We start from the raw sequence: 136238 nt of genomic DNA, 5'->3' as shown, positions 1-136238 counted from the left end.
TTATTAAATATTGTTAGTTCCAATTATGGTTTGTATGCAGGTATAAAGTATGTGATATTTTATAGTTACAATGACTGGGGCCAAAACTGTCCACATTTTAGTTTGACTTTGTCTATCTATGATTGTGGGTGCACATGTTATTTGGCTTCTGCCCCCTTCACATTGAAAGGGTTATTACAGTAATGTCTTCAGAGGCCTGTCTGATGCCCTCTGTGTGTCTCATCTAAAATGGGTCCCTATTGCTCCCTTTGGTCTAATAGCTTCAGTACTCTATATATATATATATATATATATATATATATATATATATATATATATATATAATCAACACTGCTGGCGTTCTTGGTGAAGCTGAATTTTGTGCTGACAGACTCATTACAGTTGGCACAATCAGTGCTCAGTGATTATCTGTGTAATTTGATAACCAGTGTAATAACTTCTGATAATAATGGCTGCTAATTTTTTTTCGGGGGGGGGGTTCCAAATGTGTTTTGTCTACACTGACATGCAGGCATTGTTGAAGATTACAAGCCCCCATTCCATGACGTAGTGCCGAGCGACCCAAGCTTTGAGGACATGAAGAAAGTGATTTGCATAGACCAACAGAGACCAAATATCCCAAACAGATGGTTCTCAGACCCGGTCAGTACCAGCTCATATGCCTTTACAAATCAAGTTAATCAGTCATGAACTTTGAAGAGCATTATACTGTGTCCTAACCAGATCAAGTGGCAAGCAATTGCAAGTAAAAATGTAATCAGTCAGAACACATTGAATAGAAATGTCATATTTATAGTCAGTTAGGGGAAAAAAAAAACTTTTAACAAGGACAAAATTGTTTTATCGCTTTTTGTATTATTGTATAACTTCTGGACAGAGTGTTAAAGGGTGGGTATTAAAGGTATGAATCTTCACTAAAAAAATTAAATCCCAAAACAAATCTCAATGGATCTTGTCCTCCCAACTAGGAATTAGTATTGTCACAATATTAGGATTTTAGTAACCATTACCAATTCCAATGAAATGCCAGTTGTATGTAGTCAAGTAACATGATTACTAAATATAGCTTCAAAATAAACTAAACTAAAGTCAGTGATAAAAAAAGAACACATTACAATCAACAGACAGAGTGTTTTTAAGTATATATGAGTGCTTCAAAACAGAGGTCCTCAACTTTGGACCCCGGGATCCACTTTCCTGCAGAGTTTTAGCTCCAACTCTAATCAAACACACCTGAACAAGCTAAAGAAGTTATTCAGAATTACTACAAAGTTGCAGGTAGGTGTGTTTAATCCAGGTTGGAGCTAATCTCTGCAGGAAAGTGGGCCTCGAGGTCCAGAGTAGTGGACCCCTGATCTAAAAGTTTCCAGGCAACAGCCGTTTTCTTTTTCTCACCATTATTGCCATTTATGTATTATTTTAAATGCATAATAAACAGTGGTAGGTCTAATGGCTGTGCCCAAAAAAATAGTTCACTCAAAAATGAAAATTTGCTGAAAATTTACTCACCCTCAGGGCAATCCAAGTTGTAGATGAGTTTGTTTCTTCATCAGAACAGATTTGGAGAAATTTAGCATTACAAGACTTGCTCACCAGAAAGCCTTCTGCAGTGAATGGGTGCCTTCAGAATTAACTCAGACTGCTGGTTTAAAACATCACAATACTCCAGTCCACTGATTAATGGCTTGTGAGGTGTATATATATATATATATATATATATATATATATATATATATATATATATATATATATATATATATATATATATATATATATATATATATATATAATAAATCAATACTGTATGTGTTATGCATCGATATAGAATCACTGGAGAAAGATTCATGATGCTTCAGATAATTGAATAAATATGCAATTTTATTGTTGGATCATTAAATACATTTTGCACATGAGAGGTATTTCATTTCATTTAAGTCTTTTCTCTTTTTATTTAAGGCCTGATGGACACAAGCCAAAAGAGAAGATTATTCATTGCAACAAATTTACACGCGTCATAATTTAAATAACAAATACATTTATAAAGTAAAACTAATTTAAAAACCATTTCTGTTATTCCTATACTGTTACTGTTAAGTTTCTACTCTAAATTCTGATTTAGATTCTGAAATGCTAAAGCTCACATCACAATTGAATATTATACGAACATGTGTGACCTTGTATAAAGAATAAGAGGATTGCTCTCTTATAGCCATTGCAATATAAATATTATTTAGCAAAACTCCATTGTTTTGTGTTTTTAACCCTCCCTTCGCCTGATTCAGTCTCTTGTTTTGTTTTCATTTTTCAGACTTTAACATCAATCATTAAACTCATGAAGGAATGCTGGTACCAGAACCCATCAGCCAGACTTACAGCATTACGCATCAAAAAGACTCTGGCAAAAATGGATAATTCTTTGGACAAAATCAAAGCGGACATATGAACTACTTCCTTATGGAAGACCTTAAAAGCCTTTTTATCGTGCCCAGTGGATGTCTCAAACCGGAAAAAGAGATCATCTGGGCTTAGTGCTCTTATAGAGGCACATCATATTTATTTAGAATTTAAAGTGGGGAATATTTTGGCATCCAAAGATGTAGCGGGCATTTGAAAGACTGCAGGCTGCTTTTCGTATTGGGAGTTATTTCTTTTAGCACATAGGATTTTTTAAACATCTCGTTCTGTCACATTACAACAGCTGGGCATTTGAAGAAACTGCTTTAATGTTAGTGTACTTAAAAAAAAAAAGTAACCTTACAAACTTACAAATCAGACAGTTCTAGTTCATAATACAGCAACACTACTACAACCCTAAAAATGATTCAATTGCAACCCAAAGAAAATATATATTCTTTGTTTTTTTTTCTCCATTCTGGCTCTTTATCATTGTCATTTATAGTCTAAGTAGACAAACACAATACTCAATCAATCTGTCATGAACAAATAATGAGTTTTAAGGTTGCACCTCAGTCTCGGTCTTGATGCACCTTCTGTTGACTAATGTGTTAAATCTGAAAAGTTTTGTATCACTGCACATTTAGCATTATGTATTTGTTTTTTGTTTGTTTCATATTGTTTGTAAATACAGATGCTGAAAGAGTAAAACAACTTCAATAAACTTACAAGATCCTGAATTCAAGAAACTGATATCTGCAAAGTGTTTTTGTTTATCAAATAATTCAAACAGTTATTCAACAGACATATACTTGGACCACCCTAGGATCTTCATTTATAGATCATTTAATAGAATTTTAGGAAAATATTTATTTAAAACAATGAATAAATAAAAAGAGGCAGAATAGTTTAAGAGAGTTACAGATTTAGCCTAAATTAAGTTGTTACTACTAGTTTGGTGCCAATTGTGTGTGTTTGTTTGTAGTTATTGATCATGTATATAAATATACTTCATGTGTAGAAGGGCTCCAAATGTTACTTGTTGGGTATCACCTTTTTAAATAGGTGGAAAATGTGTAACAGGGTTGCACTCAGTTAAAAATTGTTAGCCCAGTTAAACATTACATTTTGGGTAAATAAATGTAGATATTGTTTACCTCGTTTACATAATTGCTGGACATATGGAGGGAATAGCTTGTCTTGCATGTCTTGGCAGTTAAGTATTAATGAGAATAAAGAAGTCTTTAAGCCAGTTTTAAAAGTGTCAATACATGAAGTAGTTTTTACAACATTTTCTGGTCTTTATTTAAACTTATTAAATGATCAAAACAAGAAAACAAGTACTAAACGTGGAGTTTTTTAACTTGCTCAAAAACTCAAATTTTTGCTAAACCGGCTAGGCCTGGGCATGCTGTATCTTCAAAGAATAGGGCAGGGGCACCAAGAGTGATTACAAACAAAAGGTGATAGCCTGAGTTATCATGATGCAGAAAAATAATCTTCACCATATGCAGTGTCCATTACTTTTTAATGTGATGTTATGGCAAGACAGGTTCAGCAGATCTTAAGGATATTTTTAAATTGACATCTCCACATCTGAAATTACATATAGAAGCATGAAACATACAGACTTTTCTTAAACAGATCTTTATACAGTGTGTTAATGTGTGTTTTTAAATCTCTGTGATGTTTTGACCTGGTTTTCTCCCCATTTTTGATTAAATAATAGTGTGACATGAATTCAGTCTGGACTCAGGTAGACCTGTTCCTGGTAGTTCTTCAGACATGAATGTCTGGGACATAACTGCAGGTTCCCTTTTGTACCAATGTCTGTTGAATTGAAGTAGGTGCGGGTTCATTGTCATTGACTTTGGGCATTAAATGTTACTGATTTCTTCTGAGTACTCCAGTCTCAAATTTGAATAAGGTATGGCCGTAGTGTTAGATCATTCTCTTCCATTTCCAATCCTTGACCTTCACGATCGCCATGGAAAGCCATTTTGCAGTGTGCACATTATAGTGCTGCATCCTCTTTCAAGTTTTCACTTTACTAATCCTAGTTCACAAAAGCAAATAGGTTTGAGCCCTTTAGCATCTTAATCACACCCATTGCACTTGATTTATCACATCGAAGAAGATTTTTACATAGAAATCAGTCACCACAAATGCTTTAGAACTATAGTGCCTTTCTTTAAAAGTAGCCATAACTATGACTTGTCCAGTACAAAGTACCCCTTTGCTCTCAAGTCTCACATTGACATTTCTGAGTTGTGGCTTGTACTTCAAAACAGAGTTCTCAGAAATTAGACTGTTGTCAGCGTCTGAATCCATTTCAAAGTCTCTGTGTTCCTTGAATCTAGATTGTGACTACTCATCCTCCACTTTTGGCATCAATGTGAGTTAGCAAACTAAGGAAGTGTGCTATGTTGCTGCATTCCTGTGGTTTGCGGGCATCATGGACGTGGGTTCTAACTGCAGCAAAGTGACCCTTTTCCTGCATTTTCAGCACTCCACACTATTTTGGCTGTACACATGTGACATATCCCCTTTTCCATGATTTTTTCTACATATTTTACATCCCCTCTTAGTTACATGCTCAGTGTGGTTTTGTTTTGAGCCACAGTGCTGTCTCCTTCTCTGTGTAGCGTCTGGACCTATCAGATACACAACTATTTGTTATATTTAACAAATAATATCTAACACACCCTCACCCAAACAACAAGCCAACTATAGCCCCATTTACACTGCAGGAACTTTCCCCAAAAACTAGGGACTTTGGGTTCAGACTCGGTGTGTTTCCACTGCAGGAACCAGGATCTAAATAAAGTTCGGGGTAAAAACGTGCCCCTCAGAAAGTCCCTGCTCGCGAGGCGTTCACCCAGCATAGTATTTCAACCACCATTTATTTGCATTTTTTTATATATATATTACTGTTGTTTCATGAAATGTAGTTTTCAAAGTATTTCAGGCGAGAATGTAATTGTTTAAAACTCAAATCTGTGGTTTATTTATACCTACTTGAAAATGTGCGTCGCTGATTTTGGAGATGTGAGATCCACGCGATTAGCGGGTGTTCAGTGCTCATGTTTCCCGATGAGAGCAGCTTCAACTCGGCTAGTCCTTCTGACATTTGCCGCTGGCTCTGATGTCTCTGTAGTGGGTAAGTATAAGGTATAATTAATTTTGGGTAAATCTAACAGGTAATCGTTGGTCTTTATTCTATTAATATATTAAAATTAAAATTAAAAGTGGCAATACTGTTTGATATAATATTTAATTTAATTGTAATATATGTAGGCTACATATCGATCATGATTCTTGATGATCTGCTGATCGATTGCTGTCCCTGTCTGTCGTGCTGCTGAGAGGTTTGCGATTGTAGCTTCGTGTAGCTTTGCTTTTTTGTTGAATTTCTATCTTTCGCTAACTGTTGTTTAAAGTGATAATATATAACTTAATTCCCACCATATTTCTGGTATTATCTATCTGTCACTCGTTCCATTCGCATTTCTATTCGCGTTTTATATTGTTTTCTATTTTCTCGCTCCGTTTCTCACGAGTTCATCAAACAACAGCGGTAAGCGAATCATTCTTCAATCACGGTGAGTAATGGCTTCTTCTCCTGCTAATGTTGTTTGCACTGTTTGCCACATGTACAGTTTCTCTCTCTCTCTGTGGGCGACGAGGGATTCACATGTGATAAATGCAGGGAAATAGTTAGGCTGACAGAGAAGATTTCAGAATTAGAGACACTCTTCCAAACTTTAGTTGAGGACAGTAAGAATGTGAGGTCTGTAGATACTGCTTTGGATGCGACTAGCTCAGGGAGTGCTGTACATTGTTCGGTTCCGGTAGAGCCCGTGCAGCAGGGCAACTGGGTGACTGTGAGGCGGCCTAGTCGCGGGTCAAAACACCACTCTTCCGTTCCGATCAAAACATCAAACAGGTTCTCCCCACTCAGTGACGCACCCACTGAGAAACCTGATGAAAGTGCTCTAGTTATTGGCGATTCTATTGTACGGAATGTGAAAATAGAGACACCAGACACCATAATCCAATGTTTACCGGGAGCCAGAGCGCCTGACATCTTGGCAAATTTAAAAGTGCTGGCTAATGCTAAATGTAAATTCAGTAAGATTGTTATTCACGTCGGCGCTAATAATGTTTGACTTCGCCAGTCGGAGATCACTAAATATAATGTTAAAGAGGTGTGTGAACTTGCAAGTAAGATGTCAGAGAAGTCTCAGCACATAGAGACTCTTTCACCTAGATATCACACTATAGTAGACGGTCTGTTCTGAGAAAATACAGAAAACATCCAAACCAAAGTAAGAGTAACAATTTAATTGATGTTCAACAAATAAAAAACAGATATAATACAGATAAACAAATGATAAAACTTGGCTTATTGAATATTAGATCCCTTTCTACAAAAGCACTTTTTGTAAATGATATGATCACTTGTTTGACAGAAACCTGGCTAAAACTAGATGACTACATTACTTTAAATGAGTCTACCCCCAAGATTACAGTTGCAACCATGAACCACGTCCAAAAGGTAAAGGGGGAGGTGTTGCCACAATTTATAGCAATATTTTCAGTTCAGTTTTTCTCAGAGGTCGCCTTTCAAGTATAATTCATTCGAAATAATGGTGCTTCATATAACATTATCCAAAAAAACAAGTGTTAATGATAAATTCCCTGCAACGTTTGTACTGGCTACTGTATACAGGCCACCAGGGCACCATACAGACTTTATTAAAGAATTTGCTGATTTTCTATCTGAGGTAGTGCTGGCTGCAGATAAAGTCCTAATTGCTGGTGATTTTCATATCCATGTTGATAATGAAAGAGATTCGTTGGGATCAGCATTTACACAACCCCAAGTATTTATTTAATACAGTGGCTAAATTAACAAAAAATATAACATCAGCAGGTGCAGACATTACCCAGCAGCACAGTAGTAATGACTTTATGAACTACTTTACTTCCAAGATCGAAAGTACTAGAGATAAAATTGTAACAATGCAGCTGTCAGCCACAGTATCACTATAGATCCCCTGAGGAACAATTCCACTCATTATCTTCTATTGGAAATGAAGAATTGTATAAACTTGTTAAATCATCTAAACCAACAACCTGCATTTTAGACCCTGTTCCATCTAAGCTCCTAAAAGAGGTGCTTCCAGAAGTAATAGATCCTCTTCTGAATATTATTAACTCATCATTGTCATTAGGATATGTCCCCAAAACCTTCAAACTGGCTGTTATTAAGCCTCTCATTAAAAAACCACAACTTGACCCCAAAGAATTGATTACAGACCGATCTCGAATCTCCTTTTTCTGTCAAAGATATTAGAAAAGGTAGTCTCATCACAACTATGTTCCTTCTTAGAGAAAAATTATATATGTGAGGATTTCCAGTCAGGTTTTAGACCATATCATAGTACTGAGACAGCTCTCATTAGAGTTACAAACGACCTGCTTTTATCATCTGATCGTGATTGTATCTCTCTATTAGTGCTACTGGATCTTAGCACTTCGTTTGACACTATCAACCACAACATTCTTTTAAATAGACTAGAAATTTATGTTGGCATTAGAGGAAGTGCACTGGCATAGTTCAAATCATACTTATATGACCGCCATCATTTTGTGGCAGTAAATGAAGAGGTATCATACCAATCACAGGTGCAGTATGGAGTACCTCAAGGCTCAGTACTTGGCCCCTTACTTTTCACGCTTTACATGTTACCCTTGGGAGATATCATTAGGAAACATGGTGTTAGCTTTCATTGTTATGCTGATGATACCCAGCTCTATATTTCTTCGCAACCTGATGAAACTTACCAATTTGCAAAACTTAGGGAATGTATAGATGATATAAAAAACTGGATGACTAGCAATTTCTTACTGCTAAATTCTGAAAAAAACAGAGGTGTTAATTATTGGACCAAAATTTTTTGCATGTAATAACCTTGATCACTGTCTAATACTTGATGGCTGCTCTGTAAATTCTTTGTCATCAGTTAGGAACCTAGGCGTACTTTTTGATAGCAATCTTTCCTTCGAAAAACATGTTTCTAGCATTTGTAAAACTGCATTTTTCCATCTTAAAAATATATCTAAATTACGACCTATGCTCTCAATGTCAAATGCAGAAACATGCATAATTCATAATTCATACATTCATGACCTCGAAGCTAGATTATTGTAATGCTTTATTGGGTGGTTGCTCTACACGTTTAATAAACAAACTCCAGCTGGTTCAAAATGCAGCAGCTAGAGTTCTTACTAGAACCAGGAAGTATGACCACATTAGGCCGGTTCTGTCAACACTGCACTGGCTCCCTATTAAACATCGTATACATTTTAAGATCTTGCTAATTACCTATAAAGCCCTGAATGGTTTGGCACCTTAGTATTTGAGTGAGCTCTTATAGCATATCGCATCTTATCGCCCCAGCCATATCACTGTTGGAAACTTTTTCCTTCGTCAAAGCAGAGACCAGGAGACTTTGGGATAAGTTACTCTTTATTGAGAACTTGCTGTAGTCGCTGTAGTCATCCAAGTCTGACTCAAACAGTATACATTGTAGTTTATATACATTTCAAGGGGGAGGGATTTACATAGAGGTGGATACACTCGGAACAAAGCATGTAAATGAAGTATACAGGTTTAGGAACCCGCCCCAGACTCTAGAGTGTTACCAGTCCTAATTCAATCAGCATAACTATTCAACTGTATAAATGCTAATCCAATCAGCCTGACAGTATCACCCAAATGGTCAGGAAGTGCCTAAAGACAAAAGGTTAATGTCTCAGACACCTGGGCTGCCTGACTTCATCTAAGAATGTCATCATCTTTACCTCAAAATGTAAAACACACTGTTTCAGTTTATATATAGTTATATAAATAGTTATACTATTACATTGGAACCTAGATTTATAATTTTAATAAATTTGTAATCCCACATCACCCTGCAGCCAAAGACCGGTTGCCCACTGAAGCTAAGCAGGGTTGAGCCTGGTCAGTACCTGGATGGGAGACCTCCGGTGAAAACTAGGTTGCTGCTGGAAGAGGTGTTAGTGAGGCCAGCAGGGGGTGCTCACCCTGTGGTCTGTGTGGGTCCTAACGCCCCGGTATAGTGACGGGGACACTATACTGCCAAAAAGCACCGTGTTTAGTCAAAATAGAGATTTTGTTACAATATAAACTATTCAAAAGTTTGGGGTCAGAATTTTTTTCTTTCTTTTTTAAAGATACTTTAAAAAAGTTTAAAGAAAGTTCAATAAACTTTATTCAGCAAGGATGTGTTATTGTAGTTTGAAGCAAAAGATGAGACGGAATCTTTCTGATTTGCTGGAACTTTACTGAACAAAGTTTATGAGAAACAAAAATGGCGACAAAAAGGCATTAACAAAACATAGACGGCTCGCAGCAGGCCAACGATCCCAGCATACTCCGCTTCCTCGTCTCCTACGCTGCTGCTCCTGGGAAATGTAGTTCGATTTAATATATTGTGAAGGTTAACAACATTCAAATCATTAAAGCTATCAAATTCTTATATTTATTGTTCAATGTTAATGAATTGCAACTAATAAATTGCAACGTGTTAAAATTATAAAATTGATAGTAAAGACTTCTGTTGTTAGAAATTATTTATATTTTGAATAAATGCTGTTCTTTTAAACTTTTTATTAATCAAAGAATCAAAGAAAAAAGTAACACAGGTTCCAAAAAAATATTAAGCAGCACAACAGTTTCAACACTGATAATAAATCAGCATATTAGAATGATTTCTGAAGGATCATGGGACACTGAAGACTGGAGTAATGATGCTGAAAATTCAGCTTTGATTACAGGAATAAATGCTATTTTAAAGTATAGGTATTAAAATAGGAAACCCGTATTAGAAATTGCAATAATATTTCACCATATCAATGTTTTTTCTATATTTTTTAAATGAATATAGCCTTGATGAGACTCAAAGTCAAAGACTCATAAACAAGGTCAATTATTTATCAGGTTTATAATATAGGCCTAACATAATATATTATCAAAACAAACTATTTAAACTGATAGAATAGAATACAAACTGAAGCAAAACTTAAGCTGAGACCTGTAAGTTAAATATATAAAAAAAAGTGAACATATGAATTCTTCTATAGCTGTCTAAACATCGTTATGAAGTACAGTTTGTACAATACTGTACTTGTACCCCCATCATGTGCACCTTCTACAGAGGCACCATCGAGAGCATCCTGACTAGCTGCATCACTGTGTGGTATGGTGCTTGCAACGCATCCTGCTGCAAGTCACTTCAACGCATAGTGAGAGCAGCTGAGAAGATCGTTGGTGTCTCTCTCCCCTCCCTCCAGGACATCTACAGCACCCGTCTCACCCGCAAAGCCCTCCGCATTGCAGGTGATCCCACCCATCCGACACACAGCTTCTTCAGTCTGCTGCTGTCAGGGAGGAGACTGCGGAGTCTCCAGGCGAGGACCAGCAGACTGAAGGACAGCTTCATACATCAGGCTGTCAGGAAGCTGAACTCCCTCCCGTCCTTGCCCCCCCTCCCCTCTTTTACCCCATGCAACACTGAACTCTGATACTACGACCCCCCCCCCCAGCTCCCCACATCCCCAGGACCCCCCCCCCCCCCCCCCCCCCACTTAAAAACTGTGACCAGCACCTGTCACTTGTGCAGCATTGGACTGATCACTTCTCATCCAGCATTGACTGCAAACTACCTCTTCGGATAGTCTGATAAAAAAACTGTTCTCTTGTCACTTTAACAGACTGATAAGCTCTTCTTGCACTACACATATATCTGCACAGTTTTGTTTTATTTAACTGGTTTGCACTCTACCTGCCATGTGCCTTATGCCACTTTATCTATTTCTTTTTTTTATTTTTCTACAATGTCCTCATTGTATATCTGTATAGTTGCATGTACATATGTTTAAACTTTATTTATCTGTATTTGAACGTCTACTGTCAGTGTCTTAAATGTTAACTGTATGCACCAAGGGTCTGAGAGTAACGCAATTTCAATTCTCTTTATGCATGTGCCGTACATGTGGAAGAATTGACAATAAAGCAGACTTGACTTGACTTGACTTGAATACTCTTGTGTGTGAATGTACATGTTTCAGAGTTTTGTTACCATTCTTTGCCCATCCTCTGCTATTTCCAGCACTTAATCAAGCCACTCTTCTTTGAGGACGTTTTATTTCACGTCATTGCATTTGCGTTGGCTCTCCTGTTGAGTGCACTTCAACCATTGAAGTATTCAGTTTCTACAGCGACTCTTTTGGTGCATATCGTTCTCTTTCTATGAAACCTGTAAACCGCATTCACCGGCTCTAACTCTGTCGTGACATAAGCTCTATAGCGGTTTGCCCGAGCATTGCTGTTCTTTCCCTTTTACTGCGGCATTCAATCAAATGGCTTCCCAACTCATTTTTGTGTGCGCGAGGCACATTATTTCTTCTGCGCGTCCGCGGTGGACGAAGAGCACGGTCGCGCGCGCGCGCTCAGCTTAGAGGGAACACTGCGTGGGAGCCCTGTATTTAAGATAGCCCGTCGGGCAGGGCAGTGGTACATTTTGGTAGCCCGACTGGAAAACACAATAGCCCCGGGACGTCGGGCTAGCGATTTTGCGAGCCCTGCTTCATTAATTAGGTCAGCCGGAACCGGGAACACTTCCCAAAACACCTGATGTACTTGTTACATTGTTAGAAGAATGGCATCTACGCTAATATTTCTTTCTTATTCCGAGGTCACCGTAGCCACCCAGATCCAGACTGTATCCAGATCAGATGGTCACTGCAGCCACCCGGATCCAGTCCGTATCCAGATCAGATGGTGGATCAGCACCTAGTTTCATGGACTATGCTCCATTCAGTTTAAACACTCCCAAGAAACTCCAGGACACAGGTGATTAATTTCCATAAAGTTTACTGAGAATATTGTGAAACTGTAATACAATACAGATTAAATATATATTAATATTAAATCCAAATACACGTGACAGAGAAAACAGCACGGATTATCTAAACGGCTGTGATCTGTAGGATAAACGCAATCGAGCTATTAAACAATAGGCAGTAATAAACGTAAAGCTAACTTAGCCGTCTCAATAGTCTTACAAAAAATGAAAATAGACACTATCCTAATATCACATGATAAGAAATACTCACAGACGTTGCTTTAGCAAAAGGGGAAGAGAAAAAGGCGATCACTCGAGAAACGGAATGGCTGAGCGAACTCGCAGACTGCTGTGACTGACTACTGCACAGCGATCTGCTTCCTGATTTGTGACGTGCGCAGAAGCGCGCTACTACCGTTACAAAGATAAACAGATAACGCTGTACTGATGAAACAAACAAAAATACTTTTTTTTTTTTTTTTCCATATGCGGCATGACACCTAGAGATGACCTCTACAGCCAGGACACCTAGATGAGCCCCAGAGACTGATCCCCAGTGAAGACCCTGTCTCCAAGACGGCCATCGGGACAAGACCACAGGAACCAGATGAGTCCTTTGCACAATCTGATTCTGCTTTGGCCTAGATTTAAACTGCTGATTTTGTCTGGCCAGAGGAGAATGACACTATTTCGACAAACTATTTCCCCGTCTAAATACTGTAAAGTTGATATGAAGCCACCCAGCTTTATATCAAGCCGATGTAAAGCTGCTTTGACACAATTTGCATTGTTAAAAGCGCTATACAAATAATATTGACTTGACTATTGACATTCCCTGAACTACATTTCTGCGGCTATTAATACGTTTAAATGAAAATTAAAAGATGCAGTGGTGTTTGAAATCATATTTCGAGCACCTGCCCTTTTTCAAAATTATAGAAAAGTGCCCCTCTCAGACAAATATCAATGATATTGTGGTCAATAAAACAAAATGCATTTGAATTCTAATTAACATGACAATTTGTACATGTATTTTATAATTTGTACAAGTAACTAATCACTCAAAAGTTGTAAAATTCCTGTTTCGTTTTTACATATGTCAATCTGAGGCATAGCTATGGGTTGCGTGCGTTTTGCTCGACTGAATGATATTCCACAGTCTGTTCGGAAACCATAGCCTCTCAAGCCATATATGGTTCTTTCAGTGAGTGCCTTTGGGTCGACGGAAGGAAAAAATAAACCAAACAATATTTTAAACATTTTTCATCAATAATCAATGCTAGTGTGTCGATTTATTTAAAACTCCATATTACATATTTTAGAATATTACATAATTCATCAATGCCCATTAGTCATGTAGTTATATTACACCAACCAATCATGATCTGGCACAAGAAGTTCAAATTTCATTGGACAATATGTGAAGTGGAGCGGTAATTTCCGTTCTTATTCATAAATCGGTTGAAAATTACATGGGACCGACAAGCTTATTTGTGGAGCGATCTGGATCTGCGATTTGTCTCATTTTATAAATCCAATTACATCGCTGGGAAAATGTATGCTAAATGACTACAAAAGCACTGCACAATAATGGTAATCAGTAGGCTATTCAATTCACTTATATTTATGTGTGATATACACTGTTTACTATTTGATGGAACTATCATAGTTATTTAAACCCAAGTGCCACCTACAGGCTTATTATGTGAAGTGTAGCCTGGCGAAATGGTGACATGAAAGGATTTTATTATATTACCATTAAGTGTCTTATGCTCATCAAGCCTGCATTTATTTGATCAAAAATACAGAAAAAACTTTAGCCTAATATTGAGAAATATTATTACAATTTAAAAGAGTTTTTCTATTTTAATATACACTTATACAATTTTAATAAAATATAATTTATTTCTGTGATTCAGAGCTAAATTTTCAGCATCATTACTCCATTCTTCAATGCATGGTCCTTCAGAAATCATTCTAATATGCTGATTTATTATCAATGTTGGAAACAGTTTTGCTGCTTAATTTATTTTTATTTTATTTTATTAATTTTATTAAAATAGAGATGTTTTCTAACAATATCAGTCTTTACTATCACTGTTTCTATCAATTTAACAAATCCTTGCTGAATAAAAACTAATTTCTTTAAAAAATAAATAAATAAATAAAAATACTGACTATAGAGAATAATAGCTTTTGAACGGTAGTGTAAATAAATGCTGTTCTTATTTAACTTTTCATTCATTGAAGAATCCTGATAAAAGTATCACAGGTTTTCAACATTGCTAACAAATCAACATTGCATAAAATGCATTAAGAGGTGTGACTCTTTCCAGACTTTAAAGAGCTCACGCACAGTTCCGCCCTCTCTCTTCTGCTAAATCTCCTGATTGCTGCCTGAGCCAGTGTGGGCATGCCCAGTGGGCTCCAACATATGGTCCAGTCTAAAGTTCTTTTAGATTCAGAGGAGATGAGGATGTGAGCTAGAACTATTCTGGAACCCTTAAGTGTGCCAGGCTTCGGCCTTGACTTTCCATTCAACAAAGATCCTAGGATCTCAGCTGATGTCTCTCTCTTAGCTCTTCTTCACTTTCTACCTGGAAGAAACTCCCAACCACCATCGAGTCAGGATCTTTCGAATTCATCTCTCTTCAAACCCGGAAGAACGTGATCGCTAGTCCAAAACCTTGAAACCATCAAGACTTTCATCCGAGACTGCATCCGGACACTCGTCAACGAGTTTTAGTATAAGTTAGAGACCCCATTGGAAACAGCGCTGATGATTTTACTCAGGTGGTTAACTGACTCTCTTCATAGCTTCATTCTCTGGTTTTCCTGATGGTTTCATCCGTCAAGTCTCCCTTGCCCTTTCCCCATGTATGAGTGATTTTATGTTTGTTTAGATTCGTTATGTGTATTAGCATTTAGTTAATAAAACTTTTGTGCACAAAATTAAATTACAAATTACATGAGTTTCTGGTCCTGCTTGTGAATAATGTCCCTTTATGATTCTGATCCAGCTACATGCTCTAATGCATTAATACTGTAGGAGAGATATTTTCAATGGCCACGAAAATATCCTTTCTTAGAGTTGATATAAACTTACACAAAATGTTCGCTGGACGAGCAGATTAGTTGATGGCAATTTAATTCTGCTGCAGTTACTACTCAAATCAAATCAAATCAAATCACTTTTATTGTCACATCACCACAGCACGTGTGCCTTCATGAGTGAAATGGCAGCTGATATAAATAATTGTAATTAATCATAATTAATTGTAACTAATTATATACATTTCTTTTTTGAGCTGATTGGCTACATCTGTGATGGGATTTTTTTCCTGACGTGTGATGTCCACGAGCTTGTTCAGAGTGCCTCACGAGCTCTACGTGTTTCTGAGTGTCAGGTTGGGCATTAATTAAGGCTTTTCTGACTAAATCACAATCGCAAGGCTATCGCAGGTTTTTCATCTTTGGTGGCACCGAAGTTCTTTAAGTAGCTTCTTTATTAGAGTATTAGTTAGTTATTATGATCACTGCTGCACAGATTCGGGCTCCAAATAACATCATCAGTGCACGATTACAGCGGCCATACCTGGGATGTTTTGGCTTCAATTTACTACAGTGGAAGGAAGTGGATATGTTTCATCCATTTTTTTAAAAACAGTTTACGGGTGCATACAGTGAACTTTTAAATACTCCTGCTAGGGGATTCATATGATCATCTCCAGACTTGGTTTAGACACTGAAGATGCTAAATTGTGATAATTTACAGTTTCACAGGGAAACTATTAGAGTCTCATGTCTTGGAAATTTAGATCCAATTGGTGTTATAGGTTTGGTCATATTATATGGATGTGGCAATTTTGGTTCAAAGTCAAAGCAGCTCCAGATGGCAGCAGGAAGTGTGGCAATAAAAGTGACTTCGACATAGTCCTCTTAAATTGACCTATTCAAATGCAGTTTTTTTTGGGTGGAAGTGGCTTTACTGCTTGGGCCCATTATTGCTGCTTACAACTATGTTTATTTTTTATTATTGAAGCTGCACGGATTTATGCTTTCTATAGTATCCCAAAAATTCATAGGGTAAAAGCTATTCCATATATTACATCCCAGTTTAGACTATAAAATAGGTTATGTTTGCTTAGTGCTCCTGTTTTTATTTTGCCATGCTTTTCATGACCATGAATCAGAGAGAGGACTTGGAAACGTTGCTTTAGTGTTTACCTATCCTTTGTTTTTGTGAGTGCGTCAGGCTAAGTGTGGAGGGCAAAATCAGCAACAACAGTTGACAGTGTGACACCCCATGCAGTTGTTCTGAGTCTGCTTGTGTGATGGTTTACACATCGAAAAGTTCTCCTATAAAAAAAAGAAAAAAAGGCATTTGTTCCCCTCATGCTTTAAAAGCAAAAACCCCAAAGTGTACCCAATTTGTGTTAAAAAGTTGATTTTTAACAACATACATGAAACAGTTACAAATCACACAAAAGAAAAAAAAAAATCAAATTTATTTTATCTGCTGTCAGTTTGTCAGTTTACTCTTTTTTTTTTAAATTTTTTTTTTTATACTGAATATTGATTTATCATAGTTGGTTAAATAAAGTCCAGGTGCCACCTGCAGTCTGTTAGGTCAAGAACACGCTATGAGTTTAGAAAATCATACAACAAATAGGAATTACTCCATAGTGATGTTTTTAATTTTATTTATATATATATATATATATATATATAATTTAATTAATTAATTAATTAATTATAGATGTAACTACATAAATAATTACAAATGTGATTACAGGAAGGAGTTTTCAAATATAAGTACATTGTATTAAATGATTAATTTTTAATTAAGTACATAGTTAAGGACACTTAATATAAAGTGGGTCCATGTGTTATCGTTTAAAAGCCATAAACTCTCTAGACCAATCACAGCAGCCAGGTCCTAAAACTTGAAATGATTCAAGGAATTCTTCTTATCAGGAAATTAATAAATATTATATTCTATAATTCCTTTACCAAGGTTATTGGGGTTTCCCAATCATGGCGTCTGAGTTTCTGGTGCACCCCTGCTTCTCTCTCTCTCTCTCTCTCTCTCTCTCTCTCTCTCTGTAATCCTCTTACATTAAGCCACAAGAGGCGGAGCAAGTCTCTCTCTACGTGTTTAGTTGCTCTGGGGTTTATTTTGAGTGGTGCAATGCAAGCAGTCACTGTGGAAATGCAGCAGAACAGAGTCATGATGATTTTGTCTATAAAGGTGGATGTATTGATGCGCAGAGAGTGACATATGTCATGTCTTATCTCAGGTGCTCAGAAGCGGCTCTTTTACTCTTCACATTTGTGCAACTCACTGCAGGTACAGTTTCTGCTTTTCCAGTTCACTCTGTACTCTATTAAACATGTTTTTAAACCAAAAAGTGGAAGAATATTTGTGACTACAACAGTAAATAAAGCTGCAACTGTAAATAAAGCTGAGTTCATAGTCATAATAATATGTTGTGTAATCTTCTTACTGTATTTAGATGATGTTACACTGCTGTGAATCTAATGACCGCCTCATTCTGCTATGATTATGCTTAACTTACTTTTTTTTTAGACGGACTCTGAGCATTATGTAATGAACTGGTTAAAGTCAAAAGATCAGAACTGTGCCTGGTGAAACAGATGTTCACAGGTGCGTCCAGATCACTTAAAAGCAGAGACTTGGGTGTTTACTTAGGAAAACACATCTCTAAAGGCTAATTTACACTGCTCCGACTGACACTTACCAAGGGGACTTGTTTTTACTGACTGAACATGTTTTATCTGCGTGTATAATGAAGTGATGTTCTGTAATCTGGTGATTGTCTGTATTGATTAGCATCTGTCGATGCCGTGTGAATTAGCTCTAAGAAAGTATTTACTTTTCCCAGACATGAGTAAATGGCCAAATACTGTATGCTATTTTTACTTCAGTGCAGCTGCAATGAGAAGCAGCAGAAATACATGAAAGGAGTTGTTTGACCTTTGTGAGGCAAAGTGTTAGTGAATGTTCTATCTAAGATTAAGATAGCAGTAATAATAATTACAATAATGTAGTGTAAATTACCATCATATTTCTTTTTTTTTTGCCTTCTGCAGTTTGTCAAGCCCAAAACAGGCAGAATGAGGAGCTAAACAAAAAAGCATGGCATGGTGCACCAGACTGCATTCATGATTTGGCAGGATTTAAGTTTCATTGCAGTAAGCAGTAGTGCTGTCAAGATATTCCATAAAACACTGTGCGGCTCCTTGATTTCAAATTTGGTAATTAGTTAAATGAAAGCTCTTTGAGATCAACATGCTTTTAGCATTTTACCAGCCTGGTGTGGTGATGATCTGTGTAAAATTTGGTGAAGGTTGCACAAAATGTCTAGGAGTTTCAAATAGAGCCCTAACATGCCTGGATGATCTTGCGGAGAGAAATACCTGTAACAGTCTTAGCACGGTTACTGCCACATAAAAATTTGATTTATTTCAATTAGCAAAATACAATCAACAGCATATCTCACAAATGAGCATATGCAAATTACCACGGGGACCGTAAGTCTTGGTAACCCTAAGTAAAAGATAGCAGTATTTAAGAACAGTATTGTGAAAAGTATTGTAATCCGCATAATTTATTCATGTTGCATAGCTTTGCTATGATAATATTGATACTATTATCCACAGATTCTAAATCTTCCTCAAAAGTGCTCAGTTTATCGGGAAATCCACAAAATAGACCAAAGAAAGGATTGCTTTGCAGCTATTTAAGATTCTTTTTGTTTAAATCATGTTTGGATGGCAGAAACAGTGCTTCTGTTGCCAAAGGTTTGTCATGTATTCCCAATAATAATCTTGACAACAAATTCTGTCAAGATAAAGATGCAAAAAAACCAACAAAAAAAAAACGTTTTGCTTACATGTGAGAGCTGAAAATCCTTTGACTTGATATGCCATACCGAATGTAAAGAGTCTGTTTCATGATTTTGGTTAAACTATTAATAAGTTATCAGTCGTGCATTATTCTGTGCTCTGCTGAAACTATAACGGGTGATCAGTCTGTGAAGTATACCAAGTTTCATCTCAATATGCCAAAGCATTGTGGAGATACAGCCTCATATCCACTTTGGCATGCTTGCCAAATTTGTTAAAGCAATAAATGAGAATGGTTTGGTCTATGAAAATCCTCTTGATACATTTTTGGCAGCATTGTCTGAAGATGATCTTAGTTAATTTTCATGAAAATGCAAGAAACTGTCTAGGACTAGTTTGAAGAAGATACAGAAATGTCATATGAAAAATGACGTCATAGGGTCCATTTGATTTGGTGTGAGCCAGCGAATCAGAGGAAAAAATATTTTGTTTTTATAAGCATTTACATTTAATAATTTAGCAGTCACTTATCTTTTATCTAAAGTGAGTTATAAATGAGGACCATCAAAAGAGAAATAAGTGCAACTCTGAGCTGTTGGTGGCATTAGAGGGTTTGATATAGAGACTCCAAACTTGCTATAGTTAGGTTATGGTTAAAGACCAGACTGTCCACTGTGTGCTTCTAACTTTCCAATAAACAGTTCTATAGGCTGCCGTAGACTGAAGAGCAGGAAAAAGAAGAACAATAACAATAGGTGCCTATGGAACTTCTGTGCTTGGACGCTAATAATTTGCTACAATTCTATAGTGCTTTTCTTAGATACTCAAAGCATTTTACATTGTCAAAGCACTTTTAAATTGTCACAGCATTAACCTTGTGTTTATACTCACATTCTTAGAGGCTGCACTGTTTCTCTTGATTTGTCCTGCCTTAATTGCCCAAACCCAGACTTGCATAACAGAATAATTGTTAATGGTGATCAAGACCAAAACTCCCATGACCACCACCTTTTAGTCATGGTTAGTGATCCAAACTCCTAAATCTGAAGATAAGAATGTGGTTCTTGGGGCTGTCGCATTGCATTGTAACTTACATTGTAAAGCTTTACTTAACCCCTCCTTTGGGATTTATAAAGCACATTTGTTCATCCCAGATAATACCTTCACATAAAATGCAATAGAAGATATATGAATGCTTGATTTTGCACATTTCAACTAACTACAGTGAGCTTCTAGATTCAGAGTGCTTATAATTTGTTCCCTGTTTAATGTTTCAGTTGAGGTATTTGTTATAGTGTATTATAAATGGAGACATGTGCTTCATATTTATAATTCTGTAGTTGATTTAACTCCTTTTTTTTTTTAGATATTAGAGCTATAGAGAAATACAAATCTATGAAAGGTAACTTCAGAATGCAGTTATATGCTGCTGTTGTCACATACTGAACAGTACCTAGAGTTATGTACTAATGTTTGAAATATCCTCCCCTTTTAGTTTTAGGGAGCATATTTCTGATAAGTATCATTATATTTATGAGCTTGTTTTCAAGAGTAGGCTACATCTGAGTTTTTTTGGAGAAAGAGCAGCTTCAGTTAAATGTGGTGGTTGTGTTAGTGTTGTATTTGGCATCTCTATGATGAATGAATTGGTTAACTGGCATATTAGAGCAACAATTTTGTAACAAGTTCGGTCTAAAATGAAGTTTACATTCTGAAAGACTATATGGTAGTGATAATTTTGTCACAATGCAGCTTAAATGGGAAGTCACTTTTATGGGAAGTCGTGGCCTAATGGTTAGAGAGTCGGACTCGTAATCCAAAGGTTGCGGGTTCGAGTCTGGGGGGGGGGTGAATGTACAGCGCTCTCTCCACCCTCAATACCACAACTGAGGTGCCCTTGAGCAAGGCACCGAACCCCCAACTGCTCCCCCAACTGCTCCCCGGGCGCCGCAGCATTGGCATTGCCCACTGCTCCGGGGGTGTGTTCACGGTGTGTGTTCACTGCTGTGTGTGTGCACTTTGGATGGGTTAAATGCACCATACTTGGGTCACCATACTTGGCCGTATGTCACGTCACTTGTTCCTTAAAGTTCCTCTACACCTCACCAATTATATTAGAAATAAATACATCTATATTAGGGGAAAAAACGTTTTTTTCTTTATTTTATAGTTATTAAGAATTGTATTATGTCAGTCCTCCTAGATTACATTTTTAAACCTTCGGTTGAAAACCTTCGGCTGCTCTTAGAGGCAGCGCACACACATTGAGCCATGCAGGTGGGTTACAGACAGCCTTAGATTATACTAAGCTGCATTATAGAGCTTTTCACAGCAGTCTGAGAGTGAGAACCTGCTTACATAACCTAAAAACCTCCTGTCACGCAGCACAAATAGCAACTGGCCATGGGTTCTAAAAATATATAGGTTAACAAGATTACTTATGTATTCCACTGGTTTAAGGTTGTTTGTTGTTAGGCAATATCAAGACAAATGACAACAATGATAGAAAGAGCCACTTTGTACTCACTGAGCATGGTGTTTGGGTGTTGGACACAATATCAGAAGGCTCAATTTTATCACCTCTCATTTATAAATTGAACTGTGGAGTATTTGCTTTTATGTAAAATTAAAAACTAATAATTCAGATATACTGTATTACAAACACAGGCCCCAAAGTCATTCAATGCAACAAAAATGTTGCACACATTTTTGAGAATGTTTTTTTTCTCTTTGCTGCAGGGGTTGTGTCGGTATACCTTTTCTTATTATGATAAGCCCAACGTGTTCTATTGGATTAAAGTCAGGTGACAACTTGGCCAAGTCATACTTGTCACTTTATTTCTTTAGAAACTATTGTGTGATTTTGGAAGTGTAGTTTGCATTGTTATCATGCTGGAATAAATTTCTCTGCCAAGCTTCTGCAGACTGGGAGTCATCTTGTCAGCCAATATTTTGATATATCCAATGGCCATCTATAAAATCTTAATCTGAATCAGTTATTCATAAAATGTGGGTTGATCTTCATCTAAGACACAATTACAGACAAACAAACACTATCTGACTAACTAATGACATAAAAAATGTAATGAAGCGATCATTGACAGGGCAGGCTGGAACAAGTAAACCCAAAGCACAGTAAAAAGATGAATAAATCAACGAAAGAATGGTATAAAAAGAAAATAATACATGTTTTACTGGGTTCTGACCTTAAGTCTATTGAGATGCTGTTGTATCAAGACAACCCATAAATATGTATGAGCTAAAATAGACTTGTGGGGAAGGATGGTCCAGTATTGTTCAGAAGTCTTATAAATAGCCATATTATGGTGGAAGTTAAGTTTTACTATTCTGGACTGTGAATGATTAATGCATGCACTAAATAAAATGTCAAAAATACAACTGTTAGTGTGTTATTAGTTTGGTCAGATTGTGTTTGTCTATAATTTGTCGATAATTTTAATATCAGACCACATGAGTAATGAATGCAGAAATTTTCAAATTATTGGGAAGACTAAAGGGAGTGCTGATGGATATTGAGTAGACAAAAGTCAGAGACAAAGAATACTTAATAGCTGCATTTTGATTGTCGGGCCAAAAGCAGGAATGCTAGTGTGTGCCAGGGCCAGTTGCGTGTCCACTGTCACTTCCCGGGGCTTGATCGTGCCTCGTCGGGGTCAACGGCCAGGGTTTTTTGGCCTGCTGAAAACTTTGGGCCAAAGCAGGCCAGCTAGGACTAGAGGAGTGGCTGTGAATAAAGGCGGAGTTTGTCCGAGTCTGGAGAGCATCAGTGCTGTGAATTATTTCATATAGTTAACAGCTATAACACCAGCATTAAACTAATTTTAGAGTCAAAACTCCCTTTCTGACAGCAGAGAGAGTTTGGAATAACTTTGTGAGATCTAAGATCTGAGATCTGATGTGGAATACGATCACCATACAAGGCAGAAATATTTATAAGGGATGCAAAAGACTATGCACACTTGCCATTACCATAGTAAACATGGTTGAAGGGAAGGTGTGCTGGTTCTTATGTATACTTGGTCATCGCCATGGAATGTCGGTAAGGACACGGAGACAGGAACTCCAGCTAATTTACTTTAATGTCCAACAAGTTTACTGGTTACATTGGTACGGATTACCATTGGTCTATACGAACTTGTGCATGGTCGTGTGGCTATGTGTGTGTGGTCTAAACAAAAGAAAGGAGAAATAAAATTACATAAATTGAGTGATTTAGAACAAACAGGATAACATTATCACATGTAAATTATCAGGTATAAAACTGTATGCAGTATTGTAAAGCAATAGACATATATAATGCACATCCTTAAGCATATAAACTTTAGAAATTAAACAGCATATGTAAACGTGAGTAGACATTAAGTGTAAATTTGACAGATTAAGCACACTTCTGAACTAACTAGCATTTTAATTAGGCAGAAATATCATGCAATCGCATTGAGTTAAATATGACGATTCTACATATACATATTTGGTATACAGCCCTACTGTTTACATAAACAATCGCTCGTGCAGGGTCGCGGGTCTTCCGCGCATCTGTCTAATCTTATATATAAACAACTCAACAAATAATCTTAATCAGCATTAACAACACTATACAAGATAAAGAAACACTTACTTTTGGTCATTAACGCACACAACAAGGAATCAGGAGAAAACACACAAACCATATCTTTCTGACAGAGCAAAATACCTAAAAGGATATATATTCCGGGAAGTCGTGGCCTAATGGTTAGAGAGTCGGACTTGTAATCCAAAGGTTGCTAGTTCGAGTCTCAGGCCGGCAGGGATTGTAGGTGGGGGGAGTGAATGTCCAGCGCTCTCTCCACCCTCAATACCACGACTGAGGAACCCCCAACTGCTCCCCAGGCGCCGCAGCATAAATGGCTGCCCACTGCTCCGGGTGTGTGTTCACGGTGTGTGTGTGTTCACTGCTGTTTGTGTGCACGTTGGATGGGTTAAATGCAGAGCACGAATTCCGAGTATGGGTCACCATACTTGGCAGTATGTCACTTCACTTCACTTCACTATATTTTAACAGTCATCAGAGCAATGCGGTTAATTGATTGGCTGTCCCTTCACGTGATCGGTGCATGATAACTACTGTGGCCTGGATGCTTGTTAACCTGGATTCCTGAGAGTGTCCAGCAGACGGCGCAGTTGAATTTCCTCTTCTACAATGGTAAATACGACCGCTTGAAGAAATCAGACAAATCATATGTTAGGCTATCACGTGTTTATTTATTTAGTAACACATTTTATCTATCAGTAAGTTTTGTCTCTTTATTCCTGACTGTCTAATGTTCATTAGCTCCATGTATAGGCTTTTTGGGCTCAGTGCTACAGGTCTGGGGCTATTACCCCACCTGGACCATTAAAAGCACTGGATCGCACTGGCCTGGGAGTGGAAAAGCGGCTAATGAATGCTAGTACTTGAGGGACATTACTAGCCTGTTGATTTAAATAAAATTCTCCTGTGGCTAGGAGATTTTGTAACTTAAATGATTGTGCCCTGGCTTCTTTGTGGCAAACGAAACTCTAAAGTAAGTTGTCCACATCGAATGACTTATCTATGCTTTCTCAGACACATTCAACAGGGTGATTAGAAAACTTGCCATTCGTATATTTGTGTGGGGACTGATCTCAGTCAAGGTCTCTCCAGAGGAATTGTAAGAGGCAGTCCTATGGTAGTTGTCGCACCGTATGAAACATGCCTCTACTCAACATGAAACATGGAACCATAGGAGGACAGACATCAGAGAAGGTCCTATTGTGGGACCAGGGAGGAGCAACTGGATGAGATTCTTTTCTCCATGTTCGAATAGACAGTTGACAATGACTCTGTTCTTGCCGTATTTTGTCATATTTCCACCTGGTAGGCTGCTGCTTGTGGATCTCTGACTAACCACCGCTCTATTCTTGTAAGACAGGGCAGAGAGGTATTTGAGAAGGCTGGTTAGGGAGTTATGTTTCACTCATAACAAGGGTGTGGCATATCTGGCTTCTCCATCTACCATAACTCTAGTAGTCTTGGACTCGAGCAGTGAAATGCCCTCTTGGGGCCCTATTTTAATGATCTAAGCGCATGGTCTAAAGTGCATGGCGCAGGTGCACTTAGGGTGTTTCCGAATCCACTTTTGCTAGTATAACGACGGGAAAAACGGTCTACGCTCCCGGTGCATGGTCTGAAAGGGTTGTCCCTATTCTCTTAATGAGTAATGGGTTCCCTCTGTTTTTGTTTCTCGTTTTTGCACAGATTTTGTTTCCGTAGTGTTTCCATGTATCGATGCAAATATCTTCATCCCGAATACCTGCAGCAGGGGGACAACTCTCTCGAGGACCATACAAGACTGTTCCTGACGCTAGCTAACACCACCAGCTACCTGGACGACTTGCTCTGTGTGTTATACGATGCAAAACACCACGTGCAGAGCGCCGTCGTCCGAAAGATGGTCCTCGAGAGGATTTCACCGCCTTCGTGGAGTGGACACTGGCAAGACACGGATCCCCGTTCACCATCAGCTCTGAGGAGGATCTCGTCAGTTCCACTCCGGACCCAGTGCCCAACCCACCATCTCCCAGCCGCAACCGACAAGCCATCGCCGCAGAGAGCGACAGAGCCACGGAGCCGGAGCTGCTAGTGACGTCAGTCTAGGTGTGTAAGCCAGCAACAACACCCGCCTTGAGGGAGAATGTTGTGGCCAGTGAGATCGCGGAGGGGACTCCGCCCACTGCAACATGGCTGAGGGTGAGCTGGTTGAGGATCTGGGACTGTTTGAGGCCGAGAGCGTAACAAAATTTATGCTGAACTACCCCATCTCCTCCTACCTTCATCGGAACTTACTGAAACTGCCATGCCCGAGCTCAGCCCTGAGGGGGCTCCCTTGCCTGAGCTCACCCGCTCTTGCCTCCTCCTTCGCTGTCATCTGGCAGTCCCTCTGCTCACGCTCAGCCCTCCATCTGTGCGTTGTGCTCACCGCGGGTCTGCCAGTCTCCATCGACATCGGGGCTGGAGGATCCCCTGTCTCCGCCTCCAGCCTCAGAGTCCAGGACTCCGCCTTGGCCCGTCAACCCAGCGCCTCCACCATGGCTCCTAGCTCCCTCTTCTCCGCCGTGACCTGGCAGTCCACTGGCTCCGCCGGGCTTCCTCGTCCCTCCGGCTCCGTCTTGGTCTGGCGTCGACCATCTTTTGCCTCGGGACTCCACTCCTCCGGCTGCACCTCGTCCCTCCGGCTCTGTCAGGCTCCTCCATCCCATCAGCTCCACCTTTGTCCTCTGTCGCTCCGGCTCCACCGCAGCCTCCCAGATCCTCGCCTCCGCATCGGTTGCCAGTGCCATCGGCTCCACCTCGGTCCTCTGAATCCTCCTCATCACCCTGGCCCATCGGCTCTCCGTCTCCACCTCGGGCTCCTCCACCAGCTGGTCTGCCGCCGTCGATTGGCCCCCTGGAGCTGTCAGCCCTGCCTCCTCCATGGCTTCTCCCTCCGTCAACTCCACCATGGGCCGTCATTATGGCTGTGGCCTTGGTCCCGCCTGGTCCCTCCTGTTCCAAGCCCCTCCTATTTTCTCCCTGGCTCCTTCCTCCGTCTGGTCCGCCCTGGTTCCCCCTGTTGTCTTCCTGGCCCCCTGAACTGCTTGCTTCACCATGACCCCCTGAACTGCCTGATCCGCCTGGGAGGCCTTCCTTGGCCCTGTCCTGCACCAAGCCCAGTGTTTTTTTTTTAATCTGCTAAAATCTTTAGCCCTTTCTCAAATCTAGCCGTCTGTCCGTGTGATGTCACACGGACGGAGGCCCCTCCCACGATAGTTTGATTGACAGTAGCGTTTTAGCACAGACTGCACTGGTGACTTACCTCAGACCTGCCCTGAGTGAGCTGTCATCAGTTGTTTCACCGCCGGAGCAGATGTAGACAAGAATGACTCCAAAGCGCTTGAGGTGGTGTTGGATGTAATAATGAACATAGCAGTCGTCATTTACTCCCGACATCTGAGCCGCTGAAGAGCTTTATGTTTGGTTCTGAAGGGAATATGCCCTCGGTCAACCTAAATGCCTCTATGTTCGCGCGAATCATTCGTGATCCAGCTTCACCTCCAGAAGAAGTTAGTACAAGGTTTTTAAAAAGAATCTTTGCAAATCGCCTTTCCTAATAATGTGCTAATTAGCAAGTTTCACGATGAATGCGGCTAAAGTAAACAATCCCTCAGAGAGCGGCTCGGAAGAGAGGGGTGGAGTCAGCAGAGCTCATTAACATTTAAAGGAGAATGACACAATACCGTTTGCTCTGACGAGCTGTTTTTGACAGGGTAAAAAAGGTGTTTTTTACACTACCAATGAAAAATTTTAACCAAACTATGTTACAGACTTTTCATTAAGACCCTAAAGAATAATATCAACTTGTGGAAAATGGGCATTATATAACCCCTTTTAAAACAGTTAAAAAATGTAATGCATAAGTGTAATTAGCTGAATGTAGCACAGAGTTCATTCAGAAAATTCTCAGCTAAACAGATGTGTTTTGAGTCTGGATTTAAATGTGGCCACTTTTTTAGCACATCTGACTTCTTCTGGAAGCTAGTTCCAACGGCAGGTGACATTATAGCTAAAAGCAGACTTACCTGGCTGAGTGAACTGTACATTTTACAGTTTAAAATGGTAAAAATGAATGAATGAGTGAAAATAAATAAATAAATAAATACATACATACATTCTGTACATACACAAACCACTCCTTTTCTGATGTTCTCACAACATCAACCATGGCCATATTGAAGTGTCTGGTCCAAACAAGACTTCAACTGAGGAGGACCATTTATCTGGTCAAAAATGTTGTGTGGAAAAAAAGTCCCTAACATGTGGAATGCATTTTATAATCTGACAGGCATAGATTTATTTCTTTAAGTTCTATACTGTCAAAACAATCAACACAACTATCAGAACAGGATTTTATTTCACCATACAACACCACAAAATGGCTTAAAGAGAGACAATTTTATATAAAAAATATATGAATGATTTAATAATAATAATAATAATTGACATTTATATTGAATAAATTAGAATATTCTGGGAAATTAATTGTTCTCACACCATGTTCCGACTCCGTAATTTAATAATTACAAATAAATAAAAACAATTATTCGTTTTTTTTTTAAATAATAAAAATAGCTGTTTTTTTAGCAAGTAATATGTATGTATGTTTTTATCCATCCAAATATCAATCTCTTCATCTTCTTTCTCAGCCTTAAAGTGTGTGTGTCACTTGTGTGTAAACCACACCTGTGAGACAGAGGCAGAAGGAGCATGTTGGAACTCAGTAATGCTCATAAATGGGAAGGAGGAGGCCGTGAAGTCTTGCCTGTCCCCATCAGAGCTCAAGGGTCAGGTGTTCTGCTACAGCTCCCGAAACGTCTCCAAACGCAATTGCTGCTTTACAGACTTCTGCAACAATGAGACGCTACACCTCAATCCAGGTATGACAGACCATTTGCATCTCATTCTTAAAGGGGTCATCGGATGCAAAATTCACTTTACAAGTTGTTTGAACATTAATGTGTGTTGGAAATGTGTGTACACATTCATCCTTTAATGATAAAAATCCACCCAGTGTTTTTTTTTTAAATCCCTATTTTGAATTTTCCTTTCTCAAATCAGGCTATTCTGAGACTCCTGTCAGAATGATGAAGTTCTGAACAGGCCACTCCTACGATAATTGATTGACAAGGCCGTCTTACCTTAGACCCGCCCTGAGTGAGCTCTGAGCCATGAGCCATTGTGTCGACTTCGGTGCAGGGGAAGACGAGATGTCTCCGATTAAGGCGTGATTGAGGAGTTTTGTTGTTGGATGTAATAATGAATATAGCAATCGTCATCTACTCCCGACATCTGAGCCGCTGAAGACGCAGAGGATTAATGTTACTTTCGGTTTGAAGGGAATGCGCCGATCCTCGATCTGCCTAAATGCGTGTATGTTTGCTTGAATCATTCGTGATCCAGCTTCATCTACAGAAGAAGTGAGTATAAGGGTTTTAATGAATCTTTCCAAATTGCCTTTCCTAATAATGTGCTGGTTAGCCAGTTTCGTGGCTGAAGTTTACAGTCTGCTCGTCACCCCACGGAAGAGAGGGGCGGGCTGAGCAGAGCTCATTAGCATTTAAAGCAACATGGACTAGAATGGCTCGCTGAAAACAGAGCTGATTTTGACAGGGTAAAAAAGGTGTTTTTTACACTAGCATTGAGAAATTTTAACCAAAGTATGTTATAGACTTTTCATTAAGACCCTAAAGAATCATATGAACTTGTGGAAAATGGGCATCCGATGACCCCTTTAAACTGTCTGGTTCTAATGAGTGCTATATAGCATCAAGTATTTTGTTAACACTTTACATTAAGGTTCCCTTTATAAAAGGTTTATACAGGTGTTAATAAATGACTAATAACTCACTTACAAATGCATTATAAATAATTGATAAGCAGTTATAAATGCATGAGTAAAAAAGGTGATTTTAATGCAATACCTGCCAAATAGTGAGCCATTTTTAACTCAAATTTGATACATTTTTAACAAATATATTCATTAATGCTTATTTCACTCAAAAAATGAATATTGAAAATTAATTCCAATATTACCTGTGAACCTTAATGTAAACCACCATTTATTAATGATTTATAAACGTGCACCTTAATGTAAAGTGAACATCTGTGAACCATTTATTAATGAATTATAAACGTTAATAACGTCTAAAAATGAACATTAATGTAAAGTGATCACCTGTGAACCATTTATTAATGAATTAAAAATGTTAGTAACCTGTTAAAAGTAACCTTAACGGAGAGTGAACGCCTGTGAACCATTTATTAATGAATTCTAAATGTTAGTAACCTGTGAATGTGAACAGTAATGTAAAGTGAACACCTGTGAACCATTTATTAATGAGCTATAAACGTTAGTAGTCTGTGAAAGCGAACCTTAAAGTGAACACCTGTGAACCATTTATGGCTGGGCAGTCGTGCCTAATGGATAGAGAGTTGGACTTGTAACCCGAAGGTCGTGGGATCGAAGCTCATGGTCCAGCAGGGATTTTAGGTGGGGGAGTGAATAACCACCACTCTCTCCATCCTCAATACCACGACTGAGGTGAGACCCTTGAGCAAGGCACCAAACCCCCAACTGCTCCCCGGGCGCCGCAGAATTGGCTGCCCACTGCTCCGGGTGTATGTTCACTACTGTGTGTACACTTGGATGGGTTAAATGCAGAGCACAAATTACGAGTATGGGTCACCATACTTGGCCACACACCACTTCCCTTTCCCTCTCCCTTTATTAAAGGGGTCATCGGATGCCCATTTTACACAAGTTGATATGATTCTTTAGGGTCTTAATGAAAGGTCTGTAACATTTTGGTTAAAAATTCTCAATGGTAGTGTCTTCTATACCCTGTGAAAATCAGCTCTGTTTTCAGCACGCTGATCTTGTCCATGTTTCTTTTAATGCTAGTGAGCTCTGCTGACTCCGCCCCTCTCTTCTGTGGAGTGACGAGCAGACCATAGATATTTGTAGATCCCTATTCGACCGCTCCAGATATGTTGACGTGTCAGCCATCTCGCATTCACCATAATAATCACTGAATATTCAAAGATATTCAAGCGTATAACTTATTGTTGTAGACGCACACAGTCAATGCGCTCAAAGATTCGCAGACCGCTCCAAAAATTGCGGATGGCTTATGTATCGCGGCCCATAGAAACAGTCGATAATCTAGGTATATATATCTATGGAGCATACTAAACTTCAGCCGCGGAACTGGCTAACTAGCACATTATTAAGAAAGGTGATTTGCAAAGATTCATAAAAACCCTTGTACTCACTTATTCTGTAGATAAAGCTGGATCACGAATGATTTGTGCGAACATAGATGCATATGTAGATCAGGGATCAGCGCATTCACTTCAAAATGAAAGTAACGTTAATCCTCTGCCTTCAGCGGCGCAGATGTCAGGAGTAACTGACGACTGCTATATTTATTATTACATCCAACAACTAAACACTTCAATCGCTTAATCTGAGACATCTTGTCTTCCCCTGCACCGGAGCTGACACAATGGCGGACAGCTCTCAGGAAGGGTCTAAGGTAAGACGGCCTTGTCAATCAACGAATCAATCAATCGTGGGAGCGGTCTGTACAGAACATCATTCTGACAGGGCTCTTAGAACAGCCTGATTTGAGAAAAGGGATTTTAAAATAGATTTAAAATGGATTTGTATCACTATAGGATGGATGTGTGTACACACTTCCAACACACATTTGTTCAAACAACTTGAAAAGTGAATTTTGCATCCGATGACCCCTTTAATGAATTATAAATGTTAATAACCTGTGAAATAGAACCTTAAAAGTGAACACATGTGAGCCATTTATGAATGAGTTATGAACATCATTAACCTGTGAAAGTGAACTTTAAAGTAAAGTGGACACACTAACCATTTATAAATTATTAATGCACACACAGAAGGAATTGTAATTTGTTTTTTTTTTTCTCTTCTCTGTTAAATGCAGGCGCGGCTTGTATATATGGGCAGATAAATATATATCCACAACATAGACCTCTATATAAAATGAAACAATAATAAATTGTAAATGTGTTCAGCATTCTCCAACAAATATTTTTCAGATTTTCGACACTATTTTAAGTCATAAAGTAAGCAGTATATATAAAAATCCCGCACATGGCTTTAGCAGGCATGTATACATGATACTAAGCGGGGCAGAGGGTGCCTGAGACCTTCCGAGCTCAACAGCGCCCCACAATTTTGCAACGTAAATCTGTGGTGAAAAGGGGAACTGCAGCATGCTCTAATTGAGAGCCATTGGGGCAGATTTGAGACTGCCACGCTTATTTTCATGTGACATTACGTGAACCTTGCTCCACCAAGACTATATCAGTCTGCTTCAGCTATGTCTGCATCGGGTCAGTTACTAGTTGGCATGTCTGTTTTTTTTTTGTTTTTTTCCCTATGTGGAGTAGTGGATCAAATTAACAAAGTATAAATCCTTTAGTTTAAATGTGCTCACATGAATAGCCTTTATATGGTTCTATTGTGTTTGTGTTATTATTATTCTGAGAATAGATATGATCGTCTTTCCTCACCCAAATTGCTTCACAACTTGTAACATTCTAAATCAACATTTGGAGGTGATAAATGCTATATTAAGGCAATTATAATACAGCATTTTATGCATGTTCTCCGAGCCTGTCAATCAAAATTAGCGCGCCACCCACAAGATAAAGCAAGGACATCTCTGCCAAAAGTTTTGTCCGCATTTGTTCAGAGATTAGAATATAAAGCTTACTAAATATTTTTCATATATTAGTGCTACGACCCAGAATCTGCCCCACCTAAATTTACAGTTAGGAGCCGCTACTGATTAAATGTATTTTATTATTGATGCACTATCAGTAAAGAAAACTACTTAAAGCTGCAAGAGAGACCCTCGCAAAATCGCTAGCCCGACATATTTTGTTTTCCAGTCGGGCTACCAAAATGTATCACTGCCCTGCCCGACGGGCTACCTTAAATACAGGGCTACCACGCAGTGTTCCCTCTAAGCTGAGCGCGCGCGCGCGACCGCGCTCTTCTTCCACCGCGGCCGCGCAGAAGAAATAATGTGCCTCGCGCACACAAAAATGAGTTGGGAAGCCATTTGATTGAATGCCGCCAGTAAAAGGGAAAGAATAGCAATTCTCGGGCAAACCGCTATAGAGCTTATGTCATGACAGAGTTAGAGCCGGTGAATGCAGTTTACAGGTTTCATAGAAAGAGAACAATGTGCACCAAATGAGTTGCTGTAGAAACTGAATACTTCGATGGTTGAAGTGCGCTCAACACGAGAGCCAACGCAAACGCAATGACATGTGAAATAAAACGTTCTCATGTATTAAAGAAGAGTGGCTTGATTAAGTGCTGGAAATAGCAGAGGATGGGCAAAGAACGGTAACAAAACTCTGAAACATGAGTATTGTTACCGTTCTTTGCCCATCCTCCGCTATTCTAACTGATAGAATAGAATAGAATACAAACTAAAGCAAAACTTAAGCTGAGACCTGTAAGTTAAATATAAAAAAACGTGAACATGAATTCTTCTATAGCGGTCTCAGCTTAAGTTTTGCTTTAGTTTCTATTCTATTCTATTCTATTCTATTCTATTCTATTCTATTCTATCAGTTTCAATAGTTTGTTTTGATAATATATTATGTTAGGGCTATATTATAAACCTGATAAATAATTGACCTTGTTTTTGAGTCTTTGACGTTGAGTCTCTTGCTCATCAAGGCTGTATTCATTTAAAAAATACAGGAAAAAACATTGATAGTGAAATATTATTGCAATTTCTAATATTGGTTTCCTATTTTAATACCTATACTATAAAATAGCATTTATTCCTGTGATCAAAGCTGAATTTTCAGCATCATTACGCCAGCAGTGTCCCATGATCCTTCAGAAATCATTCTAATATGCTGATTTATTATCAGTGTTGAAACTGATGTGCTGCTTAATATTTTTTTGGCACCTGTGTTACTTTTTTCTTTGATTCTTTGATTAATAAAAAGTTTAAAAGAACAGCATTTATTCAAAATAGAAATATTTTCTAACAATAGAAGTTTTTACTGTCAATTTTATCCATTTAACACATCCTTGCTGAATAAAGTTTATTGAACTTTTTTAAAACTTTTTTAAAGTATCTTTAAAAAAGAAAGAAAAGAATTTCTGACCCCAAACTTTTGAATAGTTTATATTGTAACACAAAATCTCTATTTTGACTAAACACTGTTCTTTTTAACTTTTTATTTGTTTTAAATATCACAGGTCCCCAAAAAATACAGTATAAAGAATAAAATAAAATAATAAAGCAGTACAACTGTTTCCAACATTGATTAAAAATCAGCATATTAAAATGACTTCTAAAGAATCATGTGACTCTGAAAATACTGCTTTGCTTCACAAGATTTAATAAAATTTTAAAGTATATTAAAATAGAAAACATTTATTTTAAATTGCAATAATATTTCACAATATTATTTTGTGAAATAATATTCAGTATTTTTTATCAAATAGATACAGCCTTGGTGGGCATAAGAAACTTCTTTAAAAAAATGTATTGATCCAAACTTTTGAACTGCAGTGTATTGTACAGTAAAAATGTTTTCTCAGCTAACCTAAAATGTACATCATTTAGTTACATCAAGGGTGAAATCAAATATAAATAGCATATTAAAATTAAAAGTTACACAATTTTTGTGTGCATGCTGTACAGGTCTGGTATAAAGAATGCTTTTGCTCAGGTGCCCGAAATATCCGCCCAATAGAGAAAAGTTTTGCTCAGCAAGAAAAAAAATTAGAGGGAACATTGCTCCCACTAAATTGAAGAGTTTTTAAGGCCTTATACCATTTAACGTATGTAAAACTGTCTAAGAAATAATTTTTCAAATTGCCTTAAATAGATTTTTAAGTATTCTGCAGGTACCTTGTAAATAGTCAAATAAAACTCTTTCCTTGATATTCGTTGATATTTGTGTATTGAAAATGTTTTTGATTGACATTTATGGTCTTTATTTTATTTGGGCTAGTTAAATTAATTTTCGGGCTACCAAAATCTGAAGAGTACCTGCCCGAAGGGCTACCAGGGATTTACAAATTTTGGGAGCCCTGCTATGTGAGCCCTGCTATGAAAACATTTTTACTGTACAATACCAAAATCTGAAGAGTACCTGCCCGAAGGGCTACCAGGGATTTACAAATTTTGGGAGCCCTGCTATGTGTCAAAAATTTGATTTATTACCCCCTCATAAAAATTCCATCCCCCACACCCCCTCCCACCCATAACTGGACACCTGTTTGTACACCCCCACCCGTCTAAGTGACCATCTGGTTCATCCACCCCAGCGATCTTAAGGAATTTATGACTGAATCTGTTTTTGTGTGTGGGGGGTGCCATTATGTGCTTTTAAACTTTAAATGGTGAAATTGTGTTAAATGGGATAAAGGGTAGTTTTTATTAAAGTGAGGTTAGTTAAAACAATAAGATACATGTCAAAATCTACGTTGTAGTCTAACATTACGAGTTAAAGAAAATAGAGCTGACTTGTCTTACCGTGGTGTGAAATAAAAAATATCAGACTGTTAAGTAAGAGTATAAGGTACTTGTCAAAATCTTGTAACATTACAATTTAAAAGCTAGCTTTTGTCACAAGTTATAAAATTAAAAGAGCAGCCTATCTTACAGCGTTCGTCAGATAACCTAACGCGGCCGTGTCAAACTCAGAATGAGGTTACGAGCGCTGCGATCAGACCACGCCTACCTAACACGGGTGGAGAGACCAACGCGAACATTTTAATGTTAAAAGAATCAAATGTTGAAATTAAGAATCATAATTAACGAAACCGTACAGCATTCATCCTAAAGCTTTTCGCTTTAAAAAATTAGACAAAAAATTAGTTTTTCCTTTTAAACAAACAACCGCAGGAAAAAAAGTGCTGTTTGTTTTGTCTTATTTTATTTAAGTGCCATAATTCCTTTATTTACCTTTTGATTTTTGTCAAGCTTAAGACTTCTGCCGTGCTATATTACCCAGATTTTTTTCACTTTAAAAATTAGGTTACACAAGTTTTCTTCTAAACATTCACCTCTAACCCGCAGGAAAATGTTGTTTTATTTTATTTTAGTTTAGTTATTCACACTTAATACCTTTATTTACTCTTTGATTTTTTTGTCAATCTTAAAACTAGTGTGGTATAATAGTTAAAACGTACGTATGTGTGTACAAACTGGAATGAAAGCAAATGTTTTGGCGGGGTCTTTGGATTTTCAGCCATAATTAGATGCCTAAACTTTTTACAACATCTTACGAAATGTAAATATTTAGTTTCAGGCAGCGGTGTGAAACGAGAACGGCTGCTGTGCGTCTGGCCGTATGATCATTGAACCGTCCGTATCAGATCAAGAGGTCCGTTGTAAAACATCTAAAGATGTTTCTGGGGCTCGACTCATTTGCAATCTAATGAGTTTTTGAGGGGATCTGACATCGTAAACTTTGTTAGAATGTTAGGTAAAAAAGTTAATTGATCAAAACAGATCATCTTCCTAAGATGCTCACTGATCAAAGGATCTCATTGCATCTATTTTATGGCATACACCTGCAAGTGTGAACTGTCAAAGGTTTAGGCAGGAGTTCACTGACTGGTCAAAGGATGCCTACCCTATTGAACCTTTTTTATGACACATCTGGTGAAGTTAGGTAAAGTTGAGAATTGAGTATTTATAATGAATTTATAATCTATTCGAATGTGTCTTCAAACTGATATTCAGGATGAGATGAGATAGATAGTAGAATCTATTCTCTAGTAGAAGTGTTAGAATATATTTTTCAATATGTGTTATCGCTTTGCTAGTTCAATTAATTTGTTACTATACAAATAAATAACTGCGCCTGCGCTTCTGCAGACAGTTCGCTTGCGTGCAGGTAACGGTACTGCGAGGCTGAACAAATACTGAAGTTACAGTGGGCTTTATCATATGCTTTCAGTCATTTATTTAATTATTTTCTCAAAACTGTTAACTTATAAAATCAAAATATTTAGGTGCCTTTATTGAGCTAGCATTTATCAAATAGTTTTGTCGTATAGATTTGATGCTTAATTATAATGTGAGTTTACTTGTATAAGCCACTTTTTTGTGTGAAGTTATGTTCAGTAATGTTCCAGTGTGCTGTAAAAGAAAAGATTAACCTTTTTGTTTCAAGTTGAAAGTTGTTTGCTGATGTAGTGCAACAATAAAATATAGCTCACCAGAAAATATTAACTTTTTCTGTGTGCAATAATAATCAATAAATAAATTATTAGTGTGTCCACTTTACATTAAAGTTAACTTTGACTGGTTACTTTATTAATAATGTTCAATGTTACAGGTTATTAATGTTTATAACTCATTAATAAATGGTTTACAGGTGTTCACTTTACATTAAGGTTCGCTTTCACAGGTTACTAACGTTTATAACTCATTAATAAATTGTTCACAGGTGATAACTTTACATTAAGGTTCAGTTTTAGATGTTATTAACATTTATAACTCATTAATAAATGGTTCATAGATGTTCACTTTAGGTGCACTTTCACAGGTTATTAAGTAGAGGTCCTCCGATCTAAGTATTTTTGAGGCCGATCACAGAAAGCAGTATCTGCCAATACGATCACCGATACCAATATTTTTAAAGCCTTTTTATCATGTAGAATTATTTATAGTGATACTCCAATCAGGATTTTTAGACATTTATTCAGGGCCTGAATTTCATTTTTGAAAATTAATTCCCCTCTTAGATGACTCTTGGTAAATTTGAGGGGTGAATGGGGGCATTTTTTAGACAATTCTCAAAACTATATATTTATCTCACCTAAATGGTTTGATCATGCACTGCCTTTTTGTTTTGACAATCGTACAATTGTTGCACAATATCTTGCACACAGCACAAACCTGATTTTGTGAGCTGTATATGATGCGGCCTTTTACACCAGGTTCACACATACTCTATTTGCAGTGCGTATGCAGTCCATGTACAGAAGCGGTATAGAATCAGCACAGACTGTGCATGCTTTCACACAGGTGTCCATACTGATCCGTGGTTGTTTACCACGAACAACATTTATCCATTATTTTGATTTCAAATACAAACATTGTTAACTGTAAATGCTTTTTCAGCATTGTGACTTTTTTTACACAGTATCAGTAATACAATCTATTTTATTTTATTTTTTCTAATTGCGTGTTTAATCGCAATAGATATAAGCAACACTATTCAATGCTTTTTACTTTTAAAGTTTTAGCTCAAAATACCCGACAGATAATTTTTTATAGCTTGTTAAAATTGCCACTTAGCAAAAACGCTCTGATTTTGAGTATGTTGCTTTAATGCAAATGAGCTGGCGCTCCCGGAGAAGAGGGCAGAGCTTCAAGAGCTCAAGCTCCTGCATTAGCAGTGCTAGCCTTTGCAAATAAACATTTCACTATTAGTACAAGCCTGTTGTCTTTACAGAAAATATACTCTGTTTAAAAGTCAGTAATCTGATTGTGCTGTGCATAATAAATTTGCGTTTGTGAATTACACAGACAGGGAGCACGGCGGGATAAAAATAACAACATAGCTGGTCTCATGGTGCATGGCATGCTATTACAAACTTTATAAATCCCACTCGTGTTTATGAGCTCAACAAACTCAAGTGATCGACTCGCATTGCTTTCATATGCAACTTTTAACTACCACATTCCTAATCACGCTGTGTTTATGCTTATAAGTCAGCATCACAAATGGGCAGGACTTTTCCCCCTCTGTGAGGTGAACAGAGGGAGAATCTGAAACCGCTCATTCTGAGAGACTGTTTATGATTTTGTAGATTATAAAAAAAATTAGTGGGTGGATTTTTACCATTATAGGCTGGATGTTTTTACACTCTGCGGCCACACACCTGTGTTCAAACACCTTATAAATGTAATTTTTGCATAATAGGTCCCCTTTAATAAAGAACTTTGTTTTCCTAGCTCAATTGCCATCTATTATTGCTTTATCTAAAAAGTGTTATTTTCCTTTAAACCTAGCCAAAAAGCCATGTTTGTTAGCCAGACTTTGAACCACAGTAGACTTTAATTATATACATTTATGGTGTAATTACTACATTTTCGTGACAATCCATGTTCATATTTACTGCAAACAATGCACTGTTAATTAAATTCGCTGCATTGCTGCAGACGCACTGCTCCTGGACTGCAAACCATGTGCAGTGTGAACGCTTTATAAACCAGGCTTATATCTGAGAGTGCTTCCGGTTTTGTGTGAGAGTAAAGGAAATCCACGTGCGAGCGGGGAAATTCGCGCTTATGCATTGTTAATCTATTTTCGTGCTACAACAATGCACTCTTGACATTTGTCATTAAAATAACGCCATATTTAATCCGTTAAGATGAGCGCAGAAAAAAATACACACTGCAAACGGAGTGTGTGAGAACCTGGCATATGTGTGCGCTGCGAGTGTGAATGAGCACACAGTCTCCAGGAAAGCGCGTGAGTGCTGTCTGGTTTAGTTTATTACTTTATGGCCCGGTTTCACAGACAGGGCTTAGACTAAACGAGGATTAGGCCTTAGTTCAATTAGGACATTTAAGTAACTTTTATAAACATGCTTAGAAAAAAATATTACTGGGGTGCATCTTGAGACAAAACAAAGGCCCTGATATATTTTAAGATCAGTCAGTGCAAGTTTATTTCAGTTGTAACAGCTCAGACTTACATTTTAGTTTAGGACTAGGCTTAAGCCTTGTCTGTGAAACCGGGGGTATAAGTTATTTAATGAAGAAATATGAATTGTACCTCACCTTCAGCATTATAATTATTTCACCCACGCCAGGCAGAGACTGAGACAGTGCCGCTGCATGTCATGCAAAATCTCTGACGGCAGCCGCATTATCAACCTGAGATCGGCTTATGAGATACGCCTTTTTCAAGATCACCGAAAAAACATCCCAAAGCGATTATCTACCGATAATGATCGGAGCACCCCTATTATTAAGGTTTATAAATAATTAATAACTGGTTAATTACATTAAGGTTCACAGATAATATTGGAATTCACATTTCCAATATTAATATCTCATCAAGTCATGGTTAAATAAAAAATCAAGATAATAATTCCATTAAAAAAAAATTTTGTGTGTGTGTGGATAGGCATCATGAACTTTTGTGGAGAATCATGGGTAAGGTCAGAGTAGATTCTGGTAAGAAATATTGTAAGAAAAGTGACATGAGTCATGAGATATAAATGAGAAAACTATCAATACAACCCTTCAGTCTTGCTATAATAGTACATTTTTTGCTGCATCATCAAATAAATCAGGAATATGGTTTTGAGTGAAATAAGTATTAATAAACATATTTGTTAAGCATTTATAACATTTGTGTTAAAAATGGCTCACTATTTGGCTGGTATTGCATCAAAATCACCCTTTTATTCATGCATTTATAACTGCATATCAATGACTTATAATGCATTTGTAAATGAGTTATTAGTCATTTATGAACACCTTTATAACCCCTTTATAAAGGGAACCTTAATGTAAAGTGTTACCAGTATTTTTAACAGCTTTGTTTTGACTGAAAGGCTTTTGTGTGCAGAATAAAAAATCTAATTGTTTTGCTCCATAAATGGAAACCATCAGCATCTTAAAACCATAATGTCTTGGTCTCTCGATCACAACACATTTGTAGTGTTGATCCTCTTCTTCCACCATGACATAACAAGGCTGGCTGGGTTACTAGCGGATAGCCGAAGGTTATTAATACTGTGTGTATCCTATCCGGGCAGTTAAAATCCTTTGAGCAGCTGTCTAACAGGTCGCACAAGACTGTTGGCTTGAGACTGGTGCACCAGAGTAAAGGTCAGCAAAGGGTGTTCTTTGTGCCTGACCATTTCAGAAAAAAAGCCATTTTAACAAAATCCCTTTAAAAGATGATCATATTTTCCCATTTCATAGCCAAAGTAGCATAGCCACATAACATCATTACTACATCCGGGGTCTCCAGTGTTCAAATTAGTGGTCAACCATTATGGGGTTTTCAGTGGCTGAAACAAAACTGGATGATGTCACTCCCACAAATATAATGTAAAAGATTACACCATTATAATTAAACGGAAAAATGTCAAAGAATGAAGGGTTTAAATTGGAAGTTAGGACAGTGAGCTTTTGTTCGAGACAGTAGACTATCTATGGCTCAACAATTTTAATGACATCATTCTGCACTTCAGCTTATCATATTTTCTGCCCTATCAAATTCAACACACACACACACACACACACATACATACATGCATGTTTGTTTCTGTGAATTGTGGGGACTTTCCATAGACTTCTATTAGTTTTATACTGACCAAACAATATTTTCTATCCACTAACCCTAAACCTTAGCCCTTACAGAAAACCTGTTTGCATTGTTACACTTTCAGATAAACATCATTTACTACCGTATTGACCCAAATATAAGACGACCCCCCCCCTTTTCCAGATGTACATTTTGAAAAAAAAAAAAAATGCTTTTTGAAAACCAAATCTTGTTAGTTTTTTTCTCTCTCTCTCTGTAAAACACATTTTTTTTCTTAAATTATTTTCATATTGCATATCTTTCCTGTTTAAATTTTTGTTTTGAAAGCATGGTAAATGCTGGTAAAATGTACCAACAATGACATTTAAAAATATTTTACCATAAAAATAACAGGTAGCCCATCTGAATTATATAACATCCATCTCATAGTAGCCTGCTAAAATTTTATTAGCAGTAGAAGTGAAATCTTATTGTAGTCTTCAAATCTGGGTACTGTCTTATATTTGAAAATCACTTACAGAGGAAGTTTGATCCATCAGGCTAACATGACAGTCACGACTCATGCCGCTGTAAGCTTTTCTTTTTCTTTAGTTTTCACTAATCGATCTTTACAACACACATTACATTGAATATTCCATGGCACACTAGTTTTATGCGTTTTTGGCGCCACCTATTGTTGTGGGTGTATTATTGACATGTCAAAGTCTAGACCAGGGTTCCTCAAATCTTTCCCTGGAAGTCCAATCTGCTGCAGAGCTCCAACCCTGGTCAAACTCACCTACCTGTGATTTTCTAATGATCTTGAAGTCTCTGATTAGCTTGCTCAGATGTGTTTGATTAGGGTTAGAGCTAAACTCTGCAGGAATGATCCAAATTTGAGGATCCCTGGTCTAGACCCTGAATATAAGACGGACGCGTTTTTTCAGATGTATTTCCAAGAAAAAAAACATTTTTCGGGTCAATATGGTATTTTTAGTTGTTGTTTTTTTTCCTCATGGAGACTGCCGATTCAAAACAAATTAAAATAGAAAACAGTTAATTTAAATTGTAAAAAATATTTCACAATATTACTGTTTTTGCTGTATTGTGTATCAAATCAATTCAGCCTTGGTCAGCAGAAGATCTAAAACTTTTATATATATTTGGCTTTATTTTAATAGTTCTACTCACAAAAGTATATTATATATAAATGTATATGTATATAATGATTCACATAGATAAAATAGATCAAATTTACAACAACTGCAGTTATCCGTTAAAGAAAAAAATTGTCCACTTTGATTTCGTGGTGACTTTAACTCATTTATTATCTATTTATTTGAATTTTTTTTATTATTTGTGATTTTTTTTATAAAGAAGTGTGACATTATATCTAAATCTAAAACCTAAACCAGTCACTTTTGTTCACTTAATTTCCATAATTCAGTTTTTTAGGAGTGATTCCAGATGATCGTAAAAATTCAAAGGAATTTAATAAAAAAATTCTTATGACATTTTTTAAATACTTTTTGACTAGAGAGAAATCAGTGTTATGTATTGGGAGCATTCTGGAATATAAAGGTTCGTTTCCATTATTTGCTTGTGCATAAGACATCGCTTGTGTTTATTCCAATTAAAGTACTGGCTAAAAATGTGATTTTCCATAAAACTATTCCAGTCTTGGCCAATGAACAGTGTATGTTCTGCCTCTGTTGTTGTGCAAATACATTTTCACAGTTATTGGTGCTGGAGTTCATCAGGTTGTAGGTCAAGCATTGTGAAACTTTAATGCCCTGTTGAAAATGTGATTACAGCATCTGTAACATCACAGGGCACATAACTACAATTACTGTTACCATGGTTACTGCAACTACTGCATGTTTTGGGCTTGCATATGATCTGAAAGTCTCTAAAATAATAGAGCAAGAAGGAAAAAAAATAATTTTAATGAAGGTTGTTTATTTACTGACTAAAGGTAGCTTTGGTGCAATTCTGACAAGCAAGTTATACAATTTAAAAACTATTAGTACTCATCTCACAACAGATCATTAAAATTCTTATTTTCAAACATTTAAGCATGTTCTTAATTGTGTTAGTACAACATAAAATCAGAAAGTATCACAAAGAGTTTCACAGTATAAAATGTGTTAACTGTATTAACTGTAATGAAAGCATGAAGTCAGGTTTTGAAACACTGACTAGCAGTGTTACATGTATGATCAATTTAGATTTTTGCATTAAGAGTTTTGAAGATATACACCTTTGCCTGACATTTACAATAAACACCATAATAAAATGTTGCCATATTCACGCTCATCATTTAGGGTAAAACTAAATGCAATTTTTAGTGCCACTCACTGGACTTTTCAATTTGAAAGTGTCCCAAAACATTTAAGAAGCAATGTTTATATCGTTTAGTAGAATTGTTTTTTTTGGTGTGCCAAAGTGTGTCATTTATGTCTGGTGATGACAACGTACCGACCAATCAATTTATTTATTTATTTATAAATAATATAAGGTTTGGTTCACATGTCAGGGATGTGGGACTGTCCTGCAAAGTTTAGCTCCATCCCTAATCAAATCAAATCACACCTTTAATTTTCAAGCAGTTCTCAAGAATTTGCATACGTTTTCTCCAGGATCAGAGTTGCCCATTTCTTTGTTAGACATATAGAGCATTTAGGGCACTGACACACTAAAACTGGCGTTGAACACAAGAGGTCTAGAATATCCAGATTTGTTTGCAAAAATGTGAGACATGCAGTTTATAATAACTCTGTGTGAGACATGCAGTTTATAATAATAGCAATCAAGGGCTGTCAAAAGATTAAAATCATCACAGACATTTTTATACACATAAGAGGTCATTGAGCTATAAAAAAAGTACTGTATGTTTTCAGACCCTTTCCTTTCTACAAAAATAGAATTTGCATAAGAAACCAAGCTTTCTTAATGACTTGTTTCTTTTTCCTCCACATTGTCATTCCACCTGTGGTAGATATTTGCATCTGACCATCTCCGCAATGACACATCAGCGCCTACTTTACCTTATCAGTTCAGTAGCCCACCTAGCAGCAGGCCAGTCTAGAGCTCCTAAAACAGCAACTAGCAGACTTGATCATGATCAGTTTATTATCACGGGGAAGCTAGTCAGATGCTGTACTCTATGTGAAAAAATCCTTTTTTAAATAGCCCAGTAGTGTTCAGTTTACATCATATATGAAGCTGTTACTACTGCAAAATGACAATAGTTATGGTGACATGGAAGCAGATTAGACTCATTAATAATTCACGCAAAAAACACTATGCACAAATGCGTATCCCAATTCACATGCATGAAACTCAATTCACGTGCACGAAAAATATATATATATATATTCACAACAACCAATTTACGTGCACAGGCACGCAAATAAAAAATCTGACGATAAAATGAAGTGCAGAATGATGTTATCAAAGTTTTAATCCGTAATGGTGCCTTTTGAGATTGACTTTTTTTTTTTAAATGCATATATATATTCTAAATGTAAATTTTGTCTTTGTTCAGGAGCACACTATCTTATACATTCTCAAAAAAGTTGTCAGATGGTATTTGTTCAAAAGGTAATTTTCAAAAAGGTACAAAAGGTTGTTCAAAAGGCCTTTGTACTTTATTTACATCTAAAGGGTGTGTATTACCTTAAATGTTTACATTAGTATCTAAAGTGTACATATTACTACCCAAGTGATATAATACCCAATGATATACAGTAGTACCTTTTAAAAAGGTACTGCCCCAGAGACAGCTTTTGTATGAAGACTATGCATTCTGTGCAGATAATCCGATGGTTGAGCTGCTGAAAGGTGTTCATTAATTAAGTTGATTGCTCAATGCTTTTCACTGTGCCCAAAATATATTTGTTTCACACTTGTGAATATATCATTCAGCATTGATTTTTTTTTTGTGCATTGTGTTTGGTTGTGAAAGGACCTGAAGTATGAGCAATAGTAATAGTGATCTTTCTTTCCTTAGCAGACACCACTGAATATCAATACGATGGTTATGAATTACTGAATTCTTAAACCCCTGTATCAGATTGTATTTGAAACTGTCTGGTATTTTTTGGTCCTGTAGGCACTAGGCAGCTGAGCTCATCTTTGAAATGCATCTCTCTGAAACATGTGCTGACACCCTCTTCTCTCCATTTATCTCTGCAGATACTCTGTGAAGTTTCCTTCATTGGCTAAAAGCCATCTGTGTCCCAAGTGGACTGACTTACCGGCTGTTTTAGTAAACAGGGGAGGCAAAAGGGAAAATGTGTTTTGAAATGCCTTACTCTGGTTGTAGTCATCGGTGACCCTGTACAGATGTGGTCAGGTCATGGCCCACTGGGCAATTTCAAAAACTCAACTTTTTCAAAGACTCACATTTAATGCTCACATAGTCTGTATAGTTGCTTATAGAACTTATTACATTGCATTTATTAATTTGAATAAATTCTGTGGTGCTTTGGAGGCTGAGATGCAGAGGTTTAGATGATGATAAATGTCATTCACTGTTTGGCCTGATTGGAAAGAGTTCAGATTTCATATCCAGTCCATTTCACAAACAGTTGTCTAACTTTTCTCCCCTGAGCCTCTGACACTCAAGCCGAGGGTGTGATCAGACGGGGTCATAGTTGTCTGGGATGGACAGGCCATAGGGTGCTTTTGCCAAAGCTGTCAAAAATATGTATTTATAATCTTCTTTTACTGGGAAAGACTGTGTAATGCACAACACATTCCAGGCCCCTCTCTGACTGCAAAAGTGGAGAAAGGTTTGCTATTTAAATGGATCTTGGTGGACTAACACAGTGGCTTTTAAACTTTTTTTAAGAAACTTCTTTTTAAATTGACGTGACCCTTATATGCAATCATTTACATGTAATGTAAAAGAACACAAATATATGTATAGCTCTGGGAGGATCAGTCCTGATCAATAACTGAGGGTGCTTTTGAAATTAGTGAGGGTGATTTAGCCTTCATGCACATCTATTTTGACTCCTCAAAATTTGCAGCGTGTACCGTGGCCATTGGTCCTCTTAGCAGCATGAAAAACAAAACTTTTATTCAAATTCTAAATTGATTAGCCTATATATAGCCAAGAAAGCTCCCTTTATAATTACTAGAAAGTTAAAACTCTTTTCAGTTTACTGTCTGATCTAAGGAATTTCCATTATAAACAATGAATCTACACTGCACAATGGGTCTTATTATTATGTATTATTCATGTGTACACCTTGTTTGTTACAATGAGAGGATTTGCTAGAGAGAACTCAGCACTGAACAAAACTCCAGCATTTTGATTTGTGCATTTTGAACTTACCTCTAAATGGCTAAATTAGTCCCCCCAAATGTGAAAGGCATAAATGTACCCTTCAACACACAATCCTTTTTCGTAGTCTCCGGCTAGTCCAGTGAGACAAATGATATAACCATGCTCTGAGCCTACAATCTGCCTAGAGAGACATTAATATAGCCAAGTTCTGAGTCTCTGGCCCTTCCAGTGGGTCAGTAGGAGAGAGGTAGGAGACGTTAACCATTAATTAATCAAAAAAGTTCTGGATCTCCAGCTTATAAGGCTGGAACAGATACAGCCTCTTTCTGATCCTCCAACCTGTTTGGAAACAGACATACTATGTTCAATTTATGCAGCATGTCTCATGTCTCCATGCCAGAGAGACAAATGCAGATTGACTAAGTTTTGAGTCTATGGCCCAGAGAGGCAGAAGACATACAAACACAAGGTTTGCAACAAAGTTAAGCTCCAGCAAACAAACCTTCACTTTAAGGTACCTTCAGTTGCATTTTCCAGATTATAATGGACCTTCTGCACCTACTTCAGGGCCTCATTTGTATGTTCTAGAATTTTGGACCTTAGTAGTTTCAGCAGATTCCATAAGATAATATAACTCTGCCATAACAACACCCAACTTGCATTTTATGCATCTTTTGAATTTTATGCACTGGCCATATTTCGGCAACACAACATTGTTTGCTTTGGTATGCAAACAGCTGTACATTTCACTCTGGAAACTGTTTAGCCATGCCCTAGCAACCATTTAGAGGTTCTTAGAAACCATGTCTCTCAAAAATATATGTATGAACAAGCCATATCTCAGGATCAGACCATGATGTTTTGATTTTCTGACTGGGGCAGGGAAATAGGTATCGCTCTATAAACGATCGGTTTAACGATCCATCTAAGCAACCTCATGACAGCATAAATAATTACCACAAGAATATAGTTTACATAGGGTTTGCCTCTATTAACACTTAATTTCTGGCAATATTGTTAGCTTGAGTGCACAGAGACTATTTGAAGAGAACTGAACTGAGCTGGATGAAATCACTAAATCAACAATGAACTTTAACTGAAAAAATTTGACTGTTTACAATTGTCCTCTTGCATTATCCGCACACTATTTTCCTCTTTAACACTGTAAAGCTGCTTTGACACAATCTGTATTGTATAAAGCACTATATAAATAAAGCTGACTGAACTTGACTCTATTGACCTAGCAACCACTAAGATCACAATAGCAACTGCCTAGAAACACCCTTGCGACTGCCAAGCAATCACATATCTATGCCCTAGCAATCATCCAACACGCTAACAGCTGCCTAGTAACCACATATCAATGGGCGAATTCCAAGAGGCTTTTTTGAGCCCTTGAAGGGCACTTTGGGAAGGGGACGCCATTTGTAGGGATGCTCCAAACAAAAGTGAGATACTGAATCCCTTCCAGAAGTTTGTTAGCGAAGGGAACATGCGATGGTCACTTCACAGAAGTGATTTCCATTTGTGATCATGTGATCTTCAGTTAGGAGATCTTGCGATGCTTTTTAAAGCAAAGTCGGTGTTGATTTCGACTTCACATACAGTCGTAAGTAGAATAGGCTAATTAAATTTGTCTTTATTTTAATGTAATACAAATATTTTTCATCAGAGATAAAAATATAATTTAAGACTATAGTGTAAGGTGACAGGGATATTGGGTAACACTTTAGAATACTGTTCCATCATTAATGAATAACTACACAGGAACAAATGACTAATGCACTATTAACATTGTAGTAACCACCATTACCTAACAAGAAACTTTGATTAATGATTTAGTAAGTACTCAGTACTCAGTTGAAACTGGTAATTCACTATTAGCTAATCAATAACTAATTTTTTTTTTTCATATATCCTGGAGAATTCCTAGGAACTACTAGTTCAAACAGGTTCATAATTTGTGAATTATACATAATAAATAATTAATTCTAAAAGGAAGATCATGGTAACCTACTAGTAATGACTCAAGTATAACCAAATCCTTCTAAAGGAACTACTAATTACTTGGATCAGTATTCTAACATGAAAAGCATAACTCCCTAATATTGGCTCATGTCATTGTAAGCTTTTGAGATATATGTAAGGTTTTGGATAGTAATGACTCAAGTGTTACTACATCCTTCTGAATGAATTACTAATTATTTGGATCAGTATTCTAAAGTGAAGATCATGGTAACCCACTAGTAATGATTTAAATGTTAGCAAAATGAATTACTAAACAAAACCTTACACAAACCTCAAAAGGTTACAATGACTTCAGTAATAACTAGGGAGTTATCACGATGTTCACTTTAGAATACTGATGCAATTTTTTTTATTTCTTTAGAAGGATGTAGTAACACCTGAATAACTGCTATGCAATACTTTACAAAACCCTCAAAAGCTTACATTGATTTCAGTCATTACTAGGCAGTTATCATGATGTTCACTTTAGAATACCGATCCAAATAATTAGTAATTCCTTCTGAAGAATTTGGTAATACTTGAGTCATTACTAGTGGGTTACCATGACCTTTACTTTAGAATTTATTATACATTATTATTCATATTAATTATAAACCTGTATACAGTAGTTCTTAGTAGTTATTGGGAGGTATGAAAAAATAATAGTTACTGATTAGCTAATAGTGAACTACCACATTCGACTAAGCAATATTACTTATTAATTCATTAATCAGAGTTTCTTGTTAGTTACTAGTAGTTACTAGAGTGTTAATATTGCGTTACTCAAGTGTTCTTGTGCAGTTATTCATTAATGATGGAACAGTATTCTAAAGTGTTACCGGATATTGTCTCTCTTAAATATGTAACCTGAGTAGGTAACGAGACACTGCATCAATAGCTAATACTATGGTAACGCTGTCCAGGTGTGACAATTATCTGAAGCCATGAATCTTGCCAATTTGTTGGCTGGTGGCACATGCAACGCCCACTAAGGCATATCACTAGGGCCATCATCCCTAAGATTTCCAGATAAAGGAAGCCATAGCAGGACTGAGTATGCGTTCAAGAAAAATTGGCATTTCAAGTTCTGACAAACTTTATTTTATTATTCTGAGTCCCTTATTTTTCAAGAGTAACTCCTCCTAGAGTTACAAACAGCAAAAAAAAAAAAAAAAAATATAAATATATATATATATATATATATATATATATATATATATATATATATATATTTTTAAATCTCATGGGTTTACATTAAGAAATTCTCATGATTTCAAATGCCAACTGTCAAAACTCTTTCTCTCACACACATGCAGTGGCTCTACCATGTTATGCATCATGTAATGGTATATATACTACTTCACATTTCCACCTCTCTCCACAAGTGTTGCACTATATCCACCTTGGGTTTTTGAAAATTTCCTCACAAAATATAATTAAACATGTCAAAAACTTGTCAAAGACTTGTTACATAATTTGACATGGTTCTCAAATATCATCACTGTATAAAAAACATTGCATGAGATGACCAACGTATGTGTATGTGTGTGTATTTGGTGTAGAACCACCGCCTGAGGGGTCTGGGTGGAGTCAGCTGGAACTAGCAGCCGTAATTCTTGTGCCATCGTGCCTGGTGTGTGTAGGTGTCATTCTGGGAATGTGTGCCGTACAAAACCTGCGATGCAACCACATAAAAGCCTACAAACAAGATCCAGAGGAACCCCTGGATGACCAGACTCTGGTGTCATCTGACAAATGCCTAAACGAGCTTATCTATGACATGAGCACCTCTGGCTCGGGATCAGGTAATCTGTGCTCATCAAAACAAAAAATGATTACTGTCAAATGTTAGTTAGTGTATGTTTTTTAACCCTTTAACTCACAGCTTACATTATATTCTTTTAGGATTGCCCCTATTGGTCCAGAGAACGATTGCTCGAACTATTGTCCTGCAGGAGAGTATTGGGAAGGGGCGCTTTGGGGAAGTGTGGAGGGGCAAATGGAGGGGGGAGGACGTCGCTGTGAAGATCTTCTCCTCACGAGATGAGCGTTCCTGGTTTCGTGAGGCTGAGATTTATCAGACCATCATGCTACGCCATGAGAATATTTTGGGTTTTATCGCTGCTGATAACAAAGGTATCACATTTTTATGATTTTGGTGTCTGAATGCATGAGAATACATGAAGAACAATGGATGATTTTTTTTTGCATATTGTTTATTGCATTTGTTAAATAAGTCCATTATAATCATAGAAATTCCCACATAATGAGTAATCATATTATTGTATTACAACATTTTTTGTAAGACTTCATGAAAGGAATTTCCTTTCATTGGTCTACTTGACGATGCTTCAACAGCTGACACTATGGTCAGCGGCCAGGTAGCATATTCTTCTTTATCCTATGAGTTTGTCGGTCATTGAGTTTGTTGGTCCTCAGACTCAATCCAAGATGGACGAGCGATTCTTGGCTGGCCTTTGCACACTTTTGATTTTCTTACAGGATCTCCATCAGGTAATAATAAGATCCAGAAAACAGTTTCTTTCCCTTTGGTTTGGATCACAAGCCCAGGTGTTTCTGACTTCACCATTATCTTTAAAACGGTGGAGAAGGGATATGCTAAGATGCCGGTGGCCGGAGAGATGCTTGCTGCTCATCTGTTGACAGCTTCGGCACCTGCTTGGAAATTACAGCCTCGGCTTCAAATCCCTGCAGTTACATCAGCACTGATCGGCAAGTCTTATATGTCTGCTTGACAGGCAGGTGTGGCTCTACGCACTATGAGGGTATTACAGGCAGATGTCCTCAACAGGGACTTGCAGAGAGTTCCTCAGGGGCAGGGGCTCAAATGTAAAAAAGGGGCAATATGAGGTAAAAAAAATATATATAGATCAAAAGATTGGACACATTACTATTTTATATTTTTGTCACTTATAGTCATCAAGCCTACATTTATTTGATCAAAATTGTAATATACTTAATTAATTTACTTTATTTACTTAATGCATTTTATGCAATGTTGAAAACCTGTGATACTTTTTTCAGGATTATTTGATGAATAAAAAGTTAAATAAGAAAAGCATTTATTTAAAATATAGCTTTTGTAACAATATACACTACCGTTCAAAAGCTTGAGGTCAGTATTTTTATTTATTTATTTATTTTTTAAAGAAATTAGTTTTTATTCAGCAAGGATTTGTTAAATTGATAGAAACATCTCTATTTTGAATAAATGCTGTTCTTTTTCACTTTTTATTTATCAAAGAACACCAAAAAAGTATCACAGGTTCCAATAAATAAATAAATAAAATTAAATAAAAATAAATCAAGCAGCACAACTGTTTCCAACATTGATAATAAATCAGCATATTAGAATTATTTCTGAAGGACCATGCATTGGAGAATGGAGTAATGATGCTGAAAATTCAGCTCTGAATCACAGAAATAAATGATATTTTATTAAAATAGTATAAATGTATATTAAAATAGAAAAACATTATTTTAAATTGTAATAATATTTCACAATATTAGGTTACAGTTTTTTTTTCTGTATTTGTGATCAAATAAATGCAGGCTTGATGAGCATAAGACACTTAATGGTAATATAATAAAGTCCTTTCACGTCACCATTTCGCCAGGCTACACTTCACATAATTGGCCTGTAGGTGGCACTTGGGCTTAAATAACTACAATAGTTTCATCAAATAGTAAACGGTGTATATCACACATAAATATAAGTGAATTGAACAGCCTACTGATTACCATTATTGCGACTTTTGGAGCTGTTGTAGTCATTTAGCATACATTTTCCCAGCAATGTAATTTGATTTATAAAATGAGACAAATCACTGGATCCAGATCGCTCCACAAATAAGCTTGTCGGTCCCATGTAATTTTCAACCAATTTATGAATAAGAATGGAAAATAACCGCTTCAAATCAATTTGAACTTCTTGTGCCAGATCATGTTTGGTTGGTGCATTATAGGGGGAAAGGGGAAAGGGAAGTGGTGTGTGGCCAAGTATGGTGACCCATACTCGGAATTTGTGCTCTGCATATGAGCGCTGCACGTTTTAAAGTCAAAGCAAGGCACGGATGTCTTTATGTGAATGTATCTCTGAAGGGAACCGACTCTCCTCAAAAACGTATCGTTGAAATTTTAATTTAATCTTGCCTATAAAATGCCTGTTGAAGCAGCGTTTATGAGCCTGCTTTGTTTACAGCCGTCACTGGGGGAAAGGACCGCTTTATGAATGAATGAATGATGCATTTATATGCATTTATTTCAAGAGGTCCTCGCTGCAGCCTGTAGCACGATGACTTACTGGATCAGATCCCATACGTAGTGGATGTTTTACGTGCATGCGCTGTATAGGTCTCGAATAAATTCATATTTTTTATTTACATTTAATCATTTTGCAGACGCTTTTATCCAAAGCGACTTAGTCTACTTAGGACTTATTCTAAGTGAAGTCTAATGCAGTACATGTAGCAAGGGATTTTGACCTACATTGCAATACACAATGACCTACATTACATTACAATGTAAAAACTTTAATGCCTAAATTCATCCACAATGTTTTTGTCTTTACTGGCTACTTCAAAGTTTTTTGTTTTGTTTTTTTCATTTCATATGTTATCGCCAGGATGCCCACATCAGTGCTGTATCCATTATTATAAGAATACAATAAGCACTGTAACATGATATGAAGAGTTAGCAAAATCAGACAATTCCAGTTTTTTTTTTAAATTTTCAAAATCTTGTTTTTCTTTTATGTTTTATGTTTTTGTGTTTTGTTGTGTTAATTAGCTGGCTTTTTACCTAGTCAAAATAACCAACTGCAGTTTGATTGAGATTAATTGGAATGTACAATGAAGAAACATGATTTCTGAGAAAAGTTTAAAAACGGAGTTATCTGTGTTTGCAAATGAACTCTTCATGCAGACACTGCACTGTAAATAGCTAAAGATATACATCACTCTGACAGAGTTAGCCTGATTGTCTTTTTGATTAGCCTATATCCGTCATGTTTATTTAAATTTAATTGGGGATATTAAATTAATGCCGATCCATTTTATTTAGATTTTATATTATTCTAATATAGGTATTACAAACATTTTTCAATAGGCTAATAAAAAAAAAACAACAGCATTAAATTTATATTAAGACTTTACCTCACTAATAATGCCTCAGTCAGGTAAAATACATGTTTTATTAGTTGCTTTTCACACAGCGTCTGATACAAAACACTAAAAAAAAGGTCTCCATAGAGAGAGAGAGCGCGTGCTCTCGTAACGGAATGGATGGTATGTCTTTAGCCATTAGGTCTATCTCCAGGGATTTCACTTGCATATGAATAACACACACAAAAAAAAAATAGAAATGGTCATCTTTGTGTTAATATATCTTGTCCCCGACCATGTGTGTATTTATTTGTAGGACATAGGATTGACTGTAAAAACCCGGTATAATCCGGGATAACGGGTCTGGCTAATAGAACCCCAACTGACAGGATTGTTTTTCTTATTTTTATTTTTATACAATATAAAAAAGATGGCCGCATATTTTAGTAGGCCTATAATTTTATAATCTGTCACGCAGGCCTATAGCACAGAGAGTGAGAACGAAAAATAATATTTGATTCATGAACGAATTATTGACAGAACTATACGACTATTATGGTAAAATAAAGACAATAGAACCCATTTTTTAATAAAGAATTAACAAAATTGTAATTAGTAGATTTGTCAAGTCAAGTCACCTTTATTTATATAGCGCTTTTAACCATGTAAATTGTGTCAAAGCAACTGCACAATATCAAAAAAGGAAAATAGTGTCAATGTAAAATGAAAAGATGAAAAAAAAAGATTTTCAGTTAAAGGCATTTCATTATTGAATTCAGTGATGTCATTATCCAGCTTAGTTCAGTTTAAATAGTGTCTTTGCAATCAGGTTGACTATATCGCTGGAAATGAAGTGTCCCTAACTAAGCAAGCCAGAGGCGACAGCGGCAAGGAACCAAAACTCCATCAGTGACAGAATGGAGAAAAAAACCTTGGAAGAAACCTGGCTCAGTCGGGGGGCCAGTTCACCTCTGGCCAAACGAACCAGCAGTTCAATTCCAACTGCAGCAAAGTCAGATTGTAAGGGCTCAACTGGTTCCAGTGGTCTTTCCTGATGGCTTTCTAAGTGATCTGGATACGGACTGGATCTGGTGACTGCAGTGACCATCTGGGCTGGATACAGACCGGATCGGGTGGCTACGGTGACTGGGAATATGTCCCCGGGGCTCATCCAGGTGTCCGGCCTCCCCCGACAATCAGGGCCACATACATCATCTCCCGGCGCCGATCCACCATCTGATCTGGACACGGACTGAGAAACAGAATAGAAACAGACAAATATTAGCGTAGATGCCATTCTTATGATGTAAGTACATCATGTGTTATGCGGAGTGTTCCCGGTTCCGGTTGATCTAATTAATGCAGCCTAACAATCCTTTAACGGATTTGAATAATAGTAAATCAGGTTAAAGAAATGTGTCTTTAATCTAGATTTAAACTGACAGAGTGTGTCTGCCTCCCGAACAGTATTTGGTAGATTGTTCCAGAGTTTGGGTGCTAAATAGGAAAAGGATCTGCCGCCCACAGTCGATTTTGATATTCTAGGTATTATCAAATGGCCAGAGTTTTGAGAACGCAGCAGACGTGGAGGACTATAATGTGATAAGAGCTCGCTCAAGTACTGAGGAGCTAAGCCATTCAGGGCTTTATAAGTAATTAACAAGATTTTAAAATCTATACGATGTTTGATGGGGAGCCAATGCAGTGTTGACAGAACCGGGCTAATATGGTCGTACTTCCTGGTTCTAGTAAGGACTCTAGCTGCTGCATTGTGGACCAACTGTAACTTGTTGATCAAGCGTGCAGAACAACCACCCAATAAAGCATTACAATAGTCTAATCTTAAGGTCATAAACGCATGAATTAGTATTTCTGCATTTGACGTTGAGAGCATAGGTCGCAATTTAGATTTTTTTGAGATGGAAAAATGCAGTTTTACAGATGCTAGAAACATGGCTTTCAAATGAAAGATTGCTATCAAACAGCACACCTAGGTTCCTAACGGATGAAGAAGAATTGACAGAGCAGCCGTCAAGTGTTCGATAGTGTTCTAGGTTATTAAATGTGTGTTTTTTAGGTCTGATAATTAACACCTCTGTTTTTCAGAATTTAGCTGTAAGAAGTTACTTTTCATCCAGTTTTTTATATCGATTATGCATTCCGTTAGTTTCTCAATTTGGTGTGTTTCACTGGGCCGCAAAGAAATATAGAGCTGAGTATCATCAGCATAACAGTGAAAACTAACACCATGTCTCCTGATAATATCTCCCAAGGGTATCATGTAAAGCGTGAAAAGTAACGGCGCTAGTACTGAGCCTTGAGGTATTCCGTACTGCACTTGTGATCGATATGATACCTCTTCATTCACTGCTACAAACTGATGGCATTCAGATAAGGACGATTTGAACCATGCTAATGCACTTCCATTAATGCCAACAAAGTGTTTGTCTATTTAAAAGAATGTCGTGGTCGATAGTGTCGAACACAGCGCTAAGATCCAGTAGAACTAATAAAGAGATACAACCACGATCAGACGATAGAAGCAGGTCATTTGTAACTCTAATATTTGTATTTCCAAAACAAATCAAACTGATGAAATATAACTCCTTCATTCAAAACTAAGCTATCTTTGCTTAAATAAAGTTTGAATAGCCTGCACTACTGGTTTAAAATCACAGTATACTATAATTTGTGTAAGCCTATTAAACACACCTATATATCTCATAATTAATTTACATTTAATACTAGCTTTAATGTCAGCCCCACTTTGCACAAGCATTAAAGTAAAGTAAAGTAAAGTCGTGACGTATTGTCAAGTATGGTGACCCATACTCGAAATTGGTGCTCTGCGTTTAACCCATCCAAGTGCACACACACAGCAGTGAGTAGTGAACAAATCCACACACACACACACACACACACACCGTGAACACACACCCGGAGCAGTGGGCAGCCATGCTGCAGCGCCCGGGGAGCAATTGGGGGTTCGGTGCCTTGCTCAAGGGCACCTCAGTCGTGGTATTGAGGGTGGAGAGAGCGCTGGACATTCCTTCCCCCCACCTACAATTCCTGCCGGCCGGGGGCTCGAACTCGCAACCTTTCGATTACGAGTCCGACTCTCTAACCATTAGGCCACGACTTCCCCTCATTTCATTAAAATCCAATACTGCGCATACGCATCAAACATCCATGCGTATTGGATCTGATCCAGTACGTCATCGTGCTACAGGCTGCAGCGAGGACAGACTCCTTTATTTCAGCGGCTGCTCTTAAAGCGCCACCTCATGGCAGAGAATGAATTTGCATTTCCAAAAAGCCTATGTTTAGATCGACCCATGTTTTTACGCAGTAAACACATAGAGTTGTAAATGTGAAAGAAGTTAATGTCCCACATGAAAAAATACTATTGTAATTTATAGTAAATAAATACTATAGTGTTTTCGATATATATATATATATATATATATATATATATATATATATATATATATATATATATATATATATATATATATATATATAACAACTTCTTAATAATCAACAAATCCTAAAAAAAGTATCACAGGTTATAAAATAAACAATAAGAGTTTCTTCAGAGTTATTTACACTGTTAAAGATTTGAATCCTCAAGCCAAGAATGGCCAAAGTAAAAAAAAAAACGATTTGGAAGTATGACTGAGATGTGCACGCATCGACCAGAGTGAGAGCGCGCCCATGATCAAAGTGCTTCCTTCGCCTGCACTGCACGGGACTTGCTCGGGAAGAATGTCTCTAAAGAAGTGTGTTTTTGGTTGTAAGGGAAAGATAACCTTGTTCAGCTTCCCAAAAGAACACAGCGTTACATGAACAGTGGATGCAATTAGTTTTTCCGGGTCAGCAATGGAGTTTCACAAGTGTGTTTGTTGATGAACGTTTTATAAACAAGGCCCAGTTAGACGCTGGATTTGCACATCGTTTGATACTGAAAGATGGAGCAGTCCCAGCTATAAAAGATCCCGGTTATCAGGGGCGGACTGGCCATAGGGAGCACCGGGAGAATTCTGCCCTCCATTTATTTATTTATTTTTATATAAATATTGTTGCTGTTGTTGTTGCCTGCCTAATGTAAAAAGTTATTATTTCCGAATTCGCCATTCAATAATAAAACTCTAATAAATCATGAGTCGGTTAGTCTTGACTGGGCAACACAATTCACCTCGCGCACGCTCAAGCGTATCCGCTCGTCTGCCAAAAGGATGCGAGACTCGAGAATGGGGTGGAAATGTTAGCAGTAGCAGTCAATTACTAAAAAATTACCAAAAAGACGTAATTACTATTGTAAGGAGTAGGAATAGCAGACAAATATTCACATCATTTTATAACAGGTTTAGAGGGAGCTAAGGCAGACAACAACACAACCCTTACGAAAATTAACCTGGTTTTTACTAAAAATAAAACCAAAAACCTTGGTTGCTATAGTTAAATTACACTCATTCAGATGCCAGAAGAACCATTTTTGTCTACATGCTTCCATAAAGAACCTTTAACATCTGAAGAACCTTTCTGTTTCACAAAAGGTTCTTTGTGGCTAAAGATGGTTCTTTTAAATGATAAAAAGGTAAGAAAAAGATAGTTCTTTAAAGAACCTTTGACTGAATGGCTCTTTGTGGAACCAAAAATGGTTCTTCTATGACATCTGTCAGCAGATAGACACAGGACACAGAGGTAAGTGCAATACAATCAACAGGTTTATTGAGTAGTAGCAGAGGGGAATGAGATGAGCAGAATGTCCAGGTAAGCAGGTGGGGAATGGGAATGTCTCTAGGGGCTTATCTGAGTGTGAATGTCCTTTTTCCTTTTCCAGGGGATCCGGAGGTAACAGTGGAGCGTGGAGACGGTGGAGAACAGGAGTTGTGGAGAACAGGGATAGGAACACTGGAGCAACTGGTAAGTAGACAAAAGGTAAGTGGGTCAGGTTAGTCAACATGGAAAGTTTGAGACCAGACAGTGAGTGAACGGGAGGAGTGCAGGGGTATAGTGCTGCTGATTAGTGCTGACAGGTGGCGGTGATCAGAAACCAGGGGATTGGGATCTGGTGAGTGTCGTTGGTGGAGACTGAGGTGACTGTGGTGACTCTCTGACAGTACCCCCTCCTCCAGGGGTGGCTCTTGACGCCCTATTACGGCGACGGGGTCGGCCACGGCCTCTGGGTGCAGGACGGTCAGGGTGGTTCTGGTGAAACTCGGCCAGGAGAGAGGGATCCAGCACATCGTCCCGGGAAACCCAGGATCTTTCCTCCGGCCCGTATTCCTCCCAGTCAATAAGATATTCCAGGCGACCACCCTGTCGCCGAGAGTCCAAGATGTCCTGCACCCTGTAGACTAGGGGCTCATCGATGATCCCGGGAGGAGGAGGTACTGCAGGTTCGTCGGGTTCTGTGACAGAGGGAGAGACAGGCTTGAGGAGTGAGACATGGAATGCTGGATGGATATGATACCGTGCAGGGAGTTGGAGACGGAAGGTGACCTAATTTATTTGCCTCTCGATGGTAAAGGGACCGATATAGCGAGGACTCAGCTTCCGGCAGGGCAGGCGGAGATGCAGATGCCGGGTGGAGAGCCAGACCTTATCTCCAGGACAGTAGACGGGGGTGCCAGACCGACAGGCATCTGCATAGGTCTTGTGTCTCCGCACTGCCTGCTGGAGTTGGACATGACCTGAGTCCTAAACTCTCTCGCTCGCTCAGAACCAGTGGTCGACAGCTGGAACGTCGGAGGGCTCTTCTGTCCAGGGAAACAGAGCGGGTTGGTAGCCGAGTATGCACTGGAAAGGGGTGAGGTTGGTGGTGATTTGCTTGAGGGAATTTTATGCATACTCAGCCCATGGGAGGAAGCGGTTCCAGCTGTGCTGGTTGTCATGACAGTAGGCCCGGAGATATCTCCCAATCCCCTGAATCTTCCTCTCAGTCTGGCCGTTAGTCTGGGGGTGATAGTCTGGGGAAGCCTTGTGAGCGTGCACCGCCGCCTCGGAAGCCTTGTGAGCGTGCACCGCCTCGGAAGCCTTGTGAGCGTGCACCGCCGCCTCGGAGGCCCTGTGAGCGTGCACCGCCGAATCTGAAGCCTTGTGAGCATGTACCGCTGCCTCAGAAGCCCTGTGAGCGTGCAGCGCTGCCTCAGAAGCCCTGTGAGCGGGCACCGCTGCCTCGGAAGCCCTGTGAGCGGGCACCGCTGCCTCGGAAGCCCTGTGAGCGGGCACCGCTGCCTCGGAAGCCCTGTGAGCAGACAACGCCGCCTCGAGAGGATCGTGAGCGGGCACCGCCGCTTTGGAAGCCTTGTGAGCGTGCACCGCCGCCTCGGAAGCCTTGTGAGCGTGCACCGCCGCCTCGGAAGCCTTGTGAGCGGGCACCGCCGCCTCGGAAGCCTTGTGAGCGGGCACCGTCGCCTCGGAAGCCCTGTGAGCGGGCACCGCTCACGCCCTGGAAAGACCACGAGCAGACCACGCTGCTCGCACCGACATCAGTGGGGGATCCTGCACGCTGTGCATCAGCCCAGGTTGCTCCGGAAGCGGGTGCGAGGCACTGGGCGCGGCCGCCGACGCCGTCCCCCGGATCGCCGCCTCGGGAGAACTGTGAATGGGCTCCACAGCTAACTCCACCCTGATGGCTGAGCCACTCAAATGCAGAGCCAGGTTGACATAGTCCTCCAGCGACTCTTCGGGGGTCCAGTACAGCATCCTGGATTTGAAGGGTTCAGCCAGGCCTCCCCAGAAGAAGACCATGAGGCAGGTCTTCTCCGTCGCCTACTGACGAGCTCCTCTAATGAAGTCCCTGGCATAATCCTCCATGCTCCGGTCTCCCTGGCGGATGTGGAGGAACCTCCCTGCTGGTCCCATGTTTGCTGGTTCCATTCCGTCACGGAATGGCGAAGAAGCGCCGTGAAAAAGACGGAGTCTGGGTCCAAATGCAGGTGAGGGTATTTAATAGAAACAAAAAGGCCAACACGGCACAAAAAACAAAACAGAAAAGGACTGGGATACGAATGGCAATGCAGTGCATGTATCCCAGACCAGAGCAGACACTAGAAAACAAACAACTACATTTACCCAGCATACACATGAAATCACAAATACAAAAACATCTAATGGAACCAGGCAGAGTGGTGGGAGAGTGGTGTATAAATAGTCCATGACAATGGGGAACAGCTGGGGGTGTAATGAGTGGGACAGGTGTGTGTGATGTGACAGGTGTATGTAATGTGACAGGTGTATGTGTTTACGGGAGATGAGTCCGGGAGGAAGGGAGATGGTGACCTCTGGTGGAGACGGGAAGAACTGCTGGGCCCGGACTCATGACAAAATCATCCTTGCTAAATAAAGCTATTAATTTCTATCATTTCTTTTCCAAAATAAATAAAATAAAATAATAATAATACTGACTCCACACTTTTGAATGGTATAGTGTATAATGTTACAAAAGCTTTTCATTTCAGATAAATGCTGATCTTTGGATCTTTCTATTCATCAAAGAATCCTGAAAAAAATTACTCAACTGTTTTAAATAGGAATAATAATTAAAAAAGGATTAATAAATATTAATAAATAATTAAAAGGATTAAGGATTAATAATTCTTGAGCAGTACATCAGCATATTAGAATGATTTCTGAAGGATCATGTGACTCTGGAGCCGGGAGTAATGATGCTGAAAATTCTGTAAAATTCTGATGCTGTAGCATTTTTTAGATCATTTTTGTCCAGTCCGCTCCTTTTATCTCGTTTAACCACATGTGTCCTTGTTTATATCTTAATAAAATATTTGAGCCTATATTGATTCTCTTACAGTTTTTAAAGGTTCCTATCTTATAGTAAATAGTGTCCCTGACATCAAAAATTAAAAATCCAATTATTTATGTATCCACACCCTCATTGTGTGTGCGTGTTCTAATCTGTGTACGGGATGAATTTAGATTCAATTATTAACACTCGATCATTGTAGCCATATAGACCTGCATAACTATTGAATATTAAATCACTCAGAGCTGTAAAACTGTGCAATAGATAAGTGAGCACTGTTAATGAGTAAAAGAGACCTTCTCTGTGATTAATATGTTTTTATTTATTAAAGACTATAATAACTACTAAAAATATAAAAAATAAAAAATCAGTAGGCCTAATATGGTACAGTGATTCCTGGTTCTTTTTGAAGGATTGAGCCACAAAACCAATAATTTAATTTGTGCATATAGCCTATATAGGCTATAAAAATATAAATAAAAATGTTGCAGAGAAAATATATGAACATTTATTGCTTAAATATGCACTAAAGCACATTAATAATAATATTTGCTGTAGGTCAGATTTAATTACAGCTGTTTTAGTAAACAAAAACATTTAAAATAGGCCTATCTGCAAAATAAATAAATATATACAGTATGTGTATATATATATGTGTGTATATATATATGTGTGTATATATATATATATATATACATATATATATATATATATATATATATATATATATATACATACACACTCACCTAAAGGATTATTAGGAACACCATACTAATACTGTGTTTGAACCCCCTTTCGCCTTCAGAACTGCCTTAATTCTACGTGGCATTGATTCAACAAGGTGCTGAAAGCATTCTTTAGAAATGTTGGCCCATATTGATATGATAGCATCTTGCAGTTGATGGAGATTTGTGGGATGCACATCCAGGGCACGAAGCTCCCGTTCCACCACATCCCAAAGATGCTCTATTGGGTTGAGATCTGGTGACTGTGGGGGCCATTTTAGTTACAGTGAACTCATTGTCATGTTCAAGAAACCAATTTGAAATGATTCGAGCTTTGTGACATGGTGCATTATCCTGCTGGAAGTAGCCATCAGAGGATGGGTACATGGTGGTCATAAAGGGATGGACATGGTCAGAAACAATGCTCAGGTAGGCCGTGGCATTTAAACGATGCCCAATTGGCACTAAGGGGCCTAAAGTGTGCCAAGAAAACATCCCCCACACCATTACACCACCACCACCAGCCTACACAGTGGTAACAAGGCATGATGGATCCATGTTCTCATTCTGTTTACGCCAAATTCTGACTCTACCATCTGAATGTCTCAACAGAAATCGAGACTCATCAGACCAGGCAACATTTTTCCAGTCTTCAACCGTCCAATTTTGGTGAGCTCGTGCAAATTGTAGCCTGTTTTTCCTATTTGTAGTGGAGATGAGTGGTACCCGGTGGGGTCTTCTGCTGTTGTAGCCCATCCGCCTCAAGGTCTTTGCTGCATACCTCGGTTGTAACGATTGGTTATTTCAGTCAAAGTTGCTCTTCTATCAGCTTGAATCAGTCGGCCCATTCTCCTCTGACCTCTAGCATCAACAAGGCATTTTCGCTCCCACAGGACTGCCGCATACTGGATGTTTTTCCCTTTTCACACCATTCTTTGTAAACCCTAGAAATGGTTGTGCGTGAAAATCCCAGTAACTGAGCAGATTGTGAAATACTCAGACTGGCCCGTCTGGCACCAACAACCATGCCACGCTCAAAATGGCTTAAATCACCTTTCTTTATAATACTCCAGTTCACGCTGATGGGCTATTTGATATTATTGACTTATTTGTCACTGCAGTTCTTTAAAATAAAACCATTTGCGGGTTTGTCCTATGTCTTACTGCTAAATCTCAAACAGTGGATAATTTTGATCAACATTGCCCTGAAAAAACTGCTCAGTGTTAAAGTATGTCTGCTTCGTGTACTATGAAAAGTGCAAAAATATCGGACTTCATTTAATGTGCTATAGGTAGGGCTAGCCTATATTATGGCCACAAATTAAGAATTTGTTTCCCTGACTTAATTCGTGAGCCGCACATATTACACAGCTCTGTTCTGCCCAAAGTACTCGGAGATGCTGCCACCAAGCGTTTGATAGGAACTTAATCTAACTAATTCGTCATAAGTTGAAAAAAAAACAACACATTTTGCTAATTGATTCTAACTAAAATCCCTGTTGTTAGCACTTAATGTTTCTGTAGTACAGCCAAACAGCGTAGATCATTCATAAAAACGTATATAAAAGAATGCTCATGCTCAAAAGTCTACACCAATAAGTTCTGCTGTATTATAAACCAATGAAATTGGCGTGCCTCCAGGAGCTCTGCTTTTTTCAGAGAGAATTGTAAAGCTGTATCTTTCTTTTACAAAAAAGATAAAACTAAAGACTTTTTGGAGATATGAAGAATGCAGTGCTACTCTATAGGTACTCAAGATTAACATGAGATTGGGTGAAACTATGTGTTATGCCCCCTTTAAGCACTGTTTCTAACATTGATAATAAATCAGCATATTAGTATGATTTCTGTAGGATCATGTGACACTGAAGACTGTGAGTAATGGCTGATGAAAATTCAGCTTTGCATCACAGAAATATATTTTAAAGTATAAAAAAATAGAAAACCATTATTTTAAATTGTAGTAATATTTCACAATATTATGATTATTATTTATTTTTTTGTATTTTTGATCAAATAAATTCAGGCTTGATGAGCATAAGAGACTTCTTTCAAAAATATTAAAAATAGTAATGTGTCCAAACTTTTGTACTGTATAAGTAAAAATATGCAAAATTTAAAATGAAATGTTTTATAAATAAGAAGGTTAGGAATCATATTTGTTTCAAGTGCTTTTTATTGGGGGTGGGCAGCAGCATTACATATGTCTTGGCGATAGATCTGCTTGTTGTGGGTGCTTTGTTCTTGTTTTGGCTTGTATTGTCCCTTCTATGTCTCCTGCTTTGTGGGGGGTTATTTCATGTATGTTATATTTGCAGCAACAGTATTTCTTACATGCTCACAGCAGCATGTTGTGGATGTATTGGCAGTAGCAAGTCTCGTTACTTGCTCTGCCCCAGCAAGTCTCGTTACTTGCTCTGCCCCAGCAGCAGCAGCTGATCTATTCAGCAAAGACCAAATACATTAACATTGTCATGTACATTTCCATGCCAATCCCTCCAAGAGTTGTCATGACAGAAGTACATTTTCCGCTGATACGGCTGAGCTCAGCGGTTCTTTTGAGAATGAAGGAAGACAGAGTGCATTTTCTGATAGTTGCTTCATTTTGCCCATCCCAGGTTTGGTTTTTGGATCTGTTGTCCCTTCTGGATGGATTTCCTTGGGAGATTCCAGTTAGCCAGATGCATTTCTCAGGCATGGGGTACTATAAGGCACCCGCATCCATGGATGAATCTTTAGGTTTGCCCTCTGAATCTCCATCTCTATTCTGACTAATTCTGATCTCTCTTCAAAGATAACTGAATGCCTTTAAGTGGCAGAGTTTTCTTTCATGGTGCAGAGAGCAAGGGTTGGATCAGGGGCCTCATTTATAAAGAGTGCGTATGCTCAGATTTGATCTTAGAGTGTGCGTATGCTTAAATCCACACCAGCGCTCATATTTATAAAGACGGTCTTTGATGTGGAAAAGTGCTTAGCAGCACGTCAGGGTCTGAGCAGACGTACGCACTTTTTATTGTCGGAGTATTGCAGGTTTTTTTTAAATGTAAGCTGTTCTTGCAGCTCGCTGTTCTAAATTATGATGATTGGTGATATTTTATATGTTAATGACATTAATTAGGAGTCGTTTACAAGGAAGATAGCTGAAACCATTTAATTGCGTGCAAGCTCAAGATCATTTGCGATTTATAGATTTCACATCTGAAAGAGATGCGTATGCGCGTTTTCTGTTCGTACGTTCATTCTATGAATCAAACGTTCGCATATTCGAGATTTGATCGTAAGATTAACGATCTTTGCTAAAATTGTAAGATTAACGATCTTTGTAAGATTAACTAAGCTTTGCCCAGTGAGGGCATTAAAGGTTTACTCTGACCATAAAAGCCAGTGGAGCAAGTCTGAGCAGCTATTTGTTTGCTAAGGTGGCTGTAGCAGGGGAGTTGCTGTTACTCTGCAAAGTATATCTCATTGTGTGAGAAAGCTATTCGTAAACCTTTTTGAGGTGGGTGGTTATCTTCACCTCTGGGAATTTTTTGGACACTCTACTAGGGATGTAGCTTTTCCCCAAACTTTACATAGAAGAGTGTCCTTGGAGGATATGTGTGCAGTGGCAGGCACATAACCCAACAGTTACCTCATTGTTTGGTACTGTGGTATACTGTTCTCATAGCCTAGATGTATTGGTTACATTACATTTACATTGACATTTAGTCATTTAGCAGACACTTTTATCCAAAGCGACTTACAAATGAAATAAGTACAATGGAAGCAATCAAAATCAACAAAAGAGCAATGATATTCAAGTGCTATAACAAGTATACACACAGCAAGTTTTATTTTTTATTTTTTATTATATAATAAATAAAAAGGAAACAGATAGAATAGAAAAAATAGAGCAAGCTAGTGTTAGAGGCCTTTTTTGAGCAAGCTAGTGTTAGAGGCCTTTTTTTGTTTATTGTAAAATAAAAAGAAAACAAATAGAATACAAAAAGAATAGAGAAGCTAGTATTATTATTATTGTTATTATTATTATTAATATTTTTTTTAAGAAAACAAGCAGTTAGTAAATTAATAGAGTGCAAGTCTAAAAGGGGAAAGTTTTTTTTTACAAAATAGAATAGAATTAGAATAGAATTAGAATAGAGAGTGCTGGAGTTAGAGGATCAAATAAAGATTGTGAAAGAGATGTGTTTTTAGCCGATTCTTGAAGATGGCTAAAGACTCGGATTGAGTTGGGCAGGTCATTCCACCAGGAGAGAACATTTAATTTAAAAGTTTGTGAAAATGATTTTGTGCCTTTTTGGGATGGCACAATAAAGTGACGTTCACTTAAAGAATGCAAGCTTCTAGAGGGCACGTAAATCTGAAGTAGGGAATTTAGGTAAAGGGGTGCAGAGCAAACATTAATGCCTTAAATTTTAAGCGAGTAGCTATTGGTAGCCAGTGCAAATTGATAAACAGAAGTGTAACATGCATACTTTTTGGCTCATTAAAAATTACACCTCACCTCTCCAAGACACCTTGAAGGACCTATCGAGGTAAGACTCAAACCACTGGAGAGCGGTTCCTGAGATCTTTGCCAATAGGTTGACAGGAGGATCTGGTGGTTAACCATGTCAAACTTAACTTTTACACTACTTTTCAAGGTCGAAAATGGAGACTTTTGAAAATGCTGCAGACCCCATTTTAAAGCTCTGGGGTTGCGTTTCAGTGTAAACTAGGGATGCACCGATGCCACTTTTTCCAGTACTCGCCCGATACCGATACTTTTATTTTAGGCACTTGCCGATACCGAGTACCGATACCGATGTTTTCGTTGCATTTGTACATTTTTTAAATATTGGGTACAGATACCAAAAGAGTATGTATAATGTTAGTTGGTTAACTTCATTTATCAAATAGATAGTCAAACCAAAATTTATTCAGACACCTTCAACATTTCTCACATCACAGTTTATTCACTATAGTTTAGAAAATGGTAATAAAATATGACAAGAACTCAGAGTTAAACTCTGTCAGAACAAATTCAGCGTGATAATGTCAGATAACTTTGATAGAAAGTTATATAATGGATTACAATCAACCAAAAATTATTCAGACAGCTGTTAGTATGACAATATTTACACAACTATCAATACTTTGTCGAGCCACCTTTAGCCTTAATGACAGCCTGTAGTCTCCTGGGCATGCTGTCAACCAGGTTCATGCAAACCTGAACTTAATTTTTTTCCCAGACTCGGTCTGAATAATTTTTTGTCCCAAACTTTTATACATTTTACTGGTAGTCCACTGTATGAAGAATTGTTGGTTATATGTCACAGTTTACTTTATTTTGCTATCCTCTCTTACTGACTATATGAACTATAGTGTCCTGCACCCACTAGTAAAAAACTATATATATCAAAAATGATATCTGGTGTCTGAATGATATTTGGTTTGACTGTATATCATTCGGTTATTTTCCACACTTAACTATGCCCATTAAAATGTATTTGACAAGTTTTTGTTACTTTCACTGTTAATTTTTGTTTTTTGCTCTATGGTACATCATCTTTAATTTAATAGCATTAGAGCTTCTCCATTGCAGCGGATCAGTACTATAATCACACATTTTGCTGTAATAATGCAGGGAACCACTCATTATAAATCTCCTAAATGTTATATTTTCAGAAATAAAAGTTGCGGTTTTTTAAATCTGAAATGTGCTGCAATTTTTATTCCAAAGCCACTCATATAATGCAGAATCCCTCATGAAGCAAGGCGCGCACGTATTTGTACTGGTGCAGAATGAGAGGGACGAGTACAGAACAGCCTAGCACATTTCAAACAGGCTGTTAGTTTCACTTTTGCCAGAAAGTTGTGTATGCTTAAGGTTGAAAATAAATGATGTTTATAGTGAATGCCCCTATAAATTGTCTTATATTTACGAACAACATGGCGATTTAACTTTTCTACATAAAATTCAATCATTTTTTTCAATTCATTCAATCAGTCTCGGTTGAATGTTCTGAAACCAGACTCGTTGCTGTCCAGGAGGTTGTTCTGTGTGAGCAAGGCAGAGTTACGTATGCATTACGTATGCATTGCCATATTGTCACTGATGCAGTGTCTTGTTCTCTACTCAGGAAACCAAGGTTGCATACCTTACCAAGATGTTTTGTTCAATAAGTTATTACTCCGCATGCATCTTCTTTTAGGTTACCAATACAATGCAAGGAAAGTTTACCCAAAAATTGTCATAATTTACTTCCCCTAATGTCATTCCAAACCTGACTTTCCTCTACATACACACACATATACATATACTGTACATATTTATTTTATTTATTTATTTAGTCATTTAGCAGACACTTTTATCCAAAGCGACTTAGAAATGAGGACATAAGAAGCAATCAAAACCAACAAAAGAGCAACAACGTGCAAGTGCTATTACAAGTCTTACTTAGCCTAACGCAGTACAGATAATTATTATTATTATTATTATTACTTTTTTTTTTTTAAATAAAAATATAGATAAAATAAAACTAGAATAGAGAGGGCTAGAGTTAGAGGTTCAATATATAACACATAGTTGCCAAGAACAGAATTTTGTGCACAAAATTCAACAAAGGCATCAGTAAACTATAAATTTTATTAAAACTCATTTGAGTAATTGTGAGAACCTAAAGTTGAATAATGGAGAAAAAAAATATCAAATTGTCCCTAAACTTCCATGTACAAAATTATTCAACCCTCAAAAGTCAAATATTTTATTCTTTATAGCAATTCATTTGCAAGTGCTTAGAAGCTTATGTCACTACTTATGTACTGTGACATAGCTTATGTCTACTGCAATCTTGGCCCATTCCTCACTTGATAAAGCTTTCAGTGATAATATTATTGATAATTTTTGGTTTTCACATTACCACTGCTTTCTTCAAATTCCACCAAATATTTTCTACGAGATTTAAATATGAAGACTGAACAGGCTTCTCAAGAACATTCTATGATCAATCCCTGAACCAAGCATAGATTTGGATGTTTACTTTGGGAAGGCTGTCCTGCAGGAAAGTCCATTGATTATCAAGAGTTAATCTCTGCACCAAAGGCATCACAATCTTTCCCAAAATTACATGATACTTGAATCCATGATGTCCTTCATACAGTCAACATCTTCACTTCTAACAGCAAAACACACTGATAACAAGACTGACCCACCTCCATATTTGGCCGTGGGTATGGTGTTTTTCTGATTATAAGCTTCGCTTTTCTTGCACCAGATATACTGCTGATCCATAGGTCCAAAAAGTTCCAGTTTGGTCACATCAATTCATAAATAATTCTTCCAGAACTACAGGAATAATTATTATCTAGCCTTTTATGTTCTTGCTGAAGAGTGGTATTCGGGAAGATGCACCAACATGAAGGCCCTTACTTATCTAGCATTCTTCTTTTAGTTTGCATTGAAATGTTGTTTTCCTCCTTCAATCAGGTCATCTTGCAAGTCTTTAACAGTACATTGCTGGGTTTTCTCAGTTGCTCTGATCAAAAATCTCAGTTGCTCTGATCAAAAGTGGGAAGTCGTGGCCTAATGGTTAGAGAGTCGGACTCGTAATCGAAAGGTTGCGGGTTCGAGTCTCGGGCCGGCAGGAATTGTAGGTGGGGGGAGTGAATGTCCAGCGCTCTCTCCACCCTCAATACCACGACTGAGGTGCCCTTGAGCAAGGCACCGAACCCACAACTGCTCCCCGGGCGCCGCAGCATAAATGGCTGCCCACTGCTCCGGGTGTGTGTTCACGGTGTGTGTGTGTGTGTGTGTGCATTTGTTCACTACTCACTGCTGTGTGTGTGCACTTGGATGGGTTAAACGCAGAGCACCAATTTCGAGTATGGGTCACCATACTTGACAATACGTCACGACTTTTAAATTATGATATTGTGCTTTTTCTTCAACACCCTCAAAGGTTTTCTTGTATAACACATTTTAAGCTGGAAATAAGGCAGTCAGCTTGGGTCTCTGGGAACTTTGTTATTTCTAAATCTTCATGTAGCCTTAGAATTTCTAATGTAATAAAACAATTTCTTCTCTATTGTTTTTGAGAGAGCTCTGTTGACTTAATTGATACTCCCCTTTAACACTTGCCTCAGCTAAGTTTATGTATACATAACAGCTGAAGCTACTGTAATTCTGTTTTCTACCAGAGTTTCTAAAGACTTACATGTGTTTTAAGACAATTTAGTTTTCCTACCATAAAAATGAGTGACTTAAAACAGCAATGTGCATAGGGGTTGACATATGACATAGCTGTGTTATTTAAAAAAATCCTGTAACTCAAAACATTACCTATGAACATTATTACTTGTAATATGCCAGAAAACTGTTATAGATGCCGTTTTTATACAATTCTTGATCTTCTGAAAATTTTGCATTTCTAAGGTACTACAGTCTCTTGGGGTTTGAATCATTTAGATTGCATATGTATATCTGAAATACATTTGTGAAATAATAATAATAATGATAATGAAAGTAAATTATTATTATATGTACAGTCACATGTACTGGTGTGAGGAAAATATTTAATTTTGTTTTTGAGTTAAATTAAATCCAAATTTATTTACTTTAATTTATTATTATTTTTTTATGAAACCAGCATGAATACAAAGAGTACATTTTTAAGAACTTGGCATGCATTTTGACATACATAGGTTTTCAAATATTCTGGTATGTTCTTCTTCATCTTGTTTGAATGTCCTGCATTGTAATCTATCTATCTATCTATCTATCTATCTATCTATCTATCTATCTATCTATCTATCTATCTATCTATCTATCTATCTATCTATCTATCTATCTATCTATCTATCTATCTATCTATCTATCTATCTATCTATCTATCTATCTATCTATCATCATCTCTTTTTTTTTTTTTCAGATAATGGCTCATGGACACAGCTGTGGCTGGTGTCTGAGTATCATGAGCACGGGTCTCTCTTTGATTACCTGAACAGATACACAGTATCAGTGGAAGGGATGATAGTTCTGGCACTGTCCATTGCCAGCGGCATTGCCCACCTGCATATGGAGATTATTAGTACTCAAGGTATTGATCACACACAGTAGGAATATGGGAATAGGCAATGAATCATCACATTTGATTTTTATTTCTTTGGTCTTATTTCTCTGCGGGAGAAACGCCTTTAGTGGGAGAAAAACACTTAGCTGTGGAAATCCATCCTCCTTTGGCAACAGAGTACAATAAATGTAGTTACATCTTAAGTGTAATACTGATCATGGAATAAATGTAATTAATATGTAGGCCTATAACCTTAAAACTAAAAGACTTTCAAATCACATGAGCCAATATTTTATTCGCAATAGAACATAGATAACATAACAAATGTTTAAACCGCGAAATATTACAATGTTATGCACAAAATGAGCTCATTTCAAATTTTATGCCTGCTACAGGTCTCAAAATAGTTGGGACGGGGGCATGTTTGCCATGGTGTAGCATCTCCTCTTCTTTTCAAAATAGTTTGAAGACGTCTGGGCATCGAGTTTATGAGATTCTGGAGTTTTGGTGTAGGAATTTGGTCCCAATCTTGCCTGATATAGGTTTCCAGCTGCTGAAGAGTTCGTGGTCGTCTTTAACGTATTTTTCATTTAATGATGTGCCAAATGTTCTCTATAGGTGAAAGATCTGGACTGCAGGCAGGGCAATTCTGCACCCGGACCCTTCTACTACAAAGCCATGCTTGTGGGCGATATGACCACGATATATCACAATATGACTAATTTTATATCACAATAACGATATATGTCACGATATAGCATTTTTTTCCTTTTAAAAAGATTTTTATGATATTAAAATCTTTGGTGACAAGGATTATGAAAATTATATGGTATCAATGTCAATATCAAACTAACGCAAGCCTTAAAAGAGACAAAAAAAACAACAAAAAAACTCAAGCTCACTCAAGATAAATAAGCAGACAGTGATGAAATGAGGTTAAGAAACTAATTGCAAGCAATAGGACAAAAACTACAATAAATAAGAAATGCTACATTGTGTAAATTAATTAGTCTTCACTGTGTTAATTATATCTATCTATGATAGCTATAATTAAAATGTGTATTATGTATATGTATATTATGTATAGCTCTGTTGTTTGTGTTTCAACGGCTTAAAATCGGTTGTTTCAAAACTGCAGTGCTTAAAAACGTGTGCCCATGCTACAGATGTAGTCCCTCGTTTAGGAGCGAACTCCTTGTTTTGTCCTGGCTGGTCGTTCTCCACCTGGTTCTGTCTCCCCTTCACGCCCCGTGGTGGCATGTAAAGATCGCAGTCATCCAAATGATGAGAAAGTATCACCGTAAACAATGTATTTTGTGACGCCACAAAATAAATGATAGAACATAATATGAAACGATAGAATTTTTATTTCGTCCATCCGAAATATATCGTCTAAAACTGCAGTGCTTAAAAACGCATGCCCATGCTACAGATGTAGTCCCTCGTTTAGGAACGAACTCCTTGTTTTGTCCTGGTTGGTCGTTCTCCACCTGGTTCTGTCTCCCCTTCACGGCCCGTGGTGGCATGTAAAGATCGCAGTCATCCAAATGATGAAAAAGTATTACTGTAAACAATGTATTTTGTGACACCACAAAATAAACAATATAATTTTTATTTCGTCCATCCGATATATATCGTCATATCGCATAGCCCTTTCTGGAGGGGAGTATATGTTGCTCTAAAACCTTTACATACCTTTCAGCATTCATAGTGCCTTGCCTTCCAGGACATGCAAGCTGCCCATACCGTATGCACTTATGCAGCCCCATACCATCAGAGATGTTGGCTTTTGATCTGATCACTGATGACACGCTGGAAGGTCTCCCTCCTCTTTAGCCCGGAAGACACAGAGTCCGTGATTTCCAACAAGAATGTCAAATTTGGACTCATCTGACCATAGAACACTTTTCCATTTTGAAACAGTCCATTTTAAACGAGCCTTGGCCCACAGGACACAACGGCGCTTCAGGACCATGTTCACATATGGCTTCCTTTTTGCATGATAGAGCCTTAGTTGGCATCTGCAGATGGCATGGCAGATTGTGTTTACCGACAGTGGTTTCTGGAAGTATTCCTGGGCCCATTTAGTAATGCCAATGACAGAATCATGCCGATGAGTGATGCAGTGTCATCTGAGGGCCCAAAGACCACGGGCATCCAACAAAGGTCTTCAGCCTTGTCCCTTACGCACAGAGATTTCTCCAGTTTCTCTGAAACTTTTGATGATGCTATGCACTGTAGATGATGAAATTTGCAAAGCCTTTGCAATTTGACGTTGAGGAACGTTGTTTTTAAAGTATTTCACAATCTTTTTACACACTCTTTCACAGATTGGAGAGTCTCTGCCCATCTTTACTTCTGAGAGACTCTGCCTCTCTAAGTCATCCCTTTTGTGTTACAGACCTGATGTCAGTTAACTTAATTAGTTGCTAGATGTCCTCCCAGCTGAATCTTTTCAAAATTTCTTGCTTTGTTGCCCCCGTGCCAAATTCTTTGAGACCTGTAGCAGGCATCAAATTTGAAAAGAGCTCATTTAGTGGATAAAAGTGTAACATTTCTCCCTTTAAAAATTTATGCTATGTTTTATTGTGAATAAAATGTGATTTATAAATTCATATGATTTGAAAGTCTTTTAGTTTTCATTTTATTCAAATTTAAAAAAACGTCCCAAGATTTCTGGAATTTGGGTTGTAAGACAAGTCAGTAAAGCAAAACCCGTTGCCTGGGTTGTAGTTCAACACATTGTAGTCTTTGAAGCCCATGCTAGAATAATTGTGGTCTGCGAAGCATCCCTCACTGTCTGGCTGGTATTACCAGATTGATTATGGAGCTTGTTTATGGAGACAGCAAGACATCCAGCCAGTTTTGCATTACAACAATCTAGTCTTGAGTACATGAACTAGCTCTACTCATCTCTAAATATTTGATATTATTCCTCATGTTTTTACATTTACATTTACCCATTTAGCAGATGCTTTTATCCAAAGCAACTTGCATTGCATTCAAGTTACAGCTAATTAGTCATAAATAAATAACATGGAATACAATTGTCACTTTTTAGGACTGGGTGTCCTAAATATACTTGAACACTAAAGACTACCTTTCTTCATGAAAATGCCTTGTCAGGTGTATGATGTGTATTGTTATTAAATTGGCATATTGCTCTTGGGACAGGGAAGCCTGCCATTGCTCACAGAGACATAAAGTCAAAGAACATTCTGGTTAAGAAGAATGGAACTGCTGTGATTGCTGATCTTGGTCTGGCTGTCAAACACGACTCCAACACCAACACTATTGACATCCCCATTAACCACAGAGTGGGCACCAAGAGGTTAGACAATATTTTTCTTAAATACGGTCATTATTACTTTAAGTATTAAATCATAAAAACTTCAGTGGAAGAGCCAGTCATTGTATTTGAGTCAGCTGTCTCTTAGTAAATACATACAGGATAAGAACGTTGGTTGCATGTGCAGACATCTGACTATTAAAGACTTTCTATTTACTGTGTGTGTTTTAGGTTTTGGTTTTGTTATTCAAGATGCTTGAGTGATAAAGAACATGTATCTTTGCATGTCTGTGTGTGTTTGACTATAGTTTTAGTACGTGTGTGTGTACATGACCCTGTGTAAGACACGTCATTGTTTGCTTTCAGGTGTATGAGGACATCTTGATGGAGGTTAATGCGTTCATGCAGTGTGGGTACATTACTCTAATTGAAGTGTTTTTTCTGCAGGTACATGGCTCCCGAGATCCTGGATGATTCCATAAACATGAGCAGCTTTGAGTCATTTAAGCGTGCTGATATCTATTCACTTGGCCTGGTGTTCTGGGAACTTGCTCGCAGATGTTCCATCCAAGGTGCCTTCCTGTGTTAAAGAGTGCTCAGATCCAAATAAATATACACCAGCAGTAGACTGATTTAAATTATTTTTTATTGATGTTTTGAGTAAAGAAGAGTTCCTTATATACTGAAATGGCTTGTGTGTGTTTTTTTCATAAAGAAGTAAACGAAAGATAGATACATTTATTTATTAGCTCTTATATTTAACTGTCATTATTCAAAATTATTTGACTGCTCACCACCATGATTATCCAATCATAATAGTATTCCAAAAAGCCATGTAATATATATAACAAGTTCATACTGACAGACCTTAGAGGGATATTTCCCTTCAGAATGAAAATTCTGTCATTTATTTACTCATGTCATACTGTTTGACTTTTTACTTTAAAAATGTCTCTTTTTTTTTTTTCGGCCTGAAAAATGTTTCACTCTTGTTATGAATAGACCAGTCATTCACAGTTTATTTTTGTTTCATGTCTGGTCAATGGTGCCTAGTCAGTGTTCAGAAACATTGCCCCCTAGGCAAAATAAGAGGTAATAGGAAGTATTGCCTTAGCTAATAAAGGTCACCAAATTTAGTTTGAAATTTCGTGTGAGAGAGTCTTATTGAAGGACAAGGTGGTGTCACTATTTTAAACTACAGTATTTTATAGACCTGAGAGTAAACCCATAGCCCGTGTGCTACTGCTACTGCTACTACTCATATCACACGTGAAAAGGTTAGCCAATCGAAATGGACAGTACTTACACAGAAGTCTTAAAGACACATTAGCATACAACAGCTTGTTAAATTGTTAGGGTCAGAGATAGTGAGAAAAATGGTCATGAGATATAATATCATGACTGTTTAAGTCTTAACTAACATATTCTATTTTCTTTCCCAAGGAAGACCATAACCTAAAATATTGCATACCCCATTTATCCGCACCCACATTTTAGATTTTTTTTCTATCAATACTTCTTTTCAATAAATTATTATGAATGCTTTGTTCTTTGCAGGGATTTATGAAGATTTCCAGTTGCCTTATTATGACCAGGTGCAATCAGACCCATCAATGGATGATATGAGGAAAGTGGTGTGTGAACAGAAACTCCGACCCAACATTCCCAACCAGTGGCAGAGCTGCGAGGTTTGTGTGATAAACCTACCATTCAGGTGACATTTGATAAAAAGTAGTATTCACTCATATGAGGAATCTATTGAGCAGCATACACAGATTTAATAATGCTTTAAAAGTTGACATTTTCCTTTTGAAAACATCTTAAATGATCATAGTAAAAGAGAATACTCCTCATCGTAAACCTACTTGATTATTTGTGTTTAAAGACTTAGTTCACCCCAAAAAGAAAATTATCTCATCAGTTACTCACCCTCATGTCATTCCAAGCCTGTAAGACTTTTGTTTGTCTTATTTTGTTTATTTTTGTTCATTAAATATCAACTTTAAGAAATATTATTTTCCTGGCCACAGAAAATTTAAGTAGTCAAAAGTCACCCATGTGCTGTATGTTTGTGTTTATTCCAGGCACTGAGGGTTATGGGTAAGATCATGCGAGAGTGCTGGTACACCAATCCAGCTGCTCGTCTGACCGCACTACGTGTTAAGAAGACTGTGTCTCAGGTAACTGTGGTCAAGGACATTAAAGAGTGACCCAGTGGTGTGGTGCCCCTCTTTATCTCTGTCTGTCAGTGTTATTGGGACATTTCAGATGCTCAGTCGAGATGCCAAAGATTCCAGGAGTTTAAGAGGGAAATGTTATCTTGTGATGACACCTGAACATTAGAAGAATTAATGAACGAGAATGTATTTTGTTTCTTAGTCAATAGATGGTGATAGAGTACTGATATACTGCTACCTCAACTGACCCTGTAAGTGCCAAATGCTTGGAGTTGCACTTGTTATGCTTTGTGCCATTATATTCTTAAGTTACACCAAGCAAAACATTAGAGTTAAAAATATAAGTCGAAATGTCTATACACACACACACACAGACCGACAAACAGGACAAACTATTTTTTTTTAAGACCATGTGTTGACGTCAGACAGCGTAATGTGGTCTGCAAAAGTAAGCTTGTTTTTTTTAGCCAAGCTTTGCGCAGATTGTGGTTTCCTGGCACAATTTTTTTCTACTGTTTTACACAGCTTTCATCATTTTTGATTGTACCGTGTACCTGTTGAAATCTAAAGGATGATTTCCTGTAAGCCCTGTCATTTCTGAATGTAAAGAGAACAGTTTGCGTTTTGTGCACATGCAGATGTTTGGTCCAAATCCTGATGGGGGGGGAAAAAAAAGACTATGTAACTGATCATTCAAAGCCTTTTAACCAGATTCTTCTCAGAGCAGGGGTCTCCAACCTTTTATACACCACAGACAGGTGAAAATATTTATGTGGACCAGCTGGGTGTCAATGGAGTGTTTGAGGTGTAATCGGAGCAATCATTAATTATTATTTTTTAACATTTAATATACATGAAATCAGCACAATTATGATTCACAAAGCTATTGATGTGATTTTAACAACTTCATTCAGCACAGAGTGAAGTTCCAGACATTTTACACCTAGCCTGGTGTCCAGATTCAAATTCAGGTGCAACTTCTTTGACTCAAGTAGTGAAACCAGACAGCCATCCACTCATAGATGCTACTCTGTCTGCATATTCCAATACAAAAGGATTAAATTTGCCTGATATGTAGTCATTCAGAGACTTGAAAATCTCTACCCCAGTTGTACTAGTTGACACTGAATGCACCCACATACTCATACACTTTGGCTTGAAATATATTGTACATAAAGCAGTATTTCCTTTATCAACATTGGTCAGTTTGTCGAGCTGCAGTGCATATCACAGTGATTCGTTTAGCCTGTCACTTCAGTGTCTTCTATTCTCAGTCTGAAAGTGGTAGCCGAAAGGGCTTCTTTAGTTATATGGTTAGCCAACAAGTATGACACTCTTAGTGTAGCTATGTTTGTAGACATTGACCCATTTGCTAATACACATGCTCCAAAGCATGTGAATGGCCCATAGCCACAAAACCATATTTTAGATACAAGTCATCACATATTTGGTAAAAGGTGGCTTTCCTTTTTTTTATCAGTAGGTGAGTTATTGCCATTCCATACTTGTCCTACCTTCTTAACTAAAAAAAACTTTTAAAGGACACATAGCCTATAGGTTGGGGACCTCTGATCTAGGCGATTTCTTAATGCCAATGTGAAATATATGACTGTGAAGAAAGTATACATTTTATACTGTTAATACTGAAGTAGTACTTTATTGCACTATACAAAGACTCCAAGCTGCTGAAGAATAGTAATCAACATTAAACTTAATTATTTAAAATTATGGACTAGCCCAGCATATCTGAAACCAAACATAAAATGTTATGTGTGTAAAAAGTCATGGGCGTGTATTGGAGCATTGTCATTTCTTAAAGTTTATAACTGCATAACTACTTGTCTGCTAAATATTGTGCTTTAAGTCTGTGTGGTCTTTGTGTCTTTGTGTTGTTTCACTGAGATGTAAGGCTGTTCACTAGGGATTTCTCTATTAGTCTCGAGATGTGTGTTTGTGTAACTGAATGTGTGTGAATTATATGCCTTGTGAGGTTCTTGTGCATACAGAGTTCTACTTTTTGTACAGCTGTAATCTGGAACATTCTTGTCTGTAAATTATATCACTTTGAATGTCGGATTTGTGTTAAAATTGCCTCTGTTGTTGTGACACTAACAAAGCTTGTATTTATGGGCTTTTACAAACTCTATGAAGTATATATTTTAGTCTTAATAATCTTTCATCAGATATGGACATAGTTTGCTAAATGCTTTGCATAAACATTCACATTCAAATATTTATTCAATCTGTACCAAAAAGAAAGTGTTTTCATTAATTTTGCCTGTTGAAGAATGGTCTTGTTTTAGCCTGTTTCAGTCATTTGCAGAAGCATTAAATGCTTAAAAATGGATATGTCGCTGTTTCAGACTTTACAAAGTGCTGTCTGTAAAAGTGCTGTCTTATGTTTTGAGACAGAACACATACACTTATGAGGGTGGAATAGATTATGTAATATATGTCCACTGACATGTCTTTTTGTGAGTAGCACTGTGTTTTGTCCGTGTAAGAGTACTTCATTTTCTGAAATGTAAACCATAGAGCAGTAAACTACTTTTAATGATTCATCTTTTTTTCTTTTTCTATTTTTCCTGTTGTTTGGGGGAAAAAAAATCTTGCAACAGATTCTTTTTTATTTCCACATACTTTACTTTGAGTGATGTCAAGTTTTTTAGGAAAACAATTAAGAAATAAGCTTGGATTGTGTAGCCTACATTTCTGTATATATTGTCACTAAATCTGACTGTTGAAGAGAGGTCCAATTAGTTAACATTAACTAATGCACTAACTAACATTAACAAATAAATTCATTGCTAATAGTTAAAGTATTTATAAATCTTTAACATTAATAAATACAATTGTTCCTTTTTAGTTCCTGTTAGCTCAGTTCTATTAAATTATATAAACATACAACTTTTGATTTAGATTAAGTAATAAGAGAATGGGAATGTGTCGTCACAGCGGCAATGCATTCTGGGAATTTAGGTCACGGGAGCTACAGTGGAGACTGGATAATATAGTGAGTGTAGACATTGATATTATTTAAAGGGTTAGTTCACCCCAAAATTTTGTCATTAATTACGCACCCTCATGTTGTTCCAAACCCATAAGACCTTCGTTCATCTTCGGAACACTAATTAACATTACGTCAAATACGTTCTTAGGTACTCTCCAAAATGGCGGAAGATGTAACTCGGGGGAGAAGAATGGTTGAGTAAATTGTTATTTTTGTTTTATTTGCAAAAAAAAAAAGGTATTCTTGTAGCATCGCAAAACTGAAGTTGAGCCACTGATGTCACATGGACTGTTTTACTGATGTACTACATTTCTGGACCTGGGAATATTTCAGTTGTGTTGCTGTCTATGGAGTGTCAGATAGCTTTCCAATTTCATCAAAAACATCTTAATTTGTGTTCTGAAGATGAACAAAGGTCTTACGGGTTCGGAACAACTTGAGGGTGAGTAATTAATGACAATTTTAATTTTGGGGTGAACTAACCCTTTAATGTTTATATTATTCTACTTAAGATCGCGTTGCAGTGGTTAAGGCTCACTTTACATAATTTGCCATAGCCCTTTGCATGGCCGGTGTGAAAAACATGCTTTTTTCAGTGTTAGAAAGCTAAAAAAAAGCAGAGGTATATTTCCTGCAGACATTGATAGGCTATGGCATAACGTTAGCTATTATCAATGTCTGAAATACCTCTGATTTTGATTAACGCTATGTTGATACATAAGCTTTAATCATTCCAACATGATCTTAAGTTAAATCTTATAAACATAAAACACGTTTTTTATTCATAGGTGCTTGTGTGGGAAATGCGGGGCCATGGTCACAGCTGAGGAAAGTCAGTGCTGCAGGGAGTTAGATACGTTACATACTGGGTCTTAGTGGAGAATGTGACCCCCACACTTGATGTGCAGTGTCCGACTACACCCAGGCTTTGAGGCTTGCTGTCTGAACCCATATGTGCTACAGACAGGAGCATAGACCTCTCCAGGCCAGCAGACACATGTTTTAGGGCAGAAATAGTTTATTAATCTAAGCTAAATACAAACCCGATTCCAAAAAAGTTGGGACACTGTACGAATAAAAAAGGAATGCAATAATTTACAAATCTCATAAACTTATATTTTATTCACAATAGAATATAGATAACATATCAAATGTTGAAAGTGAGACATTTTGAAATGGCATGCCAAATATTGGCTCATTTTGAAATTCATGAGAGCTACAAATTCCAAAAAAGTTGGGACAGGTAGCAATAAGAGGTCGGGAAAGTTAAATGTACATATAAGGAACAGCTGGAGGACCAATTTGCAACTTATTAGGTCAATTGGCAACATGATTGACTGCCTCTCAGAGTGGCAGTGTCTCTCAGAAGTCAAGATGGCAAGTGGATCACCAATTCCCCCAATGCTGTGGCGAAAAATATTGGAGTAATATCAGAAAGGAGTTTCTCAGAGAAAAATTGCAAAGCGTTTGAAGTTATCATCATCTACAGTGCATAATATCATCCAAAGATTCAGATAATCTGGAACAATCTCTGTGCGTAAGGGTCAAGGCCGGAAAACCACGGCACTGCATCACATACAGGAATGCTACTGTAATGGAAATCACATCATGGGCTCAGGAATACTTCCAGAAAACATTGTCGGTGAACACAATCCTTGCCGGCTAAAACTGTTTGAAGCAGATGCATTAGTGAAGTCCAGTCTCTTCAGCTGCACAAACGCACCGAGGCCCTGAAGATACCGTCCTATTTCTTGTTAAGAAACCTGTGGACTCGATGTCCTGACAGGCTGGAGTTTGTGCAACCTCCACAAACACAATAATTTACCATGACAATGATAAATTGATATAAAAATAAGTACCGAAAACACACTGACTCGCGCGCGCTCAAAGCAGAGTCCGGCACACGACTCCCTTATGTGACATATGACGCAATGTTGAAAAAAGTGGTTTTTGAGAACTCTGTCAAGGAAAGCCTCACTTTTTCATCTAAATTTGTGCCCTTGCGTCTTGTAAAACATTTTCAAATCCTGCATTTAACGGTTCATATGGTATTTTCATACAAGGTTATATATTCATTAAATTTTTTTTTTACCTGCAATATGCACTTTAAGTCCACTATTTTTAATGAATTTTAAAATTGTCTTTATTATTTTACCAGATCCTTGTTTTGTGTTTAATATGTTGCAGATTTAAAATTCATTGCTTCCTAAATTCTGTAATTCTCTTTGTAGTTAATTGATCAAATCGGTGTGGTTTTGAGCAAATTAATTGCATTTACGCTGAAAAACAAGTGTTCTAGCGTGAAAATGCTTGCAAAAGACCGTGACTTCGATTTTTGTCAAAATTGAGTTATTTATATTTTTGGGACATACTTGGTCACACACCACTTCCCCCTTAATAACGTTACACGTAAGTAACGTTAGTTACGATGACATAATATTATAAATGGTAAAATAACCAAAATTATTGTTCAATCTTACTTGTGAAAGGTAATCCCACGTGATCTGGTATCAATGCTGCGCCGGTTATTGCAACCGTAAGCTGCACAAAATACGGGCATAGTTGCTCGCTCTCCGTTGACTCTGGTGCTAGCGTAGAATGAGGACCAATGCCACCAATAGAATTCTAGCGTAGAATGCCACCAATATGGTTCTTGGTATATATAAAATAAAAAAAAATTATAAATGGAGGGCAGTGGGCCAAATTGGCTGCCGGGCCACCGGAAGTTCTTTTTTTTTTTAGCTTTTTTGTGCAATTATTTCAAGACCACATGTATAATTTTAAACTTTATAAACTTCTCCATTACGAGATTAAATGAAAATTGTACATAAAAAACAGCCCGATCTTCTGATCAACACATTTTACGTAAACCCATTGAACGCATGGTCCGCCAAATGCGGTCGACTGTGAGTGACGTCACGTCCCAACACCAACACGCCCCATAGCATAATCCCACCCTTGACACTGATTGACAGGTTTCCGTGTAAGGCATCGGAAATGGAAATACAAAGGGAATTGCGATTCCATTTGAGTTTTGGCTGGCTACATACGCGACGTTGAGAAAGTGAAAAAGCAGACGTGGTAATTGAAATTGCTATTTAAATATGACTGGGTCAATACTGGTAAGATATGGGAAACAAAGATGCAAACGGACTTTGCATTTCCATTTTAAATTTGGCAGTCACTGTGCGTTCGCTTAAATGAAAATGCAAACGGTAATGCGCGATTTGCATTTGGATTGTCACATTTTATCTGTCCACAAATTGAAAACGCAATTGCAAATACAATTTGCAATTCCGTTTGAATAATGTCCAGAATATCATTCCATAGTGATCGGTCTAACTGGGCTGCTTCAAGTCGAACACATCTAAGCAGTCTTCAGAGGAAGCATGAAGTTGGCGCGCTATGTTGCCAAGTCCGCAGTGTGCGGTCTTACATATCATGCAGAATTGACGTGCTACATGTAAATGTTATTTGTTTTGGTATTTTCCTGTCAAAATAAAGGAGTTCCTTTTGGAATTCTTCAGCTTTTAAGAACTGTCCGGTAGTGGGCGTGACTAATGTGCAAATGATAATCTCATTGGCTGGCACTCACCTATTATCCTCCCTGTTTTGATTTCAGCGAATCAGTTTGAGCGAACGCAGACAACCTAATTAATATTCATGAACCCAGCAGCTCAATAATCTTTAGTGCGTTTTATATTGTTCTTATTAGTAGTAGAATTTGTAGTAGTTTTATCTTATCAGTATTATTTGTAGTCCCCCCCCCCTTTTTTTTTTATAGAAACACTAAATGACAAACAATATCTTAAGCACCACCATCAGACCTGAGTTCAGTCAACATGACCAATATGCATTCATACATGGTTATTCTAATTACTTAGATTCTAATTCTAATTAGTTCTATCATCATTTAATGCTAAATTATCATACTGTTTGACTGACTGATGCTAAGTGAGATTTAAAAAAAAAACTGTGCCATTTTCCAAACATAAGCTTTATATTATAATATATATATTAGTATATCAGATAATTAATATTAGTCTGGTGAGTAAACAAAAAAAAAAAAAATACAAGCCAATGGAGATTCTATTGCCAAATAGAGGGTTGATAAGATTTACAATAATCAATTGAATTTGATAGGTGTCTCTCACATTGTCCCACAGAAACATTAAAATAGTGTAGATTAGTGTACAATGTTTTATAATAATAATTTATTCTATTTAGTGACCATTTCATTAATTTAACATATTTAAAATTGGGGGCATCCAAGTTATTTGACATATTTGAACATTTAAAAAAAAAAAGTAACAATAGTTACTTTCCCTGGTAATTACTTTCTTTTATGATGTAACTCAGTTACAGTTTGTGAGAAGTAACTAGTAATATAACTAATTATTTTTTTAAAGTAGCGTGCCCAACACTGCATACTATACAATGATTTATTACTTGTCTTTGTTGAATAATACAGAATATAAAAAGCTTTAAAAAATAATCGCATATTAAATCGCAATCGCAATATTGGTAAAAAAAAATAAATAAAAAAATCGCAATTAGATTATTTTCCAAAATCGTTCAGCCCTAGTATACAGTAGCCAGTACAAACATCACAGGGGATTTGTATGGAGCGATTTTTGTGCCAATATTTATCAAACAAATCCAGTGTTTTGCAAATAAACACAATCTGCTTTGCAAAGAAAAACTCGACTTTCAAACAAACGCAAAGGGATTTTCAAATACTCTCTTTGAGAGAAAATGCAGACGTATGGACAAATATATGTATTGTGTGTTACAGCTGTGAGACTCATTTGCCTTTTTATGGGGAAACTTGGCTTGATTTTCTCACAAATGCGACAGGCTGATTTTCTCACACGAGTGCAGGCTGATTTTCTCACATGTGCAATTGAGCAAATTTATTTTCCAAAACAGCAGATGGCGCTGTTGGTCAATTTACGCTAGTCTCCCAAGACCTGAAACACCTCTTTACCTTTTCAGACCAATATGAGTGGGGGACAGGTGAGTTTCTGTCTTACTAGATCTATAATTAACCATTTAGATTTAGATTTTCACAAAGCAACCCTACTACAGTGTCAGTGAAATTCACAACAAGTGCTGTAAAGTTGTTAACATGATTGATTAGTTCAAAAACCAGAGGTGACATGGCTATACATTTAACTAGGCAGTCTTTCCCTATAAAAACTGATCCATTCTCCGTACCTCTTATCCTCTGTTGGATCGCGGGATATAGAATATACATATATATTGATACAATTGTTCAACATTCAAAACAATGCAGGGGTATAACAATATATTGTGACACAATAGATTGTAATACTAAAATGCACATGTATAGTGGATACAATATTGTGTACCCAAAATGAAAGCATTTTGAATTTTATTTTTACATTAGGTCAAGTAAGATTTATTGTCTTTCTTCTACTGTGTATATGTTGAAACATAGCCTACAGTGGAGAGAAATGCTGTAGGCTACCTCTGCAGTAAAAGTTTAAACAAGTATAAAACTACACAATAGGGCTTTTCACACTTGAAATAGTTAACCCTGGGTCATCCTAAACCCCGGATAAGTGGAATCCTGGGTTATCTGTAATCACGTTTCACACTGCTCATACTATACCTGGGGTTAACTGTTAACCCTGGGTATTCATTAACAGTCGTTTCACACTGTACATTCCTAAACCCTGGGTTAACGTTCTTATTTGCATATTTGCGGTGTCACTGTCACTGATTGGACGAACAGCGATTTAGTGCTGGAAATCCATTTATCCTTTGCTGAAACTTATGCGTCTTCATGAAGAGCATGGGTCATGGTTGCTTAGCAACGGCAGACGCCACGGGAACGTGAGCTACACAATGCGCGCTTGACGTGACACGAGCTTCGCTGCTCATTTTCTGATTGGCTGTCTGTTGCCAAGCGTCCAGCAGCAACAAGCAAACACCGCTCGGTTTCACACTGAAGTTAGCGCCACAATGCGGGGTTAACACCACAAATGCGGTGCTAACCCTGCTCCGGAGCAGGGTTTCATAACCCCGGGTAAAATGCGGTGCTAACACCGCTTTCAAATTGCCGGTGTGAAACGTGTCTTTACCCGGGGTTAAAAGCGGTGTTTAGAACGACGATAACCCGGGGTTAAGCGCAGTGTGAAAAGCCTAATAGACAACCTACTGAAAGGAGTAGGCTAAACTAATTATACAAATAGGCTACTATAATCAAACTAGTTTAAGTTCAGGTGAGCTTTATTGTGATTCAGCTATGTAAATGTACCAAAATATAATCTAAACATTAATATCCCCTATGAAAATTAGCCATGGTTTTACTAAATAAATACCATGGTATTTGTAGTAAAGCTGCCTATATTGAAATGGTAACCTGCAAAAAAAAACATGATTACCACACTTTTACAATAGTAAAAACAATTTTAATTTTCATAAGGGATATCATAGTTTATTATCATATTTATGTTTATATATAGTAATATACATGCCTTGTACAACATTTCAAACTAAAAGTGGCCTGTAAGGAGATATCTCCTATTTCAACCAATATACCAGCAGATTTTAGTCTGACAATAGCCTGTTTGGAAAAATTCAACTCAAATGATGTAGCTTTTTATATATGGCCGAGCAACATTTTAACTCATGAATTTAAGAATAAAAGGCTACCATCAGGAATTATATTAGTGGCTCTTTAAAATGCAAACATTCGTCATCTGAGTCACTCTTAGAAGAGTCCTCGCTGTCCAGAGTGTGTCTTCACCCGTGTAGCACGCTGTTTATTAAACCACTGCTTATTAAAATGATGAATTTAGTATTATATCGGCGTGATCCTATCACTTGATCCTTCTCCCCAATTGACAGGACAAGAGTGACACCAGAAAATAAATATTCATCATTTTGCTAAGCTAAAAAATACATAATTATTTTAGACAAATGATTGCACAGTTACATCATTTAAAAAAAAAAAAGTTTTTTGCACTAAATAATGTGATTTGTTTTCATTTTTTTATTAATAATTAATAACCTCTTGGGTGATATTACTATATCTGATACTAAATTAAATTGTCTAAGCTTTCATTTTTGGTACACAATATTGTTGCTATCTATTATACATTTGCATCGTTTTGAATGTTGAACAATTGTATCAATATATATCAATATATATGTATATATATATGTATATTCTATATCCCGCAATCCAACAGAGGATAAGAGGTACGGAGAATGGATCAGTTTTTATAGGGAAAGAGTGCCTAGTTAAATGTTTAGTCATGTCACCTCTGATTTTTGAACTAATCAATCATGTTAACAACTTTACAGCACTTGTTGTGAATTTCACTGACACTGTAGTAGGGTCACTTTGTGAACACATCTAAATGGTTAATTATAGATCTAGTAAGACAGAAACTGACCTGTTCCCTACTCATATTGGTCTGAAAAGGTAAAGAGGTGTTTCAGGTCTTGGAAGACTAGCGTAAATTGACCAACAGCGCCATCTGCTGTTTTGGAAAATAAATTTGCTCAATTGCACATGTGAGAAAATCAGCCTGCACTCGTGTGAGAAAATCAGCCTGTCGCATTTGTGAGAAAATCAAGCCAAGTTTCCTCATAAAAAGGCAAATGAGTCTCACAGTTGTAACACACAATACATATATTTGTCCATACCTCTGCATTTTCTCTCAAAGAGAGACTTTGCGTTTGTTTGAAAGTCGAGTTTTTCTTTGCAAAGCAGATTGTTTATTTGCAAAACACTGGATTAGTTTGATAAATATTGGCACAAAAATTGCTCCATAGATTTATCATTAACACTTGTTTCTTTGGTTTTGGATAACGTTATATGAAGCACCATTACTTCGAACGAATTATACTTGAAACCCAACCTCTGAGAAATACTGAAAATATTGCTATAAATTGTAGCAACACTTCCCCCTTTACCTTTTGGATGCGGTTCATGTTTGTAACAGTAATTGTGGGGGGTAGACTCGTTTAAAGTAATGTAGTCATCTGGATTTAGTAAAATTTGGATCAAACCACTGGAGATTACCTTTTACATAACTTTTATGTCCTTTTGGGGGATTGAAACTTTTTGACCCCACTGACTTTCACTATATGGACAAGAACACCTTGTGTTCTGCAATAAAAAAATTATGTAGTCATCTGGTTTTAGCCAGGTTTCTGTCAAACAAAGCACATCTAGTTTATGGTCAGTGATCATATCATTTACAAAAAGTGCTTTTGTAGAAAGGGATCTAATATTCAATAAGCCAAGCTTTATCATTTGTTTATCTGTATTATATCAGTTTTTTATTTGTTGAACGTGAATTAAATTGTTACTCTTACTTTGGTTTGGATGTTTTTTTTGTATTTTCTAGTTCGGGGAACAGACACAGTCTCTATAGTGTGATATCTTGGTGAAAGAGTCTCTATGTGCTAGAGCTGGAGTCAAGTCCAGCTTTGTCGAGTCCAAGACAAGTCCAAGACCAGGACTAGTCGAGACCGAGTCAAGACCGGGTCCAAAGAGGCTCAAGTCCAAGTCAAGTCCAAGTCAAAAAATTTAGAGTCCAAGTCAAGACCGAGTACAAATGAGAGAAAAAAAGGATCCTCTTCAAGACCACATACTCAATTATTGATAATGTATGTGATGTGAGAGACAGCATATCTTCTATTCTAAGAAAATAATTTTGCATTATTATTTGTAATGATCAAAAAGCACGTGCAAAGTAACAACTCTGTAGGACAGGGGTCTTGAAACTAGATCCTGGAGGGCCAATGCCCTGCAGACCTTAGCTCCAACTGGCTTAACACACCTATCTGGAAGTTTCTAGTGTGTCTAGTAAGAGCTTGATTAGCTGGTTCAAGTGTGTTTAATTAGGGTTGGAGCTAAACTCTGCAGGACACCGGCCCTCTAGGACCAAGTTTGGAGCTGTAGGATCAAATTATTTTTATTTACTTTATTTACATTTTATTTACTTTAGGTACACAGCAAAAAATCCAGGGTGAAATTAACTCTCCTGGGAGTACACGTGAGACCACACTCAAGAGTGTGAAAGTGTTAAAATAAGAGTGTTAAATTGACACTGAAGCAGAGTTAAAGTTAATGAGGTAATTAAGAGATTCATTGAGTGGTGATTGACCATTATTTAAGACACCTGATGCTAACGAGCAGAATCACCAAAGACGAAAATCACAATTTCAGTGTCACCATTATAGTGGTCAGCATTTACTTTAGTTGGGCTCTTGACTTGACCCTTATAATTAACTGTGAATTACTAACTATGCATATTAGGGCCAACAAAAACAACTTTTTTTTTTTTTTTAAACAGCGGTGAGCGTTACAACATGCCATTCCATTGAGTTTAATCAAAGGCGTTGAGATGAGTCAAGGCTATAAGGGATACGGTTGACGCTACTGGGCATGCACACATAAATACAGCGTAATTTTTGTCACACTGTACAACAATATTTATTATTTCATTATTGTAAAGAGTAAGTTTAGGGCTGGGGTAGGTGTAGATGTTAATAAAACACAATCTAACAGATAGAAAATTGAATTAGAAACATCTAAACGTTTCAGAACCAGCAAGTGCACCGTGGGTCATGTGACAAGAACCAGCCAATCAGCTTCATCCTTTCCCGTAACAAAATTGAAAGCTAAGCCAAGATGGAGAGACAGCTGATCATAGCTGTACAATGATAGCCATTTTTTAAATAAATTTAGTTGCAGAGCTACTGCAAGGGATTTTTAGTGCTGGAAATCCATTTATCCTTTGCTGAAACCGCCGCGTCTTCATGGAGAGCACAGGTCATGGTTGCTTAGCAAAGGCAGACGCCACGGGAGCGCAAGCTACAAAGTGCTTTGGAAAGAAGGAGAAAGCCACGCGCCTAGCTTTTTCCACGCGTTTTTAGGCGCGACATGCGAATGTGGTTTTGTTTTGAAGGAGAAAAAAAGCATAATGCTGGACTCGGTCGAGACCAACGAGAACATTTGGCGAGTCCAATAACCAAGTCCGAGACAAGTCCGAGTGCAAACACCAACGAGTCCGAGACAAGTCGGAGATGATAGGAAAATGTCTCGAGTCCGAGAACGGACTCGAGTACTACAGCCCTACTATGTGCTGAGAACGAACTGACTTCTGTGACGTGAGGCGGCTAGCAGACAGTCGGTTTAGACAGTATGTCTGCTTCCTGACCTGGGCCCCAGTTAGTGAAGTACGATCACTAAGACTATGTGCCATATTTCTAGGGAGAAGAGCGGCACCACCCCAGGAGGGATGAAGACCATCTCTTTTCAACAGGTCAGGTCTGCCCCAAAAATTCTTCCAATTGTCTATGAAACCTATGTTATTCTACGGGCACCACTTAGACATTCAGCCATTGAGTGACGGCAGTCTGCTATGTATCTCATCACCCCGGTAAGCAGGGAGGGGACCAGAGCATATTACAGTGTCTGACATCGTACTTGCAAGTTTACAAACCTCTTTAACATTATTTTTAGTGATCTCCGACTGGCAAAGTTGAACATCATTAGCACCGACGTGAATAACAATCTTACTGAATTTACGTTTAACATTAGCCGGCACTTTTAAATTTGCCAAGATGTCAGGTGCTCTGGCTCCTGGTAAACATTGGACGATGATGGCTGGTGTCTCTATTTTCACGTTCCATACAATAGAATCGCCAATAACTAGAGCACTTTCATCAGGTTTCTCAGTGGGTGCATCACTGAGTGGGGAGAACCTGTTTGATGTTTTGATCGGAACGGAAGAGTGGTGTTTTGACCCGCGACTAGGCCGCCTCACAGTCACCCAGTTGCCCTGCTGCACGGGCTCTACCGGAACCGAACAATGTACAGGACTCCCTGAGCTAGTCGCATCCAAAGCAGTATCTACAGACCTCACATTCTTACTGTCCTCAACTAAAGTTTGGATGCGTGTCTCTAATTCTGAAATCTTCTCCGTCAGCCTAACTATTTCCCTGCATTTATCACATGTGAATCCCTCGTCGCCGACAGAGAGAGATAAACTGTACATGTGGCAAACCGTTCAAACAACAATAGCAGGAGAAGAAGCCATTACTCACCGTGATTGAAGAATGATTCGCTTACCGCTGTTGTTTGATGAACTTGTGAAAAATGGAGCGAGAAAAAAGAAAACAATAATAGGTGCGAATAGAAACGTGAATGGAACCGCGAGTGACAAGCTAACCGGCTAATGAATGCTAACGCGCGGCACGTGTGCTGCACACGCGCTGCACTCGCAGTTTTAAAAAGCAAACAGTTAGATTAGTTTGATAGATAAATTGTAATCATATGTAATAAATTGTTATTGTAAAGTGTTGTTGCATATTCTTTCATATATTGCAGCAAGCATCATCTAAATTGAGGTGGAGAACACCACAAAGAATGTGTGGTGTGTAGGCCTTTAAAGTTTGCTCTCTTTTTTTAGCAGTGATCACATCGCTTCCAAAATTTGGATCAAACCCCTGGAGATTACCTCTTTTACATAACTTTTATGTCCTTTTGGGGGATTGAAACTTTTGGACCCCACTGACCTTCACTATATGGACAAGAACACTTTGTGTTCTGCAATAAAAAAATTAATGCAGTCATCTGGTTTTAGCCAGGTTTCTGTCAAACAAAGCACATCTAGTTTATGGTCAGTGATCATATCAGTTACAAAAATAAATAAATAAATAAATAAAACTGCTTGACTCTTTAGATTAAGTTGGGATTAGAGGAAGTAATTTCTCTCTCATTTCTTTTGTGTGCTCTGACCCGAAGTTACCTTTAGCTGTTAACCCTAAAACTGACTGGATGACTAAACTAGGTAGTTCTGCCTCAATAACCTGCAGATATGACAGTTTCAGTCTAACTGTTAAGCAGTTGTGTGTGCATTTTTTTTGTGCATGTGTTGTTTGTCTGTCTTAGACCCTTGGCTGATTTTAGTGTGCACTGGAAAATACGTTATATATCTGTGGTTTGGTCTAACATTTCCTTGAATCAACAGGCCTCTTCAGATGATGCCTGAATGGTGTCACATATCTGAAGATCTGATGAGGGTTCTTGAGATGAGAGTTCAAAATGATGTGGGTTTTTGTGCAGACCTTTACCACTGACATGAGTTTAGAGTGAAGTCCCAACACAAGCCTAAAAAAATCTAGATTATTACAACTCTGTAACCAATTCAAATATTTTTTCAAGTGATCCATTGGCAGCTTTCATGTTAATGCAATCTAATGCTAATACTGGATTATAATAACCATATAAGGTTATAATCATGTAATAGCGAAGCTTCAATCTTTGTCATCTAAGCAATTTTGTGGAAATTTTGTCATTTTTTGCCTTTTGGAATATATTTATTTATATAATTTAGTCAAGTCAGTATTATTTGTATAGCGCTCTTAATGTAAATTGTGTCAAAGCAGCTTTACATCGGCTTGATATAAAGCTGGGTTGCTTTATATCAGCTTTACAGTATTTAGACAGGGAAATTGTTTGTCGAAATAGTGTCATTCTCCTCTGGCCAGACAAAATCAGCAGTTTAACTCTAGCCTAAAGCAGAATCAGATTGTGCAAAGGACTCATCTGGTTCCTGTGGTCTTGTCCCGATGGCCGTCTTGGAGACAGGGTCTTCACTGGGGATCAGTCTCTGGGGCTCATCTAGGTGTCCTGGCTGTAGAGGTCATCTCTAGGAGCTGATCCACCATCTGATCTGGATACAGTCTGGATCTGGGTGGCTACAGTGACCTCGGAATAAGAAAGAAACAGACTAATTTTAGCGTAGATGCCATTCTTCTGACAATGTAACAAGTACATCAGGTGTTTTAGGAAGTGTTCCCAGTTCTGGTTGACCTAATTTATGCAGTCTAACAATCCTTTAACGGATTTGAATTATAGAAATGGGATAGTGTATTATGTGTCAGCCAGGTTAAAGAGATGGGTCTTTAACCTAGATTTAAACTGACAAGAGTGTGTCTGCTTCCCGAACAGTGTTAAGTAGATTGTTCCAGAATTTGGGTGCTAAATAGGAAAACGATCTGCCGCCTGCAGTTGATTTTGATATTCTAGGTATTATCAAATGGCCAGAATTTTGAGATCGCAGCGGACGTGAAGGACTATAATGCGATAAGAGCTCACTCAAATACTGAGGTAATTTTCTAGTCTATTTAAAAGAATGTTGTGGTCGATAGTGTCAAACGCGGCGCTAAGATCCAGTAGCACTAATAGAGAGATACAACCACGATCAGATAAAAGCAGGTCGTTTGTAATTCTAATGAGAGCAGTCTCAGTACTATAATATGGTCTAAAACCTGACTGGAAATCCTCACATATATTATTTTTCTCTAAGAAGGAACATAGTTGAGATGATACTACCTTTTCTAATATCTTTGACAGAAAAGGGAGATTCGAGATTGGTCTGTAATTAATTAATTCTTTGGGATCAAGTTGTGTTATTTTTAATGAGGCTTAATAACAGCCAGTTTGAAGCTCATTGATGGTTGATTACACTGGGTTTTAAGAGACCCTTTTAGCCTTTTGACATCTGCATATAAATGACTGACCTGGCCTCACCATTTATATTTATATGGGTGCTAAATTGCCAATGGTTTTTCGCCGCTATCAAAAGAAGCTCAGCAGGTCACCTCTCTGGTCTCCCTATCAAACTTCAAACACATTCCGAAAAGGAGTGAATGACCCCCCCATGCCAGGCACCAATGGCCTGACTAGACCAGTGGTCTCCACAATTTCAAATACACATCACACACACATAAAGACATTTGCTTTATTTAGGCCATAATTAAGCAGGTATAAATGTATCTGGTATATGCATGTGTTGTATGTATATTCCCCTATTATATTAACCTAGTTACAACCCTTTACTTGTATTAGTTAGACTCTAAACGCCTATATTCAAGTGTATGAGTGTATCTCTGCTTTAATATCTTCTATAGGTTACTTTCTCGGTATCAAAATTATCATCTTTTTATTCCTCGAACAATGAGATACACTATGTGATCATGAAATGCATCATACAGTTTTTACTGCACCAACTCTCCAGACCAGCAATAAAAATGCAAATGGTCCATAAACGGAGACAAAGAAAGTTTCTCCCGCTAAAAATTCATGCCTCTGATTGGCCACTCCACCTAAAATTGATTGTGGCTACAAACTATCAGAAGTTCTGAAGTCAGACTAATCGGTGCACAAAACTCTTCATCTTGAGACGGACACCCTCCCGAATGCTCCTTTTGACCTTCTGGCAGTTTTAGCTTAAAGTAACTTTATGGACTCTGTGGACCTTCCTATCTTCAGAAGAACCAGAGGAAAATCTTCCTAAAGAAATCATCAATAACCTTTTGTCTACCGCATCAAGACTCTCATTCAGCTACAAAACCAATGCAAGTAACCGTTTACAACTGTTTAGATGCGTGTTTAAGTTTGAACCCCTTTTAAGGTGAATTGTGATTCTCTGATGATTCTCATTTGGTCTGTCGTTAATTGATCTGAGATACTGCCATTCTTTTGCTCTTCTCTCTCTTTTCCTTACTTTCCTCCATTCTATATATATATATATATATATATATATATATATATATGTGTGTGTGTGTGGCTTAGTTTAGTTGTATGTTAGCTATAGTTTCATTTATTAAATCCCTTACATTCACAATTGATTGTCTCTGTGTTCTGCTCACGATTCAAAGTCACTGAATGCTGCTCCTTGCTACATGCTAAACTACTGTTAGCACTGTAGAAGTAGGAAGGCTATTGTTCCTTTACCAGGAAAATCTTTCCTAGAGTTGATAAATAATTATATTGTCTGCTCGGTGGACGGACAGATCAAGCAATTGTAATATCGATTCTGCTACAGTCAGGGCTGGACTGGGACAAAAAAAATCGGCCCTGGCATTTTGGCCCACTACATACGATCAAAATACTACCCATCTTTGCACGCTCTTGATTATGTATATCAGCTCCGATTCCATAAAAGCACTAAAGCCATATAATAATAGGTAGGAAACAGTTCTAAAAAGTGTAGTTTATTAATATAATAAAACTATAATCCACACTGATGAATCCTAAAACTACAGGCCTATATAGTTATGACATCCTGTGTGTGTGCCTGTGTGCTTGAGGGAGAAACTTGTTGATCAGATGATAACTGTTTCCCATAGTATAGCATTAAATAAACTGTAAACTTACTTAGTCAAATGTGTAAACTCCTTAGATGAACATTTAAAAGCATAAGAAGACATCCTGTGTGTGTGTGTGTGTGTGTGTGTGCGCAGTGGTGTATAAAGTACCTGAAAGCCATAGTCAAGTAAAAGTACAGGTATCTTACCAAAAAATTACTTTGGTAGAAGTTGAAGTCTTCGTTTAGAATATTACTTGAGTAAAAGTCTTAAAGTATATGATATTTATTGATATTTAAACGTACTTAAGTATTGAAAGTAAAAGTACAAGTACTGTATATGCAAAATGGAAAATAAGCAAATATATATATATATATATATATATATATATATATATATATATATATATAAATATTCATACAGCTTTAGTAGCAAGATTGTGTTCAGTTTAAACTCTTTCTTCCATTTTGTATTTTTGGGTAAGAATAGGAACTTCATCCAGTACTTGGTGTCTTTCATTCCAACATAAGAAAACATTTCTGGAATCTGCATCTGAAATAGCATTTAGATGTATTTACAAAGTTTAATGTATCTCAGAGGGGACATGGATGCATTTAAACTGCAGTTACAGATGCATAAATAGGCCTAATGTTGTGTTTTTAACATAAAACATCGAATACTGATATTTGAAATAATTGAAAACATGAAAAGAAAAGTTAAATTAAAACCGCTAGGTGACAGCAAAAACTTTGGTGACAGAAAGTGACCATTAATGAGTGAGTCATTGAGATTCAACCAATTCATTCAAACGACTGATTCATTCAGGAACAGAGCATTTGACTGTGTTAATGAGTGAATCACTGAATCATTTATTCAACCGATTTGTTCAAAAAGCGGATTCATTCAATAAGTACACCGTCCAATACTCAGAGTCGCAAAACAGTGCTGTGATCTTTGTTTGGAACTATTTTCTTTGGCAAAATTGAGCAAAAACAAGCAATAAGTCTAAAACTTAAGTCACTTATTGCTTTACTGAACTTGTATGAAATAATTATTAAATGTGTTCATGCTGATATCTGCAGAAAAACGGTACCCTTTGTTCGATATAGATATAGGCCCGGTTTCACAGACAGGGCTTAGACTAAGCCAGGATTAGGCCATAGTTCAATTAGGACATTTAAGTAATTTTTATAAACATGCTTAGAAAAAAACATTACTGGGGCGCATCTTGAGACAAAAGAAAGTCACTGATATATTTTAAGATCAGTCAGTGCAAGTTTATTTCATTTGAAACAGCTAAGATTTACATTTTAGTCTAGGACTAGGCTTAAGCCTTGTCTGTGAAACCGGGGGATAGTTAACTATATTATATAAATATAAAAAACATACAGAAGCATTTTTGCCGTCAACAATTTAGAATGCCTGGAATTTTTTAATACATTAATAAATCAAGTGTGTGCACTCTGTGTGTGATTTGATGATATAGCCAACTTGATAATGTCAGATCACACATCATTACAACAACACTTACCCTATTATTGCAGAAGATATACTGTATATCATACACCCCAGACTCGACTTTGAGTGGAAAATCAATCATCTGTGATGTATCGGAGTAAAAGAATACGTTTTAATTAGGAAATGTAGTGGAGTAAAAGTAAAAGTTGGCTGAAATATAAAAACTCAAGTAGGCTACAGATACTCCCAAAAAATACTTAAGTACTGTAACGAAGTACTGTATTATTACTTTGTTACAATACACCACTGTGTGTGTGTGTGTGTGTGAGAGAGAGAGAGAGAGAGAGAGAGAGAGAGAGAGAGCCCAAAAGGGGAGTTTAAAGATGTGATTGGGTCAGCTCAATGTCAATTAAGAAAATAACCAATGGGCTGCTGATTAAATGTCTCATGGCCGGTCTGTCTGGGGGGAAAAAATCCTAAACCGACTTTTTTTGACAAATACATTAAACAGCCGCAAAGACCACAGCGCCCTAAACTATTTAGGCAGAAAAACTATAGGCTGCTATGAGTTTTATGGGCCGATCAGACAAACATGGTATGAGAACATGTATAGGCCTGGCCCAAAAAGTACGTCGGCCCAGCGGGAAAATGCCCGGTCTGCCAGATGGCCAGTCCGCCCCTGGCTACAGTCAGTTCTAAGATCTAATCTAAATATTTATTATTAATTATAACCAGTTATAATTAATAATAAATATTCCCTTTTAAGCTAATTTGCTACAAGGTTTTTGGGACATATCCTAATGACAATGATGAGTTAATAATATTTAGAAGAGGATCTATTACAACTGGAAGCACCTCTTTTAGGAGCTTAGATGGAACAGGGTTTAAAATACAGGTTGTTGGTTTAGATGATTTAACAAGTTTATACAATTCTTCATTTCCAATAGAAGAGAATGAGTGGAATTGTTCCTCAGGGGATCTATAGTGATACTGTGGCTGACAGCTGCATGGTTACAATTTTATCTCTAATAGTTTCGATCTTGAAAGTAAAGTAGTTCATAAAGTCATTACTACTGTGCTGCTGGGTAATGTCTGCACCTGCTGATGTTATATTTTTTGTTAATTTAGCCACTGTATTAAATAAATACTTGGGGTTGTATTGTAAAGTGAGCAGATCTAGCAGTTTTTAATGCTTTTCTGTACGGTAGGGTTCTTTCCCACCAAGCAATACGAAATACCTCTAATTTTGTTTTTCTCCAGCTGCGCTCTATTTTCCGGGCTGCTCTCTTTAGGGCCCGAGTGTGCTCTTTATACCACGGTGTTGGACTCTTTTCCTTAATCTTCCTTAAGCGTAAAGGAGCAACCGTATCTAAAGTGCTAGAAAAGTGAGAGTCAGTAGTTTCTGTTACATCATCAAGTTGTTCTGAGCTATTGGATATGCTGAGGAATTGAGATAAGTCAGGAAGATTATTTATAAAGTAGTCTTTTGTGGTAGAAGTGATGGTTCTACCTAGGGCTGTAGCGATACACTAATCTCACGGTACGATACGATACACGATATTCAGCTCACGATACGATATATGTCACGATATTTAGCCAACGATACGATTCGATATAATTCGATACGATTCTATATAATTCGATACGCTTACATCATTTTCTGATAGATTTAAAAGAGACAGAGTGATTTTGGTAACATCTTGTGAGTGTTTCATTTACTTGGATTGAATTAATTGAAATAAACTCAAAAAACATCAGACAGCTTGCAAAATAAATGCTGGACAAAATTAATCAAAGATGTGTTGAGAAAATTAGTTCCATTTATTGAAACAGTGCAAACTGTAGCTTACAAGCCTTTGAAAAGTAAATAAAGTGCAACATTGCAATTTGCAATTAACAATGGAGAGTTAAAGTGCAAGTGGCCTGTTCTGAACAGTTTCTTTGACATCTTTTTAGCTTGACAATGAACATGAGGTAGCCAGTCTAGCTGCCATGTAAGTAAACATAGTAGTACCATGGCTTCTCCAAAACATCAAATAATTCAAGTCACTAAGAACATTTAACTTAAAACTTAGCGGAGTATTTTAAGGCCTGTAAGCCTACACGTATGTGAGGTAGCCAGTCTAGCCAGCAGAAAAAATAAACCATGGCAGCCAGACAATAATTCAAGTTGAAAAAAATTGTACCCATCTTAGCAAAGTAGCTTAAGGCCTTAAGTGAACACTAAACAAACTCTCCTCTCCACATAACTGCAGAGCAAGTGATCTACATTGTCTTCAGATTTTTGTTCAGGAAAATAATTTGATCCACATGCTCTGGGAGAAGTGCACTTCTCTGAGCAGTGATGATATCTCCGGCGGTGGAAAAGACCCTCTCAGAGGAAACACTAGTGCCAGGGATACAGAGGTACCTTTTAGCTAGTTGTGACGACAAGAGTGGATACTGACACTGGTGCTCCTTCCACCAGACCAGTGGATCTTCTTTCACTTCCAGGAGATCTGCCTCCTTGTAGCGGGTCATCTGCTCCTTGGCCTCGTCCTCTTGGGTATTTTTCTTGGTTCGTGCTGCACCACCACCGTATCGTTCACCAAGAAGGGCAGCCAGTGGACAAGACGGCCTTGGATTCCTGGGTGGAGGACGCTGACCTTCAAATAAATAAACAATAAAAACAAAAAAAACATTACTTATATTTATATATAAGTAATATAGTTTTATTTAACTACAGTGGAATGTGCTTTATAGTTAAGCACATTCCATAATTCCTACACAGAAGTTCAGACAACACAGTGCGCTTCACTGGATAACAATGGGTAATACTACTGACCTTGACTGCTCACTCCTTCCATGAATTGCTCTCCTTCATCCACAGCGTCTTCATCATCTTCTTTAGATGCCATCCCCTCATCATCAGCATGAGCATTTGCTGTGCCCTCTTCATCCACACTCCAAAGTGACTAAGTCAACATGAAATGAAATTCATGAGCTTTTATTGTATAAATCTTTTAATTACTATATTAAATATGCCTTTAAACCTGTCAACATTATAGTATTTAATTATGCTTTTAAAACTATTTAATATTTATCTATTTTAAAATGATGTAGGATTTGCCTTTTAAACTAGCAGTACCATCACTGCCTTACCATACCTCTGATGGCTGCATGCTCAGTCTTGCAGCCTCTACAATCAGTCCATCATAAACTTCATGTCTTTCATCTTCAGTCAGGAAGGGAAGACTTTTGAATCTGGGATTAGATTAGATTAGATTCAACTTTATTGTCATTTATGCAGAGTACAAGTACAGAGCTAATGAAATGCAGTTAGCATCTAACCAGAAGTGCAAGAATATAGTGTTTTATATACATATAAGTGCAGAGTAAGTGAAGATATGATTTACAGAATGTACAGTGGAATTGCTATGTACAGTATTGAGCAGAGTATATACAGAATATAAATAGGAATGCAATGTAGGGATTGTATGTACATTATGAACAGAGCAATGTAGATTATATAGATTACAGATTATATATACACATTATGAACAGCAGAAACGTGAGAACAGTGGTAATAAATAAATACAGCTGGATGAGTGTGCAAAGTATTGATAGAACAATGTATTCTATGCAAAATAGCAGTAGTGCAATATTTTATAGAAATAGTTTACTGTGCTTGTACAGTAACAACTTTAGACAGTTTATATTGTAATAACTTTAACAATGTGCAGTCTGTGCAAAATATGAGTAGTGCAAATGCATGTGTGTAAAGTACTGTGACCAGTGCAGTAATAAGCAGGTGCAGGTTAGATTGGTGGTGTGGCGTTCAGAAGTGTTACAGCCTCGGGGAAGAAGCTCTTCCTGAGCCTACTAGTGCCAGAGCGTAGGCACCTGTAACGCCTGCCGGATGGAAGGAGGGTGAAAAGTCCATGGTTGGGGTGAGAGGCATCCTTGATGATGTTTCTTGCCCTGCCCAGACAGCGCTTATGATAAATGTTCTCAATGGAAGTTAACTGGGTGCCGGTGATCCGTTGAGCAGTTTTCACCACCCGCTGGAGTGCTTTGCGGTCAGATGCGGAGCAATTGCTGTACCATACTGAGATGCAGTTTGTGAGTATGCTTTCAATGGTACAGCGGTAGAATTCCACAAGGATCCTGGGATTCAGGTGAACTTTCTTAAGGCTCCTTAAGAAGTAAAGGCGCTGCTGTGCCTTTTTGACCAGAGTGGAGGTGTTATGGGACCAGGTGAGGTCATCAGAGATGTGGATGCCAAGGAACTTGAAACTCGACACACGCTCCACTACAGCTCCGTTGATGTAGATGGGTGTGTGTGCATGACTCCTAGTCCGCCTGAAGTCCACAATGATCTCCTTTGTCTTCTGGGTGTTTAGTTGTAGATTATTGGTGGCACACCACACAGCCAGGTGCTGCACCTCATCCCTGTAGGCTGACTCATCGTCATCCTTGATCAGACCTACCACCGTGGTGTCATCTGCAAATTTGATTATGGTGTTGGAGCCATAAACAGGAACACAGTCATGGGTGAAGAGGGAGTACAAGAGAGGGCTCAGTACGCAGCCCTGTGGCACGCCGGTGTTCAGGGTGATGATGGAGGAGGAGAGGATATCTAACTTGACGGACTGAGGTCTGTTAGTCAGAAAATCTAGAATCCAATTGCAGATGGGTGTGCTCATTCCAAGCTGGCTGAGCTTGGAGATCAGCTTGGAGGGGATTACAGTATTGAATGCAGAACTGAAATCTATGAACAGCATTCTCACATGTGTGTTTTGACTGTCCAGGTGGTTGAGGGCAGAGAGAAGCGCTGTTGAGATGGCGTCCTCTGTTGACCTATTGTGGCGATAGGCAAATTGGAATGGGTCCAGTGTAGCAGGGAGACAGGATTTTAGGTGGGATGCAACCAGTTTCTCAAAACACTTGGCAATGATGGGGGTGAGTGCAACAGGACGGAAGTCATTAGGGACCGAGGCAGTGGAGTGTTTCGGTACTGGTACGATGGATAGTGGGGACAGTTGTTTGGGTCAGGGACAGATTGAAAATGTCCGTGAAGACCCCAGCTAGCTGCTCCGCACAGGCTTTAAGCACACGACCAGGTATTCCGTCAGGGCCAGCTGCCTTCCGTGCATTCACCTTACGCAGAGTGGAGTAAACATCTGATGTGGAGAGAGTGAGAGGCAGTTCACTGGGTTGATGCTCAGCTTTGAGTGAGATCTCCTTATTATTTTGATCAAAACGAGCATAAAAGTGATTGAGCTCGTCTGGGAGGGAGGCAGAGCTGGAGGGGGGCACAGAGTTAGGTGGTTTGTAATCTGTGATAGATTGTATGCCTTGCCACATACGCCGGGGGTCTGAAGAGTTGAAGTGTTCTTCAATCTTCTGTTTGTGTGTGAGTTTGGCCTGGCAGATACCCTTCCTCAGGTTGGCTCTGGCTGAGCTGTAAGCCTCCTGGTCTCCAGACCTGAAGGCTGCATCTCTTGCTTTGAGCAGGAGGCGAACCTCTCTGTTCATCCAGGGCTTCTGATTGGGGAAGATTTTTTTTTTTTTTTTTTTGTGTAGTCACTCTGCTCACACATCTGTTGATGTGCTCCATGACAGAGTTGGTGTAAGTGTCAATGTTAATCTGAGAGTTTGTGGTGGCCTGGGCAGCAAACTCACTCCATTCTGTGTGCTGGAATTGATGTTGAAGAGTGGAGTCAGCACCTTCCAGCCAGATTTTAACAGTCCTTGTTGTAGGTTTCACACGTTTGATGACCGGGGTATACTTGGGGAGCAGGAACAAAGAGAGGTGATCAGACTGACCCAGGTGGGGGAGGGGTGTGACTTTGTAGGCATCACTCACATTAGTATAAACGTGGTCCAATGTTTTATGTCCCCTTGTAGTGCAGGAGACATTTTGATTAAATTTAGGGAGAACAGATCTAAGAGTGCAGTGATTGAAGTCCCCAGCGACAATAAAGGCTCCATCCGGGTGCAGGGTTTGTAATTTGCTAATAGCAGCACAGAGTTCTTTCATAGCCACGTTAGCATTAGCGTCCGGAGGTACATAAACTGCAGCAGCAACAATGCAAGTGAACTCACGTGGTAGATAGAATGGCCTGCACTTGATAATCAGGAACTCCAGATCAGCAGAGCAGTAGGTATCAACAATGACAGAGTCTTTACACCATGATTTATTTACATAAATGCATACTCCACCACCCTTGTTTTTACCAGAGGTTGCTGCTACTCTGTCAGCCCTGAAGAGAGAGCGTCCATCCATATGCACCACGCTGTTTGGGACATCGTTGCAGAGCCATGTTTCAGTGAAGAACATAACATTACAGTCCATAAGCTGTTTCTGTGTGAGGGTCCAGATCTTTAGTTCGTCCATCTTGTTCATCAGAGACCGTACATTGGCAAGGAAGATGCTGGGCAGAGCTGGTCGATGTGGGTTTAGCCTTAGCTTAGCACGCAGCCCTCCACGCTTTCCCCGTCTTTGTTTACGGTCTCAACGCCGACGCCGAGCACTTCCGGTCGGTACGAGTGATCCGCTTGTCCGCGGTGATCTCAGTAGCTCCGGCGGGAGTTCGCTGAAGTCGAAAGGATGATCTAAAACTATGTTGGAACACTGTTTGTTGATGTCCAAAAGTGACTGTTTACTATAGCTGTAGTTCGCACAACTGAATCGCGCGAATACGAGTGAAATAACCAGGTAAATTAACACTATTTTCCAAAATCTGGTAAGACGCTGAGCCTCGCGATGTGTTCGCGCCGCCATCTTGTCTTTCCATCGAGATCCATCAAGATCCATCGCTGAACATGCATGGAGAGTTGCCTTGAGGTCAATGTACCTCTTCTGAAGATCCCCAGCCATGGCAGCCTTCATCTCTTTTATGACTGCAGATTCACCTTCGATCGGTTTCAGTCCGTTGATCAGTGTGTCCTGGAGGGGTGCGACGACTGACAGTGTGGGGGTCTTCTCCTTGGACATGTACTGTGTAGCCTCTTTCATGGGCTTCAAAGCGCTGACTACTTCTTCAGCTGTTGTCACGTCCGACTCAGTCAGTGTGCACAGATCTTTCTCGGTCTACCTGACTTCACTCGAGAGCAGGGTTGCGCAGATGGCCGGTTGTTGCTCCAGGAATCTTTCCAGCATGTCATGCGCACTATTCCATCTGTAGTTAAATAAAATAAATATACTTTATTTATATTTTATTTATAGACAGCATGGATGCTTTACATAAAAGACTAAACAAATTAAATAATAATGTAATTAATAAATTAATAATTAATAAAAAAACAAAATAAACTATTGAAAAGTAACCACACACTAACCTGGTAACTACATCCGTCATCAACTTGTGCTCTGGTAGTCGTAGAAGCCTTTGTTTCTCTTTCAGCATGTGGTTGGCTGTGGTGCTCCGTCTGAAGAAACTCACAATGCGTCTCACCCTTCCCAGCAGGCGTGCGACTGCTGTGATTTTGAGGGCACGTTGTGCAGCTAGATTTAATGTATGAGCATAACATTTGACATGAAGTGTGAATGCTGCCTCCTCAGCTGCGATTGTCATATTTGACGCATTGTCAGTGACGATTACTGGATCCTTTTCTGCGATTCCCCACTCAGCGATGGCCTTTCTCAGATGTTCTGCCAGGTTGTGTCCGGTGTGGCTCTCGGGCATGTCCCTGGTTTGTAAAACATACGTAACGAGCTCCCATTCCTCGTTGATAAAGTGGGCCGTGATGGTGACATATGCTTCAGTTGTGCGCGAGGTCCAGCCGTCGCACGTCAGGGCAACTCTCTCCGCGCTGGCCAGGGAGGCTTTAACGTGTGCCCTTGTCTGAGCGTACAGCCGGGGAATGCAAACCTTGGTGAGGTGTTTGCGGGTTGGAATAGGATAGCGGGGCTCCATCGCGTTCACCATGCGCCTAAAGCCGGGGTTTTCCACCACTGAATACGGTCTCAAATCCTGACAAATAAAGTAGGCAATGGACTCTGTAATTTTCTGCGACCTTGGTGAAGCAGATGGAAACTTGTGGGAACAATCGCCATCGATGTCCAACATAGTTTGTTTTGGGTCACGCGGCCGCTGCTGCTTTGGGTCCTCCGTAAGCATAAACTTGTCCAGGTGGTGACGTTTTAGGTGCGCTCGTAAATTTGTGGTTGTACTGTTCTCGCTGAGGTGTAACAACTCCAATTAAACAGTGAGCTAAACTCTCTCTATTTATGAACATGAAGAAATCCGAAATTCTTTGTATGCAGATTTATTTTCTTCACATTGTACTGAATCCATACATATGAGATGAGTGATGAGAAATGAGAGAGTGAAACTAGAAAACAAACAGCAAAATACTGTAATTAGCTAAGCCACATAGCTTTCATGAACATTACTCTTACAGCACAAAATCAAATGCTTAAAAGTTAACTTAGCCAGAACAAAGATTATATACATACAAGCGATGCTTCTGCTGGGGAATCAACAGGCAGGATGAATTATCTCTGTCGAAATGACTGTCTGCATTTTTTGACCAGTCTGCCGTTTTTTCGCGTTTCTAATGCGGTTTTTAGTTCCTGTTTTAGCTCAGTTAACAAACGTCAAAATAAGAGTCTGCATGAAACTGAAAGTATACCAAATTAAAAGCATAAAAATTAAACTTAAATGCCTGAAGGGCAGAACACTCCCCGTCTGACCTTAAAGGTCACTATTAACTATCAAATGTCTCTGAATCATCAGTCTTTGGGCAGAAGAAGAACTACTTCTGACACTGGTCTTAAGAACACCTTCGCAGAACCTTGATCTGATGTCCTGAGCTCCACCTTCCTTACTTTGCTGTCTCTCCCAGGGAAGACAGCTGTGATCCTTGCCATAGGCCATGCGTTATGTGCAGCTTGACTGTCCTTTAGGAGCACAATGTCCCCTTCTTTCAGGTCCCTTTGAGAATCTCTTCATTTCTGGCGGACTTGCAGGGTGGGGAGGAACTCCTGACGCCAGCGGCGCCAGAATCTGTCAGCGAGAGCTTGGACTTGTTTCCATTGTCTGCTGAGAAGGTCCTTGTCTGTGAAATCTCCATGCGATGAACGGTGACTCTGGGTCAGTGGAGACTGGAATGAGAGGCCTGCCATTGATTATCGCAGTCACTTCCATCATGAGTGTGCACAGGACGTCGTGGGTGAGTTGGATGTTCTCTTGAAGCAGGATTGCATCGAGGATCCGTCTTGATAAGCCTATCATACGTTCCCATGACCCACCCATATGAGACGCATGAGGAGGATTAAACACCCATGAGCACCCTTGTTGACTCAAGAAGTTCTGCACTTTGAAGTCAGGTTGTTGTCGGCTTAATCCTAGCTCCTTTGCCGCAGCCACAAAGTTTGTTCCGCAGTCCGATCTTATCTGCTTTGCAGGTCCTCGTATGGCAAAGAAACGTCTCAATGCATTGATGCAACTGGACGTGTCTAGGGAGTCAATGATCTCGATGTGCACGGCTCGGGAGCTCATACAGCAGAAGAGCATCGCCCATCTTTTGCTTTGGGCCTGTCCACCTCGTGTACACCTGGAGACGATTTGCCATGGTCCAAACACATCCACTCCTACATAGGTGAAGGGTGGACATGTGTGCAAGCGTTCTGGAGGCAAGTCTGCCATAAGCTGTTCCTCTGTTCTTCGGCGTAACTTTCGGCACACTACACATTTGTGCAAGACAGAGGCAATAAGTCGTTTTCCACCTATGACCCAGAAGCTCGCTGCTCTAAGGGCCCCTTCTGTGAAGTGGCGGCCTTGATGCTTTACCTCTTCATGATACTGTCGCACCAACAGCAGAGCAACGTGGCTGGTCTTGGGCAAGATGATGGGGTTTTTTTCCTGAGTGCTCAAGTCAGCGTGTTTTAATCTGCCACCAACACAAATCAGATCACCTTCAAGAACAGGTCTGAGCTTATGAAGAGAACTGTCCTTGGTTACAGCTTGTCCAAGCTCAAGAACTACGAGCTCTTTAGCATAAACATCTTCCTGTGCCGCTCTGATGATGATATGTCTCGCCTGAGACAACTCATCCGGAGTACGTGGGAGGTTGCAGTAATGCCATCCTTTACATTTACTGGACTTGTTGTGTCTGTACGGGCTGGCAATGTGGATGAGTAGGGCAATAGCCCTGGTGAGGGAGCGCATACATGAAAACCGCTGAAACCGTGTGGTGGTAAGACCTCGGTTTTGAGTCTGAGTAAGAAAAGTACTCACTTCAGGTCGTATTTCCATGTCTGATTCTGGGTTGACAAGTTCAAACGTCCAATTTGTGTCTGTGTCAGATGGATTTGGTTTGTGTAAAAAGGCTGGTCCAGTGAACCACATAGTCTTTGTCAGTTGGGACACAGGAACTGACCTGGATGCGTGGTCAGCCGGGTTGTCCTCTGTGTTGACGTAGAACCATTGGTTAGGCCTTGTTGATTGACGAATTTGTCTGACTCGATTGTGAACGTAGACATAGAAGCGTTTTGTCTGATTGTAAATGTATCCAAGCACAACCTTGCTGTCACAATAAAACTTGATCTCATCAAGCTTCAGGTCCAGTTCATCTTGGATGAATTCGGCGACTTCCACGGCTAATACGGCGGCACACAATTCCAACCGAGGAATAGTAGGTTCAGACTGTGGTGCCAGTTTGGCCTTCCCTAAAATGAATCCTACTTCGACTTGTCCCTCAGCTTGAATGGTCCTGAGATATGCCACAACTCCAATGGCTTTTGTGGACGCGTCGGAGAACACACATAGCTCTTTGTGTACAGCATTGGAAAGTGACGTTGCGGTGTAGGAACGTGGGATATGCAGCTTACTTAAGTCATGGAGTGACTCACGCCATGCTTCCCATTGCTTCAACTTTTGTTCTGGAAGAGGATCATCCCAGTCACATGTGTTTACACTGAGTTCCCTCAAGAGACTTTTGCCTTCAATAATCACCGGTGCAACCATGCCTAAAGGATCGAAGACACTATTCACTGTTGACAGAACTCCCCTGCGAGTAAAGGGTTTCCTGTGCTCTGAGACTGTGAATGTGAAAGTGTCTGTCGTTGTCTCCCACAGCAGTCCCAAACTGCGTTGCACTGGTGTAGCTTCACCGCTCAAGTCAAGATCTTTCAGAACTGCTCTGTGCTCTGGTGCAAAGGCCTGAAGGACAGTTTCACTGTTTGAGGCAAACTTGTGAAGCCTCAGATTCGATTCACTGAGAGAGGACTGTGTTCTCTGTAACAGACTGATAGCTTCAGCTTCAGTTGGCACACTAATGAGCCCATCATCTACGTAAAAATGATGTTCAACAAACTGGACCGTGTCTTCTCCGTATTTGTGTGCACCCTCATGGATGGCTCTCCTTAGTCCGTAGATGGCTACGGACGGTGACGGACTGTTGCCGAAAACATGGACCCTCATCCTGTAGTCGATAATGTCCTTAGACATGTCATTGTCTCTGTACCACAAAAACCTCAGGTAGTTTCTGTGGTCTCTGTGGACAAGAAAGCAGTGGAACATCTGCTGTATGTCAGCGATCACTGCTACCTGTTCCTTGCGGAAGCGGATCAGCACCCCAATGAGTGAGTTATTGAGGTCAGGGCCTGACAGAAGAACACCATTTAGAGATGTGCCGAAGTACTTTGCGCTGGAGTCAAACACCACGCGGATGCTTCCAGGCTTTTGCGGGTGGTAAACTCCGAAAGTAAGCAGGTACCAACACTCTTCATTCTCCTCCAGTGGAGGAGCCACTTCTGCATGTCTGTTGTCAAATATTTTCTTCATGAATTCTAGAAACTGTTCTCTCATCTCAGTTTTTCTCCGCAGCGTTTTCTCCAGGGAGGTAAAGCGAGTGAACACCTGTTCGCGATTGTTGGACAAGCGCTGACGGGGAACTCTAAAGGGGAGAGGAGCGACCCAGTTGTTTGACGTGTCTCTACACATTTCTTGGTCCATGATTTCCAAAAAGATTGTGTCCTCCATGGACTGGGCGAGTTTGTTGTCGGACTCAGTCTCGCTGAAGACATGTAGTCCAAGAGCCTCCAACGATGCCTTGTGTGGTTTGTTGTTCTTCTCCTTGCCATGGGACACATCTTCAGTCAGCTTCATGAAGCCTTTACATGGTCTGAGAATAGAGGGTCGGCCATTCTCTAGCACACTTGTCTTGAATGCACTCACAGCTGGTTTGTGTGCATTTCCTAGGCACACGTCTCCTACCAAGACCCATCCCAAATCCAGTCTTTGTGCAAAGGGGGCGTTGTGAGGTCCGCTCACTTGCTGTCGGACTTTATGGACTCTCACAATGTCTCTGCCTAGCAAGAGGAGGATTTCCGCCTTGGGGTCGAGTTCTGGTATGTGTGCTGCTACACTCCGTAGGTGTGGATGATGACGGGCTGCATCAGGCGTCGGTATTTCAGAGCGATCAATGAGAATGTCATTACACTCAATTAGCGGTGGTAGCAATAGTCTAGTCTGCCCATCAAGCGATTCGACCTGGAAACCCTCTGCCTTTCTGCCTGACGTCTCAACCAATCCAGCACAGGTCTTCAGTGTGTAAGGGAATGGTTGGCCCTTGATGTTGAAAAGCTCGAAGAAATCTGAATGCACCAGTGAACGGTTACTTTGTTCATCCAAAATAACGTACATGTTGGTGGCCTTTTCACGTTGACCTTGAGGGTATATTCGTACCAGACAGATCTTCGAGCAGGATCTTGCTGTACGATCTGTACCACATACCTGGGTGCAGTGTGAGGAGATGGCTGTGCTGTCGCTAGCATGTTCCTCTTCCTCCCCGCCATTATCTGGTGGGGGTGTAGGCCTTCTGTAGACTTGAGGTGGTGGACCTGGATGCATAGCAGCATGATGTCGCTCGCTGTCGCACTCCAGGCACTTTACTGCTGCTTTACAGTCTCTTGCAAGATGACTAGCTGATATGCAGCACTTGAAACAAATTCCATTCTCCTTGAGAATGCTCTTTCTTTCTTCAAGAGTCTTCCCTCTAAATACTCTGCATTTCCGTAGCGAATGTGGTTTGTTGTGAATGGGGCAGTTTTTCTCTGGCCCACCGGGCTTTCTCTCAGGTGAGTTCACAGGTGGGTCTTTACCTGAAGAGATGTCTGTCTTGTGAACGGATATTTTTCTTCCATAATTATTTGAGACTACCTTGTCTGACTTCAGTCCGTTGTTGCTGGCGTATAGAAGGATGAAACTGGGATCATTCCTCCGACGTGCTTCGTCGCAGATAAAATTGGCAAAGTAATCGAATGGGGGAAAGTAGCCGTTGTTATCTTCTTTAAATTTTGAGCCAACTGAGAGCCATTTCTCCTGTAGCCCGTGAGGGAGTTTCTCCACGATGGGCCCAATGCCTCTGGCGGTATCCAGGTAGGACAATCCTGTGAGGTAACCTTCTTCTCTGGCACCCTGGATTTCCATAAGAAGATCGCCTAAGTCCCTCAGCTTCCCATAATCTTTGATATTCTTGGAAATTAAAGTAAAGTCAAGTAAAAGTAAAGTCGTGACGTATTGTCAAGTATGGTGACCCATACTCGAAATTGGTGCTCTGCGTTTAACCCATCCAAGTGCACACACACAGCAGTGAGTAGTGAACAAATCCACACACACACACACACACACCGTGAACACACACCCGGAGCAGTGGGCAGCCATGCTGCAGCGCCCGGGGAGCAATTGGGGGTTCGGTGCCTTGCTCAAGGGCACCTCAGTCGTGGTATTGAGGGTGGAGAGAGCGCTGGACATTCCCTCCCCCCACCTACAATCCCTGCCGGCCGGGGGCTCGAACTCGCAACCTTTCGATTACTAGTCCGACTCTCTAACCATTAGGCCACGACTTCCCCCAAATTCATCCAATCTCTTAAAAAGGGACTTCTCCATTACTTCAGGCGCAGCGTAGCACTCTTGGAGGCGATCCCAGGCCTTTTTAAGTGCTACATCTGGGTTCCCGACATGCACAGAGCGAATCCTTTTGATGTGTTTCACAGACTCTAGTCCGAGCCATTTAATCAGCAAATCTAACATTTCAGTAGAGGTGAGTCCTAAGCCTGTAGTAGCATTGCTAAATGATGACTGCCATGCTAAATAATTTTCAGGTTTATCATCGAATCGGTAGAGACTTGTACTCACTAAATCACGACGAGCCAGGTATCGTGCCAGGTGTTCTGTTTCAGGAGTCACACTTGGGTTGGATGATGCATACACAGGCACGTATGATGGCGCTGTTGCTTTAAGTGGTGATTTGTGAGGATGATGTGTTGTGTTGGGTTTTGCGGGGTGTCCGTGGTCTCTAATGGGTGCTGTATGATGTCCATCATACCTTACCAGACCTGTATGACCTCCATTAAGTGGTGTGCTGATGTGGGTTACATCCCTGAATTTAGCATGGTTGCTGAATAATGGCCTTGTCAGCGCTGTGTTATACTCAGATGGTCTGTTATGGGTTTCAACCTCTTCTTGCCCATCCACTAACTGTAAGTTGCGTTCTGCTGGAGGATTCCATGTGACGTAGCTCCCTTCTGACAATGTTGTATAGGCAGTTGCTTGAGTTCGTGGTACGTTATGTTCAGCTTGTGCTTCAACATATTCATTAGTGCGTGTTACAATTTCATTTTGTAAATTTGCTTGAGAAGATACATCGGTCTTGATTGAACCTTCTTGATCTAGTTCGGCTGCTTCTAATGCCTCAGCTTGGGCAATAGCTGCGGCTGCCTCTCTTTGAAGTTCAAGTGCGCCTAGCTCGGCTTCCAGCTTTGCTTTTCCTAATTGTAGCTCTGCTTCTTTCTCTGCTCTTTGTACCTTCAGCTCTGCTTCTTTCTCAGCAAACGCTGCTCGTGCCTTCGCCGCCTCTGCTTTAGCGCGCGCCCTTACTGCTGCACTCGACGCCGATGAGTGAGAGCTCCTTGATTTTCTTGTGCGCGCAGATGCATTGTCATTCCTTTCTGATTCCATTTTACTCATCTTGCTTATCTACTTGCTTCTCAAGACGTTGAAAACTCCAGCTGGACGTCGCTTTTTCACTGTACTGTTCTCGCTGAGGTGTAACAACTCCAACTAAACAGTGAGCTAAACTCTCTCTATTCATGAACATGAAGAAATCCGAAATTCTTTGTATGCAGATTTATTTTCTTCACATTGTACTGAATCCATACATATGAGATGAGTGATGAGAAATGAGAGAGTGAAACTAGAAAACAAACAGCAAAATACTGTAATTAGCTAAGCCACATAGCTTTCATGAACATTACTCTTACAGCACAAACTCAAATGCTTAAAAGTTAATTTAGTCAGAACAAAGATTATATACATACAAGCGATGCTTCTGCTGGGGAATCAACAGGCAGGATGAATTATCTCTGTCGAAATGACTGTCTGCATTTTTTGACCAGTCTGCCGTTTTTTCGCGTTTCTAATGCGGTTTTTAGTTCCTGTTTTAGCTCAGTTAACAAACGTCAAAATAAGAGTCTGCATGAAACTGAAAGTATACCAAATTAAAAGCATAAAAATTAAACTTAAATGCCTGAAGGGCAGAACAGTGGTATTGCCGGAATATTTAACGTTAGTGCCACATAGCTTACAAACCGAGATGCTTTTATCCAAGTCGTTGCTTTCCTTCTTTTTTTTTAAAACCAAAGTGCTCCCACACATCTGCTTTTAAGCAGGCGGGTGCTGGATTTATATTCGCCGCCATTCTCTGAATATCCTCGCTCTGACTTGGTAAACAGGAAGAGGTAGACATCTGCGTCTGTGTAAAGTTAGTACGGGTAACTTGCTCTACAGCACTAGCGGCTGGCTGACCAAATCGCTCTTCCTGCAACGCGAACGGGGGTAAACAACACGGGGGATTTGAATGGGACGTATGTATCGATACTCGCGGCTAAAAAAACGATACTTTCTTTGGGAAAAAATTGATTTATATCGCAGAATCGATAAAATAGTCTAGCTCTAGTTCTACCATATTTGTAACAAGGAGTTGGTTTTACAGCTTTAGCTATATGGAATATATACGAAACTAGATAATGATCTGAGATTTCATTGCTCTGCTGCAATATTTCAATGCCACTAACATCAATTCCATATGACAGTATTAAATCTAGAGTATGATTTCGACAATGAGTAGGTCCTGAAACGTGTTGTTTAACCCCAATAGAGTTGAGAATGTCAATGAATGCTGATCCTAATGAATCTTTTTCATTATCGACATGGATATTAAAATCGCCAACAATTAAGACTTTATCTGCAGCCAGTACTAACTCAGAAAGAAAATCAGCAAATTCTTTAATAAAGTCTGTATGGTGCCCTGGTGGCCTGTATACAGTAGCCAGTACAAACATCATAGGGTATTTATCACCAACACGTGCTTCTCTAGATAATGTTATACGCAGCACCATAACTTCAAACGAGTTATACTTAAAGCCTGCCCTCTGAGAAATACTGAGAATATTGCTATAAATTATAGCAACACCTCCCCCTTTACCTTTTGGAAGTGGCTAATTTTTATAGCAATAATCTTGGGGGGTAGACTCATTTAAAATAATGTATTCATCTAGTTTTAGCCATGTTTCTGTCAAACAGAACAAATCTAGGTTATGATCATTGATCAAATCGTTTACAAAAAGTGCTTTTGTAGAAAGGGACCGAATATTCAGTAAGCCAAGTCTTATCAATTGTTTCTCTGTATTGTAAACATTTTTTATTTGTTGAACATCATTTAAATTGTTACTCTTAATTTGGTTTGGACGTTTTCTGTATTTTCTAGTTTGGGGAACAGACACAATCTCTATAGTGTGATATCTAGGTGAAGGAGTCTCTATGTGTTGAGAATTAACTGATTCTGTGACATGAGGCGGCTAGCAGATGGTCGGTTTAGCCAGTCTGTCTGCTTCCTGACCTGGGCCCTAGTTCAAGCACGATCTCTAAGACTATGTGCCATATTTCTAGAGAGAAGAGCGGCACCACCCCAGATAGGGTCAACAGGTCAGGTCTGCCCCAAAAACTCGTCAAATTGTCTATAAAGTCTATGTTATTCTGCGGGCACCACTTAGACATCCAGCCATTGAGTGACGACAGTCTGCTATGAATCTCGTCACCCCGGTAAGCAGGGAGCAGACCAAAGCATATGACCAGACACATACAATGTGTCTGACATTGTACTTGCAAGTTCACACACCTCTTTAACATTATTTTTAGTGATCTCCGACTAGCGAAGTCGAACATCATTAGCGCCGACGTGGATAACAATCTTACTGAATTTACGTTTAGTATTAGCCAGCACTTTTAAATTTGCCAAGATGTCAGGCGCTCTGGCTCCCGGTAAACAATGGACTATTGTGGCTGGTGTCTCTATTTTCACATTCCGTACAATAGAATCGCCAATAACTAGAGCACTTTCATCAGGTTTCTCAGTGGGTGCATCACTGAGTGGGGAGAACCTGTTTGATGTTTTGATCGGAACGGAAGAGTGGTGTTTTGATCCGCGACTAGGCCACCTTACAGTCACCCAGTTGCCCTGCTGCATGGGCTCTAATGCTGAAACTGACAATGTACAGGATTCCCTGAGCTAGTCGCATCCAAAGCTGTATCTACAGCCCTCACATTCTTGCCTGACTATTTCCCTGCATTTATCACATGTGAATCCCTCGTCACCGACAGAGAGAGATAAACTGTACATGTGGCAAACAACAATAGCAGGAGAAGAAGCCATTACTCACCGTGATTGGAGAATGATTCGCTTACCACTGTTGTTTGATGAACACGTGAGAAACGGAGTGAGAAAAAAGAAAACAATAGTAGGCGCGAATAGAAACGTGAGTGACAAGCTAACCGGCTAACGAATGCTAACACACTGCACTCGCGGTTTTAAAAAGTGAACCATCAAATTAGTTTGATAGATAATACCAGAAATATGGTGGGAATTAAGTTATATATTATCACTTTAAACAGCAGAGTGAAAGTAAGATAAAGAAAAGTGAAGCTACACGGAGCTACAATCGCAAACCTCTCAGCAGCACGACAGACAAAACAAACTGACGATTTATAAGCTTAATCATATGTAATTGTATATATGTAGCACGCCCCGTCCAGGTGGCAATACTGCAGTTAAATCTGTTTGAATAAAACAATAAGACTCTCATTAACGGAGTCGCTCTTGTAATCCTTTATTACAATAATGAAATCAGTGTCTTATATCACTGATACATGAACTACTCAAACAAAACACCAGTAAACATGTTTGGCATAACCCTTGTCAGAGTCCTACTTCTTATACTCAAATAGTATCTTTCTCAGATAACAAAGTATATTTCCCCATAAATAGGTTTCACAATGTATTACAGTCTCTGTTACATGTGTACTAATTAGCCACCACAAACTTGAATAGTTGAGCGAACCATTAAATACATAATTTAAACATGAAATCTAAATGAATGAATACAACAAACATGCTCCATCAGAAGAAATATCATAAAAACATTATAATATACACCCATCAACACTCTATAAAATTTATATTTGAGAATTAGATATGTTTTATGTCCTTGGGGACAGCTTTCACCCACCTGTTTGAATAAAACAACAAGACAGACACATGTGCTGCTTTCATTAATGGAGTCACTCTTGTAATGGCTTCTTCTCTGCGACTCACTGTTAACCACTCAGTCTCTGTTCAGCACAGTGTCGCTTGCTTCAGTCTGTTCCCGTCTGTTGTGCTGCTGAGAGGTTTGCGATTGTAGCTCCGCTTTTTTATTGAATCTTTCACTCTCTGTTGTTTAAAGTGATAATATATAACTAAATTCCCACCATATTTCTGGTATTATATATCAAACTAATCTAACTAATTTGATCGTTCGCTTTTAAGACCGCGAGTGCAGCGCGTTTAGCATTCGTTAGCCGGTTAGCTTGTCACTCGCATTTCGCGCCTATTATTGTTTTCTTTTTTCTCCCTCCGGTTTCCTTTTTCTCTCGCTCCATTTTTCACGAGTTTATCAAACAACAGTGGTAAGTGGTAAGCAGTATCAAATTGGAGGATAGAGTGTCAGTAATGTATAAAAATAAGATTAAACACTACATTTTCAGTTAAGGCATTTCATCAGCATATCCAATAGCTCAGAACAACTTGATGATGTAACAGAAACTATTGACTCTCATTTTTCTAGCACTTTAGATACGGTTGCTCCTTTACGCTGAAGGAAGATTAAGGAAAAGAGTCCAATACATGGTATAATGAGCACACTCAGGCCCTAAAGAGAGCAGCCTGGAAAATAGAGCGCAGCTGGAGAAAAACAAAATTAGAGGTATTTCGTATTGCTTGGCCCTATGTACCCTATCCTACAGAAAAGCATTAAAAACTGCTATATCTGCTTACTTTACGTCTCTTTTAGAAGAAAACAAACACAACCTCAAGTATTTAATACAGTGGCTAAATTAACAAAAATTATAACATCAGCAGGTGCAGACATTACCCAGCAGCACAGTAGTAATGACTTTATGAACTACTTTACTTCCAAGATCGAAACTATTAGAGATAAAATGGTAACCATGCAGCTGTCAGCCACTGTATCGCATCAGATGGTTCCCCTGAGGAACAATTCCACTCATTCTCTTCTATTGGAAATGAAGAATTGTATAAACTTGTTAAATCATCTAAACCAACAACCTGTATTTTAGACCCTGTTCCATGTCAAGCTCCTAAAAGAGGTGCTTCCAGAAGTAATAGATCCTCTTCTGAATATTATTAACTCATCATTGTCATTAGGATATGTCCCAACAACCTTCAAACTGGTTATTAAGCCTCTCATTAAAAAAACTTGACCCCAAAGAATTAATTAATTACAGACCGATCTCCCTTTTCTGTCAAAGATATTAGAAAAGGTAGTATCATCACAACTATGTTCCTTCTTAGAGAAAAATTATGTATGTGAGGACTTCCAGTCAGGTTTTAGACCATATCATAGTACTAAGACTGCTCTCATTAGAGTTACAAACGACCTGCTTTTATCATCTGATCATGGTTGCATCTCTCTATTTGTGCTACTGGATCTTAGCGCCGCGTTTGACACTATCGACCACAACATTCTTTTAAATAGACTAGAAAATTATGTTGGCATTAGAGGAAGTGCACTGGCATGGTTCAAATCGTACTTATTTGACCGCCATCAATTTGTGGCAGTAAATGAAGAGGTATCATACCAATCACAAGTGCAGTATGGAGTACCTCAGGGCGCTCAGTACTTGGCCCCTTACTTTTCACGCTTTACATGTTACCCTTGGGAGATATCATTAGGAAACATGGTGTTAGCTTTCACTGTTATGCTGATGATGCCCAGCTCTAAATTTCTTCGCCACCTGATGAAACTTATCAATTTGCAAAACTAACGGAATGTATAGTTGATATCAAAAACTGGATGACTAGCAATTTCTTACTGCTAAGTTCTGAAAAAACAGGTGTTAATTATTGGACCAAAAACGTTTGCATGTAATAACCTAGATCACTGTCTAATACTTGACGGCTGCTCTGTAAATTCTTCGTCATCAGTTAGGAACCTAGGCATACTTTTTGATAGTAGTCTTTCCTTTGAAAAACATGTTTCTAGCATTTGTAAAACTGCATTTTTCCATCTTAAAAATATATCTAAATTACGACCTATTCATGCATTCATGACTTCGAGGCTAGATTATTGTAATGCTTTATTGGGTGGTTGCTCTGCACGTTTAATAAACAAACTCCAGCTGGTTCAAAATGCAGCAGCTAGAGTTCTTACTAGGTTCTTACCAGGAAGTATGACCACATTAGCCCGGTTCTGTCAACACTGCACTGGCTCCCTATTAAACATCGTATACATTTTAAGATCTTACCAATTACGTATAAAGCCCTTAATGGTTTGGCACCTCAGTATTTGCGTGAGCTCTTATCGCATTATAGTCCTTCACGTCTGCTGCGATCTCAAAACTCTGGAACAATCTACCTAACACTGTTTGGGATGCAGACACACTCTGTCAGTTTAAATCTAGATTAAAGACCCATCTCTTTTAACCTGGTTTACACATAATACACTATCACATTTCTATAATTCATATCCCGTTCAAGGATTGTTAGGCTGCATTAATTAGGTCAACTGGAACCGGGAACACTTCCCAAAACACCTGATGAACTTGTTACATTGTTAGAAGATTGGCATCTATGCTAAGATTAGTCGGTTTCTTTCTTATTCCGAGGTCACCGTAGCCACCCAGATCCAGTCCGTGTCCAGATCAGATGGTGGATCAGTACCTAGAGATGACCTCTACAGCCAGGACACCTAGATGAGCCCCAGAGACTGATCCCCAGTGAAGACCCTGTCTCCAAGACGGCCATCGGGACAAGACCACATGAACCAGATGAGTCTTTTGCACAATCTGATTCTGCTTTAGCCTAGATTTAGCTTTAAACTGCTGATTTTGTCTGGCTAGAGGAGAATGACACTATTTCCCCGTCTAAATACTGTAAAGCTGATATAAAGCCACCCAGCTTTATATCAAGCCGATGTAAAGCTGCTTTGACACAATTTGCATTAAACAAATACAAAACTACAATAGTCTATTTACAGATGTAAATAAAAAGTGTCAGCACTTGAAGTCCTGAACAGGACAGTTTAGCCTCTCTACTCCACTTGGTCACTTCCACTCCATTGTCTAGTCTCGCATCCTTCTGGCGGATGCGCGAGGCGAAGCACCATGCCAGTCAGGACTAACCGATTCATGATTTTTTATTTTAATTCGTTTTTTTATTAATATTATTGAATTGCGAATTCGGAAATAATCACTTTAGTACATTTGGCAGGTGTAAGATATTAATCCTACAAATATTTATTTGATCTTATTTTAGCTTTTAGGGAACCACTCTCACGAGTGATGTCATATGATTAATGGATATTAATCAGAACGTCCAACTTATACCTTATTAACGACTTGTCCAGCAAGCATTAATATCAACAAGTTATCTCTTAACAATTTTGTTTATTTTACTCGCGGCCAACGATCAAAATAAACAACTAGTTAACTTAGTTCTCAGGTTTATGAGCTTAGGTAAAACACGATCTTTTTGGCAAATAATTACGATATGCAAAATCACATAGCACAGACAAGAGATTTCTTAATAAAAATCAAAGTTTATTACTAATCTAATACACTACTCACTAGACAACACAAAACAGACGATTTAACATACACACAGATGGGAGAGAGTTGTTTTGTATCTGAAGAGAGAGACTTAGGTTTTAATGCTCGTTTCAGCCTGAGGGAAAATCACACGCAAGAACCCTTATCTTTACTTTTAAACAACAGATAGATATATCACCAGTTCCAGTAGATTCAAGAGAAGTTTGTTTTGCCTTACTGTTCGTGTTTCGGTTCGAAGAGTCTTTTCCTCCTTTGAATTCCGTCCTTTGTTTTGGTCGAGACGGACCGCGTGCGGATTGGCTGCTCGGTAGGTCGTGTGACGCAGATACTCTTCAGTGGTTGGAGGACTTCGTTCTGACTCGATGAAGCTCTCAGGAAGTCGATTCAGGTCTTAGCTTCCGATGTTAAAGTTCTTTCACAGTTTAACTGAGTCTTAGTCTCAGTTGTTGGCTCCGCCGTGATGTTAGAGGCCAGAAGCACTTTGCAGCGTGAGCAGAACGAGAGACGAGCGAGGCATGCGTGAGCCTTCTTTTAGTTTTCAACTCCAACACAGTTTCACGGTTGTGCATTTGGTTTTAACGGGCCAATTTGAGATCCGCCTTCGGGCGCTTGGGCCAATCGGATTCTTTCCTGTTGGGCGTTTGATCCAATCGCAAGTGTAGCTGTGGGCGGAGCCCCGCCCCTGCACAGTTTTCGTGTTGCATACATTATCTGCGCAAGTATTTTATCACATAAAAACTTATAACAACAAACTTCTATTCGTCTTGTAAATATGCGTTAATGAAGAACAGATAAGTTTTCATTCACCATAATATTATTCATGAAATTAGCGTTCGTTTGACACCAAACACCACGTAACTTTGCATAGCCAAAAATACATATGAATACAAAGGATATTACTCGGTTAAATGCATCGATTAAAAGATCCTAAATTCTAAATAAACACATCGAGCATGTGACCTGGCATCTCGTCATCAGGTAAACTTTATACATTCTGGAAACAGATTTACCATAGATTTAAAATAAAACACACCAAGCTTATAAATGTCACAACCAACAACATTATTAAAATATGTATAAACTATATTGTCTATAGTGTTTTTCGAGTATATTGTTTTATTAGCAGAAACCAGTATAACTTTTGTTCTTTAAAATAAAATCCTTCAGGGAGTGGCTCTCTTTCTCTTTGTTAGATAGAGGACGCACAGAAAAGGCGCGTTTTCCTGGAATGTGCTTGATATGCAAGGTCATAAAAGTCTTTGGTTCGAGTCGGCTGTAACCAGGCCTTTGACTTATGGCGCCAATGTGACGTAAGATCCGGGAGTATCAGTTCTGGTTTTTTTCAAGAGTGACAAAAAGAAGGGGGTCCTCCTCATCCAACTTCATAATGAAAGCAGCCAGATGTGACGGTTTCATATATCCTTGTTTTTATGATCTCAGGAGATTGGGCAGTTTATTTCAGCCGGCGCCAGGATGTCTGTTCTTAGATGTGTGCGCTCCGACTGAGACCAATCTTGTTTTTCTTACATATTCTAGTTCTGGGGGTCTCCTGGGACCAGAGGATTTATAGCAGGAGAGCGGGAGGGATGAAACTATGTGTGTGTTTGTTTGACCAGGCCTTACACAGGCAACAAAAACAACAACACCAAAATGTAGGGTAGTGGGCCAAATTGGCTGCCAGGCCACCGGGAATACTCCCGGTGCCCCCGATGGCCAGTCCGCCCCTGACAACAAAACACAAAGCTTTATTGAACCTTTTCTGATAAGAAGTGTGCTGCAAACTCGAGCATTTTTGACGATCGTTTCTGTCCAGTCTGCTCGGTTTATCTCGTTTAAACACAGCTGTCGTCAGGTTTTTTTTGTCTGGCAGTGGCAGCAGCGTTTAAATTTCGATATTTCAAAATTTAAAAATTCTGATTTTATTCTTTCAATTCTGAGATTATATCTCACAATTCTGATAAGAAAAATCAACTCGTCGTTCTCTCTTTTGAGTTTATATCCCACACTTCTGGTGTTTTTCCCCCTCAGAATGGACAAACTCGCTATTGTTGAGTTAAATCAAGTTATAAAGTCAGAAATACGAAATATAAAGTTGCATGTGCGAGAAAAAAAGTCTCAAAAAAGAATTGTGAGACAAAATAGGTAACATTAAATGTAAAATGTTATAGGTTTCAATAGTATTTCATGCTGTAACTGTAGGGCAAATATAATATGTTCCCAATGAACTGCATATGTGAATATTATGTAGACCAATTGTTTAAATCAAATGTATCCTTTAAAAGTAGTCATAGCAGTAATCATAGCAGGTTTCATTCATTAGTCTGTCCATTTAAACGTCTGCGTTTAGCTTCAAATGGCGTTTTTGACGACAGTATTCTATAAAAATGATTTGCATTCCAATTCTGACATCCAAAGGCACAACAATACAGTCTAGCTCTTATTCTGTGGATTTTTCCCATTTCACTCTGCTTGTTACCGTGTGTTTCTGCCACCACAATGTGCGCACAGCTGCTAGTAACATAACTGTGACGTCTACACGAAATTGGTCTATTGATAGTTTTCACATGACATCGTACTCTTATAGGAACGCCCACCTGGCGGGCAAAATGAAGCTTTGCTCCACTGGCCGCTAGCTATTTTTATGCAGTTTGCATTAAGTAGTAATGTAGTAAAACGCAGATATTAAAAGGCAAAATTCAGGAAACACATCATTGATGATATATATTTTGTACAGGGAGAAGATGAAGCCAGACTATAAACACAATGTGCAAAGTTTCACATTAAATGTTTTCCCATAGAAAACCGTTATAAGGAAAACACTGAACCATTAAGCGGATTGCGTTCATTTTCCGACCTAATCTGTTTTGTCTATGTAAATTATGCATCATTAATATGGTGATTGCTGAATTTGATCTTTTAATAATACTGTTTTAAATATATTAAGGCACTTTAAGTGTTTTTACAACATTTTGTCACACTGTTTAATGATTGAAATATTGCTTAATATTTAATATTTAATTGCTTAATGTGGATCGCAAATGGCCAAAACTTGCATTTTGTTCAGAAAAACCTTTGTTTTATTCTTTTGAGAGGTAATCTAAATACTTGCGGCTGGGAAACAGATGAAAAATTGACAGGCTTGTACTGCAGTTCTATGGATGTTTTGCCCTCCAGGTCTTCGAGCCGGTCACGTGACCGAAAGCTATGAATAGCTTATTCTACTAACCCTAAACCTAACCTAACAGTCTAGTCTGAGAGTAAGTAGACATGTACTTGCAAATTAAAGATATTAATTGACATGTAGTTGCAAAGTTACTTATAGTTTGTAGAATGTCTAAAGTGGACTATCAAAATAAAGTGTAACCACTTTTTAAGTTATATATGAATGCATAGGTGAACAATTCATAATTGGACACAATGCATTCAGCATAATGCGTAGGTTGATCTGGAAGTAGGTTCAAATGCAAAATTCATAGGTAAAACTTTAACGACACTGTCAACAGGAGTGTGCAGTATCCTGTATCTGTAGCAATGGCAAAATTATTATGTCTATCTGTGTTTTTCAATAAAACCCAGTGTGAGCGGGGCCTACATGTAGAGCCATTCTTGTATAAACATAAAATTCAGATGTAAGCATAAAGAATTGTAAGTACCACCGTCCACCATCATTAGTCCACAGACTTATATTAGCATAGATGCCATTTTTCTTACAATGTTACAAGTACATTGGGTGTTATGGTAAGTGTTCCTGGTTCTGTTTGCCCTAATTACAGCCTAATAATTTAAGGGATTTGAATTATCGAAATGTTATGTGTATGCTAGTAGACATGCCTCCTGAACAGCACTAGGAAGACTGTTTCAGAGTTTGGGTGCTAAATAGGAAAAGGATGTAGGCAAGTCACCTTTTCTCTATATTGCCTGATAAAATAGTGTCAAAGAAACTTCACAGAAACCACAAAAAACAAAATAGCTGAATTATTGGAAACTCAGCTATGGAGACAGTTCAGATTCTGCTCTAAAGCAGCTTTAAAAGACAATGGCGTCATTATTTAGCATAAGTCAGCTTAGTCAACTTAAAAATAGTTTTAAAAATGCTGGAAATGTGGTTTTCAAATGACAGCTTGCTATCAAATACCACACAGATGTTTCTAACTGATGATGAAGACTTGAGACTTGATTAAGAGTTAAACAGCATTTGAGGTTATTTCGTGTGGAGGTTTCTGGTCTATTAATTAAAACCCCTGTTTTTTCTGAAGTTAGAGGGAAGTGACTTTAGTAGAAGATTGATAGTCATCCATTTTTAAAATTTTTATATTAGCTATGCATTCTGTTAGTTTCGTCAATTGGTATGTTTTGTCGGGCCTCAAATAAATTATAGAGCTGAGTATCATCAGCATAACTCAACAGCGTAAAAATAAATAATTGTTCCTTAAAGAGATCTTTGAAGGGTAATATGTAAGAGAAAAGCGGCGGTCATAGTACTAAGCCTTGTAGTTCTTTTTACCGAATTGTGATCTTTGTGATCTGCAATGTATGGTAGGCATGAGACATTTGTGGCTCAATTTTACAAAGATTAGAAACAAAGAGAAGGCTTTCTTGCTGGATGCTCCTATTTCCTAGACATGCCTTTTTGACTAGATGCCATCGATAGGTTTTGTTTGGCGAAATAGCAGTTGGCTGCATTCCGGCAACTTATTCTTTATAACTTATAATTAATTCGGTATACCTATATGTTCACCTGCAATATATTTAATTTATTCCCAACCAGGGGTATGCGAGCAGGTTCCACATACCAATTGACAAGAAAAGATTTAGATTTTGTCCTGTGTGTTTAGGGCTGTCCCATTGTATTGGCAGAATAGGCAAATGCTAGGGGTGCTGCGCAACCATTAGCATGCAAATGAGTGACTATTTTAATACAATTTAACTATTATTTTCTGTGTTGTCGCAGCATCAACCTAGCCTGCCAGGCACTGCAAATGTGTCTATTTACAATGTGATTTTGTGATCTAAAGGCCAATTAGAGGTGTTTAAGTTACCGGTAGGAAATATCTGCTCAATATCCTTCAAAATGCTCAATGAGTTTCTGTTTAGCGCCGGTTTACTAGATCCTAAACGTACAAATCCTCTTACTATCTGTAACAAAGAGTAAACACAATGTAAATAAGAGATTTAGGTTAGATTTACTAAAGGCAAATTTCAGTGAAATCACAATAAAAAAACAAATAATAAAAAAAACACTGATATGACTGGAAAGCTCTGCTGTAATCTATGACACTGTGCAAATTAAAGAACACAAGCGCAACATCTCATTTCTATAATGACCAATCTACCAAGTATGCCACAAATTTGCATAAGGACACAAACAACAGAGCAGATTAAAAATAACGTGGCTTGGCAAACAGTATGTTCTTATAACATCTTCCTCTGGTATTCCAAATAAATTAATGGAGTGGAAATAATTATCTTCCTTTTACCACACCCTCTCTGTTATCTGTGGTGCCTCTTCCTGGCAGCAACAATTGCAGCCATGTCAAGCGTAAAATGGGAAAGGCATACTTTTTTTGGATGGCAGCTATTGGCACAAATACCAGTAAATTGTCTACCACAAACCTTAGTAAATCACCTTGCATGATTATTGAAATACTCTCCCCCCATAAATTTAGCACCTGAAGGAACACTCCAACAAATGCATATGCAATAACGTCAGCCACAAAAAACAAAAATGTCCACGCCTTTTCATCACTATTTTTTTTTACTTTAGTACATCCTGACAGTAGTTTTTTAACACCAAAAGAGGGTTTGCAACTGATGCAAATTGAATTGAACTGTCCCCAGATCTGTTCCCCAAATAATGTTTTAGTCTGTCACATTAAAAATATTCATACTTACATAAAATATAAAAACACTGAAACGTGCTAAGTGCCACATCAGGGTTTAAGATCACATGTAGGACAGTTTCTACACAACATTTTAAATATGAGAACATAAATTATAAAAAGATGGAGGATCAGCGCCGGGAGATGACGTATGTGGCCCTGATCGTAGGCGGAGGCCAGACACCTGGATGAGCGCCAGAGACAGATCCCCATTGAGGACCCCGCCACTTAGACAGCCATCGGAAAAGACCACTGGAACCAGCTGAGCCCTTACAATCTGACTTGCTGCAGTTTGGAATTGAACTGCTGGTTTGTTTGGCCAGAGGAGAATTGGTCCCCCGACTGAGCCTGGTTTCTCCCAAGGTTTTTTCTCCATTCTGTCACCGATGGAGTTTTGGTTCCTTGCCGCTGTCGCCTCTGGCTTGCTTAGTTGGGGACGCTTCATTTCCAGGGATATCGTCGACCTTATTGCAAAGACACTATTTAAACATATTGACACATTATTTTCCTTTTTTGATCTTGTGCAGTGCTTTGAAACAATTTGCATTGTAAAAAGCGCTATATAAATAAAGGTGACTTGACTTGACTTGACTATAAAATGTTGTGTAGAAACTCTCTTGTGTTTCTTATTCAAAGTTCCATTATCCATTAATCAAACATGTTCAATAATCTCTAAAGTCACAATACAAAATAAAAACCTGTAACCTAATTATGTACTACTGATACTTTTAGAAATGAATACTTTTTGAGCAATGTTGCTGGGCAATGTTGCCATCAACAGGCAACCAGGTCAGATACAGAGCCCATGACCAATCTGAAATATCCAGATATAAATTTGTTGCCCATTCTCAATGAAAAAGTGCACATGCAATATTGCTCAAACAAAATTGCACAATTTAGTAAGTACTGAACTAGCTAAAATTACAAGTAAACTACTAGTAATTTTTTTTAGTATGACTATTATTATTTGGAAAATATACTTGAATATAAGTTTACTTAAAATAAACTTTAAGAGTTGGCCTACTTTTTTGTACGAAAACATCATTTGGAGAGAATCGCATGAAGTCCCTTTGGAGGAGTATTTAACCTGTTAACTGTCGCTTCCACTTTTTGAGTATAGGCCTGAAAATTACATTTCAAACTTAAATTGTTATACATTTTGAATGGTTTGGAGCAGATACTTAAGGTTGGTCTCTTTTTAAAGAAGACACATAGCAGATTATTGTAGAGGTGAAAAACGTTATAAAAATTATATTACAAAAACCTTATGGAAGTTTAAGTTTATGAAAAATTTTAATATTTACATTTATGTAAAATATATATTTTACATAACAGGTTTTACTCTAAAACTGCTAGAAAATCAAAACCAAAAATCTGAAGAAGTTGTGTTCCAAATTTGAGATTGATATCTCAAAAAATGAGCTTTCAGTGAAATTTAGTTTGGGCGTAGTACCAAGCTTTTCCAGTAGATGACCATCAAACCCCATTAGTAACCATATAAGGGCGTCTCTATTTCCATATATGGTTTGAGTGATCTGAAACATGTTTTTTCCATTCTTTTCTTAATATTTATGATGTAGACATCACATTCAGAAGTATTAAGGGTGGTATGGCAATATTTGATTTCAATTCATCCTCTAAAAAAACACATAAAAGACATGCAACAAGAACCCTGGACGTACGTTATAGTTCATGCTGCATCAAAAATTGAGAACCTATTGTTTTTTCTTTATATTCGAAACACATTTAGATCTTGTTTTTCCTCAAAAAATAGAATGTTATCTTCTGAACACTTGACATGAACATGAATGGCTGATTTTTCATGATTTTATATATGTATCACTATTTCAAAGTAAAGTTAGTTCTCACTCTCTGAGTCTGATGAGTACTCTTCTTACAAATGAATAAATTACGGTTGCTCTGTAAAATATTTAAAAAATCAGTCACCAAATATGAAAACTAGAGTCTTTAAGCTTTCAAACGATATATAGTTTGTCAAGATTGCTTTAAGTTCAGACTAAGATATTACTGTTTAAAACATGTAATGGCAAGTGACAGTTAACAGGTTAAATACTCAGCCTGTAATAAAATAAGTAAAATAAAATCCTGTTTTACATTTAAAAATGCTTGATGAGAATAATATATGTACCGAGTTTGGTGATGGTAGATAAAACTGTCCCCACTAGTTAGAAGGGGCACTACAACCTCACCCTCCCACCACTACCACTCCCATATAACGGCTGACAACTCTCTGTTTCTGATACTGTTTAGAAGTTTTAAACCTCAGCGAATCAGGTGGTTTACTCAATTGAGGGTCTTATCTCATCTGTCTCTCACTAGGCCAGGTCCTCTGTGTAGACAATGAAACAAAAGTGATTGTCCACAGAGAGAAAGAGGTAAAAGCTGTGCAAACAGGTGAAAGATGAATGATATTTGATACTACTGTGGTTCTTCATGCATGTTTGTTCTTAGACTGCTGCAAAACTCTCAAATGAGCTCAAGGCTAAGGAAGGAAACAGCCACAAGCAGATGCACCATTTCAGTCCACAGCACACTAGACAAAGATGAAACAAAGTGAAAGAATAGAGAAGAGGAAAAAGGAACCATATAAAATGGCTAACATACACCCACACACTGATTCTCGATGTGTTTAGTTCCTGACACTCACGTGACATGGGTATATCCGCTGTGTATACTATAGACAGGTCACACTGAAGCCTGCAGCTGCATACAGTGTGGTTCAATGAATAAGGAGGCATGATGACATCCAATAAAAACTTTAAAGTACCTTTAAAACAGCTGAGCAGCCTGGACAGCTACATAATCGACAACTCTCAAAAGAAGAAAAATATACTGTGGCGACGACGTTCATTCAACAGTGCCAAAAATTCGAATACTGAAGATATCAAAGATGGGACATTATCACGCAGTAAGGTGGGACAATCAATGATATAATTTTATTATATCTGTTTTGATGGCAACATGAATGCTGAGAGATTATAATTATATAACTTGACAACTGTAGGTCTAACATTCATTTTGCCAAAATATTCTAAAGAAATGTTAATGGATTTAAAAAAAAAAAATCAGTTGCACATTTTTTTTCAAAACTTTTTCAGACGTTAAAAACATGCATTCGTGCAGGATCCTTGCAGTTTTTCAGAATTTCAGATGGTTTCTCATTATTTCATCTGAGAATTACTCTTTTGCAGCTGCACAGAACACACTCTACATCTCTAGTGGATTATACTGATCCTCAGAGGTAAGACTGGTTTACTGCTTCACTTCATTGTGAATATTAAATATGTCACCTCATGCAAATTTTCAATGCATATTTCGCCTGTTTTGCACAGAACAATGGTTATATTGGAGAAGCAAGACAATGAAGACTTTGGATTCGAAGTTCAGGTATGTTTTGTACTAATAACCAATGCTTCACACTGCATCAAATGCATATTTATTTATTTATTTATTTATTTATTTCACATAAGTTTCACACAAGTAAACTTTGGTCTCATGAAGTATATGTAGGCTAATAGTAATTTCTGAATTTCATTGCCATAGAAATACACCACAGAAATTATTTGCAAACAAATTACTTCCACAGAACAAATTTCTTTTTGCAATGGCCTTTTTATCTAGTGTGGCAATGATTTTTAGTGGATGTATAAAGTTCATATATGATGTTCTAGCAGAAAGATCACAGGTGTTTCATCATTACATTAGTCATCATTAGCTATGGACCTGATCCGCTAACTATGATAAAATCCTCCTCTCTAAATTTAGCTATATATTGTTTTGTTTTGATTTTGTGTCTAAATTCAGAAAATGTTTAATACGGCTTAATTGTCCATATCCATTTTGGCGACATTGTACATACACAACTACAAGCAATATAACAGGCTCATTTTAAATGCTCCATTGGGATTTATGTCACTCTGTGCAGACGTATGGTCTCAAGGTGAAGAACAGCAGTATGGTGGAGATGTGTACATTTGTTTGCAGTGTGCAGGATGGCAGTGCAGCCGAAATTGCGGGTTTGACTGCTGGTGAGCAGGTTTTCCGCTTCCTCTTCTTAGAATGTTACTCACTCCACCCATCTGACCTGACCCCGCTTACATGGCACTTTCCCACCAGCCTACATGCCTGCTATTTCATGCTCTCTCATATATATTAATTTTTCCAATAGATAGAACCACAATCTTTCTGACCACTACTATTTTAATTCAGTGCATTAATAATTTCTGAGGTCCATTTATAATGTTAATAAGACTTTTTTTTTTTTTTTTACATCAAAACAGTCATAATTAAAAAATAATTGGGTCTCTTTTTTAAACCTTGTTTTGGACCCTCTGATTTAAACAGTCATTAAAATGACTCCCTTTTAAGACTTCACTGTTGTGATTCCATATTACATGTGAAACCATCATGAAAAGTGTTGCTTACAGCATTACATTCACTACTCCCATTGCATGAAAGGTTGCAGTGCTGAGCACTGTGTCCACGTGAGTGCATTACATTTGCATGGGTTTCTGTTCGTGCATGTGTGTGTGGTGGGACGTGATTGACAGCTCTGAGTACTGAGTGTTAGCTCTTTATTGATTTATTTTTAATCTCTCTTTCTTTGATAGGTGATATTATATTGTCAGTAAATGGAGTCAGTATTGAGGGATCTACCCATCAGAACATTATTGAGCTGATTCGAGAATCCACTAATATGCTGAAGTGAGTATAAGTATCAGAAAAAGGATGTATGTGCTATGGTCACAAATGATGCCTCAAATAATGCAGCTTGTTAAGAAGATATGTACTATTAAGTGATCAGACTCATGGAAGATAAAATGGATGGAAAACAAATTCCTAGGAAAACCTGGGGGCAGCTGCACAAATACCTATTATTTGTGAGTATAGTTAGAATCTACTTTAACAGGATAAACTGAAATTCATGACATTTCAACAACTTCTGCTCATTTGTGGGCTGCTATTGGATCATTGAAGGTAAAAATCATATTATGCACACATTTTGCAAAGAGCTTGCAACTTACAAGCTACGGCAAATGTAGGTCAACTGTGATGTAACCAAAATTAATAAAAATAATAATAAAAAATGGTTACAAACAAACTAGCTAACACTCTACTGTGGAGTTTACATTCACTTTGAGTAAGAACTTACAAATGGCTGGTGCAACCCTGATCCATATCTAGAGACAAAAATATCACTAAGACAAGAACATGCCAATACGAATTTGCCAAAGACTCTTTTGTGCAGTCAGCTAGCAACCACCTAGAACACTCTAGTAACCAACAATTAACAAATTAATCAAATTAATCAATCAGAAAAAGAAATAAAATTAAGAAACAAATAAATACATTTTGACCATCGTATGTTAATTATAATTTTTCTCTTTTCTTGTGTTTTTGTCTGAAGGTTAGAGACGGTCAGTGGGAGTGTTGTGAAGAGAATTGAATTAGAGAAAAAGATGCGCTATCTTAAGGTATGTATTTGTACGTGATTGTGTGTGTGTGTTTTCCACATGTATGCAAAGCTGAAACTTTACTCAGAAAGAAGTCTCTGACAGCCTGTATTGTGTATAATATAGTGTGTTTCCATGAATGCTGAAACATCTAAATGAATGCTGCTGATCAAAATACTGTACATACACATTTACCAGAATGACTCATAGATGCTGATCTCGTTTCTGTGTTTTCCCTCGGCACAGCAAACTCTTCGTGAGAAATGGGTGGAACTGCAATCTCTCACACTTCAGGAAAAGCGTCTTACTCGAGGTGAGAAAAAAAAAAAAAAAAAAAGTACACAGCTGTTCAGACAGTCTGACAGAAGAGTATATATATCTCCCTGAGAGAGTTACAGTTGGATTTACAACATGGATTTGAAACATTTTTTAATTTACATGAATAATGCACAAATTATAAATGTTTAAAGGTTTGCATCCCCTTTGTTCTTTTATGATGTTGCTTCCTCAGAGATTATCCACAGTTTGTTTGATTTGTGATAGTTGTGCATGAGCTCCTGCTTTGTTTTTGAAGCTGTTTAACAATAGGCAACATTTACATTTAGTCATTTAGCAGACAATTTATCCAAAGCGACTTACAAATGAGGACCAATGGAAGCAATCAACAAAAGAGCAATATGCAAGTAACCCTGCAAAGAAAGAAAGAAACCCTCAGTGTCCATCTATGTCCTTTGCCTAATACTCTGATACTGAACAGGCTGATGTTTTAGCTGATAATGAATTACTCAGAGCCATTAGGTTTACAGGTGTCTCTGTCTGTGTTCCAGGTAATCTGAATGAGAGTGCTCAGCATCCGTCTGTTGACTCTCTGCTGTCTCTCTCATCTCCAACTGGCCGGTCTGGGCAGCGCTTTTCCAGTGACAGCAGTTGCCGCAGCATAATGACAGATGATAGTGAGGATGGAGCCTTTATGTCATCAGTATTTGATGACTCAAGTCCATTCAGCCCAACTGAGCCAAACGGAGGCTTCTTCCAGCTGGAAGGGGGAGCTTTGCGACCACTGACAAGAACACGCAGCATTAGCCTGACCAGCAGTAACAGTTCACTCTCTCCGAGTTGGGAAAATTCATCTTCATCCATGTTTGGGACACTGCCAAGGAGAGGCAGAAAAGGTAGTGTCCGCAAGCACCTTCTAAAGTTCATACCTGGACTGAATCACTCTGTAGAGGAAGAAGAGGGCAGCTAAAACATAATTTCTACCACCACTGACTGCTGATCTGATTAATCCTTTGTAAGGACCATGGGCGGTGGGAAATTCATACTAGTTTGAACTCTTCTGTTCTCAAAACATTCTAGAATTCATGCCATACAAGAACTCATGGGCATTCATGACTTTCTTGCTTAAAGTGTTGATGAAAAGAAGGGTGGAGTCTCACATGAGCATTACGGACTGCATGGCAGCAATCTTTGTATTATTTTCTGCCTTTTTTTTTTGTCAAGGGACGAAAGCATTATAAATTTCCCCAAGAAATAAACAACTGGCATTAACCAAACCTTGGAAAGTGTATGCTGGAAAGATAATGCATTGAGAGAATTGTGCACATTGCCTCCACTGCTCTATTAGAGTGGTTTAGATTTCTGTCCCGCAAGCTCATGAATGTGCCCTAGTTCCTACTTGATCTTGTAACTAATCAAGATCTCGTAGTATCATATCTGATATCTGTATCAGATATCTATAGATCTCATATCTGTTGTAGCATGCAAATGTGAGGGGGCTTAGTGGTTGAAGACATAGGGGTGGGGAGGAAGCCCTAACTCTGCACATGCTTGTTGCATCTTAATGTCATCTAAATCTAGGCTAAAGCAGTACCTTGCTGCACTCAAAAATATCTTAGATTTAACACAATCCAAGAGTTCATTTGCAGTCGTTCTTCAAAAGCCAATTTTCTCATTTAGATTAACTACAGTCTTGATGAAGCAAAAATCCGAAAAGAATAGGCTAAAATATCTGGTTTACTACTGCCTATACTGTAGTATTCAAGTCATAGAATGCTCTGAACCCATTAATTTAAAAGGGGATGTTGCATTGCAAGACATTTGAAGATAACTCTGAGATTTTTTACCACAAGAGCGACATTTAAATGAATGTTATGTATAGGCCGTGCCTAATTGGTTTGGCTCAAGTGTCTGCTAAATGATCAGTAAACATTACGATTCGTTATGCAAACTTAATGCATTCTTATCGATCTCAGTTAAGGTTTTTTTTAGGTAGTTAAATGTTAAGGTTCAACAAATTTTAAGGTTTGACAGTGTTGTTTCAGGACCAACAATTTTTTTTTCTTCTTATCAAAATCCATCAAGCTCTCACCAACAGTGAGACAGTGAAAGTACACAACTGAATAATGCATAAAAATATTTTGCTGCACATCAAAATCTCATTAAAATTCATTGTATAGAATATTTGACAATTTATAGCCAATATTCTTATAGAGTATACTTTTTTTTATTTATACTCTGTTAGAATTTAATCCTAATCTCAGATTAATTTAGATCAAAACTTTAAATCATTGACTGCATGAAACGCTGCTCTGTAGTGAGTGTGTAACTATAAGTGCCGATTTGAAAAGATGAGACATGAGAGACAGAGCTCCAAACCACAGCAGGTATAGAGAAATTCATAACAGGATGTGGTCTGATGGAGGTGCTACCATACCACTTATTTTTTTCTTTCTTTCTTAAGTGATCCCTGCAACAGAAAGTTTTATTTATACTAAATTTAAATTTAATAATAACAATATGTATTAATAAAGTATTAATATATTAAAACTAAATTTGAATATATTAATAATTTATTAATTATATTCAATACAAAATAAATGTGAAAACCAATGTTTGGCATTTTTCTTTATTTCTTTTGTGTTTTTATTTATTTATTTACCTTAATTATCATATTGAGGGGAATATTCTCATCAACAACAACAACAAAAAAAATCATCTCTTGCTGTTGCTGCTTGTCACCTGCATACAACACAGGAAATATGTGCTTGAAACAGAAAGACGCCCTCTAAACGCCTGGCTTTTTATTCACTCTTTGTTTCACTTTACCATTTTGATTGAATTTCAACATTATGTTTCTAAAACAGGGATTTGTGATGGAACTGCAGGGGGATTGTGAAATGATAAAAAGCTAATGACTGTATTGAATATAACATTACTCAAATGGGGCTGCACAATATTGTGATATGATAGAACTGATTTGATTGGGTTCCTAAAAGACCAGTCTAAATGTAATGGACACAAACACAACTAAAAAGAGGTTTGAGACCAGTTACAAATTCAGTAAATATGCACAAATTTAAGAAGACATGGACAGAGAGGAAGTAGACAGCCAGAACCAGCCAAAGTCAAGTCAAGTCAGTATTATTTGTATAGCGCTTTTAACAATGCAAATTGTGTCAAAGCAGCTATACATCGGCATGATATAAAGCTGGGTGGCTTTATATCAACTTTACAGTATTTAGATGGGGAAATAGTTTGTCGAAATAGTGTCATTCTCCTCTGGCCAGACAAAATCAGCAGTTTAAATCTAGGCTAAAGCAGAATCAGATTGTGCAAAGGACTCATCTGGTTCCTGTGGTCTTGTCCCGAGGGCCGTCTTGGAGACAGGGTCTTCACTTGGGATCAGTCTCTGGGGCTCATCTAGGTGTCCTGGCTGTAGAGGTCATCTCTAGGTGCTGATCCACCATCTGATCTGGATACGGACTGGATCCGAGTGGCTGCAGTGACCATCTGATCTGGATACAGTCTGGATCTGGGTGGCTACGGTGACCTCGGAATAAGAAAGAAACAGACTAATATTAGTGTAGATGCCATTCTTCTAACGATGTAACAAGTACATTGGGTGTTTTGGGAAGTGTTCCCGGTTCCGGTTGACCTAATTAAATGCAGAGCACAAATTCCGAGTATGGGTCACCATACTTGGCCACACACCACTTCCCTTTACTTTTAATGTTATTTTTAAATATGACTGAGGTGCAAACTTACAGAGCAATTCTATATATTTTTTTTTAATACCTAACTTGCGTTTTCGCTAGACTTAAAAGCATGCGCTGTAGGTTTTGATAGATCTGAGATTTAAAAATGGCGCTACCGGAAATGCTTCAGGACCAGACATGCGCAGTAGCGTTCCAACTCCTTTGTTTACGTCCTTGAAACGGTCTATATATTGCCCTATCGCCATAGCAAGCAGTACTGATTAAAGTTTAATGAACACATTTGACTAGCTAGTTGATAAAACCAAAATCTGACCAAAAAAATAAATAAATAACTAACAAGACTGACTAGTGTTAATGTTATGTTCCCCTTGCTAGTGCTCTTTTTTTTTTACCTGCTGGGACAGCAATTCTTTTTTTCCCCACAAAAGCAAGATCACCTTGTTTTAATATTAAAGTCATGCACATAGTAATGCAATAACCATTTCAAGCATTTTGCATGGTTTATACACAGCAAAACAGAATGAAAATCCAGAATCATCAACAAGCTAACTGTAAAGATAGCACTGTGAATGATGATATAATTGTCAACAAATGGGATGCTACATTTTATTCAAAATTAAATATCTTAAATATCTACGATTTTGGCTTTAATAAGATTTTCCCAGGAAACCTGGCATCCTCCACGATTCCTATTCTTTCCAACAGCAAAACACTTGAATGCGACAAGCTTGTAATCAGGACTTCTGAAATTGGAAATTGGAAATTTTGATAGTACATGAAGGCAGTATTATTCCTTATTTCCTTACAGGAATCAAGACTATTTCATTACCCAATTCTAGATGGAGCCATACAGCTGCAGCTCACATGCATGAAAGTGGCATGTTTGAACTAGTTGATACAGGAAACCAGCACTCTAATAAAGAGGTTGATTGGCAAAAAGTATTTGATGTATTTTGAAAATACAAAAATACTTAGATTAAATGTATTTAAATACAAAATGCATTTGACTCAACATGGCGGCACGCACAGACGCAGCGGCTTCTCTCTCTCCCGACAGAACGGTGTTTTCGTGTTTTTTGTCTTGTAAATTGCAATGTTTTTGTACATCTTCGTCACGTCTACCTGTCTTTAAGCGTGCATACAGTCGTGAGTTTCTGCTCGATGTCGGCAGAATCACATTTTTAGAGTTAAACTCAGCGCATGCCGAAGAGCTGTGGGACCTCGGTCTGCTCCGAAAGCCTACTCCATCACTGACCCCCACTACTGCATCTCGCCCACAGCGGAGGCGCTACAAGCGGAGTGAGAGGAAGCAGAAGAGGGGTAAGCGCGGAGGTATCCGAGCTAGGCTAGCGGCCATCCCACACAAGCTAGCTATCCCCACCATCGTACTGGCGAATGTACATTCTTTGGACAATAAACTGGACTACATCCGACTACTTCGCTCGACTCAGAGGACTGTAAGAGACTGTTGTGTTTTTGTGTTTACGGAAACATGGCTTAACAACAGCGTACCGGACTGCGCCATACAGCTCGACCAGCTAACATGCTATCGAGCTGACAGAGCTCTTGTCAAGGCAGGTAAGAGCTCTCGTCCGTGGCGGCGGGCTTTGTGTTTACATCAATGATGCATGGTGCCGCGACGCTGTTGTGGTCTACAAACACTGCTCACCCTTGGTGGAGTTTATGATAATTAAGTGCCGGCCGTTCTATCTACCGAGGGAATATACAGCCATACTGCTCGTTGCGGTATACATCCCTCCCAGCTCCAACAACAACAACAGGAGTGAGGCACTAAATGATCTGTACCAGCACACCAGTGAGCAGCAGACAGCCCATCCAGATGCTTTTCTCATCCTGGCTGGGGATTTCAACCACGCAGACTTGAAGAGTGTGTTCCCAAAAATACATCAACACATAAACTTTCCAACAAGGGGAAAAAAATACTCTGGACTTTGTTTACACCACCCAGAGAGGAGCTTACAAGGCCCTCCCCCGCCTCGGAGCCTCAGACCACATCACTGTCATGCTAATGCCTGCATACAGACCGCTCGTTAAAGCCATGAAACCAATACACAAACCGATACATGTGTGGCCGGAAGGGTCGTCAGAGTCACTTCAAGACTGTTTTGACACCACTGACTGGAATATGTTTAAACAGGCTGCCACATACAACAACACAACAGACCTCCAAGAGTACTCACAACTGTCACTGCCTACATCACCAAGTGCATTGATGATGTAACGGTCACAAAGTCCATCACTGTCAGGGCCACCCAGAAGCCGTGGATGACAGGGGAGGTCTACAGACTTCTGAAGGCTCGGAACACTGCCTTTAGAGCTGGAGATGAGGAGGGCCTGAAGACAGCTAGGGCCAACCTTTCCCGCGGCATCAGAGAGGCCAAGAGACAGTACTCCAGGAGGATAGCCCATCGTTTCAGCGACAGCAGAGACACTCTGAGCCTGTGGCAGGGGATACAGACCATTACGGACTACAAGCCCCCACCACAGACCTGTGATGGCACCATCCCCCTGCTGAACGAGCTGAATGCCGTCTTTGCTCTGACAACATTC

At 38.5% G+C, this 136238-nt stretch overlaps 4 protein-coding genes across 5 annotated transcripts in view; 3 read left to right on the top strand and 1 right to left on the bottom strand.

The window, feature by feature from the left end:
- LOC306876620 (activin receptor type-1-like) overlaps positions 1 to 3650 on the top strand; it is an 85331-nt gene extending 81681 nt beyond the window's left edge. Inside the window, exons 9-10 of the mRNA XM_079427932.1 lie at positions 512 to 642; positions 2309 to 3650. Coding sequence (XP_079284058.1) covers positions 512 to 642; positions 2309 to 2443 — 266 coding nt within the window. The 3' untranslated portion in view covers positions 2444 to 3650. The remainder of the gene's footprint in view (positions 1 to 511; positions 643 to 2308) is intronic.
- A 13839-nt stretch (positions 3651 to 17489) lies between these two features.
- Positions 17490 to 79367, top strand: LOC306877144 (activin receptor type-1C-like). The gene is made up of 9 exons (XM_079428689.1): positions 17490 to 17679; positions 28461 to 28691; positions 49984 to 50226; positions 50327 to 50557; positions 70947 to 71114; positions 74262 to 74418; positions 74824 to 74948; positions 75934 to 76064; positions 76461 to 79367. The coding sequence occupies exons 1-9, from the start codon at positions 17616 to 17618 to the stop codon at positions 76584 to 76586; spliced, it is 1476 nt and encodes a 491-aa protein (XP_079284815.1). The 5' UTR covers positions 17490 to 17615; the 3' UTR covers positions 76587 to 79367.
- A 19063-nt stretch (positions 79368 to 98430) lies between these two features.
- Positions 98431 to 104219, bottom strand: LOC306877113 (E3 SUMO-protein ligase ZBED1-like; the record flags this gene model as incomplete). The annotated part of the gene is made up of 6 exons (XM_079428647.1): positions 98431 to 98810; positions 98990 to 99119; positions 99312 to 99408; positions 103005 to 103194; positions 103255 to 103328; positions 103489 to 104219. The coding sequence occupies 6 exons, from the start codon at positions 104217 to 104219 to the stop codon at positions 98431 to 98433; spliced, it is 1602 nt and encodes a 533-aa protein (XP_079284773.1).
- Positions 104220 to 126874: 22655 nt separating this feature from the next.
- Positions 126875 to 132020, top strand: LOC306876889 (cytohesin-interacting protein-like). 2 transcript variants are annotated; one of them, XM_079428339.1, is made up of 8 exons: positions 126875 to 127132; positions 127411 to 127460; positions 127552 to 127606; positions 128145 to 128247; positions 128830 to 128923; positions 129627 to 129693; positions 129919 to 129985; positions 130500 to 132020. In XM_079428339.1, exons 1-8 carry the CDS (start codon positions 126956 to 126958, stop codon positions 130916 to 130918), a joined length of 1032 nt encoding a protein of 343 aa, XP_079284465.1. In that variant the 5' UTR covers positions 126875 to 126955; the 3' UTR covers positions 130919 to 132020. The 2 variants fall into 2 exon arrangements, with proteins under 2 accessions (XP_079284465.1, XP_079284464.1); XM_079428338.1 differs by having other exon boundaries at positions 126898 to 127132; positions 127318 to 127460.
- Positions 132021 to 136238: the final 4218 nt, after the last annotated feature.

Source organism: Barbus barbus, assembly GCF_936440315.1.
Source record: "Barbus barbus genome assembly, chromosome: 11".
NCBI lineage: Eukaryota > Metazoa > Chordata > Actinopteri > Cypriniformes > Cyprinidae > Barbus > Barbus barbus.
This window is presented reverse-complemented; position numbering and strand designations above follow the sequence as displayed.

What these genes read in the sequence shown, in the direction of transcription:
- LOC306876889 (XM_079428338.1), top strand. Translation starts at nt 126,956, where the DNA reads ATGATGACATCCAATAAAAACTTTAAAGTACCTTTAAAACAGCTGAGC. An exon ending in GATTATACTGATCCTCAGAG is followed by an intron (nt 127,461 to 127,551) that starts GTAAGACTGGTT and finishes TGTTTTGCACAG; the next exon opens with AACAATGGTTATATTGGAGA. An exon ending in AATTGCGGGTTTGACTGCTG is followed by an intron (nt 128,248 to 128,829) that starts GTGAGCAGGTTT and finishes TTTCTTTGATAG; the next exon opens with GTGATATTATATTGTCAGTA.
- LOC306877144 (XM_079428689.1), top strand. Translation starts at nt 17,616, where the DNA reads ATGTCTTATCTCAGGTGCTCAGAAGCGGCTCTTTTACTCTTCACATTT. An exon ending in TATCGCTGCTGATAACAAAG is followed by an intron (nt 50,558 to 70,946) that starts GTATCACATTTT and finishes TTTTTTTTTCAG; the next exon opens with ATAATGGCTCATGGACACAG. An exon ending in TCGCAGATGTTCCATCCAAG is followed by an intron (nt 74,949 to 75,933) that starts GTGCCTTCCTGT and finishes TGTTCTTTGCAG; the next exon opens with GGATTTATGAAGATTTCCAG.